This window comes from Galleria mellonella, unplaced genomic scaffold, assembly GCF_026898425.1.
Source record: "Galleria mellonella isolate WM207_F2 unplaced genomic scaffold, CSIRO_AGI_GalMel_v1 utg63, whole genome shotgun sequence".
NCBI lineage: Eukaryota > Metazoa > Arthropoda > Insecta > Lepidoptera > Pyralidae > Galleria > Galleria mellonella.
The window spans coordinates 9,104,904-9,209,737 of NW_026442130.1; the positions used below are offsets into that span (position 1 = coordinate 9,104,904).

At 31.7% G+C, this 104,834-nt stretch overlaps 2 protein-coding genes across 2 annotated transcripts; both read right to left on the reverse strand.

Moving 5' to 3' along the window:
- Positions 1 to 1,423: 1,423 nt before the first annotated feature.
- On the reverse strand, positions 1,424 to 94,601 carry LOC113521849 (carboxypeptidase B-like). Its single transcript, XM_026907503.3, has 6 exons — positions 94,506 to 94,601; positions 93,290 to 93,394; positions 92,621 to 92,836; positions 90,960 to 92,233; positions 2,836 to 3,017; positions 1,424 to 1,675 (listed from the first exon to the last, which is right to left on the reverse strand). Exons 1-4 carry the CDS (start codon positions 94,572 to 94,574, stop codon positions 91,631 to 91,633), a joined length of 993 nt encoding a protein of 330 aa, XP_026763304.1. The 5' UTR covers positions 94,575 to 94,601; the 3' UTR covers positions 1,424 to 1,675; positions 2,836 to 3,017; positions 90,960 to 91,630.
- A 1,497-nt stretch (positions 94,602 to 96,098) lies between these two features.
- On the reverse strand, positions 96,099 to 103,872 carry LOC113521850 (carboxypeptidase B-like). Its single transcript, XM_026907504.3, has 7 exons — positions 103,688 to 103,872; positions 100,462 to 100,516; positions 100,145 to 100,360; positions 99,639 to 99,720; positions 98,726 to 98,876; positions 97,567 to 97,730; positions 96,099 to 96,771 (listed from the first exon to the last, which is right to left on the reverse strand). The coding sequence occupies exons 1-7, from the start codon at positions 103,713 to 103,715 to the stop codon at positions 96,163 to 96,165; spliced, it is 1,305 nt and encodes a 434-aa protein (XP_026763305.1). The 5' UTR covers positions 103,716 to 103,872; the 3' UTR covers positions 96,099 to 96,162.
- Positions 103,873 to 104,834: the final 962 nt, after the last annotated feature.

Below are 104,834 nucleotides of genomic sequence, written 5' to 3' on the forward strand. Positions count from 1 at the left end.
CATATAATTTGTTTATTAATTTTCCAAAAAGGCACTGAGTTTAGAAGACTTGATATTGTTCACCTATATATATAACTAATATCTTTAGGAGATTTAACTAGAAGATGGCAGCCGTCAAGTAATACAATTAAAAAATGATTGTATAAAAATCCATATATGTACATAAAATACCCATTATACATAAGTTGAAATTGAAGTCTTCAGCTATACCTGAAACTAAGAATCTACTCATGCCACAAAATAAGAAAGGAATTTCGTAAATGAAAGATTCAAAAACGACAAAAAAATTTGAACGATCCTTACTAAATGGACAGCTGAGCGTTCAGCTGTCCAGTTAGTAAGGTGACTCACTGACACTCACAGTGAGATTTAAAAATGTTTGTCCTTTATTGATCGCTTTTTGGGGAAAATATCCAGTTTCACCGGTGGACTTCAATCGCATGTAGATTTCGATGCTCATCTTCTGTACTATTGGTGCACGATGAGTTTCTCCTTGTCAGCTACGTGTATTCTCAAGCAATAACATCTCGTAATGTGTGTTAATTCCCCAAGAATACGCGTGACCTCCAAGTAAGAATAACTTCCTGTTCTTCTCAAAAAAGGTTTTCAATTTCCTCTTCAATTTGTATGTGGTGTGGATACTTAAAAATCTAAATAAAATTTCGTCTAACTTATAACATCAAAAAGTATATGTAGTTTTTTGAATTTACGAATAATGTTACTTATTATAAATAGTAATAATATAATAAGTTATAGGTAATTTTTAATTTATAACAATAAAAGAATAATAGTGCTTAGAAAATGAGATAATACAATGATATAATTTTGCCTCGTTTTGCTACTTCATTACCAGTTATGAGACTTCATGTAATCAAGATTAGTATATTGTAGTTACTGTATATACATATTATAGACTTTATATCTTTCTAATATATATAAAAAAATTGTAACTAGATTATTTCTGCACACGGAAGATATTTAAGAAAAATTTATATGAGAAGTTTTAATAAGAGCTCTATTGCTGTTATTAAGATTCTTCATATCAGTTTAACAAAACAATATTTACAGCCATAACAATAATTTTAGAAATTTTATCTATCTGTCTGTATGTTTATTCCAGTATCACGCAAACACTATTACATGAAATTGAATGCAGTTTTCATAACTGTATTCTTTAAGGTCTAACTTAAAAACTGGTGTGTTTTATTTCGATATACAATCTTGTAATACTCTAATAATTTTCCTACTTTTGAATTCTACGAGCATGAAGTAGCGGGCAAAAAACTAGTACATTAGTATATATCCTGTATATTTGCAAAATATATTTCGCGATTAACAAACATGCATTTATTTACTTACGAATATTTGTGATCTCTTTTTAAATATAAAAGTACATACATACACAATTTGTAACAACAATTCTAAGAAAAATAGGTAGATAGATACATCATTTTAACAAAGTAAAAGAAAAATATATATTGTCACTCAAATCAATATTTGTTTCTACTTATCTATTTCCATCGTTTATCCGGGCATGACCCGTGCGGAATTCGCCAACAAGAAGGGCAGTGGGACTAATCGCTGTGCCGGGTGCGGAGTCACGATCGCTCCGCACATCCGGACGAGCCGGGTAATCCGGCCAGACATGCGCGGCCTCGGGACACCGGTAGATTTACTGGAACGAAACTGACACGGATGATTGTCGAGATTAAAGTGAACCGGTTTTGTGGCGGGTTCAACCGCGTATAATGTACATTGCCTACCTTATGTCTCTTTCAGTGCGTATTTTAATTGTAACATAAGGACCCCCTTTTCTTTGTTATTTTACACTATTTAAATTTTTTTAACATTAGCCGATAATAATTGTTTATTATGTGCGGCAGCAGCATCTCCCTTTAAACATTACCCAAGTTTAACTATAGTTGCCAACTCACTTGCCAAGCGTGGCAACTACCTATGTTCAGCAGTGGACAGATAACGGCTGAGTTGAATGAATGATGATGAATTGTTTGTCAATTGTTTCTTCAAATATACCATTACTTTTTCTTTTTAAGGCAAACTACAGTCAGAAACCGTCATTTGTTCATATTTCTGATTTCGACGTCATCCGGAAGGAGGGATGTTCATAGGTTGCATTGTTTTGTAATTATGTATAGGTATATAAACATACTATATGGAAATAATTTACAATTCCTAGTATAACATGAAAGGGATACGCACAAGTTCCAAACTTACGAAGAGTGTTTATAGGTAATAATCATGTTCTTCAACAATAGTTAGGTATGTAACACTTGAAACTAAATTAAATCTATAGATAACATATATTCGAACAGACAAATTAAAAATTCAGCAATATTTTCTGCTATATATAAATAGAGTGACCATAGCTTACGTAGTTACCATCTTAACAGCAGTATGGATATTTGAATTAATTATTATTAATTGTACTTCTAATAAGCTCGGTAAAATATACGTATGTCAAGTGAATTATTCACTATAACAGCAACATTCGAAAATGCATTTAACCACCCCACGGAGGAGGGGGGGGAGAGGGATTATTAGTAGTAGAGATGATCTCACTGCTACTAATATACTCTATCTGGTTGACTTCCACGCAGCATCTGTGAATACTATCATGGTTAATTTGTGGTAAATTTGCTACGATGGACCGACTGACTTAACTGCATCCTCACCTATCACAACTTAGTGATACTTCATCAGAATTTACTATACGAGTAGAGTTACAATTTCATCATCACCCATTAAAAAAGACGACTCAGGGGGATTACAGTCATTAGCATATTTGTTTGTTTATTTCTATGTATTTATACTTACAACCATACATCTGTAACACCTTTTCATACGGCATTTGTACGGAGGCGCGATCTCTCACCGACAATCGGATATCAAACGATGAAGGTTTTATCCTCTCTCTCTCTGTTATCTGTGGGCGGCTCTTTGATCCGCGCCGCTCTCTTTGATGTTGCTTGCGCCCTTTGTATCACCCTTCTTAGAACCTGCACAGACGATTAAGATACTTTGTAAGGACACTATTAGTACAATAGCCATCTAAAACGATCAAATGAAAAAAAATTTCAACACATGTTTAAATATAAAGAAAATGTACTAAAGTATAATTTTGGCTTAGTTGGGTATTTTTATTTTTTCCCCTTTCATGACAAGATACGTTGATATATATATATATATATATATATATATATATATATATATATATATATATATATATATATATATATATATATATATATATATTAAATGTAGTCGTCAAGTGCCTCTGACTAACTACTCCGTTAGAGATTATAGCTGTTATCATCTTCATTAGTAAGATTTGGTTCAATTTTTAATCATTTTTCAAAAGAAGGTAGGTACAGAGTTTGTTTAGATTGTATGTGATTACGTTTCCAATTCTGAATCGATTTTGACAGTTGTTTTTGTAAATAACATAGTTAATAAAAATGTTTTTTATGCAACTTAGAATGAAAAACAAGCTGACGGGCCACCTGATGGAAAGTGATAATGACATAATAGAGTATATAATAAGTACATTTTGCATTGAAATAAGCAGTTGTGCTCCGTAAAAACGGTAACTATTATATAGCTACCGTTTTTGCGGCACGAAATGAATATGGGGCCAACATAAGAGTATATGTTATAGAACACAATATGTATTATCAAAATAAGGTAAAAATTTGCGACGTTATAGTAAATATAATTACATATGAATTATATAGTCTCAATAAATATAATTTAAGATTGTGTTATATAAAAAACAACCGATTTCAATTGTGGGGAAACCAGTTATTTTGATTTAAAAATTACTGAATCGATTTTGATAAAATTTCATGGGACCTATCTGTAAGTATATCAGTTAAAAAGTCAATATATTTCAGATAAAAAAAAAATAATTTTCCTAATCGGTTTACTGCCAGAGGTATAAGGTAATAAATATTAGAAAAAAAATACAACCGAACTGAGAACCTCCTTTTTGAAGTAGGTTGAAAATATAGACGAATTGATAAATCTTTTTTTTTAATGTAGCTTAAAAAGCATAGGCGTTTTTCAGATTGCCTATAAAATGTATACAGTAACATATCTGTCGTGTTCCATAACCAAATTACAGCTTATTTCACTTATAATGTTATTCGAAATTGCAACCTAAAATTGATATTGGCATTTCATTTAACTGCATTGAAATGTGAAAAGCAAATGTCAGAGGTTGGATTGAATGTAAACGAAAAATGGTCCGGTCTGCGTAAAAAGTGTGGTAAAGTCACTCAGTTATATCTACCTATATAGGTATTATATACTATTGGACAGCCAGTGAAAGGTCAGAATTGTATTTAATATTTGGCTTTATCAACCATTTTTACCAGAGGGATACTTTGTACAAAAGTCGATTGCTTGGGTAGCTCTGTCCCATTCGTGTTTCTACCGTGAAGCAGTTGTGTTTGCATGGCTGTGTTTCGGTTTGAAGGGTGGGATATGGCGTGAATTTACAGGGTATAGAGGTATAATATCTGAGTCCTCAGGAATGGCAACGCAGGGAGGGTATCATGGGCGAAACAGTATACTCTGTTATGTCTATGGTACTACTCATGTCTATAGGCGACGGTTACCACTTTCCATCAGGTGGGCTGTCAGCTTATTTGCCATTCTAAGTTGTAAAAAAAATCAAGGTATTGGTTATATGTGCAATATAACCAATTCCAGTCATATGCGTGGGTACCTCTTTTTCTAATCTGTAAGTTAACAGTCAAAATTGTATTCTTAAATTATGGATGGGTAGGTAGTACCAGAAAAATAATAACAAGTAGCTTTAGAACAAAAACAGTTTATACGTTGATAGCAATTAAAACACAAATTAAGTATATACATAAAAAGTCAGAAGCACTACAAACAGAAAGAAGAGAGTAAAGATGAGAATGTGAATTAAGATATTTGGACGATTGTGCCCACTGACTTGGTGCCCAAGCGCAGCGATTTTGTTACAAAAGCGAACGAATGAGCGCTTTCATGCGCTTGAGCAAACTGAGGTCGCAAGCGCGGAAGCAGAGAATCAATTGAATTTAAGGAGGTTTTTTGTTTTTAATGGCTGATAAAGAAATGGTAACCTCGCCTGCGCTATCGGTATACGCTGGCAGGATACCAGTAAGCCATGATAGGCGAGCATGAAAGCAGATTGAAAAGGAGGTGGATAGGTATAAGAAGGATTCTTAATTCGATTGAATTTTTTTATCTGTTGCCTCATAACACCATCAGTTGTAAATCGGTTTGGAAATTTATTTTTTTATCTGAAAGGTTGAAGGAAAAAAATACAGATTAATGCCATAGAAATTTTATCAAAATCGGTTCAGTAATACAGTTTTGAAATAGAAATAAGAAAAAAAATTAATATGAATAAAAAAATAATATAATGAATGTTTACTTTGCCAAGAATGAAGTAAGTTTTTTTCTATAAAACACAATCTTATTGGTATCAAAGAAATTGATTACAATAACGGAAAACGGTGCATTTTCGTTAAAATAAATGCGCGTCAAAAGTTGGCTGATACTTTGTGAAGTTTTTTGATACTCGATCTTCCATTAAACAGCAACATCAAAGTATTTCTACCCATTATTACAATTCTATAATAGAGATCTTAGAAAGTATCTATCGACTTCAAGTCTAAAATCAAAATGTTAAAATTTTCTTTCACAGTATACGAACAGAAAAGTGTGAAGCAGATTTCTAAAAGTTGAATGTAAACCGTTTGAAAACGGTGCAGACTGCGGGTAAAAAGTGCCAAGTCTCATAAATATGAACGACAATTAGATAGTGGCGCGAGCGAACTGTCTGCCCACCTGTTGAACGGAGACGGGACATAGCCGTAGTGGATACTACCGTCATTTTAATATTTTAACATTTTCGGTATTTTTATGCGACTTTGAAAATACCTGTCGATTCGATCAAAAGAAGATTCAATTAATCTGTATTTATTGTGACTACCTTAAGCAATAACATCACCAATATGATCCGATGTTGATAATTGTTATTGCATTTAATTAAGTTTACTTCTTTATATTAATTTCGTGATCATTGAAGCCGCCGTATTTATTTAGAGGGCGAAATAAATGCATGTTACGAAGCAAAATGTAAAAGGAAAGTCATGATTCCGCATTCTAAATTCAAATATATGTAGTTGCTGTTTTTTAACAGACTTCAAAAAGAAGGAGGTTCTCAATTCGGTTGTGTATTTTTTTATAATTGTTACCTCATAGTTGTAAATCTATTTGGTAAATTATTTTTTTTATCTTAAAGGATGTACTTACAAATTGGTCCCATAGAAGTTTTATCAAAATTGGTTTAATACTTTGGTTTTTAAATCTAAATAACTAGTTTTGCCACAATTGAAGTCAGTTTTTTATTGTAGAACACAATCTCACCAGAGGGAGACTTTGTACAAAAGTCGTTTGCTTGGGTACCTCTGTCCCATTCGTGTTTCAACCGTAAAGTAATTGTGTTTGCATGGTTGTGTTTTGGTTTGAAGGGTGGGATATGGCGTGAATTTACAGGGTATAAAGGTATAGCATCTGAGTCCTCAGGAATGGCTACGCATGGGGGGTATCATGGGCGAAACTGTATACTCTGTTATGTCCATGGTACTGCTCATGTTTATAGGCGACGATTACCACTTTTCATCAGGTGCGCCGTCAGCTTGTTTGTCATTCTAAGTTGTATAAAAAAAATCTCAAATTATTTTACTAAGCAAAATTTATGTACGTAATATCGAAAGGGTTTACTTTAGTACTGGTCCCCGATTTGTAAAAATCCCTTTTTTATGAAACTTTAACAAAATGTACATTAATATTTTAGGTACGATTTTGTTTTCTCAATTATATTTATAATTTATTTTTGGCATATTTTATTGGTTGAAAAATAAAGTAACAAAATGTAAACAAAAGAAAAAGGAAAAACAAAAAGTATTCATTCATTGTGAATAGGAACGAACAAATAACGTCGCTTGTCTTTTTAGGCTTTTCTTTATTTGTAAACCATTACGTAATAAAATTGAGATATATAACTATTGCTTATGTCAAAGGAAAATTGCGTATAAATAACTGAACTTACATAGATCGTCAACAAAACTATAAGCTCGAGACTCACAACTGAAACCAATTAATTTTCTACGTTGGAACAATTCTTAGATACTGGAAAAGGCATTTATTTTAAATTACCTATACCCGTGCCTCTAATCTTTGACTGGGAGAAAAAGTAGCGTATGTCATTCTTTGTAAAAAAATGTGTACCATATTTTATGTTAAGTTGAACTGTATTGCGCTATTGTTATTATTAGATGTAAAATTAAGAGAAATGTTTAATTTATTATCTTGTATCAATATTATTATTTGTTTAATGTTTTAGCATTTTATTCATATACCGGTAAAATTCATAAACGACCCATTACTGGGCGTTTATCTCTCTTGATAGTATGAGGTTTTTCCGAGTTTTACTTACATTAGTTTATGGTGCTTTATTCGCTTGGTCACGTTTTAGGACACCATGGAGATATGAATGGTATCATACTATATTCGTACTCCGTCATTACAAAGAAAATTTTAAAACGGTATGAATCGCTCTTATAGATTCCACGTAATTTGCACGGACCACGCTTGCTCCGATGGACTATTTACATAATGTTACATACGGCAACATTTACCTACAAAACGTTATCCGGAATCAAAGCCTTTATCGCACCTGAAATAGTTCCACTTGAATATATACCTAACGTATTCACAATAGAGTTTAAATTCATGTAACACAAGGGAGCAACTGTTGCTTTCCATGCTATTGTGCCAGTGGGGCATAAATGATATTACGTATGTATAGAGGTTACAAAGCAAAGCAGACATAGAAAAGGGATTACATTTTTTTGAAAAAGAACTTTATTATAGCTTTAAATAGATCAGATCCTGAAACTATGAGTAAATAGGATCGTTCGTATATCTGAGTACTTCTAAATAAAAGTATTTTTCATAGACGTGTGAACTGAATACGTTATTGAGCTAAGAGGGATTAAGTACTAAAAATAAGACTTGACAGCAGAATTTTATTTTTTATGATATGTATATGTATAATAAGAAATAATATTTTGCTTTCTCTTATACAATATATTATAATAATTATTACTATATAAATACTGAATGTATAATATTTATAACCAAATTAATTGATAATTATTTTTTTAAAATAAAAAACATAAAACGAAAATTCCCACTGCAACTGTTTATTACAACTTTTAGGCTAATGGTATCATGTTTAAAGTCCCATAAATTAAAAACAAACCATAATAAGAAACAACTAGTGAAAATGTTCTTCAAATTGGTACCACTATTTATTGAGTTGAACTTTATCCTGTATAAACGAGTGTATAAATATCTCGTGTTATTCGGATGCGTTTTACTGCGCACCGAACTGTATTTATTACCTTTTATTGTACAAAGTAAAATACTATGACAGCTACAGCCTGGCTTTAATGGCAATGAAAATATACTGTCATGTTTTTTCATATTCATATGTTACCTTTAAATGTATAAAATTCATAGTAGGCATAGTGTGTAAATAAAAAATATTTTTTATCTAATTATAAAATTTTATAATTTTCCTGCGGTTAGATTATTTAGCTTGAGTTGCATATCATAAATTTATTTATTGAAACACGTTGAATAGATTTTAATGAATTTTAGTACACAGATCGTGCCATATTCTTAATTAATACTATAACATGATTCACGCGGGTAAAGCTACATTATAGTTTTCACTATTTTATATGTAAAAATTTATTAAGCAGATAAATTTAAGGTGAAGTAAACATCGTAAAAAACTAAACTGATGTATACATATATTTTTATCACAAATATTCGACTAGTTTCATGTTTACCTCTACGCCGTAGTGCTGGGACTATGGGTTCGCTTTCATGTTACAAGTGTGTAAGTAGGTACATACTTATCTAGCAGTAGACATTTTTAAGCGACTCCCTAAAGCAGAAATTCTTCGTCTGAATTAATTTTTTTATAACACTGAGGTGGCAAACAAATATACGGCCCACTTGATGGTAAGCGGTTACCATAGCCTATGAACGCCTGCAATACGAAGAGCATTACGCGCGCATTGCCGACCCTGAAGAAACCTCTATACCCTCTTTTGAAGAACCCCATGTGGTAGTTTCTTTTTACTATGTGACACGCCATTATGTCGTCTATACTGAATCCATCCTCACAATTCTCTTCACAAACAATTTTGAATGAAATCATTCCTGTGTCAATCGCATTTTAATTGTATCACAATTTAAGCTGTCGTTTTTCTTCTTAACAAAAAAACCACTTACTGCGAAGCAAAATATATATGTCAACTTGTAATACTTACAATATAGGGTATCTAGGAAACACGTCATTGTGAGGTATCTATGAAACATCTCGTCGTTATCAGTATGTTCGCGAATGTGAATCCTCCACAAAAAAGTTGAGTAGATGCATTTCAACTTTTTTGCGGAGTGGATATGCTTATTTTGCCACTATTTTCAACTGACTTAATAAAAAAAGAAGGACCTCAATTTAGTTGTATTTTTTTAAATGTTTCTATTTCATAATTTCGTCCGATTTGGAAAATTCTTACTTACAGATTGGTTTCATAAAAAAATTATCAAAATCAGTTTACAAGTTTAGTTTTTAAATCAAAATAACTGGTTTTTGCCCCAATTGAAGTAGATTTTTTTGTGGAACACAATTTAAATATGAATTAATTAATTAATATTAATTAATATGAATAAAAAAAATGTTACTGTCTTATTTTATCTCATGCATTCAAATATATCTTTTATCTAGAACCCATGGTCGCAATATGTTAGATCGTGAACTAAATGATTACAAAATTAGTCCAGTTTTCTCAACAACAAAAAAAAAAATACGCATATAAATCCGATTGTTACGATTAAAATATTTCTAATATTGTAATATTTATACATATATGTAGTCGAACAATTGTTCAAAAGCATTAAAATTTCCAAAGAGCGATCCCCATTTTTCCGCGCTATTATAACTGAAAGCTTTTACCATTTGGCCGCTTACAATTCGTCCTGAGGCGTACAGTCGCCACAAAAGCAAAATTAATTTTAAAATACACCAAAAGAAATTAACTTTCAGCCCATGACTGGGGAGAGGTGAAAGTTTCAAACGAGGGAACACTCGGAAGGACTCAAAAATAATAAAGCGGACGTAAATGTGGAGTTAGGACGCCACCGCAATCCCACGTTGCTTTGTCGGCGACACTGTTTTCTGATTTGTGGGGTACCGTTTCATACGGGTACTATATAATACTGTGACGTTGAATAGAGGATCATTGGATATTTATTGAATAAACATATTTGTATATTTAATTGTATTGATTTTATTTGATTACACATTAGGTACGTTACGAGCTTTATTACTAGAGCGCGATTTATTCTTTGTAAAGTACTAAAAAAGTAGCCTATTTGTTATATATGTAATATATATAATATATGATCTACTTGTATTAAAACATATAAATAAAATTGTCTTATTATTTTTCACTTTTAACTTTAATCAATGTGTTTATTATGTATTTATTATATATATACTTATATATTATTTTTTCAGTATACTCGTACTAAAAAAGTAAAGTTTATATTTATAGTAGTTTCTGATTAACTAAGAGATTCAAGTACAAAATATTATAGCACGATATTTAAAATTCAAAATAAAATCCTATGCCAAGCCATTTGGCTAGTGTGATAGTACGAGCTACATCCAGAAATCACACATACCTGGAACAGGTTGTTGAGGTAAGATATGACGAATAAATGCAAGTACCTAATAAAGTTGCATTAAACAGTAACAATGCAGACAGTATAATGACGTATAAGTATGTTTAAAAAATGCAAGGATACAAGACATTATAAGAAACGATCATATTTTCTTAATGCACACTGTATTTCAGACTTCACGGGCTCCCCCTTCAGTCTCCCCGCGGGGCGCTTAAGCAGTCTGCGACTGCAGGCTAATTTTTATGCCTTTTTGCAGCCAGGGATAATCGAACTGCCAATCTAGCACTATAAAGGCACCGGAACTATTGGGAAACATTAATAAATCATAAAGGTTTTGTCTCGGTAACTGCTGGCTGCAGGTGCAATGAAAGTGGAGACTAAAGTTCCGATAGACTATTTCGCTTCATCTGACAGGCAACAAAAACACCGTACACAAGTTTGTATAGTGGTATTTATTTAAAACTAATTATAATATTAATATTTAATTAGAATTGTTTCAGAATTGGTGAAGATATTGGGTAATAATCGCAAAAAAATGAATTGTTGAATTAAAAATGTCGTTTTATTTGAAAGTTGATATTAAAGTGATAGTCAATATGCTCACATTTCGCTAGGGTATATTTGAATCCAACACGGCAAAGAGCGAGCCTACCGGCATTACTGGATTTAATTTACTTTGTTAACGGTGTTTTGTTATTTGAATCTTTACACAATTGTAATTTATAATTTAATACAGTGAATTTACAGGGTACAGAGGAATAACACCTGAGTCCTTCTGAGGAATGGCAACGCATGGGGGGTATTACAGGGCGAAACAGTATACTCTGTTATGTTCATGGTACTGCTCATGTCTATAGGCGATGGTTACCACTTTCCATTACGTGGGCCGTCAGCTTGTTTGCCATTTTAATTTTGGGTATTGGCCAAATTAGAACATAAAGTTTATAGTTTATCATAGTTAGGGGTAGTACACCACATATCCACTGCAGGCCGTAAGACTTTCTATAGTAAATAGACATTGAATAAACCAGGTTTAATGAATAGCGTAACACTTTATACAAAACTCTGAATCATATTTTTTCTTCAGCTTTTAATTTTTAAGATAAAATTATCTGAATAATAAACGAAATATGCATAATTGTCAAACAAAAGTGAGGTCGCAGCCCTAGCACCGCTGGGCGCAGGTGGCTGCGTCTGGCGGCCGACAGGTAATTAAAATGGTAATGAACCGAGAGACAGTCCTAGGGTTGCTACCAACAAAATCATGATATTGAGTTTATCAATTTTCGGTAATTAACTGCAAAATATACATGCAAAATAATAATATGCAAAATGTATAAAACCGTATTTTCTTCGATCGTAACGAGACTTTTGTAATTTTTATCAAAAGCAAAAACTACCAGCAATGCTGATAGAAAGTAAGTAGTAGCCATTTCCTATAGAAATGGTCGTCACAGAATACACTGTGACGTTTGTGGTACTCCTCATACATTTCCATTGCCTTAATTATCTGTAATGTCATTAGCATATTGCACTCAAATAAATCGTGCAAGAACAACTACTTGGCAGTAAATATGACAAAGGTATCCAGGCAGACGATTGTTTACTAATAAGTTGGTCAATTTCCTTCATATGATGAGAAATTAATCAACTCTACCCATGGTATGCCAAATATTAAAGGACTTAAAGTAAAATAAAAAAAAAAAATTTTCATCAGCTCACACTAATAATTTAAGGAAATAATTTAATTTTTTTTTGCATTCATGACAACCCTATTAGGGGAGCGGTTTGCGTGTAGTGGGATTACGGAATATTGTATCTTGTACAAAACAGGAAGCTAGTCAATTTGTTCATCATTAACATCTTGATCGTATTAAGAACGCGATTATGGCGTGCTATATTATTACAGCCTACTCCAATACCTCTATAGGATCTAGTGTTTTCTAGATGGGTCACTGCAGGGCAGTTTTTTTTTTATACAACTTAGAATGGCAAACAAGCTGACGGCCCACCTGATAGAAAGTGGTAACCGTTGCCTATAGACATGAGCAGTACCATGGACATAACAGTTGCAGTTGTTATCTGAATTGCATTAGAGCATCTTATTGGTACATGTTCTTTATTCCTCTTTTCTTTAACGCTGACAGTGCCTTTGTTCTCTTACTCTGATCAAAGCTCTAATATTACAGTTCTTTCTCATGAGGAAATTATTAGAAACTAACATTAAACAAGGGATTTTATTATAAGTTTATAGAACAAATTTAAAAAAAATAGGAAATTAATAAGAATATATATATATATATATATATATATTTCTTTTATATATACTATGATCTGTCTCCTTGCTGGGACAATAATTAGTATTTATGACGTATACTTTAATGGCGTGTTCAGTATGCGACTTAAGTCGCATCCTACTTTATTTTATATTACTTTTATTTATTTATCTATAAAATAAAATAAAAAAAAATTATATATAAATTATAATTATTATAATTATCATAAATAATTTACTGAACTAGGTGTTATCTTGCGTAAGTACATATTATTGGTTATTTTATTAGAATTATTTTTTAATTACGCTATCATAAGTATGTGTGTGACTGCCGACATACGACTTCGACTGACATAATAAGGTTATCTAAAGTTTTTAATTTTCATTGTAATAAACCTAAAAACATATTTAGTTTATTTTAGGGCTTGGTAAAATATTTAATATTTAAAAAGGAGTCTGTCGTTTAAAAAGTTGCGTACCGGTGGCCTAAATATGAAAAAAAAAAAATATATTTCAGACCCTGTTCATTTTATACAATAAGCTTTCACTATAAAGAAACGTTTTATGAATATTAAAATTACTTTGTAATGACTTTAAAAAGAAGGAGGTTCTCAATTCGATTGTATTTTTTTATGTGCTACCTCGTAATTTAAGAACTGATTTGGAAACAAAATATTTTATTTGAAGGCATATACTTACAGATTGATCCCAAATAAATTTTATCAATAACAATTCAGTAGTTTAGATTTAAAATTAAAATAACTGATTTTACCACAACTGTAGTTGTTTTTTTTTTTTTTGTAAAACGCTGTATATATATATTTATAAATCGTAATTTTATTACATTTGGAAAATTCACGTCGCTATAAAAAGAGGAACAAATAGCAGAAAGCAAAATATCTGTCCACTGTTTCTTTTACTATTTAATCTTCAGAATATTTACTTCGTATATAACCTGAATACTTTTTTCTAATATCATTATAAAATTCTATAATTATTTTGAGATTTTTGTAACATTCAAGTACATCTTACTTATTAATAATAATAATTAAATATATTATGCCGACCCCAAATAGATATGGGAAAGGGCAGGAAGATAGAAGAAGAAGAAAACAAAAGTACATCTTATTAACTCTACTAATATTGTGCATGTAAACTTAATTACACAACGGATTTTTGTACTAGTTTGGTAACGAATAATGGACCATATCATGTAATAACACAATATTCAATTTATATCCTAATTGAAATGAGTAAATCCGCGAAATATATAATAGTTAATATTATAAATTTTAAAATTTGTGGAAACCCTTGGATACTATGTTACTCAATCATACTTTAATGATTTTATACGAATTTAAAGTTCCGAGTTTTAGAAAATACAGTTTAAAGTACATTCCCCCTATATGATTCTACTTGAGAAAAGTTCCTTGTTCTTAGTATACTTTTATAAATCATATTATATTCAAGCTTTTCATAGTGCTATTAATTAAACTAAACTCGATTTAAATTAGCTAGTGGCATGTGTCTTGAAGCTGAAAACGACTAAGCTACAACGACGATACATCTGTACGATAGGGCTGTCACCCTTGCTGAATTTTATATGACTTTAATTATATAACTCTTTTTACATGTTATTGCGTGAAGATGGATAAAGAAATGTGTTCACGACTGAAATTCCTGACGGAACCATTTGTTGACTGCTGTAGTTGGCGTGAACGTAATAATCGACTTATACAATTTCGCCAAGTATTACTGCTACTATGTTTTTGGGTGTTGTTCAGATCATTATGAAAAGTTCTCAATTAGCATAAAAATATTTTATAATATCTAATTGTATGGTTATAGAAAAAGAATACTAAGTATTTTCATTGCCTTTCATCTCTAGAATATTGTAAGAGAAGATAACTCGAAACAAATCCATACACTAAATCACTTGATCAACGTATATTCCTCTTATCCGAAGAAACATGTGTCCAATAATGAAGTTTTAATGGGTTATTAAGGTGGTAACTATTTTAGGGATACACACACAGTTGGATAATAGCCTATTTGTGTATCAAATTTAAATCATCTCCATTGAACCGTTTGTGCAAGATATCCAAACATGTTCGAAAACTTTCGCATTTCTAATATTAGTAGGAAGTGGATATAATTATGTTGTCAACCCTACCGTATACATCAAAGAGCTCGGAGGGGTTACACCAAAATATTCGAGTCGATAACTTTAAATGAATTCCTTAATTAGAGTAGTGTTGATTCGCTAAGAAGTATACCCCGGGGAACGCCTACAAATTACCTATCAGCAAATTAAAGCCAGATAAGGCCTCGGCTTCTATTACCACTGGATATGTAAACCCCATATGTTATTATGATAGTCCCGGTTGATTATTAGCGTCGGTTTCACATCGTGTTAAATTAGTTATAAATAAACTACCTACTAATGTTACAAATATTAAAGTTCATTAAGTTCTTTAGATGTTTCGTTTAATACGCAATACTGAATATGGTTGAACATATTTGGATGGATATTCAGAGATAGATAATAATGAAAATGGCAAACATACTGATGGCCTACCTGATGGAACGTAGCAAACGTTCGCCGCCCATAGTTGTTATAGATTTCGTGATATGTATATCCAAGTCATCCCGTAAGTGTCGCCGTTCCTAAGAAAACAGAAATGCCATTACAGACAAAATTGCCGAAGGTTAAAAGCAATTATGACTAAAACGTTTGAATTATTGATATATACAAGCAAATATTATTCACAATCTCATATAGATGTTACACTTGAAGTTGTATCGATTTAAATAAAGAAATATAAATTAGTCACAGGACATAAATAAATAAGAATGAATAATAAATTGTATCCGTAAACATTTTTCTCAATATTTTTAAAAACATTTCAGAATATTCATTTACAATCGATTAGAAAATTTTTACAAAAAATGAATGATTTTCGGTAATTTTTTTAGTCTCTAGTTGTGTATCTAATGTCATATAAATAGAATATATTTCTAAGAATATCTTGGCTGACTAATCTCCACGCGTGTTGACTCTCATCAATAACTGACTTCAAACATAATTATCGCCGTCGATTCCCCCTCAAATTGGCGATTCCCTCGAAGGGACGATATTGCCCCGGCAAATTTCTTATGCCAACATAACGCGATACTGTGATATTGAGGGTCATTGTTTGATTATCTCATAATAGTCTGATTGATTCTGTAAGGCATTTATTATGATCCTAAATGAAAACCTTATCTATTTAGTTATTATTCCTATAAAATAAAATGTACAAAATTTTTATATTTCGGATATTTGCCAATAGTAATTGTTTCAAAAGAAAACTTCTGTGGAATTTGATATTTTAATCATAGTAATGTAAGACAGTGAGATTTGTCCGCGTGGCAATAAATATTTAAAAATACATTCCATAAGATCCATAATATATCACTAATGTATTTTATTATATTATAGAAAAAAAAAGAAAACTTTTTCAAGTAATTACAATATTTCAATAAACACCTAAAAGTTTTTTTTATATTTAATTATATATTCTTTATATATCATATATTATATTTAAATATATTCTTTATATATCATAGATTTTGTTATTTGCTAAGAAGGCCTTCAAACTTAGTAGCATATAGATTAAATAATTTAAAGAATAATGATTTACGCCATTTATAATAACATAACATTACTCTCGATATTTGATCGTTATTAAAATTGATCTTAGTAATAGATTGCTATTTTTTTTTATTTTCATTGCAGTTATCTTGTTACCTTACCCCCTTTTAACACATTAAGGAAAACGGTTCCGTGCGTGCATATAGAGAGCTATGCAATTTCACAGACATCGCCACCGCTCGTGCTGGTAATAAATATAAAATATGTGCGGCCCCGCGTCCTACCAGCCTTGAATATGAAGTAGGACTAAACTTCAAATGATATAAAACTGTTTAGTGTATTTTCTTTTTAATATTTCACAGAGTGAACTAATTATTTTAGAACACGCTAGAATATGAAATGAGATTTTTCTATTTGTGAATTTGATTAGTGTTTTTTTTTATTATATGAAAATGGAACGCAAATTCAGCCTACGTTGTTGGTTTATTTGATATTGTTGCTATATAGTACTTTATGTTGCCGGGGCACAAGTGAGAATGATTTCCAGGAGGACCGATTCGATCAATCTGACAGAGTAGACTGACAATGGGGTCGTACCTCCATACAAACCCACCAAAATAATTTAGGTAAAGTTGTTGTAGTTACAGATAGCTTCAGTAGCTACAATCACAGTCATTATAGCGACCCATTAATGTCTCACTATTGGGACCAGAATTTTACTCATAAGGGGAGGATGTCGGCGAATAACTTATCTTACTGTTCAAGTTATTTTGAGTTTCCTTACTTATCTTGTTGCTACTTTATATATATTAATAATGTAAGGTATAAAGACCGAAGCGCTACTAAACTTTATACTTAATCAAAACTTATATATGCAATATGCAATTAACATAAACGTTACGAACAATTTTCATACGTTTTAACAACATGACGTTACGTGACAAAGTATCAGGACGTCGGCAGGGGCCGGGCGGCCTGTTGACGTGCGAAATGACACGGCCGAGTAATTCGAGGAGGCCCGCCGTCATCCGGCGAAATTAAACAACGAAACAGGCAACTTCGTAATCCATCAGTAAACGTCACTTCTGAGAGATCATCCGGCAAATTTTAATTCCGAATGAAGCTCTTAAGGAGGCGGTTTATTGCGGCCTGAAGTTAATGTTTCGCGTGACTCGAATACTGAGATAGCATTTTAATTTTAGCATCCCCTTCCGACGCTATCTGAGGCCGAGGTGTCTCGCACACCCAACTTTACATATTTTTGAGAGAGAATAAATCTCGTTTGATGAAAAAAGAATTTCGCTGTAAACAGAACCGGTTAATGGAAATTTGTCTTTAGTATTCAGGGGCGTTAAATTAAGAGCGGGTGTTACGAACCTACGAATTATGCGGTAGCACTGTGTGGTTCGAATGGAAAATGGTGTGGCTGGAAACGCAGTTCGCCGATTCCAGTCCCATTACTCTTTCATATCGCGTTGTTTATATTTTTTGTGTATGATAAGGTAAATAATTTTATAGTAGTATAATTTTGTATATTTTTTATTAAATATTTATATATTTGTATATTTAATTTCATACCTACATTATCTAGGTATCTTTTTAGGTATAGAACGACCAAAGAGATGAATGAACTGTGCAAAATATAATATGCATAAGATATGTTGGCTGATACGTATCAGTGGTAGTAGAAAACATACAGTGGATCCAAAATTAATAACACAGGCCGGGCAAACACAAGAAAAATTGTCATAATAGTATTACTGTATAGATAGACTGTATAATTAACTTAATTAACTAAATTATAATAACAAGTTATTTCAAAATAAATTGAACAAATCGTGTACATTTTAAAAATAAACACTGTAGTCAAAATAATGACAAGCTTTTATGTTCATGTGTGTTGTAGTAATATAAATGGATCTGTGACATCTCTGTGACTATTTGTTTAAACTTCTTTGCAGCATTATATATTTCAGTACCAACTTTCTTTTGTTTAACGCAATATTAAGTACCATATAAAACGTATGTGTAAATAAAGATTAATTTAGAACTCTTATTTTTTATTACTATATAAAAAAGATTAATACTGTTGTAACTGTTGTAATTTTGCCTATCTTATTAAGAGACATAGCATATATATATATATATATATATATATATATATATATATATATATATATATATATATATATATAGCCATATTATGCGGTCGTAATAAAAGAAATAATCTCTATATTCAATTAATCCTTGGTGTTACAGGCATTCATAGGCTATGGTTACCATGTTTACTATCAGACTCAGACGGGCCGTATGCTTGTTTGCCGCCAAAGTAGTATTGTTTTCTCAGTGTAGCATTTTCTACAAAAAGATTGTTTGTATTTATAATAAGTTTACTATTGTAATCCTATGAAGGAGACAATAAAGAGTATTTATCTATCTATCTAATATAAAAAAAAAAACAATCCAGTGATAAGAAAAAAGGACAACTAACAATGAGGTTATTTTCCTAAAGGATCAATTTTTTTTTATTTAATTTAAAAGTTACAGTTAGTTTTAAAAGTTAAAAATACAATATCTATTGAAGATTTTAGTTCGAGTACAAAGTATAAACGGTAGCTATGTACGTTTCAAAAAATTAGCTACCCTATTCTACTCTCTCTTCTCTTTTTCAAAATGCACCGAATCAAAGGGTCGTGCATCGAAATTCCCGACAATTTTATTATTCAATTATGGCGCGGCGGGCAATATGGCTGCATGAAATTTACACCCTCCGATCCCTCACCGTAAGCCTTCAGATTACTGTTGACTGTATACTATATCTCTGGATAATAACCATGATGGCTCAAGATTACTTTGTAGTACAAACTTGTTCAAGTTTAATACAACCTGATGTATGCGGAGAGCCTAATTAAATTCAGATAGATAAGTATGTAAGTTCGTAGGCACATCTTGTTTGTGTTTACTTTTACAATCAGGGTTGTAATAATCTGGTAGATAAGTACACAACTTATTTCTTATTACTTCATTATTACGCCATCCACTGGTGTTTGAATTAAATTTTTAATTCTAGCTAAAGTAGCTATATAATGCTTTTAGAATTACTTAAAAGACTAATTCAGAAATTTGATTCAGTTTCTTTTGTCTACGTTACGTAATGTCATCATTGATTTTAAATAGATTTTTATAATTTTCTACAACAACTTAAAATTCCTATGTTAGATCCATACTAATTTTGTCACGATATGATTAATATTTTGGTCACACATAATCTTAAATTATTCGCCAATCGTTTTTTTATTCATAGAAAACATATTTTAATTACACAATTATTAATTGATTATTTTTTTAATAAAATATCAATTTAACCTATATAATATAAAAATAAATAAATAATAATATAAGAGAAAAATTTCCCAAATAATTTTCTATATAGGTTTTAAAACGGAAGACTTCTATATGACCGTATCATAAACTTGCGTATCAAAAGTATACAATTTTTCCGGCCACTAAATATTGTGGAACCTTTTCAGTTGCGGAGTAATGAGTTCAGAGAAAATCCCCATTATGGTGTCCCGCATGGGACGGACTAGAAAGCTGTGTCTTAGCCCGTAGATTGCGATCACACTAGCGTGCCGTGCTAAGTGGATTGGAGTGGGAGCTCATCTGTTCGCCGTCAGCCTGTGGGGTGGGGCCTCCGCCACCCTGGGGCCCCATCGCTTGTGAATTGCGTTAAATAAAGTCAAATTGAGCAATAAAGGCTGGCTTGCCGCAGTAACACGATAGAATCGCGGTCCGACGACGTTCAAACTATACCACTAATTTACACTCGTCCATTCTCTAGTTTCAACTTGAGTCTCCTTGTAATAGTATTCTTTTTTATTTTTTTATCTTCCATGATCGGTAAATATATAATAGGATTATAAATTGGATATAATAATAAAATTATTCTAATTTTTTTTTGCATTTTGGTCCCCGTATAAAATAGACCAACTCTTCCTTTCTCATGAGTGTCGTAAGAGGCGTTTCCCTTTTAAAACATTACCAAAAGTTAACTGAGGTTGCCAACCTGTCTGCCAAGTGTGGCAACTACTGGTAAAACCCTCCTTATGAAGTAGATCTATGTTCAACAGTGGATAGTTGACGGCTGATATAATAATATAATTCTAAATATTGAATCATTAATAATATTAATAGCAGTTGAGATATGAAACGGGCAAAGTCGTACTATCAAGTTTCTGTTTTGTCCTAACTTTAGTATGATTCATTTTTTTATTTTCTTAAAAACCGAAATTACTTACAAGAAGTTACTTATATATGCATAAATATTTTTTAGGTTTCAAATGAGAGGCGAACGTAATAAAACAATGCAGCTTATAAGTTCACAAAGTTAAGTGAGAGTGACGAGGGTACAACGAAGTTGGTTGTTATGAAACGGCCGTTCTAAGCCAAGAAATCATCGCTGCTATTACACTGAGTTAACTGGTTCAGGGTTGCTAACAGGCCCACGTCACTTACAGCAAAATACGTTTGTATGATATGGATGTAACCATTTAAGTTTATTGTGTTGATAGTTCCAGTTGCTTGAGTTTTTGCACATTCTTTTTAGACCAAAACAATGTGCGCCATTTTTCCAGTGTTGCAAGTAATTTAATTAAATTTCTTCCACATTAGATTGACTTTTATTATTTTGAACTATTTTTCTGATATGTAAAAGTAAAAAAATACATGTGTATATATTGTTTACAAACTAGTTAACTGAATATTAACACATTATAACAATGTGTGCCATTTTTTCTATGTTTTTTCTAGTAATTTGATTAAATTTCTCCTAAACTACCTAGATTTTTAATAATTTAAATTATTTTTCTGATATATATATATATATATATATATATATATATATATATATATATATATAAATAAAAAATATCTAAATATCTATTTACAAATATAACCAAGTACCTGTAATTATTTTAGGTTTCATATCTATGGAAGAATTTTGTGGTAAGAAATGTTTAATATTATTTGTTATACTGTTCTTTATTGGCAGTTATTCCCAAACTAAGTTTACAACGACCTTTTCAGTGATAATTTAAGGGTTTTCCTAGTGTTATAATTTTTTCAGTTTTGTTTGAAGACCTTTTATAGAAAATATAAATATTTTTCCTTAGTTTGATACTTTTCTTTTTTTTATATTTGACTCTGTTTTCAATTATTGCTTTAGTTTCTTTACTACAAACAACAGAGATTTGTTTTAACATTAAAATATAGTTCTTTTAAACTAGATCGCTCGTTAACAATGACGTCGTAAAATAATTACTGTAATTGTAACTTCTCATGAAGTGTCAGCCCTATAGTAATACAAATAACCATATCGTTGCGGCGGCGTGGCGCGGTGGAGCGGCGCGCACATCTTGCGCTCTCAGTACCGCAGATTCGGGCACCGCTAGGTTTAAAATTCAATTTATATCAATTTGTGTAATCACCGGGGGAGTTTAATACAAAAATACATCGAAACACAGCTCTATATTGCGCTGTAACGCAATCACTTGCTGTGAGATATGGTAATGAGATCTGTTTCTTCTTACGACGTCTAAGCAGCGCGAAAATGTTCTCCGTACGTCGTGTAGGTACGCGTCGTTAAATATTTTTCGGAAAAAATGTTGAGTATTTGTGTTCAGTAATAAAACACGAGAAACAAAATTTAATATATTCTTTTTTTAAATTTTGTGTCTTGAATTCCATGTTTTAAATTAGTATATTAACTTGATTTCGGAATATATAATGTAAAAACGCAAGGTATTTTACCTATTTCTATCACATTACTCTCAGTCTGAGCTGTCGCTTTTTACCATTTTTATTCCTTTGTTATTTCTCTTCCACTTTCAGAATTTTGCTTAAAATATATTTATAAAATAGATTAATCATAACAAAATGAAAATTTCATATTAATCTTGTTTTTTTTTCATATTTTCTATTATTTAAAAAAAAGATTGTTTTCATTTCTTCTTCTTAGATGAGACTTATATAATTAGTTTTTCGAAAATATTTTTTTTATATTTTCACGATGGACTGTTAAAAGGTAAACAACGCAGGACCCTATTGGTTATACGAGTACACTGAACACAAAACGTTTAATACTTGCTATGAAAATAGTTTTTCTATAGAAAACTACATAAAATTATTTCAACATGTCACATTGCACAATGAAAATTCAAATAAGGTTGCACTCCGTTTGTTGTCTTTTTAAAAATGCTTTTAATATTCGTCGACCGTCTTTGCTGTACGGCAATTTCGTTCTAAAGCAGGCAAATTGAGCTTTTTTGTTTATACAAGTTGAGAACAGTTGGAGCGTGGGTAATCTCTTTTGCGTTTGTTAGATTTGAGACTGCTCAGAGAGTATTTTTTTTTTCACCCGTTTCGTCAACGCCCCAGACTGTTTGTCCGTTATTTCGCTTGTTTCGCGGGATTCCCTCTCGGACGGTCGACTGCTCACTGTGCGTGTAAATTTTTAAGCTTAGTAATGTTTCTTGCATTCTTTTTCAGGTTATTCTCCTGCTTTATTCGCATACTTCTTATTTGCAGTTGTCAGTGCAACCGGGGTTATTTGCATCGCCGTTGAATGCTTTTTGCATTCAGTACTGTTTGCGCCGCGCTTCATATCTTTATTTTTACTTATGTAAGTATTAAAAATTTCCACTATCGTACAGGAGTTCATCTTGTTGCTAATATACAATAAAATATGCTGCTGCTTATGATTTGTACTGTTGTGACAAAATTTTTGGTAGACGTTTGTATAAAATTGCTGGATACCTGTGAAAACTAACGTATACTGATATATAACCTATCATGATTATGATAATGCCTGTATTGATTATTTGCTTAAGTTAATATAATATGCATTTCGTATATTTATACTTAATGTATAATTATTTCCAAATTCAAATTTGTAATGTGTACAAATGGATGACGATGATTAAAAACATAACCTGTTCGAGACTTAAAACAGTTGCTACTTCTATTTGAATTTATTCGTAATAAAATAACTGAAAATAATTTATAAAACTGACTGAAATAAAAGTTCACAATGGCAAAGACAAACGCGGTGCCCGCGCATCAAATTATCTTTTTGCTGTGAGTGCGCGCTTTTCTTGAGAATTTTCTACTCTTTAAATTGTATTTTGGTTTTGGCCTTTTTGCCATCCCTTTGACCGTTTGTATTGTACTGAATTAATAATGGAACTCATATCGGAGTTCCGTATTATATGGACATGGCTCCATTTTATGTCTTTGAAAACTTGCGTTGTGGTTTCATTTCTGTTTATTGACGCGGTTGGTATTAAAAACGTAGTTAATTCGTTTTATTGAAAAAATTTCACATTTTAAGAAGCGTATATTCTTTTTGTAAGTTTATTATTTTGAAAAAAGGTATATTCCAACTTTTTTATAAAATATCTACGCATCCACTATATATGAAACTGTATAAAATTGGCATACGGTGTATTTAAAGTGTTCAAGCTCCCTTTTTCTCTATACGAGATATAAGTATAAGTGAAAATTGGAAAGAATGTAATGAATGAAAGTGTGGTCTAATCTGTTTTAAATCTCTTGTAGTGTCTAGGTAAACCAAATCTGTTTACTGGCATTAAGTCAAATTTTGTAGCGAATATTTTATTAGTTATGTAATAAATAAATAACAACAAAATTATGTATAAACATATTTTTCAAAATATTCTTCATATTGATTTGCTGAATAATGTTTGTAGAAAACTCGCTATTTCTCTTTTTATGCTCGTTCTTGTTTTAAACAGATACTGTCAAAATATGACGCAAGTAATATCTTTGAAACAAAACCGAGTGCGGTGACATCGTAACCCTTGCGGTGCTGGGGGTACGTCGTATCGCTCTTATCAAATCCGAACACTCGCGCTGTTCCGGCTATTGGGCGCGAACATGGCTTCTATTATTTTTATTTCTACGCATCTTCCCCACAATGTTTCATGCTTTATAGAATACGTTCTTGTTTAGTTTCAATGTGCTTTGTCTTTAAACAATCGATATGATATGTGTTATTAAAGATAATATGTAAAAGGAAAATATTGCCATTACGAATTTTTATTTACATTGGAAAGTTGGCTTTCAACACACTATAATTTATGTTACATACGTTCAAGTCTTAGATTATATAGATAGAGTATCGAGCTTCAAAAACGGGTCAACTTTTTGTCAGCTTTGCGATAAGTAATAATAATATCATTATATATTAAAATAATTTTAACAGTTTAACGGTTTTACCAATTACTACGAAATTTGGTATACACATACAATATGACATGGAAAAGGATATAGTCTAGTTTTATCTCGATCCTTTAACATATTCCAATCACACGGTTAAAGTTGTGGATAAAAACTAGTATAAAATATTTGTCTGATGTGAATATAAAATTAATATGATAACATAACTAGTTTTGAAGAAGCTTGGCATAGTGACGTCATAAATCTTTCTTCCAGAAAAGTCGCTAGTACGTTTATAGGTATAATGTTATAGCATTTATAAATACAAATAGGGAGGTGTAGTATCTGCTCCATATTATGTCGGTCGTAACATAATGCTAGCGGTTCCACGCGTTAGGGTTGAACCGATGTACATTTTGCGTTCACGAATTAATGTAATTTGCTGAACACTTGGATAACAAGAAAATATATTATACACACTTAGCGTTTTGATTTTCCCATCAAATTTTGTCATATTTTAAACACTAGTAAATTATTTCACTAACATTGAATCTATCACAATTTTTAGGTAACAATAAATTGTACACCTATTGTTAAAATTGTTTCTAAAAATTATGTCTGAATATTCTGATTTTCTTTATAATATTTATTTTAACATAAAAAGCTTACATTAGCTATAATTAGATTTAGTGTAGATAGATAGATAGATACTCTTTATTGTTTCCTCCAAAAGATTACAATAGTAAACTTATTATAAATATAAATAATTACAAGAAATAATCACAATGAGAAAACAATGGGCGACCTTATCGCTAAGAGCGATCTCTTCCAGGCAACCTTTGGATGGAGAGGAGTAATTATAAACAGTTTGGTGGGAGGCACGATGAAAAATTTTGTTAGTTCTAAATATGGGAGATGTGATACATATAATAATATAAATATTATCCCTACTCATTATTATATTTATATACATACACCTACACACACATATACATATATATACATACACACACACATACATACATACACACATATATACATATATATACATATACATACATATATATATATATATATATATATACATATACACACACATACATATATATATATACACACATACATACCATACACATACAAATACATATACATACATGGACATAAACGCCTACACAAATACATAAAAATATATAAATACTGTTCACGAAAAGTATGCAAGTAATAAGTATGCTAACCAGACATATAAACACATTAAGAAGATGACAACTTGCTCAAATAATAGTTCTTCAGTTTTGCTTTAAAACCAGCCGTACATTTTATATTTCGTAAGGAAACTGGTAAAGCATTCCAAAGCCGTACATCTTTCTTTTATCTGCTCATGTACTAATGTATTCTGTAGAAGTTAGGGCACTAACCTCATTAATACCTTATTTAACATGATTATAATTCGCTGTAATTCGCTATTGGAATTCAACGTAGTACGGGTCAAGTTTAAAACCGTTTTACTAATTAATAAGAAATCTAATTAATTAGTAAAACGGTTTTGAACTTGACGGTGACGGTGACCAACTTGCCGGTTAACAAACATTAACTGGCATGTTGGTTGGATTTCTTTATTGAAACCACTATACAATGCTGTCTAGTATTAAATATTTTAAAATATTAATTATTAACTGTTTTCTATGATATCGCTCGCGTGATTCAGTATATAAAGTATATGTATCAAGATATAACCTATCCATGTTCTAAATTTCATTCAAATATGCTTAGCTTAAATGTGACTGAGTAACAAACATTCAAATATCTAATATCCAAAAATCTTTACGAATTCTTACGTTTATTATATTAGTACTATACAGTGTAGAGCGTAATATTATTTTCTGAATACACGAAGTCTTACTTTTTTCTTTATAAATATATTGTTATTTGAATTTTGAGCAATAAATATTTTCTATTATATGAAAACTTATAATAGACTATTTTTCCTTATATTACCACGAGATGTGTAGTGTGCCCATTAAATTTTGACACGTGGCAACCCTATATGTGTCCCGTAAAAAAGTAATAAAAACCAAATAAATCCAGAACCCCACTACGCTCCCTTGTGTCGTCTTCTATTATTATTATGAACACCAAAATATTACTTTCCCAGGTTCCAGGAGTACCGTCGATACGACATGTGTGAAATTAATATTATATTATATTGTTATTGGCGATACATAAAACTAATTTAGCTTTAATTTGCATTATTTTTTACTAAACGTATCCTGCAGCTTTTACCACAAGAATTATTTATTAATTATTTTATTAATTATTCACCAGAGGGAGACTTTGTACAAAAGTAATTTGTTTGGGCACCTCTGTCCCTTTCCTGTTTCTGCCGTGAAGCAGTTGTTTACATGGCTGTGTTTTAGATTAAAGGGTGGGATATGGCAGAGAATTTACAGAGTACAGAGGAATAACATCCGAGTCCATAGGAATGGCAACTCATTAGTATCATGGGCAAAACAGTATACTACTTTATGTTCATGGTACTGTACATGTCTATAGGCGACGGTTACCACTTTCCATCAGATGAGCCGTCAGCTTATTTGCCATTCTAAGTAGTATAAAAAAAATCTATTTAAAGTGCTCATTACACGTATAAAAAGTTAGCTAAAGAAAAAGCCTCTGAGTAAAGTGACTTTTCTAATATTTTCATAAAATTCAAAATTAGAATAAGATAACTTCAAAATATTTTTTTTTTCTACGTTCTTATGTAGCTTAAGTTTTTATATACATAGACAGAAAAAGTCTGAAAAATGTAAATAATTATTCTATCAATATTTTCATCAAAATACTGTCGAGAAGATCTAATATCTAGCTATGAATTCCATTAAAAGAAAATTACTACCTACATCTGATTAGGCTGTATAGGCTTTGTTCTTGTTACCTATCCTGTAAAAGAAATAAAATAAAAAAAGCTAATAAAAAACCAAAGGCCTCTTGACGTTGAATTACATGACACTGTACATAGTGCCACTATTAAATTAATTAACCACTTAAGGTCGACCATTAAATTATTATTCTCGTACACCCATTATTCAGGTAGTACTCGACTGACTCGTCCATTGGTTACTTAACTATATGTACTCTGATGTTAATTAATTATACTTTTTTATACAAATACTAGCTGTGCCCGCAACTTTGTCTGCGTGATTTGGAAAAAGTAACTTATGTCTTTCTTTAGGCTAAATTCTACGTGTATTTATACCAAACTTCATTACGCCTAACTGTTCTATTACGACACCTTATGACAGTCTAGTCTAGGTTAAATCTAGGTTTTGCGATGAAAATTATAAAAATAAACAATGTAGTCAACCACGACCTATAATTGGCTAGCTAAAACAAAAATTGCAGTTTTGTTTTAGCATAAATTAAGTATAGCACTTAGCTTATATTTATATTATCTATTCAAATTTAATACCTATGTCACTATTACTCGTCGCGAATAAGAAGACAATTTTTTTATTTATCTGTTTGCTCAATGACGTCATTCCATTGCTATTTCACACTGCATCCGTTCATAGCAGTTCTATGACATTCTCTTTCTCTGTGTTTTAATAAACGATATAGTAATATGTGCCTAGATTATTTTGCCTGGATATATCTACCTAAAAAACTTAGAGATTCCTATTACTACTATATCAAGCTTGGATAAATTTACTACGCGAGTCTTACTTTAGATGGCTTCATCTAGCCCTAAATCACAAAACCACGTCACTCCACTGATATTGTTTCTAAATATTAATTCTCATTAATTAGATACACGCTCACATTTTCAATAACAACTTCCTTGTTATGTAGTATAAATAAGTCCGTAATATTCCCTGATACTTCAAATTAATTGTACATACGTCCGCTGCTCAGCAGTAATTAAGCTGTCTACTCAAATCAAAGATACCGTGAGCGCTGTTAATTCTCAATGCATAATATATTACAAAACGTAACTCCGATAAACAAATCCATAAAGTCTCTGAGGTAATGTTGTATTTAAATTTCATAAATAGATAATAAAGGGTGGCGTTGGAGTAGTTTGGCGGTTTACTAAACTGCTTTATTCGATAAAGATTGCGGGTAGAGTGAAGTTTGTCGGGGTGTCGGGGAGGCGTCGCGCGCTGGGTGGCCCCTACTAGGTAATGTTTCGAAATATTTGTCTACCATGAGTCGATTTAGGACTTATAGCAGACTATAAATGGCAAACGATATTCAGTTATCGATAATCAATATATCATGAAATCGTATCATACATAATATATATTATAGTATTTTAGAGGGCGCGACTGGGTCGCTTTATTCTCAATTTAACTTCTGGGTAATTTTAAATGCCATTAACAAACGTATCGTTACATCAAAGTACGATACTTTATATAATTCTGACTACCCTACTTGAGATAACAGTCATGAACTTATTTAATCATATATTAATTTATATTTTTCATAACAATTATAAAAACCTAAAATGTAATTCCTTAAGTGCTAGTGAGCTCCGGTATTAAAAGATACATTTTGGAAAACGGACATTATTGTGTTAAGGCACGGTTTGGAATACAATTTTATTTTCCGCTTTTTGGGTAATCAATAGGGGAAACTCGACGCCCCTACAAAATGGACAGAAACGGTAGTGGAGTGGAATCGACGCACAAGAATGGATAAGATTTAGTTGTGAGCTATTACCAATAAAATATGGTAATAAAATTTTGTGTACATATTCTTCGGTTGCCCTAATTTTAAATGTTATTTGTTTGCCCAATGATTTAAATGTTTTGTAATATAAATTTTTGCGCCTATAAGATAAGAGAAATTTCCTTTTATAACTGTCTTTAAATTGCCTTTTCATTTTAACTCATCTAGTGAGAGCCGATAAAAATAGGCATTCAAACTTACATTCATTTAAAAATTATTTGACCCATTGTTTGAATTTGTACAATTTCTTAAATACATCAGATTTTATCCTGAAAGTTACCTCTATATTATTTAATAAACTCATTCAATAACAGCTATTATATACAAAATTATATTCCAGTCCAAAGTAATTACCTACGAGACTACGATAAAATAATTGAAAATTGCCCCAAATAAATATAGTTCAAGAACATCGAATGGTTCAATATTTATTTCAGTGTAATTAATATTGGTAGGGTTCCAATTGTTATTTTTAAATTATTATCGTGATTATTTTAGTAACCCCCAATGCTGTGCACGCATTCAATTTGTCCAATATATTTTTTTAAGAAATATATCTCGCATCTTTCTCTGTGGATTTTTCTGTTCTTTACTGAAATCTAATATTCATTCCAATGATAGGTATTTATATTGAGAGCCTTCATCGCGAGTTCTTATAATAAAATCTGAGTAGTTTTAATCTTATCAGGTTTTGTTTGTACTTCAACTTTGCGAGGTTTTGTAATAAATCTGCTTTCGTTAACTTTAATTGTATTATTATTAATGTAAAAATGAGTTTATTTGTTTATTTATTTGTATGTTATCTGTTGACGCCTTCGTCATGAAATTCATTGTGCACGTATTATTTGAGATAAAGAAGGACAAAAGAATACAGGCTACTCTATATTCTAATCAATCAGCAACTTTAGTCAACTAACTTATGTTGCTCTGAACGTAACACTCCCCATGTAACATATTTCATTTCACGTAAAGATTATTTTTTTAATGGATGAAATGTAACTCCGCCTGCGCTATCAGTATGTGTTAGCGGGCATCAGTGAGAATTTATTAATTCTTGTAAATTCAGCCCCATAGCTAGTAATAACTGGGCTGTTAGATCCCTATTATGAACAATCCCTTTGCATCCAACGTAGTACTAAAATAAATACTAGGCATCGGGCAGAAAAAGAGGGTATACCGACAGCACATGCGGGATGACCATTCCATTAGGGGGGAAAGGAATTTTTAGCAATGCGAATTACAAGTCCTATTGCTAGCAATATACTCTGTATTAGGTCAATTTCCACATGATTTCCACTGAGAACCACCATGCTGGTTTGTAGGTGTATTTATCACGATAGGCTAACTGGTCCGCCTTTTCATTCTTACCTATCATCCCTCACTGGTGCTCCGCCAGCGTATACCGTTAGCGCAGGCGGGGTAACCATTCTATCATCATTCATTAATAAAAAGGCAGCGGGAGGAAAGGGAGAATATATTGACAGCATAAACGGGATGACCATTTTATAAAAAGAACCTTTTAAAGTATTAAATATAAACTATAACAGACAAATTGTTTACGTCAATAAAATACTAACTGGACTGCGATCGCAATTCGAATGGCAATCTAGACGAAAGCAATTGTTGGCCAGACAAGGAAAACGTCTCGAGTGGTTGATTGAGCTCGAAATAGGTCTCTCGTTAAACGTACTTACAATTTCCTGCTACGACTATCTACAACGTTCTTGACTCAGCCGAAATGACAGGTTACAACATTTATATCAATTCCAGAAAAAGAAGACTATGTATGGAATAAATATTAAAGCCATATTTTAACCGTAACTTTAAACATTAGTCAAACATTTTTATAACAATGGGATGCAAAGAATTGAATTAATATCTACCAATCTAAACTTTGTTCATGAATTTAATTTTTCTTAGAAAAGTTTCAAAATTATAAGCTATGTATTACTGTACATGTTTATCTGTGTGTTTTACTATAATTATGTATTATTTAGATTTAATAATTTAAAAAAAGATATAGTTTTTAATTTACAATAAAAATACTAATACTTGATATGAATATTATATTTGAATATTTATTATTTTATGCATAGATAAAACATACTTTAGATGAATACCTATGGCATCTAGAATATTTATATTCTCACTTACGCAGAAGATTCTGCGATATACAACTAAAGATACTAGTAATCCGCACCGGCTTTGCATGGGTAGATATATAGAAAGGTAAATTGGTGTTTTATATTAGCCGCTTTCTTTCTCGTAGGTATCGTAAGAGACGACTAAGAGAAGTAAATGGTCGAAAGATGGGCAGCAACATCCTTCTTAAAACATCACCAAATCCTAAATACGGTTGTCAGCCTGTCTACCAAACTACAGACAATCCCCGCCCCCTCTTAATGGGGTAGCTCCTTATGTTCAGCAGTGGACAGTTAACGGCTGATATCATGAGGGTTTTAATCAATAAATTTCTACCTAAGATTACATTTATTGTATAGAGATAATTTTTTTTTTAAAATATAGTTTTTCAGTTTATCTATTACAAACAAACATAAAATATCGAATCTTTCATTTTTATAATATTAATATGGTTTATGTGGTTATTGTAGAAATAAATTTAATGTACGCAGGTATACAGACTCTTCACGTTAACCAATTTGCCTGAAAACGACAATCGACTAATGAGCATCGGCTGTTAAGTTACACAAAACCACTCGCTCACTATTATCACGTAACTAAATAGCCCAATTGTGTTGTTAACACAATATATGTTTAATGACAAGCGTATAAGGTGTAATTTACAGGTGAGCGACATTGGTCACTAATGAATGAAATGTTCTGCGACAGGTGGACTCAACTTCATTTTAATGTGGTTCGCTTTGCGTAATATTTTTTTTTTCTATTATAAACTACAATTTAATGAAGAATAAATATTTTTAACATTTAAAAATTACATAGAAGAAATCATTACTATATGAAATAAAAAAATAAAATGGTTCCCGGTTCAATTATGTTTTATATGTATAAGTTCTTTGCCAAATGTAAGACGATTTTATATAATCCTAAAGATTTATTTTCATACCAATATGACAGTCCAAATATGATAAAAAAATAAGTTGATTTTTTTAAGTGAAACTAAAAACTACGTTATGTTAATTAAAAATTAAATCCATATTATCAAAGATTTTTAATTTACGAGTATGTTTCTGTTGATTCACTGATAAAATTAATTTTTAATTTTAACAAAAAGGCTATTTAAATTACTGTTAAGTAGCTGTGAGATTGATTAAACAAACCTATTTACGATTTTATCAGATCTTGAAGAACAATTAATGAACATCAATATGTTCATTAATTGTTATTAATTTACAATTAAATAAGTGATAGCTCATCACAGCTCGCAGGACATGATTGAATATCGTTATTCTAGTCGAAGATATAATAATTGCTAAAAATAATCAATGTAAATTCCTGATCATCAGAAAATGATAATCTTCTATAATTGTTTAATCTATTTTATATTTTGTAAATTAGTGATAGAGCCCATCACAGCTCGCGGGCCGTGGTTGAGTATCATTGTTCTAGTCGAGGGTATGATAAATGCGAGGGTGCGGTCTGAATTGAAGTCGGGTAAGTGGATTAATCGCGAACTTATGGTGCTCTATGCGGTACCGGTGTAATATGGTTGGTACTTTATGTATATTTCATTTGGATTTATTCATTAAGAATTACTCGCTTTATTAAAATAGCAATAAATGCGTTTATTAAAAATATATAATAGTTGAAAAGCCGTTTGTCGCGCGTAGTAATAATAGACCAATATCGGCTTTTTATGAAATAGGACACCATAGAGGCATACGGACGAGGTTATTGTGAAAATTAATGAAGATAAATCCAATTAATCAATTAATTTACAATTAACATCGTATCTTTATTTAAGGTCTTTCTTTTGTATTTACAAGTAATGATTACAAAAAGCAAACGACGTAATTAAGAGTTATATTAACAAATTGTACTTGTATCTATTACGAATTTTAAACGTGTACAAAAAAAAATATTTTAACAATTTATCTTATACCATAATTGGAATAGAATAAAAGCTTGTATCATAAGTTACTAGCATTTACAGAATATAGAACCTTATTTTCCACACAGTGTTTTTAATGGAGTAAGTTTCAAACTAGATTGTGTGAAGAACTATAAAAACTTATTATATTTAAGTCCCCGCTGTGTTAAAGACAAATAGTTTTAATAAAAGCGTTGGCGTAGTCCGCCGTCGCCGCCGCCGCCGCGCCTCGCTCGCACTAAATGTAAAGCATACATTTAAGTGCTAATTTAATTAATTGTTCCATTTCCCCATATACGATAAAAATACGTACCGCACCTTCCCACAGCCCACCACGCCACCTGCAGCTACCCAACAAGCGATATTTTTCACTTATACGCAAACCCCAACAAATTGGCCCTGTTACACCACAGCTGAATGCTCGTGAAGAAAAAATAGCCGCAAAATTATACGAAGTTAAACGCGTAATAAAGTTATATCGTTGCGATCGTATAAACTAATTTATTCCTACAAAATAATTTTGAAGAATCGCAATGGATGTCACCTGTACCGCTGTACCTATCCCTTGTAACTTTGCCAATTTAACTTTATTTGTATCGAGTCAATATTCGCGACTTAAATAAGTTTTTGCGAAGTACTTTGTCGTCGTTAAACATTGTGTATAGGAAATGAAAAAACAAGATAACTGATTACGTTAGAGTGGTATTAGGATAGCCGGGGGGATGACGCGGGGCAGCCGAGGGGGATCGGGGACGTCAAGAGGCGTCATGAAAAGAGATCCGCCTCGGCTGGATTATTGAATTATCAACAAAACATCGTACGCCTGAAAGCCTACGCGCCTCTAATTACTTTCTACTCGACGGTATCATCTCAAAATCGGATGAGATTTGATGAGTAATCGATCGGGCTTTAATTGCGGCGCCTCAATTTGTTAGTACAGTAAATAAAAAGGATTCCGAGTGGGAAATTTACATAGTACATAAAAATAACCGTATCGAAAACAGTGGCCGTGCGGGGATGGTGAGATTTTCCGGGGAGTGTTTTTAAGTGGACCGGAGCGAGGGCTCGGATGGGATAGAGTTGGGCAAATTAAAAGCAGCCGATGCGTGCAAGCATTGTGAGCACGGCCTCGTTTTATTGTTGCCGATGAGTTTGCTCGGAATAACACAAATGGCGCACCGTAGCTCTTTGTAATCGAACGTATGATAGAGGTCGTACGACCCGTCTTATGCAAGTGTTTACACAATAAGTATTAACGTGAAACAAATTCTGTTTTGGTTCTCATTTTCATAATATATAAACCTTTCAGAAACATAAAAGTAACTTCACATTATAATAATTTATTATATTTAATTAAAAAAATATTTTAAATTATATTAAAGGATAAACAAGAGATCTACCTATGTAAGAACAAAGATTCTTTCCGCCTACGATTTTCTATGTACTAACATTACTACGGAAAATCGTATATGAGAATTTATATTTCACACATTATTACAAAATCCTTTTACTATTGTTTATAATTCTCCTCTCATTCCAAACTCTTCTCCTTCCAAAGGTTGCAAGAAATCGCTTTTAGCGATAAGTCCGCTAATTGTTTTTTCAGTATAATCATTTCTTGTATTACAATAAATTTGTGTTTGTTTATATAATAAGTTTACTACTATAATCTTTTGGAAGAAACAATAAAGAGTATCTGTCTATATATCTACTATTCCAGAATTTGTTTCAATAAACTAATTGATCTTAGTGACATAATAAGTAAGCGAGTTGACATACTAACAGATTTTACAATCATATAGTTTTTTTTAATTATATTACACAAATAAATATCTCGACACTTGACATTTGGAAATTGTAAAATATCTTTTCGAAATTATTCATTTATAAATTAGCACATTTTTATTTTATTTTATGTTTATTCTCTAAAGAGATTTGCAAAGATTGTTCACTAAATATACCAATTATATAAAAAAAATCATTTTATACTAGCAAAGCAACAGAGCAAATTATATAATATAAAAGCTCTGTAATAACAAACTAAAAGGATCAAACAATATAATTACAGATACGTAATTATAAAATTAGTTTCTCAAGCGATTAATTACATGACAGCCTTGATCCATCGATACTATTAAACATTTGTCACGAGGGACCGAAGTTTCTGGTCAGAGCCGCGCGGTGGACTGAAAACCGCAAGCAAACGCCCGGTCGAGGGGATACGCTTTGACTCATAAAATTAAAGATCGTATTACAGATCTTTATTATTTAAAAATATATAGGATTATGAATAAAAAAATATTGTTAATTTAAATTACAATACAAATATTTTTTATTGAAATAGTCTCGTCTACAAGCTCTTTGAAATCATCACTTTTATGATTTTACTGCTAGTTTTGGAATATTGTTATTTACTGAGATGAACCCACAAGAAATTCAACAGTTATTATTTTAAATTTACTTATGTACAAGATAATTTTACAGTTTTATTGGATACTATGGCTACAATTATTAATGAACCCTATTTATATATATTGTTCAATGCGAGAAATAATATTTATCTTGTTTCATTAAAAAAGGAAACATCAACATGATTAATTCTATATGAGATAGATTTAACCTAACAGAAAATAGACAAAAAATACTTGCGTTTGGAAATCTGTTACTATGTGGAGTTATTTAAAATGGCTTTATTTTTATACTCGTTTTACAATCAATTAGAACATGCCACGTCTATTGTATTCTACATGGTTAATTCTGATGGTACACTATAAAGTAAGGTTTTTCTGTATATAATAAAACAATGTATTTTGTACTAAATAAATAAATAATAATTAAGATTGTGTTCCGTAAAAAACCGGCTTCAATTGTAGCAAAACCAATTATTTTGATTTAAAACTAAAAGTAATGAACCGATTTTAATATAATTCCTGTGGGACCAATCCGTAAGTATGTCTTTTCAGATAAAAAAAATTCGTATCAATTTACAACTGATGAAGTTTTAAGGTAAAAAAAAAACATACAACCAAATTGAGGATCTCCTTTTTTTACGTTGGTTGAAAAATAAATACAATATAAGTATAGGAATAATTGTGTTTTAAATATTTAATCTTGTTACCGTTTTCTTTACTAGTAAAGATCGTAGTGGGCACAAGATGGCGTCTAACCATCAATCGCTTTGCACTACTCCGCAGGGAGGATTAATTTTCATTATCGTCTTAAGCTCCAATTGTTTCGGACGTCTAGTATTGCATTTTTAATATTAACAAAGTGAAGTTACTAGTGTATATACAATATAAAAGTGTGAGGAGGCATGTATAGAGGAAGACTTAAACAGGAGAAAGAGCAATTCTTCAGAACTGGCTTGTATGCACGAAGCTAGTAAAGGTGCACAAATCATGAGCATACTTCCACGAACAACATGTCCCATGTCTGCTCAGGACATTATAAATAGATCCACTTTTCTCGGTTCTATTTGTCTATTCCGTGGTGGATCCAGCGTGAACTTTGATAGATTACTGTTTAATTCATTATTTACTACAGTATGCACTATTGTTAGCTTAGTATAGGTACTTTAACTGTATGATACAGTATCTTTGCACATAAAAATACATATCACTAAGCCATACAAATCTAATTTTATTTTTAAAACGAAATTGATGGAATTTTTTTGACAATTTGTAACCGTATTTATTGTATTCGTTACTCATTTCACATACAAACACATTCATAATTTATCACCTTTTAATTTTATTAAAATAAATCTAATATCACATCATTGATTACTTTAGTTCCTTTCAATTTATATTACAAAGGGAAATGGATTTCTTAAAAAACGGGATTCCGACTCGATACATTAGAGGGCGCTGCTCGTCACTCTATCACTTGATAAACGTTACCCGCTTGCCTCTAGCAATCGGGTAAGAAACAAACAAAAGCAATTTAGTTGTAATCACGTTGATTACATTTGACATGTAAATACACTTTATTCATATCACTCATACGTATACCTTTAAAAATTTAACACAACAGGAGTAAACACGACTCCACTTTTTTACTCACTCAAATATTTAAACACTGCCGGACGAGAGCGCGGGGGTGCCGTGTGAGAAATAGCTCCAAATATTTCTCGACTATCCGAGGGATTCTTGCCCCCTATTTCCGCGGGATCGCGTCGAAATGACAACAGATTTAGGGAAAGCGCCAAGCGAGGTGTGAAATGTATCCAAGCGCGTTACTCCTTATATGACATTCTTCGCATCTACTATAAATGTAAGCGACGAGCCGATTTCGTAATGTGCCTTTTATTAAAAAGTTGTTGATCGTTTCCCGCTACGGGCTTGTGCGTAACGCTTCATGTAACTCATTTTTCGGGTGTATTTAATAACTTATATATTATAATAGACATTTTCTAGCATTTCAGAAATTCGACATTACTATATTTCATATAAAATCATAAATCTTACAACGATATATATGGTAATATTATATGTACCTACTATAACTACTTACCTACTATAACATACCTAATATAATATACAGAACAGGTAAAAGTTTGAGATTAAATACTTTTACCTGTTCTGTATTCCAGAATATAAGGTAAAATTACATGTATAATTATTAAGTAGATATATACCGCAGTATCTATACCTCAAATATATTCCATTAAAAATAATAAATTATATAATAGGTAATAATTCATACTAATGCTATTTTGCTATGTGGTCTCGGCATAGAATAGGCCACCCCTTTATTTCCTGTGGGTGTCGTAAAGGGCGACTAAGGGAACTTAATGGTCGAGGGATGGGCAGCAGCGTCAGCTCTTAAAACATCACCAAAGCCTAACTGCGGTTGCCAAACCGCCTGCCAAGTATGGTAACTATTAGCAAAATCCTCAATGGTAAATATCAGGAGGAAATGCCCCCAGTCCTTTGACTCAGGACTATTCCTTATGGTAACTCTATACAGGAGGCCTATCTTCAGCAGTGGACAATAAACGGCTGATATGATGATATGATGAATCGTACTAATATTATGAATGTAAAGACCAGAGGGAGACTTTGTACAAAAGTCGATTGCTTGGGTACCTCTGTCCCATTCGTGTTTCTACCTTCACGGCAGTTGTGTTTGCATGACTGTGTTTCGGTTTGAAGGGTGGGATATGGCGTGAATTTACAGGGTACAGAGGAATAACACCTGAGTCCTCAGGAATGGCAACGCATGGGGTATCATGGGCGAAACAGTATACTCTGTTATGTCCATGATACTGCTCATGTCTCTAGGCGATGGTTACCACTTTCCATCAGGTGGGCCGTCAGCATGTTTGCCATTCTAAGTTGCATAAAAAAAAATTGAAAATATTAATTTACGACGTTTAACTGAACTTAACAAACATTAACGAGGTTTGTTATACAGGTACATAATATTATAAAGTGGAGAGGCTACCTTCTTGTATCACGCAGGAAAATTTGCAAATTATAACTACTGCATACATACACAAATATAAATTTTCTATAATTATATTCAACATTATAAAAAAATGAGATTTCCAATTTAATAGTATTTGTTTTGTATTTTAAATTTACTTTTACATATTTTCAATCCAGTTTAATAAATCTTTTTGCTATAGATAAAAATAACTCCCTTGATCTTATATAAGCTTTAATACAATTTAGATATTCTTTTATTGTGCGACTACTATATGTAGACAAGTTTTGCTAAGGAATTTGTTTTTAAATGAGGTGTATATTTTAATAAAGGGCAACATCTTACTTCTTAGATTTTTTCAAGTTCTTACTAATATTATAGAAGTGAAAGTAAATTTATTTGTTAATTGATACTTCAATGACCAACTAATTTTATTTTGAAACTAGCTTTCGCTTGCAACGTCATAAGCATGAATTCTAGAAATGTAACCACTTCGAGACCGTGTACCAAGACAAGTTAAAATTTGGTCAAATAGTTTTTGTGTGATGTTAAAATAAATACAAAGGCAGACAAAAATTTTAAAATTATCATTTCGGCTTCTATTGCTCTTATGAATTTCCCTCATATATTTTTTTCTTAAATATTTCCTATTTATAAACACTGTCTAATAACAATTTTATTATATTAGTAAGATTTAGATCGTGTATACTATTTGTCATCTATATTAAAATTTAAATTATTAACATATTATTAAGGAAGCGATCTACTAGTGAAATTAAACATTTTTCCCGAACAAACATAGATTGGCATTAGGCGAGGGATGGACAACAGTGTCTTTCTTAAAACATCTCTAGAGGCTTAATTGCGGTTGTCAGTTCGCCTGCCTGGCAAAAGTCCCCTTATGGGAAAGGTTTATGTTCAGCAGTGGACAGTTAACCGCTGAAATAAAAATGAACATGGCTATAAAAATAAAAATAATCATAAAACGATTTTGTATTGACGCAGTACATATATAGCTATTTGGTATGTAATATATGCGTATGTATTCATGCAATAAAGTATAATAAGAAAAATGCTGATAATCGTCTTAAAAACCCAAAACGCGTTCCCCTCACTCATAGTGAAACGAGGCTGCAAAATCGCAAAGATTTGCATTCATTCATTCTTTCGTTTGTCGAAAGCTTGTCGTCTGTTTGAATATGTGATTTTAGTTCCCGTTCCCGGCCTGTACCTACTTTCTTTCTTTAAAGGAAAAATAGCTATTTAAAACATTTTATATTTACGCAGACATCTTGTTAATATTGATATAAAATTATATATATTTCTAATATCCCTGTATACGTCGCTTTGAATGACATTGTGTAGGTAATAATATTAAATTACAATGCCATTGTTTCAATGTTTGCCTGAAATACACGTACCTAACTAATTAACTTTATTTAATACTAGATGCACCCCGCAGTTTTGCCCGTAGTTGTATCACGATGTAGAAATTAGTTAGAAATTTTTTCAAGAAATGATCTATCATATGCAAAAAGAATGTTCCAAATCCGATTAGTAGTTCTAGAGATTAGCATGTTCAAACAAACAAACGTCTTTATATATTAGTATAAATTGTGTTTCGATTTTACAATTTTATACAATAATAATAAAAATAATCATAGACAAACTTTATAGTTCGTACATAAATCAAGCACTAGGATCCTATTAACCTGGAGTCTCAAAATATCATTATAATTTTACCTTCTTCACGAAGGTTTTTCGCGCTTATTCCTTTTCCTAATTTTCAGTATAACTTGAGTATTTTAATTCAATTTTATACCTAATTAATATAAGTAGAGGAAGAAAAAAAATACATCCATGTCGTAATTTGCATACTATATTTAAAAATGTTAATCAGTTTCTTTAAATATAGACCTCCGAATTCTTGTATAACAGAGTAGATACTTTGTTTTACAAAGTATTTTCGACTTCAAACCAAACTTTTGCCAAAAGACCGCGGAATTTTTTTAAGCGTTAAGGGCGATAAAAGGGGCCGTTGAAGCGAAAGGGAACGTAACGAACGTCGTGACACTCGTAATTAGCTTTGTAATCGGAACCACCGCCAATTCGAAACTTACCCGGGTAACACGGATCCCTAATTAAAAATTAGCGATTCTATTGTTACCTCGTCAGACCCTTTAGGAAGCTACTGCTTAATTTTACGATAGATACAAGATATTTAACAATTTATAATTCTATTTGAAAAGAAGCCTAGCTTTGCCTATTGTGATAAAATTGATATGGTACCAACACGTGAATAAATTCTAGTATTAGCAGAAAAATAAAATGTCAAAATCGATTTAAAATTAGCGAGAGAACAAAACTTTTCGCTTTATGGATGCACTTAAAAATACCTATAGTTTACATTCTATATTTTTATGAAATCTGTTCTATATGATTTTACATTTATATATCACAACGCTTACAACAAGTGAAAATGTAAGTATAGTATATATATGAAGCTGAACAATTGCACACAAGAAATTTATATCCAAATAAGTTTCGCACTAATTCAATCTATATATTTATAAAAGAAAAGAAATAATAATTATTGAAAGGATCAGTTAAAAGAAATTGTTCAGTTAAAAACATTTATTGTTAACAATATTGTCCCTTATTTAACGTACATTCAGACTATCGTGTGAGTACTTAATAATGGGATAATAGGTTAATTCGAAATTGTATATAGATTTACAGGCAAAACAATTTTTCGATTAAATTATATTCGAGTTCTATTTACATTTGTCAAATTTTCTATTCTGTATCTGTCCTTCACAGCAGCAACAAATATAGAAAACTATCTATAACACAAAATTGCGTTCATTAACATTCATATAAAACTAATTAATATTCCTAAAATAAAGTTTCACCGCTTGTAGCGTATCGCATCGCGGGGATTCTACGATAGGCCGGTCTCACGTCGGAACCTACCGACCGACCTGCGACCTCCGACCCTCACGAGGCCTCAATAGCTACAATCAAGCCTCTACCCTCATTTAAATATCAAAACAGTCTCTTTACGCGTGGTTTAACTCCATCTATCCATCCAAGTCCTCAACATAACACAAACAAATTAATTCGTATAATGAACCCTAATAAATACGGATCTGTTTACCCCATAAAGAATAAATGTTATAATAATGGAAGCGGGGGAGTTAAAATTTATTTATATATTAAGTTTTAGAATATTTAGTATTGAGGTGAATTAATTAAGATATTTTTAAGAATTATGCAAGTAAATGAATTCAGCATACTATTATGAGCATCATTCAGGTATTAAATGGGTAGTATCCATACTCGACACTCATAGGGTTCTTTACGAAGGGTGGAAATTAGCCGTGCCAACCACAAAACTATCTGCTGCCCAACCCAAAATGTGAGTGGAGCTGTCAGCTATGCTCGAAGAGTTATAGCAGTGTTTATGTGTATTTTTTAAGTAGCCAGATATTGAAAATAATTTTAAATATGCCAATGATATAAATATTTTTATGATTTTATATATCATTTAACCTATTTTTCAGTTTCAAATTATTTCCTAACCAATTTTTATCCAAATAAATGACATAAGGAATAAATAAAAAAATATTTTAATTTTTTACATTAGAATTTCTTTGCGTGAATTAGTGTACTCATAAGCTCATAGGTACCACACTGTATTCAAATTCATTCAACAATTTACACGAAATTAACTTTTTAACTCAATATACTCATTACGACCAACTTTAAATAGATAACGTTTATCACATTCTGGTAGCTAGATTTTTTTTAATTATACAAAAATATGTTATTATTTTGTACTCAGGTATTTCATTATTATTTTAGTCATTAACTGCTCACTGCTAGACATAAGCCCCTTATAAGGGAAATTTTCCCAGTAGGTACGCCACGGTTGGCAGGCGGGTTGGCAATCGCAGTTAGGCTTTTAAAGATGTTTTAAGAGGAATGCAGCTGCCCATCCCTCGCCCTCCCTTCCATGTCATCCCAGATATTTTATGACAATTCTAAATAGTAATCCATTAGTCAATTTGTGTTGTAGTGAGTAATAATTGTGGTTTCATTTAATTTTACATGCTTTAATATATAATACTCGTAGTTTAAAATGTTTGAACTAACAATAACGCGGTCAAATTAAATATTTACATTTCATGTTTATTTTGCTACAAAATGGCACACGAAAATCATGAAAATTTCATGAATTAACTGGTATAATATCTATTGTAAATACTGTGGTTTATGAAATGGAAGCAACATTATAAAATAACTTAACGCTTGGTACATTCTGTATATTAAAAGCATCTTCAGAAGCGCGAGCAAAGCGGAGGTGTCGAAATTAAACGTCGGAGCGCGCTGCATGATATACACTCTAAAATTGTTAACAGGCTATAAAACTGCACAAAGCCTTTTCAATTAAAACTTTCAATAGCACCGCGGCGCTAATTATGCCCGCCCCGAGTCCCGAGGACATCTATTTGTGTAAAATAAAGGCGACCACGGGCGGCGACAGTCCGACGCGGCGACGCATCGCCCTCTCCTCTGCCCCTCGACCCGCCTAAGTGAATTCCGTTAATTAAACCATAAAAACTTCGATAAATTAAGATCCCAGCCAATTCCCCTCTCTAATATAGTCCGCCTCGAAAGATTTCAGATGCAAACGACACCGATACAGGCCGGTGGGGAAACGGCCACATAAATTTGTTCCGGTTTTCCTCCTACGTTTGTTTGCGGGTTCATTTTAGTTATTACACGACCATGCCTAATAAAGGCAATCACTTTGTTACGTCATAAAGATATTATCGTTAATAAAAACGTTTAATGGGCGCGATGGTTTCATTTTACAATAATGAATATTAATAATGGCGAATCCGCGTCGTTCTATTACAGCAGGATTGTTGCAGGCAGGTGTTATATTATTATTAATTGTATTAGTGTTTAAATTAAACATAGTAAAAATTTTCAAGAAAATTTATTCGGAAATAATTATCTCTTATTCAAATTGGTTGAGCTGAAGTAGGGAGGTTCTTGATAAGCAGCTACAAGGATCAGAAATATACTCGTAGAACGATTTTAATATAAACTACTTATATATAATATATTGCAAGACGGAGGTGTCTGTAGTGTAGTTTTTTATCACTTAACGAAGTAAAAATTCCAGAGTAGATTGCAAGGAGCAGTAAAAGAATTACCTAAAACTTGATAAAGCAACTTTATTTAGGTTTTTTAAGCAACTTAGAACGGCAAACAAGCTTACGACCCATCTAATAGAAAAATAATATTGCATATAGACACGAACAGAAGATCACAGAATACACCACACGTATTGCCAGGTATTATGGTCTATTTTGTAATATCCATTATGCTGTTCATGTTTATATGCGTCTGAATCCATTAGGTTGCAGTTTGAATGTCTCTCAGGACTATTTTTGTCGGTTAAGGAAGAGAAGTTTTAGAGTACAAAGTTAGAGTAACTCTCTCGTAAGCAAATAATGCAACTATATCGCATAGTTGTCGCTGAACCTTCAATGACTAGCGGTTAAAAACACGCTTTAAATGATCATGAATCACATTCCTACTTGCGCAATTTATTTTATTAAATCGACATAATATGCAGTCTAATTTCGTTTTTCGCTACACGGAAACACCATACGTTAATTACAGGACAAAGCAATAAGCCACTGATAGACGATAAGGCGCGCCCTCGCAAGTATGGAAATTTTCATTAGTGAATTTGAGGTTAACTGCTTGTGTGTTTTAGGTAATTGGTCCGTGCGCGCCACCCGACTGGTTGGCTTATGTGCCTGCTTTTTGTGTGAATTGCTCGTACATATTAGTAAGGTCTTGTTTTTTTTTTGGTTTCATATGAGCTGGTGATTTAATTTATGATTCAATAGCTCCGTTGTTATTGAAAAAAAATGAATATTTACAATATTTACGTGCAGGTTTTTTTTATAACACAGGGGGCAAATAATCATGCGGCTCACTTGATAGTAAGTGACTATGGCTCTCCCATGCTTCCATGCGACTACTCTCATGAGCGTCCACAACACCAGAGGCATTACAGGTATGCTGCCGGCCTTTCAAAAAGGAATATGTTCTTTTCTTGAAGGTCATGAATGTTTGCAGGTGGTTCAGGACCGTTTCTTACTATTTACGGTTTATTATCCGCTACTTAATATTCGTGGATTTCAGAACGAAAACTAATAAAATAGATCGCTTCTAGACATCGTATCGACATAAAATATACACCAGTTTTTAAGTTAGACTTCAGGAATATAACTGTGGAAACCGAATTCAATTTGATGCAATAGCTTTTTCGTGATACCGGAACAAATATACAGACAGACGGATAGATAAAATAATTAAAAATTATTGTATTGGTGTCTATTAATCTTATTAAGATCCTTCATAATATTTTTTTTCTTAATAATAATCTTAATTCTTAATAATAAGTTCTTATTTACAGGTGTCGTCTAATTACAATTTGATTATATTAGTAAGATTATACCTAATTATTATAAAACGAAAGTATGGATATTTATTTCGACTACCATAACTTGCTTTAAGAGATTAGTCTGCTTTAGTCACTATTAATGATTTATTTTTTACTCACTGTATGCTTATATCTTAATTAGATATATTCCCGTCCTACTTGTAGGTTTGTATATAAACGAATTTATACCATATAAAATTCAATATTCTAAAAAAACTGCATCCCTAATAGGTGGTACAATCATAAAATATGATTTTTCAACAATGTTCAAATAATAATACAATATACCAATTCTTTATGACAGTATATATATATATATATATATATATATATATATATATATATATATATATATATATATATATATATATATATATATATATATATATATATATATATATATATATATATGTAGTTATACTTTTCATTTTCATTTAAATTAGCAGACAGTAAAAGATGTAATATAAAAAAAAAATAGTAGTATATATATAATAATAGTATTGACAAACTGACGTTTTTGACCCGTTGCCGACAATTGGTGGTAATTGTGATGGTACGGGATGGTATGAGAAAACAACAGATCCTCTCACCACCATATTACGTTGAAGTTCAACAAGATAGTTTAGGTATAGTTATAACATTAAGTATTGCTTGAGAATACACGTATTGGTCGAGGGATGAGCAGCAGCGTCTCTCTTAAAATATCACTAAAACCTAACTGCGGTTGCCAACTCAACAGCCAAGAATGGCAACTATTGGCAACCTCCCCGCACCCCCCACAATAGCGGGAAACCTATGTGATAGAGCAGTGAACAGTTGACGGCTGGTATGATTATGATGAAGATGTCACGTAAGGGTTAATTTTAATCTTCCAATGTAGTTAAAATATTGCAATGTTAGTATCTAAACAATAGTACAAGGTACTATAGGTAGATATATCTTTTCTACCCTCATTTCATTATGTATCATAGTATACATTTCATTATATACCGTACATCATAATCATTTCGTGATTAATTTACCATTTATCCAAGACAACTCCTCATTAATGAAGCAATTGAAATTGTTATACATTAATTCCGGCAATATTTCTTAAAACATCAGTTATTTTTAATAATTGTGTACAAAAATGTAGAAATATAAAAGTTTCCACGAAAGTCGCTTAAGTAGAAGTTAAACGAGCACAATAATAAGCCGAAGTGCTCATAGAGTATGAAACTGTATTCAGCGGTTGAAAAGCGTACTCAAACAGAACTTCGTAAAGCAAATCTCCGCAGAACATCTGTCGTGGAACCGTCTTCCAATAAAATCTTTTTCGAGCACATTTATTCGCTTTGAGCAGGAGTCAACAGGTGGCTTCTTTTATCAATTTGAATGTAATTGCTATGTTTGCTTTTTTAAAAGCTAATCTCCAGTTACGGCCAGGCTTATTTACGTGTATAGAAACGAGACAGTCTTTTGAATTCATAAATAAATATTACGAATGTTAGGAAAATTTACGAATTATTTAGTAGTAAATATTAAATTACTAATCAAATCAAAATAACAAAATGTAATCACCGCCGTGTAGTTCCAGTAAAGAATAGGCCAGCATATTCCTTTCCCAGAATTATTGTAAGAGGCGACTATGAGAACTAAATGGTCAAGTGATGGACAGCAGCTTTTTTTGTAAAACATCACCAAAGTCTAACTGCAGTTGTCAACCCGCCTGTCAAATATGTCAACTGCTGGTAATCCTCCCTCCCTTATGGAGAGGGGATGGGCGTTCGAAAAGAGGTTAAGCGCCATCATTCAGATTAATTTGGTTTTTAATGCAATTTTAGGTGCCAGAGAGTTGGTAAAAAATAAAATTCATACGAAGTTTTTAGTATCTAAATATGATCTAATATTTAAATACTACCAAATTACCTACAATGATGTGCAGACTAGCTATTTTTTCAGATCTGAGTAAACATCATACTAAGTTCCTGCAGTAAACATCCATAACATCTCATTCCAGATAATATAGAAATACCATTCCGGCTTCGGGTCGTCGGCTTAGTCGGTTGATCGACGCTCTCTCACAGTGGCTTTTAGTTCGCAAACAGATCCCATCATACGGGTATTTACGGATTATCAAAATACTGGCACGTAATAACTATTGTGGCATGACTTTTAGAGATGTGTGAAAGGAAAAAGAAGTATATTCCGTAATGACAGATAATGTAAACTTAATCTATAGGCGAAATCGTTAGCATCCTTATAAAGGAGTATTCTTAGTTTTTACTGGTGTGAAACTTAAACATTTTCTTAATAGAAATATGGGTCGAAATATGACAATGAAAATTATCCTCACACTAATGGCACTAGCTGGTAAATCAGTATGGTAGACTAAAAATTTACAGATTTTTTGAATTATTGATTTACGAAATTTCTGTTACAATATACTTATAATATATAATATGAATAAATTATTAACTTCTTAGTTTTTGACTTCGCTTTATCCTTGTATATATAATAAACAATTAAAATGCAGTTTATTCATAGGCCCAAAACTTTAATAATTAAATATTATTTTACAATATTTATAACAGTCAGATTAATCTTTCGACACCTATCAGGCCAAACTCCACGCGAGCTTTTTTTGAAAACATTCTGGTGAATTCATTACAATAATTATCTTGAGTTCATCTTCGCCTATCAGAACTCAGCAAACTGATAGCGCAGGCGAAATTACCATAAAAACACTTTTCATTTCACTCTCTATAAAATATAAATCGGGATTAATAACATTTCTATAAGACAATACAATTGTGTAAAGGATCTCTCCAACTACCAAGTTTACGGCCGCGCGGTAGCGGACGTGTCAAGATTTAAAGTAGTTTACTACAGGAAGTCTGTGTCGTGTTTTGGTCTCTACAACTTGCTAACTCGATATTGCACGCTCACTTTATGTGCGCAGATGAAATATATAGAGCAGCTATTTATAGAGTATTGGTGAAACATTTTATAAATTACCTTTACATAGGCCCTCTATTCATATCAAATCAAATAATTTATTTTGCAAACACATAGGTATTCATTGCATATATTTTTAGGTACAACTATGTTTATGCAATTTTTTGGATATTATACAATACATAATACTCACCAACATTACTTTTAGATATTTATTATTTACTTATCAACTGACCACAATAAGATTATATACTATATTATAACGAGAATGCCTCTATCCTACTATTTCTTCTGCTGACAAGCAGATGTATTTGCTAAGTTCATAACAATTTAAACATCACCAGATCGTTAGATAATTAATATTCATTATCGAAAAATATGGAAATTAATTCAACACTCAAAAAAGAGCAGGACGTTAGAAAAATAAAATAGAAATGTCAAATATTTTTGTATTTTTTTTTTGATGGGTGTAAATGGAATGGTAATCCCGTCTGCGCTAACAGGATACACTGGCGGAGCACCAGTGAACAGTGATAGATGAGAATGAAAACAGGCCAGTTAGCCCATCATGATGAATTCATCAGGAATTAACCATGATAATTGCCAGAGGGAACCGCGAGGAGGTCGACTTGGTTGGGTATATTGCTAGCAATGGGATTCTCAGTCGCCATTACTAATAATCCCTTTCCCCCAATATTTTTATATTATACTAGCAACCTTGCCCCGGCATCGTACGGTTTTTTTTTTAATTAAAGTCCATGTTACTTGCTGATACTTTCTATAGGAGAGAAATTTTGAAAATCGAATGAGTAGTTTTTGAGTTTATTCATTACAAACAAAAAACCGAAACTTTCCTCTTCGTAATATTAGTTTAGATTGAATTCAAGTTTGATTGTTCTTACCTAGACATCTCGGTGCTTTATAGCCAAGTTTAATGTCACCCGCTCCGCCATGGGAAACATTTATTAGTTCTCTCTCAGTTTTCTTTAATGCAACAAGTTGGTTTTTCGGTTTCCTTTTTGTGGAGTCAACTTTAACGTTGATCTGTATTGAAACTTTTCAAGAGAAATGTCGAAATATTTGAATCGGAGCAATGCAAACTTTTTAAAGAACTGTGTTTTTTAGTCAATTATTCGTGAATAAATTGACATTATACATATATTAAACAAATAGTACAGCTGCTATTTCAGCTGTCTTGAAAAAGAGATATGAAAGTGTAATTATGCATGATTTTTTTATTATTTTTCAAGCTAAATTATGTCATATGTCTGTCGGCTGTCGAATACATTTTTTATTAAATGGAATTTAATTTTATTATAGTATAATATTAGTTTGTAAATACAAAAGTTTTTTACAAAAAATATATTTTTTATATGAATAAAAAAAAAAACACTATCAATGTAGTGATAAATTTTTAATATGACACTTCAAATTTGAAGGAGGTTCTTAATTCATTTGTATTTCGGTATGATTTAATTTAATATCCTTTCTCTAACCGTGGAATGGCACATTATAGACTTTTAGTTCACTTTTACGCAAACAGGTAAATTTAAAAAGTCTAAGCCCAGTCTATTTACGTGGTCATTAAATATAAAAGGGAATAGCTCTATTAAAACTGAATTGATGAGTGTAAGCGATCCAGTTTAAACAGCGTAGAGGGCGGACCCAATCTGGGTACTAGCGTAAAAGGACCATTAAACGTCGCTGCGAACTGAGACGAACGTCTATAGAAGTGAGGAGACGTGCTACGAGATATAAAGGTAATGTTTCCACGATTTTCATTTAAACCAAGCAATTAAGAAACTTTCAAATAGAACGCAGAGTTGGTTAGCTATTTAGAAAGATACAGTGGCGTAGACGAATGTGAGATGAAGTCACGGGTTGTTTTATTCGCTCCCCACTACGTTTATTTATTGAATTTTATTTAAATAACTTTATGGACTAAAAGAAAATATGCTACAAAAGGCAGACTTAATGCTAATAACATTCCTTACCAGTCAACATTTGGGATGAACGTTATTACACAGTATTATTAGAATCGTCTTATAACACTAAGTGAAATGTGAGCGAGTGATGCATGGTGCATGCAATCAATAGCAATAGTAAGGTATTCCTAGGACAGGTAATAAACCTTTACAAATAATAATACTAACATACTCGTACCTATAAATATATAAAAACTATAATTCTACGAAAAAAATTAAAATTAAATTATTGTAATTTTTGTTTTTCATATTTACACGCTTGACCTAAGTAGATTTTGTAAGGTACTTTTAATTTATAAATCAAATGTGTTATGCTCAAAATCATAGCAAATAAAATTAATATTATTATTATAAAATATAACACATATTATATATAATACTGTTATATTTTGGGTTTTTATTTTGTTATAAAAACGCGCTAAATAAAAAAAAAAATTACAACAACAAATAAACAAACTAATTTTTAGATACATAACATTAGTAAGAATATATATACTCAATTATTTTAATTGCATACTTTAAAAACATAATCCGTTTCATTGAACTGTTAGGTAAAAGATTTCACATAATGACAATATGCTTTCAAAGAGCTGTTACACTCAAACCAATAACAATATGATCTCCGGTCGGTTTGCATAATGCTCTCATGAGTACTTTGTTGATATTTGAAAAGTTGCAAAGTGAAGCTCCCAGACACATCGGCGGTTGTACTAACGGTATTTGTTGGGCAAACTTTGCACTTTGCCTACTAATATACGATTTGGTTTTGATCGTAATAATTACATGCAGATAATATAATTATAATGAACAAAACCAATGTATTATATTACTGTATATTTTATAATTATCATATTAGCCATTAATGGTCTAATGAACATAGGCCTCCCCCATAAAGGGAGGTTTAGCCAATAGTTGCAACGCTGGGTAGGTGGGTTGGCAACTGCACTTTGTTTTTGGTGATATTTTTAGAGCGACGCTGCTGCCTATCCCTCGATCATTAAGTTCCCTTAGTCACCTATAAAAGACACAGGAGGAAAAGGATTGTTAGTAATTGGGTTTGAAAACCCCATTGCTAGCAATAGACTCTATCAGGTCGTCCTCCACGTGAAAACTATTTTGAATAATTCTTGTTGAATTGGTTACAATAGACTAACTGACCTGCTTCATCCTCGCCTATCATCACTCACTGGTGCCCCGCCAGTGTAGCGCAGGCGGGGTCACCATTTCATCATCACCCATGAATCGCCTATTAAGACACCCATGAGGTAGGAAAGGAGTGTTGTCCAATACCAGTGAAAGTGCTGAAAGGTAACAAACAAACTAATACATCACATTTATAGCATTAATAAGGATCAAACGCTACAAGAGGGGGGAAAGGGATTGTTAGCAATGGAGTTTGACAGCCCCATTGCTAGCAATATGCCCTATTAGGTCGACCTCCACGGGGTTTCCCCTGGAAACCATCGTGAACAATTCTTGTTGAATTCGTCACGATGGGCTAACTGACCTACTTCATCCTCACCTATCATCCTTCACATTGTGCCCTGCCGGCGTATACCGATAGCGCGAGTGGGGTTACCATTCCATTATCATCCATTAAAGAAAAAAACGCTACTAGAAAAGTCGATAACATTTCGATTAACCGTTTTTAAAAACGACAATCAATTAATGTACGAAAGGATGCAATGTCTGAGTCGCTATCGTTACAGTTTTCATTCTAAAAATCGGACTACTAAGTTACTAATTATAATAAACATTGGATGAAGACTGTTGATTATTTTGTCGTTTTAATTTTAGGGAAAATTTAAATATATATAACCCGATATAAATTTAAATCATACCTAAATTTTAAATAATGATATTAAGAAGTTAGTAAAAGAATAAGTTTCAATATAATAGTGAGTAGGCTATTAGTAAATTAGTTAAACTTTTGTAATCAATTCAATACATTTTTTATAATAATTCCATTGTGAAATGATTTATTTCCCCTCTTATATAACGAATAAACGTTTAAACATATTTTTTTTTATAAATTAACTATAATTATCATTGTCGTACTAAAAACTCAAATATAAAATCAGAAGCTTCAGAACTCGGCGCTTCTATAAAACACGTATACCTATTCCATAAAAGGAGCACATAAACCCTATAACGTGAAGTCGACAACCAGTGTAGTTGTCTTAACCGGCATGAAATAAAACTGCACGTGATATCGTCTATTGCTTAGAGGCATTTTAGGGTTGCCACACGAACCTTCTAAAAAGTTCTTGATTTTGAACTGCTACATTCTATTTTTATATATGTACTCGGTATGCGGATACACATGACTGTTAAAATCGGTAAATCATCAATTATCATCCTTGTTTACCTTTTTTTATATTATTTTCTATGACAAATAAGGTTCTTATCAACCTGATGAAGAACATTTACTCATTAGATACATTCAATAGAAAATAAATATATATATTCACTAGACTAAAATTAATATACAAAACGATTTATAGCTGTAAATTTATGTATCCAGACTAATTTAATGTAATAATATATATAATTCAAAATTCTTTTGAAATTAGAATGTTGGCAGCCCTACATGACGTCAGACAAGAGTTGCCAGACAAATATTTTTCCATTTCCACGCAGACCCTCCCAAATCGAGGATTAAGAGTATTGTGTTGGTACTCCTCTTGCTTTGTTTTGTTGGTTATTGTTGCAGTACTTTAGCATTGAATTTTTAAATGCATATTATCAATTTGTGAGATTATGTGTACCAACATATTTTTTATTTGTTGTTGTCTGCTTTGAATCAAAGTATTGATATCTCTTATGCATCAGCCAATGCAAACATTATTTATGCTGATAAATCATTTATGTATAAGTATTCTCTCTATCTATGCTATCTATCTATCTATGCTATCTATCTATTTATCTATCACATAAAAATACTTATATAGTTTCGACTTATAAGTTTATATTTTTTAAAAGTATAAAAATTAATTATGTGGAAGATATGGTGAAGGTTTTTCTTTAGTTATCAAATAGAACGTTTTTAGTTATAATTCTTAGGGATGAAGAGAACAGTAATATTAAGACTGACAGAGAATAATAGAGATGGAAAAACTCACAATAATAAGATATCTACTATGATAATAAGAAAATGATGTTGATTATGAATAATACGTATTAATCTATTAATTATTAAACATTTATTCTCTGTATAGTTATAAAATCACAACTATATAGAATAGTAGTGATTTTTCTTTATATTTTTACATATCTTACCGGTACTCAGCGAATATTACCTACGGCGAGTATCAAGTAACAGAAAGGTGTACTTAATTTTTTTTTTATAAAAACTTTTACGTATCATAATGATAATATTTGTAATATCGAGATACCAAATCAATTTCTATTTTTAGCTATAACAAGTTTAATTTTTTATGAATCAAGTTCTTAGTATACACCCGACCTTAGTTTGGAAAATGTAATCACGATATATTTTTCACGAGTGCACTATCATGTGATACAAAGCGGGCTCATATCGATCAGCAAACAGTACTCTAGCAAGAAGTAGCCAGGTGTCCCCTGCGCAAACACCCCGCTACTGGCCCACTCAAGCCCCGGGCCCTACATCAAAATGACGGAAATCCCATATTGCCTACTTTGGGGACGGAAGCACGATTTTATAAGTTAAGGGATTTGTGTCAATATTTTACTAGGATGCCCGACTGAGACTCAGTTATAGCCTACGTACATAGAGTGTTACCCGCGCGATACTTTTGCCTCCACTTCGTGCTGCAATAGAAAACTTTATTAATTTAAGACGTCTACTCTGAATGTTAACACAGCTAAGCGCACATTTGTTAATCGTTCTCAAATTTCCCAAGAAGTTGTTAAGTAAGTATTTTTGTTGGGCCCTCTTGTTCGAAATTCATAAGTAAGTATATCGTGATTTATGGAATACATTTTAACGGTTCACGCTTCACGTCACCGCCAAGAAAAATACGAAAATATGATAGGGAGCGAGATAAAGTTTGGAGAAGTTTCCTCGATGTTTCAAATGTTTAGATAGCTTCGTGTTACGGATAAACTACACAGCGTAGATATTAGGGGTAGGTACGCCCCGAAATAACGACTTTCATGTTCTACATGTTATTTTTGAAAAGAACCTCACTTTTTTCTGTATTTTATTATCCTACATCATTAAAGTCAGAAACCATGTTCCGAAAAGAAGTTAGTTAATATAGGTTGTTTCTTTTTTCAGATTCCTATACTTACCTGAACTTTGTAATAATTATGTCTGTCTCAATTCTGATATCTTGTGATGAGAATAGTATCTACTAGACAGAAATTCAATCGTTATATTCATTGTGAATAATAAGCTAAAATAGAAAAACCAGTCAAGTGTAAATCAAATTCGATTTTGATGTCACCATAGTCTATATCCATTGACTATTTATAATATATAATAGTCGTTATTACACATAACTCCCATTAAATTTATCTTCTTATGTGTAAAAATAGATGTAGCAACAATTTAATAATATAAATTTCAATAAATTTTGTAGTTGCTCAGAATTATAGCCATTATATATAGAGAGACTACGTAGCAGATCAAAATCTCTTCACAAGGATTCCATACAATTTTGGTATCCTAAGAATGCAATACGGTACACAATTTTGGTCATTAAAATCTCAATTACAGATGTAAGCCAGTACACAACAGGGGCAGGATTTTACGTATTTATGTGTACGCGCGTAAATGCTGGGGGTATGGTAGCGGTTAATTAAATATAAAGGGTGTTGTGTAAGACAAAGAAATGGAAGCACGCAGCAGCAGTTGCCGGAGGCGCGGCGTTCACCGGCTCAGGTCCTGTCCCATACAAGCGTAATATAATACAGGATGTAGCAGGAATTTTTACTGTTTCACCTTTCATTTTTTTTTTTTATACAATATTCTAATAATATTGTAAAATAATAATTTTTTTAGAATCAATATAAATGTAAAATGTTGTAAACGCCTACTATTTTTTTATTTCTCTTTATTTTTTTTCTCCGCCAACTCGCATTCCTGCCAAACATTTAAAGGTCGACTGAAAGAAATCCCTTTTATGGGATAAGTCTGCTTTGTACTCATTCTTTACTTAAGAACTCTGTAAGATTTTACTGTATAATATAAAGTGTTAAAAACTTATTTTTATATAGTATTATATTTGATCTGTTTAAAGATTTCGTTCGTTTCCGTCACTGTTCCGTTTACTGTCTACTTTTTTGGGGGTTTTTTGGGGGTGATTGGGGGCTTTTACCAATAGTTACTATGCTTAGCAGGCGGGTTAGCAACTACAGTTTTAGTTTTGATGATATTTAAAGAGGGATACTGCTGCCCACCCTCGACCAAAATATATTCATTTAGTCGCCTCTTACCTTACCCACGGGAAAGGAAGGGGAGGCCCATTCTACGACCTCACGACATTTTATTTTTAAATTTTATTAAACGTCCAGTGATGCAACATGTCAAATAAGTACCTCTATAATTTTTGTTTGCGATTATCTACCCAAAAAATAAATATAATATTTTCTGCTATCCAAATTAGGAATCTATAATTGGTTGATGTACGGTGTAAATATAATGTTTTTTAATTATTCTAGATATAAGCTGTTGATTTCAGATGTAATATTAAAATAAAAATAAATAAATATCTGAATTATGTTTTTGGTAGCTCTGTTGCGACTTAGGTCTCAGATAATATCTATATATATACAAGAAAATGTCTAACAAGACAAATTATTATTATAATTAAAACATATTTTATATCTCTTGCCTTTTGATTCTTGCAAACTTTCATAGTCGGTTTATATTTTGTATACAAACTTTAAAATAGTCATTACAAGTATTCAAAAGTCTACAATTGTAATAACCACTTTAAACGCAATCAGATAAGCTACTAAGCTACTCGTATCAATTTTCACGCGATCAAACCAAATCTAGTTACGTTTTAATCCTGTCAATTTGCGAGCCGAGTGCACTTTGAAATTAAACGACTTGAAATGAGCGTTTACAAAGCTTTGATCGGCCTGTAGAGTCGCGCCCCGCGGAGACGAAACAAAGTTACCCACAACCGCACGGGGCTTACTTCTTAAATTATTCTCCAAAAGATTTTCTAATTTGCTCGCTCGTCTCAGGCCGCTTTTATGAGAACGGGAGCGTCGAGCACGAACACATGCGGTTAGAACCCTTCATGCAAGCATCATTATAGGCCTACCGTCTTCCTCTGAGAGTGCCTTATGGTTCGCTCGTCTTTCTCTGCCTTCCCATTTCGAGCTAAAATGGACTTTAACATTGATAATAATATGATTCAAAACGCATAAACGCGATGTGACATTATTCGTCCCGCGTACGTCCTTTGGGTTATGTTTCGTAATAGGCAGCAGAGGTGCCGTGATTTTGTCAAAGGTAAGAAAATTGGTTATGTTAGTGGGTAATTTCGGCTACCGAGATAAATGTGTCTGCGGATTAGGCGTGAACGTAAGGGATTTTATGTCTTGATATTATATTATTTAATGTTATCTCATTATAAAAGTTGCGACCATATTGCTATTTTGTCACGTGAAATGTAGGTAACCTACTTCTATTACTACTATTATAAACATGATATTTATAAAGATGATTATTTTTGAGAGAGAACAGACATCCGTTACTTAATCCGTTGAATTAACACTAAGGAAGATATTTAGTTTATGTATATTTTAAACTAGTAGATGCATAGTTTCTATGAGTTGAAATATAATATTGTGAAGTTAGGAATATTTAAGAGTTTTTTATGCTACTTAGAATGCTAATTGAAAGTGGTAACTGTCTGCTATAGACATGAATAGTGTTATTGATATTACAGAATAAACTATTACTGTTGGCGGTAACACAAATGTATAGAGGTATGTATAATGTCGTATACATTATATATACTCCTCTCATACATACTTTAGTATTCTCCCTGGACATTTGAAGTTAAAACAATAAAAAAAGTTAAATAAAATATGCATGTTTACTTAATGCCTACCGCATATTATTAATAGTTAATTTAAAATAACTATAATTTTACTAATATTTGTATAAATAATATAATTTGTAACTATACGATGTCCGTACATTGCTGATATAAGAAAAAATAATATGAGGGATCTTAATAACTTTTATCTGTCTATTTATTTCAGTATCATATAAATACTATCGCGCCAAATTGGTTTCAGTTGTATTCCTGAGGGTCTAAGTTAAAATTTGATGTATGTTTTATCTTGATATGTCATCCATAAGTAGTCTATTTTATTGGTTTTTCTGCTTCTGTATCCATATTTAATAAATATTTTTATAAAAAATTGGCAGTACTTAAAATTTTATATAAAGGATGAAAATAGAATGATTGCATGCTATCGGTATACGCTGGCGGGACACCAGTGAGAGATGATAGATGAAGGTGAAAGCAAATCTGTTATCCCATCGTGATGGATTCTATAAGAATTAACCACGATAGTAACACAGGAGGAATCGCGGTGGGGTCGACCTAACACGGTACATCGCTAGCAATAAGGCTGTTAGACCCTATTACTAACAATATCGTTCCCCTCAGTAGTTAGTATTTTACTTAAGAAAGTAACATAATTCCATATCCATAGCGCGTAATTATCAGTGGTTCCTTCTTATCTAGTTAGAGGCATCAAAGGCCAAGGGATATAGGGACGGAAGGGACAAAATGTGATATTCCTATATAAATATGTATAGGTATAAAACAAGGAAATTTCAAAGAAAGTCGTAATGTAAAGCACTAAGTATGCCTTTTGTGCCATATTCTCTTTTTATCAGTAAAGTTATTTAAACAAACAAAAGGAATAGTGTTATCAATATATTGGTAGTATTTACTCTTAATATGTGTAACTCAAATGATTTTTCAACTATTTAAAGAACTATAATCACATATTTCCAAGCAACGTATGTCATGTAGAGTTAAAATTACTACATTTATCGTATTTGTTGTAGTCATTTTAGGGCCACCACCGATTTTGATTTTTGCTATCTGGGGAGTTAGATACAGTATTCTTACCTTTTTATCTGGCGTAATGAGTTCAGATTTTTTTGGTACACTTTCGGACTGATCTCCGACTCAGTCTCCTTTACTTTTCTTTATTATTAACATCCTATAGTGATGTATTTAAATAAAAAAATATATTTTTGCACCGAAAGGTCAATGTCATGCCACAAAACTTAAAAATTCAATATTTAATTACATTAGCAACGCAGCGCCGGGCATGCCTCATTCCTATAACGAGAAGCGAGAGCCCTCCACTCTGGTTGCGTGACCTAATTTAAGGGAAACTTATTTTGCTCACTTAATTTGCCTTATTCGTGTTTGTTCTGCGAATGAGGAACCTTTGCCACGGCGAATTTTTATTTTTCTTCAGCGCAAACTTAATTGAGTGGGGCATGGGGGACAGACGGCAGAGAGCGAGAGCTCGAGCGCCGCGCTCGAGCGCCCGTCCTCCGTTCTTTACCTCTATAAACATTTATTGTCGCTCTACATCTCACTAACTTCACTTTTACAGAGTTTTATGTCCGAAAAATTTACGCGAGGAACGTTGGTGGTCTTTATTGCGATGGTGGAATGCCGCGGCGCACCGCCCCGTAATTGAATGTAATTTCGTTTGCTTCTTTCGTTTACCGCTGTAAAATAAAATTTTACGTCTTATTTATTGTCACGAACAACAATATCTGGAGATCTCCACACATACGGAGAATGGGCGTCCTAATAAAAACATTCTAATAAACTTTGAACACTATATTATTTAATGTCGTATAATTTGAACGCTCGCATTATCTATTGTTGGTGGAACGGTTGAAGTGTAACATTTTTATAAGCTATAAAGGCAAAATATGGGCAGTATCTTCCTGAATGGTTGGTTGTTATTCAGGTTTAATTAATTTACTTCGGGGTACCTTCTGATAAATTGTTCTATTATATATTAAAAAATGTTCTTAGTCAGATAATATACGAGTAACTAAAAGAAAAACTACGGAATCTTAAGTATGTTTTATCAAGTAGATTTTTAAAGCTAATATATTATTAACTGTCACGCCTGTCTCCCATTAGGGTAGGCAGAAACAATGGAACGCCAAATGCTTCGATTCAAACAAACCTCTTTCGCTTCTTCCACATTCATCAATCTTTTCATACACGCTCGCCGGTTACGGGTACTTAATATTATATTGGTAATATATTTATTAATATTAATAAATAAATATATTACCAATTTATTTAATTAAATTTATTAATCAATCAAAATTGTTTGACAGTTTTGAAACTAGTCAACCATTACTTGGTGAATGAAACCATGTAGTATTTAAAATAATTAATAAGTTGTTTGTAATATAGGTATGTGTATACAAATATCTATTAATTTTTAACACAATTGTATATGATGAAAAATCCTATATTTCACAGTAAATCTAACGGTCATATCAATGAATTTTTAAAATTTACGACTGGTTTATGGCTGCCATATTTATTTTACGTCACCGTTATATAGTTAGTTATTCTTCTACAATTAAATCGCGTTTAACAATATCTTATTTAATAAAATCTACTAACCCACTAAATCTACACGGTACGCTATATAGGAAAAATCTAGAATCTTAAAATTGTTGTCAGGTTGTTTGCCATTCTAAGTTGCATAAAAAAACTATATCTATAAACTATTTTTAAATGGAAGATGTATACAATAGTATTAAACTTGTAATTGATATTTGTTTTTTTTTTATCATACAACTAATGACAGTTGTATGATAAAAAATATATATTAATATAAAGTATATATTTTCAATTCAATTCAATTATTTACTGCATTTTCATTTTGTAACAATATAGTATTACACGTACAGTGTTAACATGAACTCTAGAAGGGCACAGCAGTCATATTATTTTTGTTATGTTATCTAAACAATTTTGGAACGTTTATTAACGCTTGTTACTATCATTTAGATGTGTATGATTTATCTAATACACTTATATAGCAAAATAATACCAATTTTTCTTTTGCAATGGAATAAAATATATTCTGCGTAGAAATTGTGAAATAACTGATTCAAAGCACCCCACTCCCATGTGGCAAAAGACCAAACCCTTCAGTGTTTTTAAGTCACGAAGTCAGAAACTTAAAAGGGAATTCCTCGAAAGGAACGGGCGCTTGAGACTAAACAGGGAATAGGAGAGAGGGTACAGATTAATGAAATGAAGAAAAATAGCTTTTGGCATAATTTAATTATATACTTTTTTATTTAAAGATACGTATACCAGGGGCTATATATAGTAAAATATAGCCTATGCATGTACCTTGACCTTTGGATATATATCTTTTCACAAAAATGTATGTTCACGATTACAATTGTGGGGAACATTATACTCGACATGCCTTTAATTAATTTGGTTTGTTCGCGTTGGAATAAAGTTAGTTGGAAATTTAAATTGACATATTTTTTTTTTATATTGACCAGATTTGTACCAAAAACCATTGGGTCTAATAGTCCTATAGCAATAAGTCACATTTGTTATAATAATATATAGATCTTACATCTGTATACGATTGAACTGAAAATGCTATTAGACTATGCCACAGATAGTATAATACAAATTAATTGGCTACAAATTAATTAATTAATATTAAAATTTTAATAAATATAATATTAGATCATTATATAGTTTTGTATAAAAACCAACTATTTATTGTTTCTTCGTTTGGGCGGAGCCAGTTATAACCCTGTTTTTGTTGATACATTAATACTTAAAACCTCAAATTTATAAAAACCGAGCATATGAACAGAAAAAAGAGTATTACTACAATCCGCATTCTAAATTCGAATATTTCCAATATAATGTGTCTACAAAACATCTCAACATCTCGTCGTTAATGATCGTTTTGTTGTAATTTTTTTTTCGGAGTAAAATGTATTTGTTTTATGAGGTGTACACTAATAAACAGACAGACAAATATTTATTTAATATTTAGACAATTATTTACACTACCATGAGTACTGAACCTAGTAACTACCCAAGTTCTATATTTTAGATGTGTTTACAATTATTACTTAACCCAATATTAATATATCTTACGTAAATTCTGTCTCTAGACGTATATACAAATATAACTTAATCCAATATTAATTTATATAGACAGAGAGGAGACGTGGAAATCGATAAGTTATTATCGGAGGCACTATGACTCGTATATCAAAAGTGACATCTGTAATAAGGCTTTTAAAATGCACCCATACGTTATGAAAATGTAAACGAATGCCGAATATTTATTTGATCGTTAAAAATAATCGTGCCAGTCTACATCCTTAATTTACTTGCCTGAGTTTTTATTGTTGAGGATAAAATATAATCTGATGATTTACCTGATGAAAACTGATGACCATAGCAACAACATTATACAACTTTTTACAAACAAACAGCGTGTAAAAAGGATAAGGTTATTAATCCAATTATACGTTTTCTTTATCAATTCTTAATCATTTTGACTTTCGTTTGTATTTTGTTTTATGTTTGTTGCTACATAACTCCGTTAGTTCTAAATCAATTTAAAAAAATCTTTTCTAACGATAAGATATCCTTACTTATTGGTTCTACAAAAAACTTATCAAAATCGGTTCAGCAGTCTAGTTTTTAAATAAAAAAAACCTAGTTTTTTAACACTAGTTTTTACGGTTTTTTTGTGGAACATAATTTTAAATTGTATGAACTGTAATTTTATAAGTTTATTAATTCATTTATTTATTCATTAGTGCTGATGCTAAAAGCGTTCTCTCTCAGTTAACTAAGTAAGTGCTACTTACTAATTTAGTATTTATTAACACATGTGTGCACATTATTCCTTTGTAATTTGGGATATGGCGTGAATTTACTGGGTACAGAGGAATAACACCTGAGTCCTCAGGAATGGCAACGCATGGGGGGTATCATGGGCGAAACAGTATACTCTATTATGTCCATGGTACTGCTCATGTCTATAGGCGACGGTTACTACTTTCCATCAGGTGGGCCGTCAGCTTGTTTGCCATTCTAAGTAGTATTAAAAAAAAAAAAAAAAAATTAAACTCTATCTAATTCATAAAACTTTTGTATTTTAGTGTCACACACAGAACTTTAGTATTTACGTTGTGACGTACCTGAATTTTGTTGCGTATGCTTAACAAAATTCAGATACATTTTTTACAACTAACTCAGACGGACAGACGAACAAAACGCTAAATTGAAAAAAATCATGAGATAATAGTTAGCCGTGTAGTCCCAGCATAGAATAACCCCTTCCTTTCCCGTGAGTGTCTTAAGACATGTCTTAAAACATCACCAATACTTGACTGCGTTTAATAATTTAATAAAAAAGCCTGTGAAGCGTGGCAACTACTGGTAAAACTCCCTTTATGGGGGAGGCCTATGTTCAGCAGTGGACAGTTAATGGCTGATATGATAATGATGATATGATGAAGTGATAATAGAAGAGAATTAGAGAATGATATTTCCGAATTGGTCTTATTGTTAATGTGAGCAATTCGAATGCATTATGTTGGTACAGATTGCAAGCACTAATGAAGCGTTTAATTTCCGTCACACATATATACATAAGTGGACATTTAGTATCTATGGCATATGCATACATGTAGGTCGGAATGTATCCTGACCGCATTGTTATGCCAGGATTTCAAGTTTCGTGTAGCAAAATAGTACAGTATAGGTACATATTGCTGAATCAGCTCCCATTTACAGTTATAATATCAATATTAATATAATATCGAATTATATAATAATTTGAATAAATTTTTATCAAAAATACATACATATTTTTCTCTTTTCTTTTTTTTTTATGCAACTTAAAACGTCAAATATGCTGATGGCCCACCTGATGGAAAGTGGTAACCGTCGCCTATAGACATGAGCAGTACCGTGGACATAACAGAGTATACTGCTTCGCCCATGATATCCCCCATGCATTTCCATTTCTGAGGACTCAGGTGTTATTCCTTTGTACCCTGTAAATTCACTGCCATATCTCACCTTTCAAACTGAAATACAGCCATGCAAATACAACTTCAAAAGCTTCACGGTAGAAACACGAATGGGACAGAGGTGCCCAAGCAAACGACTTTTGTACAAAGTCTCCCTCTGGTAAATTCTTGTATTTTCAATTATACTACCAACAAATCTTTCTGTTTGCTCCAAGGTCAATTGGTAGAGAACGCCATTAGGTGTTATATCTGTCATGTGTACCTATGTTATGTGCATGATAGTTAAATAAATAAGTAAACAACAACCTCGAAAGGCGTCAACAAAAACAGCCCACTTTTTTTAAATAGTGCATTTTTTAAATTGTATTCGTTATCATTTTATTTTATAAGTAGAATAGTAACTAAATAAAATCTTGTAATAAAGAAAGAGACATAATCGTTATGTATTCGACTCATATAAGAAAACCATCAATAATTCTATAAAAATAAAAAGCAGAAAAAATACACATTTCTGTATGTTATATATTTGTATACATATATGACACAAACCTTAAAAACATATTTACTATTTTATCAACATCATATTTTAGACTTTGGTACAAAAGTTGACTTTTAAATAGTCAATATGGACACGATTGATGGATCATTTATGGGACGTTTTTTTATATTAATATTTTAACAATCTATCTATGACTTTAAATTTTAATATACTGATTACAATAAAATAAATTCAGCTGATATTAATTGTAATTAAAAGTGTAAAGTAAATTTACGTATAAATCAATAGTCTGAAGGTTGCTGCGAAAACCCCGAGCGAAGTTTTGTTTGTGTTGTTCCACAAAAATGGCAACTTTAAACTGTTTTTGTTATTAAAAGATTCATAATACATATAATATTTTATCTCATTAATTTATATGTATTATTTTAACACACTTACATATGAAACAATTTAAACAGATTCAGATCTAACATATAATAGCGAGATAAACGTATACGAATGTAATATACAAGTACATACTCAAAAAATATTGTCGAATTGAAAAAAACTTCTTTTATCTACATATACGAGTATAAATGCTTTTAATTTTTATTCTAATCTAATAATATTTAATATGTTCTTAAATGTCTTAAACAACAAGAATAATGTTTCGATTTGGTACTTAAGTAGATAATTTAGTATGTTTAAGTCTATATTTTAATTTGTCTTGTTTATACCATACTGACTTTAATCCGCGAAATTGTCCGCATGACCAGGATATGTAGATAAAGAGAGATCACGATAAAAATTTTCCTATTTTTTTTTTCCATTCCATATGCTATTGATGTACTAAATTTCATGATATTTAATTGAGATGTTAAGATGGCCAGAAATAACAAACAAACTCATTTATAATACTACTAGCTTTTACCCGCGGCCTTGTCTGCGTGACCGGGATAAAAATAGTGATTGGTTAAATCGTTAAGACGCAATAAAGTAACAAACGAACTCACTTTCACATTAATAATATTAGTAAGGATAATTTCTTTTAAAGGAGAGCAAACGAATCATAACTTTTAAAAATACAAAGTAGTTTTCACATGACACCCGTGCAATAGAGATCACACCATTTGTACACTCAACGGCAATATTTCATCGTCATTATTTCGCCTTACTTTGACTCTTTACCGGGGTTTGAGGGCCCGTTGTCATAGCAACACCGGTTTCACGGATTTGCCGAAAATGCGACTCCGAAGCACACAGATTATCCTGTATTTTAACGTGGAACACGCTCGCGGCATCCGGCCGGCATGCGAAACTTGTCACTAGGTAAATAGTTTGAGTTTACAACTCGTAAGTTGTGTTATATTGTAATATAAAGTCATCTCGAGTCGTCAACAGATTAGTTTGGAAGTGCGCCGACGCCTCGCATGACAATAAGAAAATTTATTATCTTAAGATCGTAGATTAAAAATATATAGATTGTATATATACAAGAGAAAAACGTATATGTTAGAGCGAAATAGAAAGGCAAATTAATCACATACATTTTGAAACTGTCTTGTGAATAACCTAACTTATACAGGAAGGAAGAAGCGATTGCGGACTACCAGTCCCATTGCTACCAATATACTCTATCAGGTCGACCTCCACATGATTCCTAAACTATCGTGCTGCATTCCTGGCGTATTCTTCACTAGGGGCTAACAGACCTGCCTTTTCATCTTCACCTATCATCGATCACTGGTGCCCCGGCAGCGTATATCGTTTGCGCAAGCGGGGTTACCACTTCATTGTCATCCATAAAAAATCACGATAGGCTAACTGACCTGCCTTTTCATTCTCACCTATCATCCCTCACTGATGCCCCGCCAGTGTATAATACCGTTAGCACGGGCGGAGTCATTCCATTAGCATCCATTAAAAAACCTAACTTATACGTTATGCATGAAACAAATTTTGATTATTTACACAATTTTAAAATGTAATTTAGTTTAAGTGAAAGTAAACCAACCAAACCAACCCGCCTGCCAAACGTGACACTACTGGTAAAACCCCCTAATAAGGGGAGGCCTATGTTCAACAGTGGACAGTTAACGGCTGATATGACGATGACGAATTGTTACAATCGATAAACCAATCGATATATTAATCGGTATGAACATTATCAATTAATTGATAATCTATCTCTCGGAAATGGCAACGATAGATATTTTAAATAATGCTTCAATACGCCAGTTTTGTATCCTCTTTAATCCGGTCTTGTATTCCTACTTGAAAACGTGTCTTAATAAAATTAGAAGATTTTAATTTCCATTCATCATTAAAAAGCAACACTAGTTAGAATCGGACAGACAGCAAAACTTTGTCAAATGCAATCCAACCAATCAAACCGGCCCGGTAATACCACTAACAAACATAATTAATCCATGAGATGGTACCTCGCACCCGAACACCATATCGGTAACAGTGAACAATGCCTTTATGTAGTCATTGTACCATACCATATAGGATTATAATCGTAAGTATTATAATTATATGTGGCATATACATTAATATGACCGTATCTTTTTGCCCGCTACTTCGTATGCGTGATTTTTTTTTATGCAATTTAGAATGGTAAGCAAGCTTACGGCCCATCTGATGAAAAGTGGTAACTGCCACCTATAAACATGAGCAGTACTATGGACATAACAGAGTATACTGTTTCGCCCATGATACCCCCCATGCGTTGCCATTCCTGAGGACTCGGGTGGTATTCCTCTGTACCCTGTCAATTCACTGCCATATCCCACCCTTCAACCGAATTACAGAAACAGGAAAATTAATGAAATGAACTACTTTTAGATGGTGTAACAAAAGAAAACAATTTTAAGTTAGACCTTCAGAAATACAACAGCAAAAACCACATTCAATTTGGTGTAGTATTAATTGCGTGATGCCTGAACAAACATACAGACAGATAAATTTTCTAAAAAATATTATTTTGTCTTACTGCTCCAATGAAAACCCTATATCATTTTTTATAATCTTCCATGTATAGACATTGTCCAGATATAATTCTATTATATTGGCCAGCGCAATAATAAGTTACATTCTGTTTTTATAAAAAAAGATCTCTCCCATGTAAGTTAAAGTAAATTAAGACCTATACCGGTGCTTGATATCCGAACATGAAGTGCCTTATCACATTTTCCAATTAATAATCGTCGACAATTTACACGTAAAAGTTATAATATTCTAAAAGTCAAAATAATGTCCAACAGCTCTATAGATTTTGCCTATCCCAATATCAATGTACGTGGCGCGATGTACTTATATATATGAACGTATCTAGAGTATAATATATCTATTGTATCATTCCTAAACATCCATAAATAGCATTATTACTGCAGTAAATATCTACATTCAACAGTGAATACTAAATTTATCTATGCGACCTTCAAAACACGCTCCCCATTCGAGTTTATTACTTTCACTGGGAAGCAACTATTAACTAAGTTAATGGGTCGCACTGTAACAAATGTATCGTTAAGCCGTCCTAAGGCCCAATGATTAAACAAAGAAGTAATTCCGTTCTAGTACCACTTACCTGTGAGTCTGTGAATAAACAAATACACTAATAAAACATTTAGTCCGCGTGGCGAATAAAAGACCGAAAAAGAAGCAATTAATCCAGGTAGATCCGCAACAGTTGCAATATGTGAACCCATTAATTTAATTCAGTGTACGTGCAAGGCCCGAGACACGGTTTTAACCTTAATTGAGATTTAAGAACAGCCTTAGGGAGGGATGTTTTTGTGTCGGTAGTGCTTCGGGCGGGACGCGGGACTCGCTCGTCCGTGTCCCACTAAGCTCAGAATGCCTCCCGAGTAATTGTGTACTGCCTTTATAATTCAGTCATTTAATGCTTTATGATAGCGTGCTTTTCGGCTTATTGGATGTTGTATTCTATTCTTGAAATTTCATTTAACAGTTTTTTTTTTAATTTAATGTAATAAAAATATCATATTTGTAATAGGCAAAAAAGTGAAAATTCATGCGTGACTAGAGAGAAAGAATTAAGGAATAGGTACATAACAGTAATAGGTAATTTTATATCGATTAAATATATTTTTCTATCATTTATTTTTGTCAATGTAAAAAAATACTTACGGACCCTTAATTACTTTAGTGCAATAAAGTTTATTAATTTTATAAAATTTTTACTGCGATTTCGAATTTAAACGACACAAAAACATTGTTTAATTCAAAAATAAGCAACAGTTTTGACGACTTTTTTTCTTTCTTTGACAGAATTGCTTTTTTACTTAGTACACAAATGAATAAAATTAGTTTATCTGTATAAACTAGTATACTGATACCTCTATATTGTATTTTTATCCTGTCGCCTAATTCGGAAAGCAGTCTCTACCGAGAAAAACGAACGAGAACTATTAATTTCAAAAAAGAATTCATTTTTTCAAAACAAGTATTTTTAACGAGTAGCAAATAACGAGTGCGTTGTTTGACGAAAAATTCGTTTTGAAGTTTTTAAATTGTAGATCGCCTCGGGTGTTTGGTAACTTTCTCAAACCACGCTCGATGTTACCTTTTGTTTTCTCAAACACTGCTCTCCTCTGTTCACGTAACGAATGCGAAAATCTGGAACTAAGTATTTTTAACGCGAAACATTCTTTTACCCCGACTTTCTTAAGTTCAACCAATTCGTATTTAATTTTACTGTAACATTTCGCTTGTTGTTTTTTAAATATTATATAAATGAAAGTTCGTTTTATAGTCTTATCACTAAATATAAAGTAAATTATGTAAAAGTAATCCTGGGTATGCTCCATTCGTGTATGAAATTTTAATAAAAGTTATAAAAAAATTTAAACATAATTTAATAATAAACATCCTACTTTTATAATATTCGTAGGATACTAACACGGCAAAATATCTACCTACACGCAAGTATCTATTATAACTAATTATGCTAAATTTTAATAAATTTACATCAAATAATTTAATTCCATACAACATCACTAAAAACAAGGCCATATCAATATACATTAAGCAATCATAAGGTGTATTAATACCATAATGCTCGCTTAAAAGGTTTTTGTAAAATAAACTTAATATTTTATTCTCAAAGTAAAGATACAAGGCGCTTAATATCCTTACATCATACAAAATTCGTTGTATCTAATTCGAGGCTTATCTTGCCATCTGTAATCTCGTTCGCCCCTTGCTTACTGGTAAGGATACCTCAGCTGCCACCCTCTACACCCTAAGGAGGCTCCCTTCGAGGGCCCTCACCTTGGAGTCCTTAGTCGAAGTTCATAATACCCTATTAGTGGCGCGCACCACCGACATGTTTGACTTATCGGGATATTGGAGGTGTCAACATTATAGTAACCACGTGTACTGTATCAAGTTTCGGCTAATTTCATTACAAATATGCACGAACATTTTTCAAATAAATATATGAATGATACGTATTCCTCAATGGGGTATCGCTATCATCGTCTTAATTTTATTATAGACTTCACAACGTTAATAATATAAAACAAAAATATGGCGATCGTAAACTCTGTAAAAAATGTTTTGGAAAATAATTTGATTTGACTCTATATCTACCTAACGGTCATTATTAATAGATATACATATGTAATATATCTGATTGGCTAAAATTTTTATCCTAACATTAGATAAAATTTGTTTTAGAAAAAGTATTTTCTGACACAAAAAACTAACACATAAAAGTTGATCAAAATTAAAATTTATTAACACCTCAGAATATTTTTGCAGTCATAGATTTTGTGTCATTATATAAATAGGCATCTCCCTTGGGAAGCCTACTCTGGGTTCACTGGAGCGAGTAATAAATCTGTTGACAATCTTTAATTCGCTCTCGTCAGATGGCGGACGTCTCTTAATAAAAACGAAATATCCCGGCCGATATAAATCGCCCCTTATTTTATATTGTTCGGTATATAATTCTTATAATATTCCAAATTCTTTAAAGAAAAAATGTTTTGTCGCAATTTAAAAACAATTTCAATATTGTAAGCATGTTTTAAATTAAGGATAGATATATTATGCAAATAACACCTAAAATCATATACATTTAATAATTTTAAAACACATATTAATAAATATTGTACGCTAACTCTCAGTCATTGTATCTATGCAATTTTAAAATACGATAAAGTAACTGTTAAATTTTTAATAGGCTTTTCTTGATAGACTATCGAGTGACTTTTTACAAAAGTCGTCTACTTGGGTATTTTTATTCCATTCGTGTTTCTAGCGTGAAGCATGCATGACAGTATTTTGGGTTGAACGATGTGATATGGCAATGAAATTAAAGGGTTCACAGTGGCATAACATCTTAGTCCTTAAAATTAGCAACGCATGAAGGGTATCATGGGCGACCCAGTATAATCTGTTATATCTATAAAAATTTTCATATTTATAGCCGACGTCATTTACGTTCGACGTTTAGGTGGGCCGGCAGCTTGTTCGTCATTCTTAGTTGTATAAAAAAAGATAAAAGATAATATCCATTATAAAAATGACAATAAAAAATATTTGTAAACATTATTACATAGAGAGTATTTTAACTATCACTTCAGATCTCTTTTGGGGTAGGCAGAAATAACCGAATGCTGAAGGACTCTGTCATCCCATATGTAACTTTCATTACAACCAAGTTTATAATTCTTCTGTTATAATACTAACCGAATTTGGAAACAATTCTATTTAAATTATGTTCTAATAAGAATAGGAATGTTTCTAAATTATCTTCCGTAAACAATTGAAGTGTTTGCAATTCTAAATCTGACTTTGTACTGTAACTGTGTAACATAAAGCCACATAGACATTGTAGTACCACTAAACTATCTGTTGCAGACACAAATGGGGCAATAACATCGCATAAAATGCAGAGCGTTGTAAACTACACGTGGTACACTGACTAGAGCACGTTGCCGAATGACGCGTCCGGTGCAAATTGTAGCCTTGTGCGTAAATGTGGGTAGACGGATAGAACCCGAATTACCGTAAATGGGACGCTGTAATTTGCACATTGCCAAGAGCGCTCGGAATCGCTCTTTTATTAAGGTCATTCACGCGACATTAAGTGATTCGTGATGTGTGCAAATTCTTTTTGTGAAAGGCGTCACGTTGTTTTTTTTTTTTAATTATAAATATCTTCTCATATCTGGTTTTGAAGTGATTTAACGTCAGATAGGTTTTACTTGGTCTTATTTTTATTTTCTTGGGGTGAAATAAGAACTTCCTTTTTAAGTTGCTTAATAATTAAATTAGTGTAATATTTTCATCGGTAATGTAATATATTATTATAATCTTTTTTTTTTATGCAACTTAAAATGGCAAACAAGCTAACAGCCCATTTGATAAAAAGTCGTAACCGTCTCCTATAGACATGAATAATAAAATATATAATATATTGAAACATAACAGAGTATACTGTTTCGCCCATGATACCCTCCATGCGTTGCTGTTCCTAAGGATAAAGGTGTTATGCCTAGTTAGTTATAAAACTGATTCACGATAGAAACAATAAAAGCAATAAAGTTTTTATAATAATGAAAAACTTTAATGATTTCAGGTTCCAAATTAAAGTGGTCATTGCAAATATTAAATCCAATGAATTGTTGCTATATATACAGATATATATAACAACGTAGAGCACAGTTCGAATATTACAAAGAGCACAATGACCATTAGTGGGGATCTGGGGGACTTAGTGCGACTCGCATTGAATAGGGCTTTGCAAGTGCGGGGCGACACGTGAATTCTGACATGCCTATGTACGAACTGAATACTCGACATATTGGAGATGAAATATTTGACAGTGGCGCTTTATTGTGATACAGATAGGCCGCTCAGATAATTATTGTAACAAACTGTAGTAGTATTATGAGTTTTTTGGTATTTATTACTAATATTTTGCCTGCTACTTCGTATGCGTGGATTTCATGCGTAGTAACTTTAATTAAATAGATCGTTTCTAGATGACGTATCAAGATAATATATACAAGTATATATATATATATATATATATATATATATATATATATATATATATATATACATATATATCAGTTTTTAAGTTAGCTTTTCAGAGATACAATAGTGAAAACGTCACCTAATTTGGTGTAGCAGTTTTTGCATAATCCCCGAACAAACATACAAACAGACAAAGTTACCAAACATTCTCCCATGTACAAACATTTTCTAGTTACAATTTTATTATATTAGTAAGATAAGATTCGATTTTATTACAGTTACTTCGTTGTGATTACGATAAAAGGTAACCGATGTCCTTCTCTATCACAAATGTATATACAAAATTTTGTTAGACGGCAATAACAATTAGCTAAATGATCTAAGAACTAACAAACTCACAATCAAATAAACAGACTCACTTTCACATTTATGGCGATATTAGTAACAGTAATCATTATCACTTAATTAATAATATTATTGCTAGTATACATTTGTACTAGCAATAATATTATTATTAGAGAATTACACCAATAATTGAACCTACTATATTTTGTACTTTCTGTTGTTAAAGACCAGATTATAAGATATTTCTTGTCAGAGAAAAATCTAAAAAAATTGTCTGCACCCGATTTAAAAAAGTACTTATTCAACAAATATGTTGCCTATATGTAGGCAATAGCTTAAGAATCAATCCTGGGTCTTCACAATTAAAAATTTTGGGATTAATTAATTTTCCCATGAATACGTTTTTAAAGAGGTACTCGTCATCATGAAAATACAATTTTAGATTTTTTTATTTCATTTTTATAACAGATACACAAAAAAAACATGCTAAAGTGGTTCATGTTAAATAATAACCAATTTCTTTTATCTCAAGTTTCTTGAACATCTAATACAAATATCGATAGACACTCAATATACATGGGGGTGAAACAAACCGACCTATAAATTGTTGAAACCTTTTGACGGCAGTAGTTATACGGTTAAACTATTTCGACGGTTCGAAAATTTAATAATTCAGCGACTCTCCAAGGATTCACGGCGGAACTAAATAACATCTTAAAATGTGGAAGTTTTTGAACGTATCTCTAAATCCCATGGGCCTGGGTCCCACGTCTCACCGAAGACTTGTATACTCGTCGAAACTTATTTGATAGTATGGCTTCCCTCGAGCTTCAATAAATAACTTTCACAGAGCAAGTGACCACTGAAACAATGTGTATAAAAATGTTTGCTTATAAAATTTATTAAAATGATAAAACAGTGACTAAAAATTAAATTAATCCGAGTGATAGTAGTGGGTTCACCTCCAACCTAGATGGATTCAAATATACTCGGGGAAATACGGGCATGCTCAGTATTGCGTTTAGCACAACAACAATAGAAGACAGATACTTCTAACTATTCCATTAGAGATTATAGTTATGATCATATTTAATTTCATTTTATTAAAATGTGATAAAAGGGCAGAAACACAATTCTTCTTATTCGTATGATTACTAACAATTAGACCAATTTTCATTCTGAATATTAATGTATAACAAAGTGCTTCTAGTCTTAAAAACAAGTTTTATTTTTTTAATTTAATAAATAAAATACATATTGAGTTAGAGGATTATATCAAAAATTCTGTTTATACGCGAAAAAGTTTTACCACGAAAATAAGCAGCGTCGCGTATTATATTTGAAAACAAATAGAGAGTTTCAGCATTTTCAGTGCTCTGCGTAGATGTCTGAGCCGGGTGACGTATTTATTATTTATTTGGGAATACTAGAGGCGCGCCGACGCTCGCACCGTCGGAATTATGGAAAAATAACTCATCTCCTACGACATATTGGGTTCGCCCACAGGCAAGGAAATAGGGAAGAGGCACGCAACCATTCGGGAATTGCATCGATAGTTTGCGGTGCTGTTTGTTTGCTTTTAGCTTTTAGTTTATTGACGCCATGTTCGTTTTTGCACGTAGCGTTGTCAATTGTCGCTTATTTTTTTTTAATTCAAATATCTCCACGCATTATCGTACTAAACCACTATTGGTCAACCGACTAATTAATAAAAATCAAATATAAACTTGCTCGTCCAACGACTTGGTGTAAAGTTTATTTCAAGATTTCTTATTTGGTACTGATGTTTGTTTGTTGATGATTCTTAACTTTGTTCTAAAAAAGCAGTAGCAATACGTCATTGTATTCTTAGAATTTCACCCAATCATGTAGTTAAATGATCATTAGTATTCTAATTAATTGTGTAATTCGGTTATCATCCCAATATTTGCCTCTTAACTGATCGTATCTTCTTTAACATTGAAGCAGCCTTTAGTATAATATTATTTCATTCAACACTGAAATATGCTGATTATGAGTTTTAGATATATTAGTAAAAAATTGCCTCTGGGCCTCTTCATCAATTTAAAGTTCGTAAGCATTAAGATAATGTCTCACTATTTCATATTATCAAGATAATTTTGTCAAAAGCTCACCTTGTGTATATTTTTATATGACTTTTTAATGAAATTATTCCTTTAATAAAGAAAAATCTAAGATTACTTCAATAAAGCAATAAAAAATATAATTTATAATAAGAATACAATAGATTTACAGATAATAGTTATTATTCTAAAATCGACTAAAATATCAATAATTGTTGTATTTAATCCCATTATAATTGTATACAAATCTGAAGTATCTATTTAAATCCTTTACCATTTTACAACGGGAAAAGAATCTGGAGTTATTATACTAACTGGAAAATGCAGAAGAATGCCGAACAGATCCTCTATTGTGGTCGGTATAAAAACATAAAAGCAATCAGAGAGGCAACAAAGGACTCGATACAGGCGAAACTCCCGCTGTTTATTATTCCCCGCTCCATAGAAAGGCTACTTTCCCAAACACCGATTTCAATAACAGACAGACTTCATTGAATAGAGTTACCTCATAACATTTTTATTGTACAATAAGACTTTCCTCCGACAGGGGACGTAAACGGTTAGATATTGCTTATCGAACGTATCATTCCAAATCGCAGTGTCTAGCGCTGTGAGTACCAAACGTCTAATGTCGAGCGGTCTCGTTCAAGTTAAGTGACATAGAAACTGCGATTATTGAGTTCCGAGGGAAGAAACAAGTGGGTGGGTTTATAGAGTAGGTACTTTGTCCTCATATGAGGTTGATATCAGTTTTTCAAGGACGCAAATTTCATTAGGCTACGCGCGGTTGTACGCTGTGAACTGGCAAAAATTGCAAATATTTTTGCCTTTACGTATTAGATAATATTTTCTATGATGCATACAAATTGATATAGAGATATCTATTATCACTGTACATATAAAACTAAACTAAAAACTACTTTTACATCTAAGAAATTCTCTTGGTTTATTAAATTTACATTATTGATATATCAATAATATAGTGTCGTTCAATTTATTTATTGTGGTATTATATTCACTAGTTAAAATTAAATGTACCAATAATAATAGAGACATGCATAGGTCATTGCAACCGGCACGCTATAACCCACGCCAAAAGCAATCAACGCCGAAAGAAGCATCTTAAAAAGTTTTAATCGTCCGTTCGCAAACAGCTCATTAAGCATTTAAACTTTAATTCAGTCTACAAACTGTTAACCATAAAAACGTTCCCTAAAATAGCGTATAAAGTTTTATTCACCAGATTAGAGGAGTCGCGGTGCTATCTTGCAGTAAACTGAAGATAAACAGAGTTTGACGCATGCAGAGGGCCTGTAAACTATTTTCCGTGTCAGCGAAAGTGCGCGTTTATGAACGACAGTTTATGACGCTAGCGCATTCCCCTGATCTGCAATAAAGCAGCTGAGTTCAGGTGATAAAAGCTTGCGGTTAGTAAATTCTAGATGTATTTTAACGAGAGCTCTTTTGAATTATTTCATGGTGCTTCGCGGACAGATTGAAGCACTTGTTGTGTCACAATATTCAAATTTTAACGTTGCAATACATCATCAATTTTAAAGCAGTGAAAATTTCTCAGATTATAATTCGAATGTACGTCTTCTATACTGGCTCGGCTAAGGATTGAATCGGAATACGTCACGTAGTATTATGTCAAGGAATTTATCTTTACATTTACAAATAAATATAATATCGATTATATTTCTAACAGCCGTTTATATTTCTTACAACTCATCAGGAGCCGATTTTGTTATTAGAAGCTACGTTTATTTTACGAAATCGTTATATATTTCTCGTTCAGTGTTCATAGTAGTGGAAAGCAATATCTTTTTGCTTCAATCCCGTTGTTCGATACTCGTCATACGTTGCAGGGTGCTTGCTCACCCGTATTGTCTGCCGATTTCCGTTCAGCCGGACGCTATTTCCGGCCTCTTCCGATATAGTATGTATCCGGCCTTATACATTTCCAATAGGATTCTTGTAAATTCTTGATAGGATTTGAGAAATAGTTTTATTTTAAATTTTTATTTTTATTTAAGCGTATATTGTGTTATTTTTATAGCTTTGATACTTTTTGAAAGTTGTCATAGTAACGGACTAATAATATTATCAATTTTTGATTTTATCTTTTATTTGTAAATAAAAGGTATTTATTTTTAAATATTCTTCGTATTGGTAAAAATTTAGATTTACGTTTTATAGAATATAAAATATAAATTTAAAAAGTATTTTCATTGCTTGTAATTAGGTATAAACAATAATTTGTATTCGAATGTCATGGCAAGTACAAAATTAGCAGAATGTATGGCATTCCAGACAAATCTATGTAGTTTTGGTATGTTTTTTTGTTATTTTGATTTTATAATGAAAATAAAAAATGCTATTTTTTGAGTTGTGAAAACCAAAAACATTAATATGGTCAACATAATTACATACTCGTATAGGAACCATTTTTATCAACTGTGATTTGTCTAAACACATTTTGTATACGAATCCACAGTACGTACATTTATATGTAAATGTACTTATTTATTTTAGGTAACAGTAATGTTTGTTAATATTGCATGAGTCTCAATATGATGTATGTAATAAATGTAATGATGTTCATTTTATAATTCTTCAAGAATGTTTTCCAATGGGAGATAGGAAGATTTTTTACATCTATACCTGTATATGTGTATAATTCTCTTCAGTAGCCAAACAGCTATACTTGAATATCTATAGTTCAATTTAAAGAGTTATAGTTGTAAAATTACAAAATACGAAACCACGTCAGTACAGTGAAACTGAACTGTTTTTTTCAATGAAACGTGAATGGAAAATCGACAAATATTTTTTAAACTTCCTATAAGTATCTGTTACATTTAGATGCATAATATCATACAAACCAGGTAGTATAGTTTGAAGCGATCCTTAAAAATATACCCACGGAAGACACGTTACAAAATATTTTTTTATGCCTGTTGACTCCGTTTCGAGAACTTCGGTTCATTTAAGAGGCCCCGCGGCCACGTCGGCTCGAGTTTGTCATACCCTACTTTAGGGTAAAAAATGTATTGTTCTGATACACGCATTATTGAGATGTCCTCTGGACAATGTTATCGTATTAAGGATTTAGTTCAGAGGTCTTGGTTATTGAATGTAATTGGGTCCCAACTCGTACATATAATAGGGCAATACTTGGAGGACTTGGATTGTTATGCGATAACGTAATGAGGCTTATCATACTTAAAATGCTTTTATGCTCAAAATCCCAATAAGCATATAAAAAAGATGTGGCTTTTCAATTTTTTTTATTATTAGTAAAGACTATCGATAGAAGTGGATTGGGCAAACTATTGAAATAGAAGAGGTCGAAGAATATAAAAAGGACTGCTGAATAGTTTTCTACGAGTTGCATTAGCAAACAAGATAATGGGTCCACAGAATTCTCTGTGAGACTCATGATAAGGGTTATGCGTGACATTCCTAAAGACTAAGGTTTTATGCATCTATATTCAAGTATTCTATTTAAAACTCCATTTCAAATTGAATGAAACCACGCAGCATAGCTCGTGGAGAACCTATCATTTCCAGTTCTCCGGTTAAAAATTTCTGGAAGTTGAGAGAAAGTTCAAGGTTTTGTCCCACAAAAAAGGCGTTAATTGTAACAAAATCAGTTTTTTCTTTCATTTTGATCTAAAATTAAAGTACTAAACTGATTTTGATAAATTTTCTATAGGATTAATCTATAAACAATATATTTTCACATAAAAAAATAATAAAACAATTTTACAAATCGGTTTATAATTAATTGAGTTAAGAAACAAAAAAAAAAATACAATCTACTGAGAACACTTTTCGTTTTGGGGTACAGAGGAATAATACCTGAGCCCTTAGGAATGGCAACGCATGGGGGGTATCATGGGCGAAATAGTATACACTGTTATGTCCATGCTACTGCTCATGTCTATAAGCGACGGTTACAACTTTCCATCAGATGGGCCGTCAGCGGCGTATTATGTTATTTTTTTTATGTAATGTAGAATGGCAAACGTTTGCCATTCTACATTACATAAAAAAAATAACATAATACTCAAAAGTGTAATTTCTTTACTCCAGTCTATAACTATTTCATTCTTGTATGAATACTGATGAGGTGACAACAGCTGAAACTAATTCGCGAATGATAATAAACGTATGTAAAATATTTAACAAACTTGAACAAGTCATTCTGTAGTAGATTAAATCATTGACCAATTATTAGCCGAGATCCAAATTTAAGAGAATGATTATTCCGATGTAAATTGAATTAGTGTGCTAACCCTGATAATGTGAGATGATTATGTTTGCATATTTCATATCGTAATACTGATAAACATACGACGCATAGTCTAAATTGTAGAAATTTTTATAACATTCCTTTATAATATATATATCCTTTATATTCCTTAACAATAGTGTATGAACTGGACTATCTTTTTTTTATTGACAATACACCTGGATACATTAAATTACATATCTAGAAATATTTTTTTATTCACGAATTATACGCGAAAATCCTAATCGTATTATAAGAGACATTCGAAACTGGTGCGTAATACGTATAGAAGAGGTGACGACTAATTTATTATAGCAATTGCGATCGAGCAGACATATCGTGTCGCAACTCAAACACACTCGACGTAAGTGAATAAATGGGTAATTCGACACCGACTCGTACGATATTTTCTTATGAGCAACTTCCCCCAGTTCCCCCAACTCGGGGTGAAGTGAGTAAAGTCGATCAATCATCGGTCGGCGAGCCGACACTGGTCCGATCGCGTTGTTTTGTAAACTCTTTCATTTATCTAATGAGTTTGCGTTGCGATCGAAGCTTATGTTTGCGGGGCGGGGTCATAACTTGATGAATTAATCGGGCGGAACTGAGAAGTGTTGTTGATACGCTTTTATTATTTCTTCGCTGATGTGATATGGGTTTATTTCGGGTGGTTGTTATAACAACGCCACGAGTGTAGGATAAGTTGTTTTATTATATTCAACGGTACATAACTTATTTGTATTTTAAAATATTCTATAAATACCGTATTTTGTTACAACTCAATAAATATCTACTTAACCGATAATAAAAATTCTTTCACCTGTAGAGAACTATACTATCAGCAAGTTATATGAGCTGTATTTTATTTATTAGTAATCGCTAGTATTTAATCAAGTGCCGTGTGGTCCCGGCATAGAAGACCCCTTCCTTTCCCGTGGGTATCGTAAAAATCGACTGTGGGAGGGCAAGGGATGGGCAGTAGTGCCCCTCTTAAAACATCTCTAAAGCCTAACTGCTGTTGCCAACCCGCCTGCCAAACGTGGCAACTACTGGCGTAACCTCCAGAGGGGAGGGTCGGCAGTGGGCAGTTAAAGGCTTATATGATAATGATGATGATTTAATCAAAGCAAGTGTGTGTGATTCTGCTCATGTCACATAATGGCCAACTACAGACTGCTTTTTATTATCTTTATTTTATATTCATAGAAAACAAGAAGTAATAATAACTGTTTTACCATTTCAGACATTTTTAATTTCGTATCGTTTTTTACTATTCAGTAAAATAATTTAAATGTCTTTTAATACATTTTGCTTTTATAGGTGGATATTGATTTTTTTTTAAACAAATGAATGGAACGTGTTATTGTTTAGATATAAAATAACGATGACAGATGTCGATGATGGAATCTTTTCCCAGCAATGGGAGAGTATATCAACGAGCTAGGGACAGCAGTCGGACGCACCCCTGCGTGCGTAACAGAGGGATGCCAGAAGTCACGTATAAGCATCAGAATAATGTAATTTTCCTTTTTTAATACTTTGGTTTATTTTTATTCTAAATTCAATATAAAATACTGTAGGCCTCATTTGGTCAGCTTAATTATAGGTTATAATATTTAATGGGATAATAATGGTCTATAACTACACAATACATAGTTCAATCGGTCATTTTTACGAATGAATTTTCTTCTTGAAATATTAGATTTTATGTAAATCAAAACTATATATAAACTTAAATATTTAATGCATATAAAGTACGTTCCTTAATACCATTTTTCTGTGCTTGAAGAATCCCAAGTGACATTTTATAAGTAACCGCCATTAAGCCTTACATCATTCGGGAGGAAAAAATACAACAGTTCAGGGAATTAAGGTTACAAAGTGCAGTCTCGGTAAGCCCTGTCAGACTTAATGTTAGATTCAGGCTTAACCAGATCTGAAATGCGCTGGCCTTAATCCACTTAGAATAACAACGGGGCTAATATCTCCCGCTGGATCCTATTTCTTATTACCGTAAACTATACGACGTTTTTACTCGTATACTACAATATATATATATATATATATATATATATATATATATATATACCATTGGACACAAATCTTTAGTTTTAAGAAATTATCGTTACCTAAATCTGCCTAATTTGGAATCGAATTAGAAATTCCACTTACGAAACGCAACGTGTTCACCAATGCGCCATGATCAAATAAAATGTTTTTGTCGTTGGAGGTTTTGGATCACATTATTTTTTTATATATATAAACAAGCCGACGGCTCACGTAATGATGTCAACCATCATATATACATGAATGACATGAATTCTTGGGGATTATTATCCTATATCTTCGTACCCTATTATTTCACTTTTATATCCCAACTTTTTTACCAACACACAGCCATGCAAGCATAATCGCTTCACAACAGAAACAAAAATTTGCTAGTTATCCTACAAAGTTATCCTATCAACACTAGTAGAGCACTGGGAATAGTATAGTACAATTATACTAGATGACTGTACCGTTCACTTACTATAGTTTAGTGACAATTAATAGCAATTCAAAATCATCTCAGTATACTCATCTAGCGACAAAATAACTTTCAAAACATGAAAACGTTCAACTAAAATTTCATCGGTTACCCCTTAAAATCGCCACACTGGCTGAATAATGTCAAACTTGTTTGTATTTTAAGTTATTACTTACTATTGTTCAGCATTGTAGTTATATTAGATTTTACTGAGCAATATTTACATATTAACAATTTAATAAATTATATTTTTATAAATAATAGTTACAAAACTATAAGATGTACATATAAGATATTTTAGAAAAAATTATACGAGGGATTTTAATAAGACAAATAGAAGCCACAACAATGATTTTTAGAAATCTGCCTACCCCGTCATAACCCGTCTATGTATATGTTCACGCAATAACATTTACTGGTGTAATTAACCGTAAAGTGTAACTGTATCCAATTTGGTAATTGGATACGGTTTTTATTGTCGTGTTTATGAAGTTCTAACTTAAAATCTGGTATACCTATGTTTTGTCTTGATACTCCATTTAGAAGTAGCTTATTTCATTGAGTTTCCTATATATAAAATCTATGTGTACGAAGTAGTGGACAAAAGCTAGTATTGTAAAAAAGCGTTATATTATAAAGGTAAAGGTAACAACAGAGTCAACCGTTACTAGTAGTACTCATTTGTTTAATCTTCAAATAATATAAATGTGAAAGTTTGTAAAACCGTTTGTATGAAAATAAATGAATGCGTATGAATGAAATTTATTACACGGGTAGTTTATAGATATAATAAAATACTTTATGTACTTATGTACGCCGATAATGCTTCGGGAAACAACTAATTTAGTGTAAGTTTTAATTACAAAAAATATCGACCCTTCTTATTATGTAAAATAATATTCCAATAAAAAATTAGCAGTATCGGCTAGTAAAAGGCAAAATCTAGGTAAATTTTCAAATGAAGTTAGTTTAAAGTGGTTCCATTTGAAGTTGTCGATGTCCCAAGGGTGTGAGACGCTTTCAGCCAAACGTCCTCAAGTTGGAAGTATACAAACTTTTGGGGAAATACTTTAATTGAATTTAAATTTGTCATAAGTTTCAGCATTATTTAGCTTATTCAACCTATGTAAAATTAGCAGTTAACACTATAGTATCCCCTTGGTCTTTTATATTATATAATATTTATTAAATATTGAATTTTAATTTGTATTACAATCAGGTTTCTACTTTTAGATTCGTTGTGTGCCAATTAGCCATAAAATAAACTTGCTTGACATAAAAAAAAAATATTCGTAGATATATTTGAATCCCGTGCCATGTGTTCCCGGTATAAAAGAGGCCACCCCGTGGATATCGTAAGAGGCGACTAAGAGATGGACAACAGCGTCCCTCTTAAAACGTCTCCAAAGCTTAACTACGGTTGCCAATAAGCCTGCCAAGTTTTGCAACTACTAGTATAACCACCCAAGGGGGAGGCTTATGTTCAGTAGTGAACAATTATAAGCTGTTATGTTAATGATATTTGAATCCTCAAAAATATTATCCAAAAAGTTATATTCAATTTTAAAACTACAATTAATTCTTCCGACTTCGACGTGATATGCACATCCTTTCTTTCCTTTATAACATACTTAATAACCCCAATTCTCCTTCGTACCTCCGCTCTCGATTTAAATTATTACCACCACCAATCCGTCCTAAACGCTTCTGTCAAGTTCAGTCCAGGATGCTCGACCTACCTTTGTGTAGAACACATTTTATGGGCAACTCTTTCTCGTATCGAGCTGCCCAATTATGGAACAAACTCCCTTCCCACATACAAGAGAGCCCTTCAATTACCTCTTTCAAGAAAAGGTTGAAGTTACATTTTCTTTCGTTTGAGTCATAATCTTAATTTATTTATTTTTATAATTGAACTGTCAAACCTTAAAATCATTGAACTAAATTTCTATTCTAGGTAGTATATTCATTTATTTTAACATCCACTGTATAAGTAGGTAGATATTATATTTATTTATAGTATATGTATTTATGTAATATTTTATTATGTATCTTAATATTTTATTTAACTGTATATTTGTTTATGTACACTAAATATTAATAGTTGTAGCACTTCAGCTGCCCGCTAACAACATGTTTTCTAACTGCATTGGGTTGACTGGAAGAGATCTCTGTCAGAGATAAGTCCACCCTTGCTCACAATATTTATAAATGCATTAACAATGTAATTTACAAGTGCAATAAAGAATATATATTAATTTACTACTACTTGATGCACATTATTAGAAATTATTTTAATTAATTAATGCCATTGGATCCCTTTCTTTGTATGTATGGGCAGAAGTGTTCATCTCAAAACATCACCTAATAGTGTACAGCTAAAGTTTAATCTAATAAGAATAATAACTTTAATTAAATGTGCTTATTATAAGAGAGTCATTCGAGCTTGCACTCTTGGACTAGACGGTAGAGGTCAATTATAAAACGATTAGGTATATTTACATAAGTACCGTGAAATCTCAATAATCGTAATTACTAAAATATCACCCCTAATGCTATATTATATTTTAATTATTACTATTGGCCCGTTTTATCAGTTTTTTACGTATAAAATGTATATACGTTACTTTTGTATATAATAAGTAATTTAATTATGTCAAGACAATATCAATAATTCATAATGAGATGCTGAATTTGGTTCATAAATGTAGTTATTAACAGATTCACATGTAATTCACTGATAACAGAATATGTGAAAAAAAGTAACTTTTATTTTTCCACAATTTATTTTAATTAAATATGATATATACGATAATAATATATTTATAATAATACACACATTGGTGAAATACTACAAGGTGTACATAGTGATCACGAACTGAAATAAAAAAAAAATACTAAAATTGTAATACATCAATCTTATCATCACGACGTTTATGACATTTACTGTAATAAATTTTATAATAGTATATCTAAACCAACTTTATTAGATTTCTTTAAAGGTATAATAATTAAAATCCCAGATGGAAAATTCCAAATATTTGAAACTTATAAGCGTCATAAACTTCTCAAAACAACTTGCATGCCATTTTAAGTCGCAACCACAAAAAGGGCTGTATCTAACCGTGGAGCTATCTACATACCTGTCCAACTTCCCCGACCGGTGTTCATTAGAACTTAGACTTGTATGAATTTTCATCAACTTTCCGGCGTAATGAACACTAAAAGGAGGCAAGTTTGAACGCTTCAAATTTTAATACTCCTCGTTGCACGGTTCACCGCGACCATCCTTTAATACTAAATTGGCCGTATGCAATTCATAGGTAGGTGAGGATCAGGGAAATTTAATTGTTAGAACGGACATTCATTTATGAACTATCTGCTCCTATAGTATTATATCTTTCCAATATTCATTATCAGTAACATCTGCTAAACCTGTTCACGTTGATTTTATTTAAAAATATATTATTAATTTATCGAACTACAACAAAATGTAGCAAATAAAAATTTTTTGACTCTTTTTTAATCTTATATTTGTAATTACAGAAGTTACTTTTTACGTTTATGTGTACGTTAATACAATAAGGTAAAAAGTACGTAAAACTTTCACGTATATAATAAAAAATATATAGTTAATGTAAAATTTTTGTGTAAAATCCTGTCCTTCAAATTTTACCGTCCGAAAATGGAGGTTTTGATAATTTATTTACAGACTTACAAATTATTCCTCTGATTCCTATTAAATATATGTTTCAAAACTACTTATATATGACTATTTAAATAAGTAATGCCTAATAGGAATTTTACTATTCAATTTTGACTTCTACTTGCTTCTACTAACTACTATTAAGTACTTCTTCTACAAATACTAATCGATCCACAACTGATTCATACATTTACACGTAACTATTAAGTGTAAAAACTCTCTATACATTTCACATCGTAAATGTCTCTTCTTTTTTGTACACATCCATGTCGAGAGCCGAGGAGTTAGAAATCCAATATCCTCTCTAACTTCATTTAAAATGAACTCTGCTGTTTGTCTGGCTTTTGAACTTCATAAAGTTGTGCGTGCATTTATAGATAATAGATAGGATTATATTTTATGTGAATATTATTATACACACTTTAAATTTGAAAGTATATAAGTTTTATATTACACATTTTACATTATAATCAAACCTGTCGATTATACGAATAAAAGCGCAGCCAGAATTAATTATATTTGACAATTTTGAGTGCAATAATTTCTAATATTGACTCTTCGATTCCAAAACACTCTCACTTTATTTTTAATTAAAGGCATAATAATATACCTATAATAATTAATTTGATCTCTTATCAGCATTTCTTTGTCACGCAAAGAAAAAATATTTAAAAGTTATCCAGAAGAAAATATTGTTGGCATTGAATACCTGTATATGAAGATCATATGGCACATTTTAAGATTTCCGCTACTCTACGCATGGATGGAGATATTGTGTGCGTACTAACATAACTTATACTTACTAGATAAAACTTACTCGTGTACGAAATTTCATTCATATCCGTTCAGTAGTTTCGGCGTGAAAGAGTAACAAATATTCATGCCTTCATCCTTATAAACTTTCCCATTTATATATTAATATTATAAATGGGAAGGGACATTATCCTACGAGTTTAATATTAAAATATAATTTTTACACAATTTTTTTTTAATCAATATTTCAGTTCATTCAAAGGTGTAAGTACACAAATGTAAATTGCAAAACATAAGTGTAAGTGATAGAAGAACACAGGATGATAAATTAAGGGCCCCACCCAATTTATATTAAATATCAGACACATAAACCCCTTTGAAGTATCTCTAGTAAAAGGGTCCGCAACTAAGTAACTATTGTAACTTCTCGAATTAAATTCCATAACCAACAAGGTCTGTTTTGGTATAATATGGTATCATGGATAGCTTTATTTAATATTAATAAATAACATTTCGGTATTAAATTTTTGCAAAATGATTTTTTGTTAATTTTACCAATAATTTTATTTTGTAATTTTTTTTATACCACTGAGGTGGCAAACAAGCATACGACTCACCTGATGTTAAGCAGTTATCGTAGCCTTTATACGCCTGTAATACCAGAGGCATTACATGCGCGTTGCCGAACCTGAAGAAACTTTCTTTACCCTTTTTTGAAAAACTCCAAGCTGTAGCAATATAATTTCTGCATTTGTTTATTTATTTGAACATTTAAATAATAACATTTTGGGTTATTGAATAATTTCTGCAGCGATTTCAAAAAAGGAGGTTTTTGACTTAGACCTATTTTTTAAATGTGATGGTTATTTTATAAATAATATTTAAATAAAATTTCTTATTATGGGATAATTTAAATTTAAATTATTATACTTAAATGTACAAGAAATACAGGCGTATTGCGAAACCTTACTTATATACCTCCTCTCATACATACTTTAGTATTCTCCCTGGTTATTTAAAGTTAAAAGAATAAAAAAAGTTAAATATTTTTTTTTTATACAACTTAGAATGGCAAAGAAGCTGACGGCCCACCTGATGGAAAATGGTAACCGTCGCCTAGAGACATGAGCAGTACCATGGACATAACAGAGTATACTGTTTCGCCCATGATACCCGCCATGCGTTGCCATTCCTGAGGACTCAGGTGTCATTCCTCTGTACCCTGTAAATTCACGCCATATCCCATCAACACAACTGCTTCACGGTAGAAACACGAATGGGACAGAGGTACCCAAGCAATCGACTTTTGTACAAAGTTTCTCTCTGGTAAACCGTTCTAAAAAATACAAACTTTAATATTGATGAAGACAATATTAAAGTTACAAGACCAACACGGGAGTAAGTCATTTTAGTTTAAAATATATAAAAAAAGATTTTATATATTATCAAAAATAGATAGTTTGAGGTTTAATTGAAAACCGTTTTATAGTCACTAGAAAATTGTGTTTGCAGTTCAATAAGTTAAAGTAACTAATAAAATTCCTATTGAAATCTAGGAAAGTATCTAAAAACAATTCGATATTAGCCATAAAGAGTGCAACCGCCGTTCAGCTACATGTGGGTATGGTGTTTTGAGTTTAAGCACCCGCATATACATATCTTATCGCGTAGGTGTTTGTACGCCCCGTGACTACGCAATGGGGCCGATCGATACCCTTCTTATCACCACTTGAAACTTTGTGAACGAGTGTCCCTACAGATAGTGTGGACGCTCCCTATCTGATAGGCTGCGAAATTAGAACTTTGTAATCGATATAGTGAGGTTTCAAATTGAGGGATAGCGATGGATCCGTGGACATTTGACATTCACCTGGGTAGAGTATTTTATTTCCGAATTGAAACACGTTAAAATTATTATTCTCTATATTTCTATGACTTATTGAACCAATAAAGTTTTAATTAAAGAAGAAGATACAAAATATAACTTTGTTCCACATTAAATAGGCCTCGATGAGACAAATGACAATTACGAAAAGTATTAAAATCGCCACAAAATTGGCGAAGACATTTTGTTTGTTGTAAGTTGCATAGAAATTATCCCACAGAATATACTCTCAAAGTGTATAATTTTTTTTTTTAATTTAAAAATTATTTTTGAACTTTTGTAGCCGGTTGAAAAATCTATGTAAATAAAAATAAATTTACCGAATTCATGTAAACGCGTCCTCCAGAACAGCTACTATTATTTGGAATTCTTTCTTTTGCGTTGTGTCTATAATTACTAGGATAAGATTTGTATAAAGAAAAATATTTAGAAATTCCTACGAAAAATGAAAATTTTGTGTTGAAAACCCACATTTTACCAAGTTAACCGGATGCATCGAGAAAAAATATTCCTCCGTTGTCGTCATTTGCGGTGAAATTTGCTGCTTCTCATTTTCTTCAATAGTTCAGCGAAGATGGGCAGTTAGTATATTAATATAATTACTTATTTTGGGGGATGCAAATTTATTAAACTACGTCCGCTTCGATAATTCTTCATTATTTTTCAATCATCATTGTTGGCATATGATTTTAATATTTCCAAATTTTAATTCAAACTACGTTATAAACTAAGCTAATATATCCCCATTTTACAAAGAGACAAAGTTGAGGCCAAAAGCGAGAAGCGAGAAACCATCTATTGGTTTTGATGATAATAATAATCAGTATTTAATTTCCTACATCTTCAATTAAATACATAGCTTCCTTCTTATGCACGAAACTACATATATATTTACGATTTTTATTTCTGTAATTTGAAATAACAAATATTCTGACGAATCACCTGGTAGTAAGTGATAACCACCGCCTATAAATAGGAATGGAATACGGACATCACAAAAGCTGAGACGCTCATGCTCTTTCTGATGATTAAGTTATTCAAGTTATGCTTCCATACATTTTAATTTTATAACCGTTTCGAACTGAAATCTAGCGGCGTAGAAACGATCATCCGAACAAAAATAATGATTTAACTAAAATTACCATGACGTTTTGATCATGTTATATTTATCTTTTGGATACTGCTTAGGCCATTTACGAGATCTTTAAATCCAATAAAGAGCGAAGATAATTCGAAGCATTAGCTGAAATATTTTGGAATTTCATTGTCGTACAAAGGACAATGACAGTATTTAAATTATATGCTTACTTTTTAAGGAACATTTATTTTTCAATTATTTTATTTTCTTATTGTTTACGCGATAAGCAAAGAGAATCGAATGCATAAATATCTATTCTTATAAATTGTATAGTATTATACTATTATAGATTTCAAAGTAGTCCTAATAAAATTTGTATAAAAAATAAATATATTATTTAGAAATGCTCGTACCGTCTTGTAAAATGTTATTACGTCCTAAACTCGCAAATTACTTACTAATTATTTTATGCATTTTTAATTAAAAAACTGAGACAGTCCGCAATTTATCTATTTCTCATCTAATTTTTTTGTGTATATGTTATACAATTTATTTTCTAGCGAATAAAGTTTACTCCTGTATATCCGAAATATTTTTTTATAGCACAAAATCTTAAATTATCCGTGGTACAGATTTTTAATTGTAAATATTATAATATCAGTATGAAATATTTAATCGTAAGTCACCCTATTAGCAAATAATTATTAAATTAGATTATTTATCAACTCAAATTATTCTTGGAATATTTGTTAATTTAAAATATAATCTAATAAATCTTCGAAACGCCCTACTAAATAATTAATGGTGAATCAATGTTAATTATACATTTAACCAGTCGGTCAATAGTTTTTGGATATTATATATAGGATTTTCTTTAATGTATTTGTATTTTATAAAACAATAAACATATTTTCCTCCGCAAAAAATAGAATCTTCAATCATGACAAAACATGCAGATGCCTGACGAGATATTTCTTAGATATATTAAATTTAAAATGTTTTAATTTATGATCGGAATCGTGTATCTTCATGTAATTTTTGTTTCGCAATAAGCAGTTTTTTGCCTGCGAAAAAACGGCGACTTCAATTAATACAAAATGAAAATGAAACCTACATAAAAATATAACCTATCAATTGCAAAAATCTGTTCAGAATTGGCTATGTAGCCGCATAATAAATCCACGAGAAATATTGACGAATTAAGAATTTTCTGCTTTTGGGATTCTACCAAAAATTATAAATAAAGCGACTGTAGCAGAGTCAATAATTAAAATAGTTTCATTATGTATGTAATATCTATATTTTTTACATGTATATAAATATCATTGTAGTAGATTTTATGATTATTTAAATATACCTACAAGATTTTCTTTTTGTTTCTTTAATAGTTATATATTCTCTTTCTATTCCTAATATTTTCCTTAACATACATTTTCCTATTACATCCTCCAACTAAATTATTATATCTAACAAAATCAATTATTGAAATTATTTAAAATAATAATGTGTCGTACTATACTAACGCGAAACACTGTACGAGGTTTATAAGTTTGAAAATTACCTACATGTGTATCATATATTTTCTAAATATCTAGATAATTAATTTATAGTTCAATAAACAAATATATATTTAAGGTCCATCTGAATTTACTACTAAATTCACTGCACGAGTCTGTTTAAATACTTTTCACCCATTCTAATTACCAAAAACATGATACAAGATTAATTTTACGCCAAAGAACTTAATCCATGCAATTTATTTTACCCTCGTTTCGTATAAAAAGCAATATTTCAGCAGAATTTCCGCTGAGCGAGGCAAGAATTTAATATTATAAGTCCCCGACTGGTAATTAGCGCAAAAGGTTCTATCTGGGGTGTTTATTAGCAGTTAATAGAATTGAGAAAGTCAGCGGGCGGGAGAGCTGTCTTCCGTACAGTTGCCAACGCCCGTCGCTCGGCGGCAACCTGTTGCCGACGGAACGCCTTCCGCCCATCGACACAGCTATTTTCCGGCGACCAAGTATTCCGCTTCCTGCTTCAGTGACTCCATAATCTCTGCAAATAATTCTATTACCAATACTCACCTCGTTCTCCAACCCCGAACTTCGGCTGCGACAGCGTCGGCGTTATTTTTTTTAAATACACAAAATTAATTATGAAAATCAAACGAAATTTTTATTTGCAGTTTCTCTTCATCGATGTTATTTATCAAAAACAACTCAAAAATATAAACTCACTCTACAAATAAATCGTCAACTAGAAATCAAAAGCGTAATTGAAAAGAAGAAACGAAGGAATAAAAATGTTTCGAATTTAATAGCGCGAGCGGCGGCTGAGTTATCGAGAGTGCTACTAGGAGTACAGAGGCAAGGAGCAGCAGAAGCCAGGCGCGGCGCCGCCGCTGCGGCCGACTACAGAGTGGCAGCGGGCTGAACGGCCACGGGCCCCACCCCTAGCGCAAGCGCGCTCTACCACTACCACCGCGCATGACCGACATCCTACCGAAAAGTGGAAAAGTGACTCCTCCAACGTAGATATACCATTATGTACTAAATAAATATTGTATCGTAATAGATGCCGCCGGCCTCGGTACATAATTTTGACCCAGTTGAAGATTTTTATGCTCGATCAAAATCATATAATCCAACTCTGAATAGTGTTTCCTGGATCGTGATCTCGTGCCTCTTCTACCTATTTACTTTTGGTATACCTAAATCGTAAATGATACGTGTAATATTGTGTAAAGTTAAATTTACTAGTACACTCTGCCATATTGCTTCTCTTTTATAATAATGTTGTAAAGTTCCCTTATACCACTGTAGTACCCGTTTCGGAGTGAGGCCTCGTAGCCCCGCGGCAATGTGTGGAACTTGGACATTATAAGATTATTGGATCCAAGAAACACACGCATTTCATAAGCCAAAGGAATGCCGAGATCATAAGCATAGTCAACACTATGTCCGCAACGTTCCTTTTCTTCAGACTCATAGATACTATGATTGAGAAACAAACTAAGACCGCCCGCTCTCTGATTCACTTTTGCGGCAACGTTTGCGGCTACTTTTATTAATCTATCGCTATTTGCAGGGTGATTTTTTGTGTAGCCATATGGATACAAGATTGCATGACCGTCGCGTCTGATCGATAGATAGACTTTTATATCTTTCTTGTATTTTAGGAGGAGATTTTTAATGAATAGTGTTTCATTTTCTGACACTGGTCCAACACCTGGGTAGATGGGTGAAAATCCACTTTCTATTTTAGGGCATGATCCCCACTGGCTTTCGAAGTTTCTTGATATATCTACGCCAATACCGAGCACATTATCTGATACTCTACGATTTTTTCTCCATGTGTCCTGTAAAAATTATATTGTTTGTAAATATAATTTAATATTTTGCCCTACCAAAAAAAATCTACAAATATTATAGTCGTTATAAATATTTAATTTACGAACTAATAAATAAAAAAACCTTATCATTAACCATACGCAAAGATTTATCAAAACTGATTTTGAATTGAGAGATGTATTGTGTAATATACACGCAAAAAAAATTTAAAAGCATTAAAAACACTTCAGAATAGCATTTTACAGCTTTTGCCTTTCTTATATTTTCAGATTATACCACTGAAAGCTATCGTAATTATCTCTAGGCTACTAATCAAACTTCATTATCACCTATCACTAGCCCAGACGGGGATTGCCATTTCATTTTCATCCCATAAAAATATTATCAGTACTTACAACTCTATTAAACTCCTGGCCATCAGGATTCGCGCTAGGTAAAATGATCCATTGAACTTTCTCTATCATCTCGTCATTTTCCTCACATGCTACAAGCTGTTCAATAAGGAATAGCGCTAGGGTCACTGGTTCAGTTCCACCTTGTCGGCCAGCGTCTATCATTATTATTGGCCTTGAATCAATTGTGGTTTCTTCGTGTGTGCCATTTATAACCACCTGAAAACATTAAAATTTTAAATTAAATAAAAGTTTTACTATTAACATTATAGAGAAAATTGTTCTCAAATATATATAAGTATTTTTCTATCTATAATATCTATAAGTGAGTATATTTACATATTTCAAATAGATATAAGTTTTTTTTTGTAAACTCAGAAATAATATTGATTTGGATTATTTTGATATATTCTCACCATCGGACCTACTTTGATTTAATTATAAAATTCATTAATTCAATTAGGCATCTACTGACATAAGTTCTACAACCTTGATATCGTATTCACTGATGGAGACATGAAATATCGTCCATGTAAAGAACCATAACTAATAGGAACCTTCTATTTTAAAAATCTGTTAAAAAATATATATGGAAAACTAAAAATTTTTAATTTGATCAGGCCATTTGATAATTAAATACATTTAGAAATGTAAATTTATCAAATTATTTACCTCATAAAGATATCGTCCTTCGAACGTGTACGCTGTTTGTTCGTTGATATTGTATTTTATTATGTCCCCACAATACTGCGTCAAAGCTGTTAGAAATATTGCTACCTGTAAAAATATGTTCACGATTATAATTACTATTGGGGCAGTTAGAGGTATTTGACTATTCTTGTTGTTGTGGTGAACATAATATAACTATTACCTTCTTTTTGAATTTTTTATCGGTCCTTTGATTAAATGTTTTTAGTACTAGATTAACCTGAATTCTATCTTAACTAGATCTTTGATTTCGATGATAAAAAATATGTAGGCGCTTTAATTATTTGGTTTATTAATTAAAATTATAAACACACATGAAGGGTATTATGGCTGTCACAGTATATTCTGTATAGCCCATGAATAATATAGTCGAGCTTAAACGACGGTCGCCACTCTCTATTAAATAGACCGTCAACACATTTAACATTTTAAACTGCTTAAAAAACGGTTTAATATATGTAGCGTTTATAATATATGTTTGTTTGATAAAAACAATTTTACCTAGTTATTTGTCTACCTACCTAGCAAAATAACCTATATAGTTCTCTATATTATATTTTAAAACTGTTGATCTATGTATCAAGGCGTCATTATTAAACAAACTTGCTTTCAGATGAATAATATTATATAGTTCGATTCAATAGAGCGTAATGAAAATATAAATACACGAATAATTTACCCGACTTTAAACAGTCTACTGATGATTAATAGTAGTACACATAAAAAATAGAATAATTGATAAAATTTCTTTAGATTTCTTTAGAGAAATAAATTCGATTTGTTAGTAATTTCACTTAATTTCTTTCTTTCTTTCTTTTTTTTTTATACAACTTAGAATAGCAAACAAGCTGACGGCCCACCTCATGGAAAATAGTAACCGTCGCCTATAGACATGAGCAGTACCATTGACATAACAGAGTATGCTGTTTCATACATGATACCCCCCATGCGTTGCCATTCCTGAGGACTCAAGTGTTATTCCTCTATACCCTGTAAATTCATATCTCACCCTTCAAACCGAAACATAGGCATGCAAACACAACTGTTTCACGGTAGAAACACGAATGGGACAAAGGTACCCAAGCAATCGACTTTTGTACAAAGTCTCCCTCTGGTATGTCTTGTATTAAAGATAAATATTTTATTTAAATTTTAATTAATATTTATATTAAAAATTTACCGTACTGGCGCCAATAGCAACGTCCTTAATACAATTCTGTTCCTCGTGATGTTTTAAATCATCTAACATTTTTGTATAACAGTGTCTTACTACTTTGCATCTAGAAACCAAAAAAGTAATATTATTAAAGCATACGCTGAAAAAAGATTTAGATAATCAGATTTAGTTAAAGATAAGATTTAGGTAAATCGATTTTCACTTGTGTCTAATAACTAGTATCTGAAATTTAGGCAATTAGCATTATCTGAATCTATTTTTTTGATGGATGAAAATGGTATGGTAACCCCGCCTGCGCTAACGGGATACGCTGGCGGAGCACCAGCGAAGGGTGATAGATGAGAATGAAAACAGGCCAGTTAGCCCATCATGATGAATTCATCAGGAATTAACCATGATAGTTTCCAGGGGGAACCGCGAGGAGGTCGACCTGGTTGGGTATATTGCTAGCAATGGGATTCTCAGTCTCCATTACTAACAATCCCTTTCCCCCCAATATCTGAATCTGTTAGGTAAGGGAAGTATACATATTTAACTGGATTTGTTTATGATTAAGGTGTTTAGAAGTCAACATAGTTATTAAACTTTTAATAGATAATTACTTAAATTTCAATAACAATTTTTTTTAAAATAATAATGCTACATACTATCAGTGCGTTATGAGGAACCATCACTTAACCATGAGCACTTGACGAGGTATAAAGTGCCCACATGATCATTGGGACTTCTCAAAACTAACAAATGCGTCATCATCATAACCATTATCATCCCATTACTGGATATAGAACTATCACCGTAACATATGGATTATTATATCAAGATATCGCCCAACCGAGAGATACCAATCTTAAAATCTATATATATATAGAAATTTATTTGTAGTAAGTAGTTGTAATTGATATATAGATTTTAAGTTACATTTTCAAGATCATAACTATAAAAACTGCATTCAATTTGGTGCAGTAACGTTTACGTTATGCCGAAACAAATATACAGACTACAGTTTTGCCTTTTATTACTCTTATTAAAATCCCTCATATTGTACTATAACTAAGATTAGATAAAATTGTACTAATTTAACCACGCTTGTTATGCAGTTTGTATAAAACTTTTAATTTGAGTTTTCCTTCTCTTGAATTAGTCTATAGAGCATTATACCCCTAGTTTCCTCTTAGGTACGATATCCTGAGGATGAAAAGACAAACTATACTAAGATGTGTATTTCTTTTCAATGCTGATATTACCAACCCCTTTTTCAAAGCTATAATTTACAAGATCTAAAAAAATATAATTAAATATGTTATAATTTAATACAAACCCACAAATTTGAGCATTGTTACACTTAAAATTTGCTGAAACAGTTCAAACATAATTTACTATTATACATAATATTCGAAATACAATTGAATAAAAAAATACAAACCATACCTATACATAATATGTTCATAAATAAGAAATAAAATTTCATTGTTTGCTAAATTTGCTCAAGTTGAACAAGATCTTATATCACATACTCGCATTGTTTTATGATTGTAATTTCTTATCGTCGTAGAAAATAAGCAATAAAATTCGTTTTAGGTAAATGAAACTATAAAATTTTATCCTATATGTATTTCTTTATTTAAATATATTTCAAATTTAGCCTCTTTATGATTTGGTATCAGTCTTCATTGTCGTTTGTATCCGAATCTCTTGGTACCCTTGAATTTTTGAACTCCTTTTTAATCTGTGCGCCGAACACTCGAAAACCTTCATAAAATTGCGGCAGAACTACTTTTAATAATCTTTCAGGGAATACGAACTCGTATCCGTCTGTTAGTTCCATAGTATAAGAGTAAGGAACACCTACAGCACCGAAAGCATAGTCATCACTGCCACCCGCCGCCGGATACCATTTTCCTGCACTCATTACTCTAAAAGGCTTTCCTCCTGCCCTTTGTACGGCGTCAGAGACACTTCTTGCCAAGGAATCTAGTTTTTTCCACTCTTTAGGGATATAATCTCCTGTATAGCCCCAGGGGTAAACTAAGTACTGTCCATACGAATGCACAGAGACGTAGAGCTTCAATCTCTTAGCGTTTTCCAACATGACATTCCTGACCATTTGTGTTTCGGGTTCGGAAAAGGGCTGAGGGCCGGCGTATGTTTCTCGGTCGCAAGGGTTGTTTGACACCCCACTGACGGCCCATTTGAAGCCATAGTTTCTGTTGCCATCAACGCCATAACAGTTACCGTTACTCTTTGATCTCGTCTTTCTCCATAAGCGATTCTGTGAAATGTGAAGTTCGTATTTAACATTAAAGGTAAAATTATTTGATTTGAAACTAAAGCCTTTAACTTAGCCTAAAACTTTAGTATAGTTTCTAATTGTTTATTCGTAAATATATTTATAAACAGTAATATAGTTTGTACTTAAGACAGGTAATTTTCTTATGAAATATTTGATAAATGATTTTTTGTTCAATCAAATTAACTTAAATTTTAATTAATAAATACTTGCAAAATCTGTTTATTGAAAATTAAATTTGCGCATTATTTATTTTTATTTCTATAGAAATGACAGCATTCGAGTGACTATTTTCTGGGTTTTCATTCTAAACATTATTCTGTCGTAATATTAAAATAAAATATAAAATAAAACGGTAGTTACGCAATAACGTGAGTAATATGTAACTACCTCCCTAATTAGTGACTTATTATCACCCATTTACTTATACACTCATACTGTAAAAAGTGATTATCGCAAGATAAACCGTAACCGTCTGTGAAAAACGCAAAATCAATTTACATTATACTTTTATAATTAATGTATCGTATAAAGGCAAAAATATGTATACATTAATACATATTTTTGACTAACGAGAGATCCTTTTTAGTTTATAATTATAATCCTTACTAATTTTATAAATGTGAAAATAAGTTTATTTGTTACCTTCTAACACCTTAACAGCTAAGCCAATTACTATGAAATTTGATATACATTTTTTACTTCGGTCAGTTAACATATCCCGGTAATGCGAATGAAGTCGCAGGAAAAAGCTAGTAATTTTTATACTTGACTTACAGCTTTGCTGGATCTAGTGAATTCATATCCATCAGGGTTGACCACCGGGAGAATGTACCAGTCGACGCCGTTCAACTCATTTTGTCTTGCGTCGGGATCGTTGGTCAGTCTGTGTATCAAGTACAAGGCCATCGCTGGAGCTACCCATTCTCGTGCATGTATACCTGTTTTAACACATAGGTGAAGACAAACAGACATATTTCTAAAAATTTTTTTTTTATAACACTGCGGTGGCAGACAAGCATGTTATTTTGGCCTCTATTGCCCCTATTAATACCTCTTACATGTACAGACATTGTCCAGTTACAATTTCATTATATGAGTAAGATAGAGCTTAGTATTTGCCTCGTTAAATAAAGTACATATTGGTAATATCTCAAACGGTTTATATAAAAAGGCGTTTATCTTGGCTATTATTATTTACTATGGCATTATGTAGTGATGTTTATGTAAACAGGGGATGTTTTTACATACTTAAATGAGTATGTATGATATATACATAAGCATAATATATCTAAAAAGCTACTATGAGTTTTTCAGACATGTCTCAGTCACATTGATATCAGCTCGAAATAGGAGCATAAAGTGATTTATTGTATGGAATAACATAATAGTAATAATAATAGAAATAATATAAACAAAATATTTATGCAGTAGTATCAACTTCTTATTTTGTCCTTGGAGTTGGTAATGTATAAGAAAAATTATAATTTGCACATTATTTCAGTCTTATTCGTCTCATATAAAACATAGTTTCCCCTTATCATTACATGGTTGGACAACTAGTTTGTCTTTTTAAATAGCATACAATTAAGTTATAACCTAGTACCATAATAAGTACTTTATATTATTTCCAAATTCGTGTATAATATAGTATATCGTATATATATCAAATATGTGTAAGTACATTTGTTATTCATATATATTTATTCGTTTATATATGTAATTTTAGTATGTATGTTTATCAATAATTAGTAGTACCGCATTCGAGTATTCTGACACTTCCCTATGGTTAACTGGGAGAGAATGCTTTTAACATTAAGTACGCCATGTACACATATTTGTACTAATGAATAAATAAATAAAAATAAATAAATAATAATAAAGAAACCTGGTCATTTATTCTTTTGTTAGCATACTATAAAAAATCTCTACCTACCAGCATCGATAAATATTATGGGATTCCCAGCATTAGGGTTTGTTGATATTTTCGCGAGCTTCACCCGCCGACCTTGATAACTGTTGCCTAGTATCTGAAGAGTAACCAGTTCAGGACGTCTCCTTGCGACGGTTTCTAAGTACTCTTGGATCTGGGATACAAAATTAATAAAAGTAAGTTATACAAATATACAACTTACATTTATTTATTAAACTTGAAAGTTTGTTTTATAAAGGCCTTCGTTGCTATAACGAGAAATTTTATATTTAGCGGAAAAGGTCCTTAAGATAAATGATATGGCAGCGGAAAAATCTATCTATATGTTTATATATATATGTATATATATAAAACTTGATGGGCTTCATTATTTACTGATTACTGATGTAGTAACAGACCTCTATTGAGGAATTCCCAGAATTCTGAAGCCAAATTGTGCTGAATAATTATTCTATAATCATCATAATATCAGCCTTTAACTGTCCACTGCTGAACATAAGCCTCCCCCTTGCGGGGTGTTGCCAGTAGTTGCCATGCTTGGCAAATGGATTAGCAACCGCAGCCCTGATTGCGGTTTTGAGAGAGGTTTTAGAGATGTTTAAGAGGGACGCTGCTGCCTATCCCTCGCCCTTTCTTAGTCTAGTCCCGTGTGTGTCTTAACCCACGAGAAAGGAAGGGGTGTATTATACTAATATAATAATTTGTTTGAACGTGCGATTATTTCTGGATGTACCAGTTGAATTTGAAAATGAAGGAGATAGCTTATTTCTTTTAGACGCTTATAGTCTATTTAAAAGTAAGATATGACCACGGGCGAAGCGACAGAGTACATCTAATCCATTATATAATTTAAGAGAATGAAAGCTAATTGTCTTACTGTATATAGTTGAAAACTTTATAGAAAGTAGATACTAACAGCCGAAAAGGAATTGTAGTCGTAGATACTGAAACTTCGTAGCACTCGCCTCCGGGGGACGCGTTCTACTGACTTGAATGTCCTGATTTGGTATAAAATAAAAATAATTTGGTAACTACTAAGTACATGTATAATAATTAAAATAATATTATCAAAATCAGTTCAGAGTTTACCATCCTATTCAGTAATATACTTACTAATCAATGTTAATGTCAATTTATTTGTACACACCTAACGTTTCACACGTTAGGTGTGTACAAATAAAGTTTATAAACATACAGAAAAAACAATTTAAAGTTGCGAAACAAAATTTGCTTCTAAGTAATTCTATAAGACTATGCTTACTGATTTCAAATACACTAAATATAATATGTAATAAAATATCTTATCTTACATTTTCGTGTTTTATTTGTTTTAAAATAAAAATAGTGAATTTAGTAATTTTAATCATTAATTTCCTCAATTTGTTATTTTATTTTATTAAAATCTATATTTTATTTACCGACCTGCCATATTCCTGTTGTTTCACTTCAAATCCTAAATTGTTTTCATCAGCAAACTGGCGTGCGTAGTTAATGCGGTTAGGTGCCACCAGCAAATCTAAACTATCATTTATTCCTCTACTCCCTTTCAAAACTTCGATAGTGTCCTCATGGTCTTGAAAGCGATTGACGGCCTCCACTTGCGTTTCATTTGCTGGATATATACGTACGAGCGAATAGCTGAAAATTTTATATCACAAATGTGGATCGCTTGATCTTAAATGATGATTATTATTTAAATTTTAAGAAAATTCATATTAAATAATTATATTATTACATACTCATCATACTTATTGTTTGCCAGGCAATCAACTTGAGTCCATAATCCGACTATACCTGCAAAAGAATTTATCTATTATCAAATATTTAGGTTTATAATTTAGACTAGCTTTTGCCCGCAACTTCTTACGCGTGGATTTTAAATACAGGTAACAATTTCCAAACTCTATATTTGAGGTATCGATATAAAACATAATCCAGATGTTAAATTAAACCTTCAGGAATAAGACTGAAAATCGCATCTAATTTAGTGCAGAAGTTTTTACATGATGCCGGAACTAAGGTATAAATTCAATGGTAGAAAAACCAATGAAATGCTAAATAAAATATCAATATAAAATATATATCAAATTCTAAATTTTTAAATTAAATTAGTAGACATTTTAGAAGAGAACGAACATTTTTTTGAGACTTTGTTATGTACACTTAACAGCGCACTTGATGGAAAGTGATCACCGTCGCTTATAAACATAAACAGTACCTTATAAATACTTATGTATATTAAAATTGCGGAATTGGGTTTATTTGTTTGACCTTCAGGAACATAATTCAAAAATACATATTAGCTACTGTCTACTCTATTGCTTTCTATTTCACTCATCCCCATCAACTCTCCGATAATATAATATCATTTGCTTGGTACGTTTCTTTAATTTGTGGCGACATTCGTGTTTGGCTTCAAGTAATTGAGCTCTCTTTACAACGTACCGATCGGGCTTCAGTGGACCAATTTCAAACCAATTGATGTTATTAGGGACTCCCTTTGATCGCCAGCTGAATCCCCGATAATTTTAATTTATTAAAATCGGAATATTTTTGCTGCAAATTAGCAATATTCAATATTAAAAGCTCTTTGATCGGATATCATTTGTGCAGCTTCACTTTATGATTCTTATAGTGTTGGAGAAAAATTTAATTTCTCACAACTGTGGCAAGAATTTGTAGTAGATCTTTATGTACTTTATTATATTAACAAGAATTACGTTGTATTGTTATTCTGTATATATTATAGTTGTACCTTTGATTTTTTTTTTTGCTAACTTGTCTACTCAGACAATAAAAACTACATGTTAATATATGAATACTCTTATAATTCTATATGTTAGTAATCAAACCAAATATTTGTTCAAATACGTGATTGAATTACATAAGTACATTTGAATATTTTTATAGACATTCAAATACATTTTCATAATATTAGTTTTAATAATAATGAGTAACTAACAGATATGTATGCATGTAGTTTGAATAACTTAGGTAAATATAGTTTTACAGATTTTCAAAACACCTAATGATTATTATTAAAGTGTACCAATTCATATAGGATGTTGCACCCATGGAATAGACATAATTTATAAAGGCCCAGAAAAACGTTATCCTCTCTTCTCCAATAATCGGGTAATAATAATATAATTAACGATATTATATTAAAAATATTTATCCCTTTCGATTCATGAATATGTAATAAGCATCATACATTGTCGTTATTTTAGCAATGTCGTTTATTACCTATATGAATAAAATATGCTTTCACAGAATTTTCATCCAATTATTTCACACAGTGTTAACGGATATTGTGACGTAAAATATGTGCAAATAGAAAGTTGGCGTACAATTTAGAGTAAAGTGCGTTCATATATTTGCCTAATTGTCATTAAAAGTGCGTGTAATAATGGTAATAATTTGTAAAGCAACTTACTAGTACTAATGATTTTATACTAGTCAATAAAGGACAAAGGCTAAAATGTTAATATATATTTCTAAAGGGAAAATCAAAAGTTACTATCATGTACATAAGAAATAAGAATGAAAGGAAGAAAAAGACATGTTTATCTAACTAATAAAAAAGTCGATATCTTTAATTAAAATGAATATTGATTAGTAATTTCACTGTTCCTATTTTAAAATCAGAAACACACAGATGACTATCAACCTTTTTATATTAAATTCAAAACACATATTTGTATTTAGAACATGGCTATATAGCAATAGAAGCAACCACTTTTATCATAAAAAAAATATAGTATTAATACGATAATACCTGCATCTTATCGATTATACAAATGAATCATCAAACTCAATTTAGAATTGGCGAAGACATGGCTTTTATAGACGAATTAAGAAACTCTTCCTTTTGAAAATCAATTAAAATTAGTAATTAAAACTGTTACTGACATGCTGGAAGCCATACATTTTTAATTTTTTTTTTATATTTCCTTTTATCTTGGTATTTAATTTTAAAATAAATATCTGTGAATAAAATATGTCCAGAAATTGTTTTTATTACGGTGCTGGAAAATGCGTAAAATAGGTAGGTTATACTTAAGTTATTTCTTTGCGTAAAAATGAACCGACTGACATATTATTTTCTCGGAAGAATTTTAAGTATTATTCAAATAAATATAAAATTATATTTTATTAAATAAATATCATGATACAAGTTTTTTTTTTTATTATAATTTTATATACCCAAATTCTTATTAAAATATTTCATTAACATAATATGTTACCCTCGAGCATATGTAGAGAAGCAAATTTAATCTTTTTGAATGTTATTAAACATGATTTACACCAAAGTATGTTATAAACTAATACATTAATCTATTTAAAAAATATCATAATATTAATTATATACACATATTTATTAGTTAATGTATTTCTTTTATTTTATTCTAATTGGAGATGTCCAAAAAAACTTGTGTAAAAATTCATTTCAATATAAATAATTTAAAACTTTTATTTATACTCATAAAATTATAAAAAACAAAATCTAAGACAATTACCACGGCAGTTAATTTCTCGTCTTTTTAATTTTCATGTGTTTGCCTTTATACTGTGAACTTTGAAAGGTACTTTTTAAAGACATTTTATAATTATGTTTATTATCTCAGTCATTATCCGTCCTCTGCTGGACATAGGCCTCCCCCATAGTTGGAAAATTTTGCCAGCAGTTGCCTTGCTTGGCAGACAGGATTGGCAACCATAGTTAGGCTTTTGGTGATGTTTTAAGAGGGACGCTGCTGCTCATCCCTCGACCATAAGTTCCCTTAGTCGCCTTACGATACCCACAGAAAAGAAAGGGGTGGCCCATTTTATGCCGAGCGACGGCGACAAGACAATATTCATACTTAACTCAGCACAATGAAATCAATTTTTTCATTGATAACCACTTTTAAATACACAACACCAACAAAAATATATCTGTAAATAATAAAAATTAACTCTCACCGAACACTAACACTAACAATTGCGCCATACTTCACAATTCAATCTTAACTGGATATCAATATTTCATTTAAAATAATCAATAAACTTGTATAAAAGTTTTCCGTGCGTGCAACGTGCGCGAGAGTGGAATCGCGCGGGCGGTGCGCGTATCTACAACGTTCACTGCGCACTGTGAGCTGCGCCTGCGCATCCAGGCCACCGGGGAATCTCGTACCATAACGGTACACATCCACCCTAATTACGTGTACAAGGACGACCGAAGCCACAAAACGAGATTCAAACTTTTACGGTTGCTTTCTCAAAAAATTTAACATAAATGTACTACGTACTCTGAATATATAAATCTTAGATGTATTTTAGGTATGTAGATCGTTTTCTAAGCAGAGCAAAACAAAAAGATATTTAACTATACATTTAGATGTCTTTATACATTTAGATCTGGTGTTTAGTCTCATAATTATTTATTGGTACAAATACAGGGTTAGTCATAATAGGCGTACTAAACCGAAATATGATGGGGGGAAAGGGATTGTTAGTAATGAGGTGTAGTGGCCCTATTGCTAGCAACTACTTGATAGGGTACACCTATCAAGTCGACCTCCATGTGGTTCCCCCCGGAAACCGTTGTGTTTAAGTCTTGCTGAATTTATCACAATAGGCTAAATGACTTGCTTCCATCCTCACCTATCAACTCTCACTGGTGCCCCGCCAGTGTATATCGATAACGCAGGCTACTATGCCATTTTCACCCATAAAAAAAAACTAAATCTGAACAACATTCCTCAAAATTGCCAATTCTGGAGTTCTAGGAACTCCATTTATATTTAATATCTGGGGATATAATTCAAACACTAAGCTATGGGGTCCATTTAGACATTTTGCATTAATTATTGCATCTTAATGAAATTTTCATAAATAAAATATTATTCTATTGAAAAATTTGGTACATGTATTGAAAATTCGTATTAAATGAGTAATGAATTTAATTTAGTGTTTAATTCTGATGATTATATATACATTTGGTGGAAAATAACAATCCTAGATAAAATATACATACATACCTATGACTCTTTCTTTCTTTCGCATATTTTAAGTGAATGGAAGAAAAAATACAGTACAAGTGGATAAAAGAAGTGAAGTTGGTATA

Coding starts and splice junctions, on each gene's coding strand:
- LOC113521849 (XM_026907503.3), bottom strand. CDS start 94,574: ATGTTAGATGATTTAAAACATCACGAGGAACAGAATTGTATTAAGGAC. Junction 93,395..94,505: donor TTGCTATTGGCGCCAGTACG/GTAAATTTTTAA, acceptor ATATTTTTACAG/GTAGCAATATTTCTAACAGC. Junction 92,837..93,289: donor AAGGACGATATCTTTATGAG/GTAAATAATTTG, acceptor TAATGTTTTCAG/GTGGTTATAAATGGCACACA.
- LOC113521850 (XM_026907504.3), bottom strand. CDS start 103,715: ATGGCGCAATTGTTAGTGTTAGTGTTCG. Junction 100,517..103,687: donor ATTGTTAGTGTTAGTGTTCG/GTGAGAGTTAAT, acceptor ATTCTTTTGCAG/GTATAGTCGGATTATGGACT. Junction 96,772..97,566: donor TCACTAGATCCAGCAAAGCT/GTAAGTCAAGTA, acceptor CACATTTCACAG/AATCGCTTATGGAGAAAGAC.